The sequence below is a fragment of the Cebus imitator genome, unplaced genomic scaffold (assembly GCF_001604975.1).
Source record: "Cebus imitator isolate Cc_AM_T3 unplaced genomic scaffold, Cebus_imitator-1.0 Scaffold247, whole genome shotgun sequence".
Classification (NCBI taxonomy): domain Eukaryota; kingdom Metazoa; phylum Chordata; class Mammalia; order Primates; family Cebidae; genus Cebus; species Cebus imitator.
In genome coordinates, this window is record NW_016107562.1 from 1685464 (window position 1) to 1826938 (window position 141475).

The following is a 141475-nucleotide window of genomic DNA, read 5'->3' on the forward strand; positions in this document are numbered from 1 at the left end:
ACCTCTAGTCAGCCATCTTGAAGTGCCTTCTCATAGATAATTTGCATTTGTCAATTATAAGTCTATAAAAGTAGGGGGTTAAAAACTCAGCTCAACCACTGCTTTGATTGCAGCCTTGTGAGACATGGGTGGAGGATCCAGAAAATATGGTCATTGATCTTCTAATCTATGGAAACTGTGAAATAAGAGTTTTGTATTGTTTTGAGTCCCTATATTTGTAGCAATAGAAAACTAAAATATCAGTAAATTATTCCTTTAGTAAAATATCAATAAATGGTCACTCTGTTTTAATTCTCTGCATAATACTTATATCCATAAATATTTTATTTATCTACACATTACTTGTATTTGTTTCTCATTACCAGAATGGAAGCAACATGAAGACAGTTATCTTGACTCTATCATATATACTTTTATTTCCTGTCTGTAGATAGTGTTGACTGACATGAGTACATGTGAAAAGAAAAGCAAGGGAAATGCTACTTGCACCCCTCTCTGTACTTACTCCTTTCCCAGAGCTTACCTCTATTGATATTCTGGTACATACCTCCCAGTTCTGATTTTGTTTATTCATGTATACATACAAAAATGTATGCTTAAACATTTTATGAGATGATTTTTATGTTTTGATTGCTGACTTTCCATTTAACATAGAAATATTTAGAAATATTTCATGTCTTAGAAATATTCCAAATATTCCATGTCACCTCACTTCAGCTTAATTCTATTACTCAATAACATTGTATAACATGGATACATCATGACTTATGTAACATTTCCTTATAACAGGTAGTTGTTATTTTTTAAACAAAATCACTGTTTTAAAACAGTTACACAATTTCTTTTTACATACAGTTTTATGTAAATATATCCATATTTGTGTATAGAAATTCTAGGAACAGAATTTCTAGAGTAAAAGTTGTGTGCATTTTATTTTCATCAGTTTTTCTTACCTGAACTGTTTCAATAATTTATTAAAAGATCATGCCAGCTTCCCCATTCCTCTATTCCACAAACTTTTTAGTGTTACACTAACACATCTCTGACCATGCAATAAATAACCTTTCTAAAACTTTCAGTGTTTTCTTACAGTCTACCAAATAACGTCCCAGCTCCTTAGTCTGGCGTTCATGGCTGCTACTTTAATTTCCTCACCTTCCAGCCTCATATTTAACTGTCTACCTCACATGTTTTGTTAGTGAGCAAACACTGGCGATTTGTCTTCGATGTATCTCATTCTTATTCTTCCATCCCGTAGAATGCTATTCTTTTCTCACTCACTAGTGCCCCTGCCCTGCCAAGCAGCTCAAGTGCTGTCTTTTCTAGTGAAAGATTTCTTGGGTTTTCTAGTCTTTGATAATACTTTTATATCTGTAAATTTTTTTCAATTGTTTATGAACATTTTACAAGTGTATTATAACCCATAATCCTCAAAACAACCCTTTGAAATAGGCATTAGTTTGCAGATAGGCAAACTGGGGTTGGAAAATTTAAATCAGTGGTCTCCAACCTTTTTGGCAGCAGGGACTGTAAACTCCCTGGTTTCAATGATTTACCTAAAGCCACACTTTTTCTTTAAATGGCAGGACTGTAATGCCAACTTCTAATTCTAAGTCCGGTGCACAGTTCACTGTACCATGGCTGCCTCTCCTTTCTTCTGACTCCCTGTAATTCTGCACTTGCCAGTCTAGTCTTTGGGGCTTATTCAATGCTGCCATACATTTTAAACATTATTTTTATTATGTCATGGTTCTTTCTGTATTGTAAGCTCCTTGAAGTCAGGCAACTTCTCTTACTTTAACTTAAAAAAAATCCCACAACCCCTTATTTTCTCAGTTATGCTTCATTGGTGAATGAAGAGAATTTAATAACACATTCATTGTATTTAATAAGAAAAGTCATATTTACATAGAAAATATAATGAATCAGGTTAAGCCAAGCTCCTTCAGGGACCATGAGCTCAGCTTTAGCTATGGCCGGCATCTGTGCTGCACAGTGTAACCTAGCACTGCCCTTCATGTCCAGGGTCTGCGTGCACTTAGTTCTTAGGTACTTGGCGTTCTTAACCACTGTTTCTACCAGCCAGTTTACAAATGTCATATGCATCACATTTCTAAATAATGCCTAATTTTCAGCATCCAATCCAAGGAATTCAGTAGAGTTCTTAGCAATGCTGAGACTTTGCGTCACCTGAGAAGACTGAAGGTAAAATCCTCTCTCCATTCCCATGCCAAGGTTTTGCTGGGGACAGGCTAGGCTAGGTCATTCCTGGCTGCCTGGGTTTCTTCTTCTGTTTTACATGAGAACCAGCAACAATTGTGTTTGCAAATAAATTTGTAAAACCACTCATGTGTACTCAAGGACAGAAACACTGATGAAAATAAAAAATGAAGATGATGTTTATATATTTGCTTGCATACATATTTAAAGTATTGATTTACTTCATTCTCTTAAGAATTCTTGACATCTGAAATGTAATTAATTCCCCCTCAGTACCATGCTATCCAGATGAATAATCTGAGAAGAAAACTGAGTCTAAGTAAAATTAGGTAATCAGCTAATTAGTGCCTATACCTAGACCAACATGTTTTCTGCCTCTCCAGTCCCCAGTGCTCTATCTGGTAATGAGAGAAATACATTGTTGGAGGTTGAGACCAGGTTTCAAAGGTCAGGGCATATTAAAAATTGTCAGACAAGTCCCTCTTTTTTTCTAATGGCAACATTATTTTAAGCCTTTGTCACAGTGATTTTAATTAGTTTACTTTTAAATACAGAAGTCGTTTTGGAAAACAAAAAACAAAAAAAATCTAATAACAGTGAAAATGTCCATTGGTCCCCCACTTTTATTTCCATGAATATATCTTTCCAGGTGTGTGTGTGTGTGTGTGTGTGTGCAGATGTTAAAATACACTCATGCTAACTTACTATTTTGCAAATTATTATTTTCACTTCAGAATATATAATGGATCCCTTCTACGTTAATACGTAGTCTCCATCCTCCAGATGCCTCAGGTGCAGGCTGACTTTTTTGCAGAGCTTCCTTGGCAAGACTTATCTTGTTTACATTTATTATATTCACTTGTCCAACCATCTGGGAAGACTGTGGTCAAAGGTGAGGCAGTGCATGTGGCGATACATGCGTTACCCGTAGCTCCCTGATGAGGCCTCACTTATTGTCCTTTGACCCACGTTGTATGAGTGCAAAATATTTCCGTGTGATGGAATTATCACCTTAATATTAAAAAGTAAGTTGTAAAACAAACTAGAGCATTTTTCTTTTTAATTATTGATCACTGAGACATACCAACCTCTGAATGCTTCTCTGGTGATTTGAAAGAAAAATTCATTAGCTTGTCAATGTATTTTCATTTTATAGCAATAACTACTGGTTTTTACCAGCTTATATATTTTTAAAGCCACATATATAAATATAATCACATTGATTAGAACATTTAACAATTTAACAAATCTTAAATCTAAATTGATGCTCATTTAACATATTCACTGCAACTTCCGCCTGCCCTGTCATTTCTGCTGCAAGTACTTAACTCTGCTTCTGTGGTGGGAAAGCAGCCATAGACAATAAGGAAACCATTGGGCGTGACTGTGTTCCAATAAAACTTTATTTACAAACAAAGATGGTTGGTCAGATTTGGTTCACAGGCCTTTGTTTTCTGATACCTACTTTAGCCCAGTGTTATTTATAATACCTGGTCCATGGAATGTCTATTACTAATCTAGAATATGATACGGAGCTCTTACCAGAATGTAAATCTGTAGTGTTTCTTTCACTGAGGAAGTTTTATAATATATATGAAAATGTGCAAAATCTGACAGTTGAACTAAACACTGCTCCATGACTATGTAGGTTGATTTATATTCTGTTTCAACCTCCTTGTCTCCCCATGGAGTGAGGAAAGCTTTTGGCCAGCACTGGTCCCCGGAGGGCACTGCGTAGCAGTGCTCAAGCTGATTTTTCTGTATATCCATCTCTGGAAATGTTGCAATTCATGATTAAGTTAAATTTAACCTTTTTCTCCCCCAAAATAGAGAATAATTCTTCTGCTGCTTATTTTGTTGCTATGCTGGAAACTATAGCTCTGCTGAAGGGCAGAAGCAGGGGTAGTGCCAGCAATCTCATCTTCAGCAGCTGTGGAAGTGCTGTGTCTTCGTTTCCTTCATTGAGCTGACATTCAAGCTGTGTTATCTTTAAGGATAATAAATGTCGAATCTTTAACTTTTATAGTAAATTACTTATTAAAAAAGATCATTACTGAGAGAGAATTTTAACTTTTTATTTCAAATAATACCAGAAAAAAATATTTAGAGAAAACATATACACATTTGCCAATCGCTCTATTTATATCAAAACCACAGTTAAAAACGTTATATGTTGCCACCATAAACACATGTGAAAAGTGTTTTCCTCCACAGTATAGGTAATTTGGGGGAGTGCTGATAAGTGGATGCATGATATTTGCACAAATATGCAATTTAATACCTACAAATTAAAATTGCTACTATGAATGTACTTCCAGAGTTCCTAGTCTTCTTAAAACAATAGCAGACATGAGGATGAGGATTTTAGTGCAAGAATTTAGGAGATGTTATTCTCTGTTTCTTCAGTTCTTATCCATACGTGACAAAATTTCCAGCTTCTTAAAACCTGAACCAACAGATGTTTTTCTGCACTATGTAATCTTTCTTAATCATTTAAGCTTAAAATGGTTTGGAATTGATGTCTCCATATTTTTTAGCCCATCAAATGACAATTTAAAATTAACTGTATTACTTACATGTCAAATGTGTAACCATTTTGAATTTTTTGTTTTACAATTATAATTAGTGAATAATTTGTGGGGTGTGATGATTTCCTACTGAAAACAAATAATCTTATGACATATACTGCATTTTTATTTATGCTTTTAAAGAATTTAGCAATATTCAGAATATGTAGGATTTCTTCTTTGAGCCAAACAGCACCTTTCTTTGTCACACAAATCACTCAGAGTATGTTGCAAGTCTTGGCTTCATGTGGATTTTAGAGATGTGAGAGAAAGTATCACAAAAGATAAAGGGTGTCTTGGTAGAACCATAGATTCATACCTTCATTAAGCATTTATTGGACCATTATTCAGTGTTCAGAATTTCTGTGTAAAGCACTTGAAGATAACAATTGAGTCTGATAGGACTTCATAAATGTGCTTTATAATTTAGATTTAGGTTTTCATAGCTGTTATCAATTTAGTCACATAGAAGCAGAGATGTTTGATCATATTCTATTTCCTGGCTTCGATGTTTCAAGCCTCTCCAGGGCAGAAATGAAAGATTATGAGTGTGCTACATTTCTATAGCTCTTTCATTTCTACCCCAACCCTAGCTTACTTTCATGTCTACAATAAAAATTTTGATCCAGGTCGGATTTATGTGAACATGATTTTTTCAGATTGACCTACCCTGTGACTGAATTTTGTAATGAAACCTTATCAGGTTGTTATACACCATTGCAACTGGGCATCTTAAAATTAGATGGAAGAAGCAGAGTATGTTACCAAAGGATATGCTGACTGGATAAAAAGTGGGTTTTACCTTGTTTCATATTTTTTGAGCATATAAGCCACTTTAAAATTTGCCAGTCTTTAAAGCATTAGCTGTAGATATTTCAAATGTGCTAAGGTTAGAAAGTGCAGTAAAAAATATAAAACATCATGTGAAGGAAATTCTGATATGCTGTTCTACTAAGGAAAGTAGATCGAAGTCCAGGAATGTGTTGGAAAGAAATCAAGAGGACTGGATTTCCTTGTTTTAACTTCTGTACCAACTGGTTGCAGCATGAAGGATAAGTGATTGTGTCATGGATGCGTGCAGACTGTCATCAGTTAGTGTTGTCACTGCAAACTGTTACTCAATTTTGAGGAAAGTCAAAGAAACAGTGTTCTACTCAATTCGGCCAAAGTAGATTCATGTGCAATGTCTGTAGAGAAATGTGGAAGTGAAAATAGCTCACATACTCTCCATAACTACATTCAAAGGTGGTATGCATGTCGACCAAAATAACTGGGTTGCTTCGGTTCAAATTTTAACTCAACCATTTACGGAGTGACTTTGAGGAGGCTTTATCATCTCCCTATGCTCTGATCTCCTCATCTGTAGATTTAAGAACACTGACCTCATACCTTTGTTGCATTTAATACATGTAATTGTATGGAATAGTTTCTGGAATAAAAGTAGGTACACAATAAATGCTATTTCTTATTATTTTATCAGTGCAATGCTTAGCATCACTGTGGTTACTTTTGAATCTATTTTGGGGCGAACCCTGGAGTCCAGGATTCTAGATTGAAAACTATTGCTCTAAACTCATAAACTTACAGTACTGAATTTTAATTTAGAAAAGTAATTTAAATTAGTAAACAGGATTTATAAAACAATATTCTCATTGTTTATTAAAGTTATAAACTAGTAGGCATTTTATATATGTGGTTAATTCAAAATAATTTGTTCCATTTTATTTTGATGTTCTACCCTGAGTTGATAAAGAAAAGTTAGGGTATGAACCTGATAAATACACAGAAGATAACTTTTCTATCCAAGTCTGAGCACAGACTGAATACTAAATTGTTGTTTTGATATTGATATTATTTTATCCAGAAGTCACTTTTATTCTTAATTTCTAGCAGTGTTGTTTTGCTTCTCTTTCCTCTTCTTCCTCCTCTTGTTCTTCTTATACTGATAGATGTAAGTTTTCTGTGCTACAGGCTGAGGATGCTACATTTAAACCATGTATCTAAATGCATGAAAGAGTAGAGATGTTTCTGAATTATTGATAGTCATCCATACTGTATAAAAATACTCTGAGTAAATAGAATTATGTATAAAAGAGCCCATAATCTAATATATTATGATATTTTATAATATATTAGTTATTCTAAATTATAGACTGCACCATGTGTTATACTTCCACAAAACATAATTTTAGTAACAAACACATTTAATTTATTGTTTCACTTGTGAATGTTGGTTTTACCTGGGAAATTCTGCTTTAAAAGTGAAACAAGTCTTACCTAGTGAAGTGTTTTATCTAAATGTTATTTGAAACCCTTTGTGTTCTATCATAACATGACACAAAAGACTGTCAACTTAAATCGCTGTTTGGCTTTTCTGTATTTAGTTCTGAACCATGTAGACATGTATTATCAAGTTTCAAAAGTTTACTTAACTTCATATAATAGGATATCATTGTCATGAAACGTTTTATATATAAGCCACATCATTTTACATTTTATTTAAATGTGTAGGTTTGCCGAGGGCCACACTGTCACTTCCTTTTACTAAAATAGGTTGCCTTAAATGTCACTATCACAATACCACTCTTCAAGGTCCTATAGAAAGCTCTGGATTTGAAAAAGTTATATTCTGACACTTTCTTCCAGTAATAAAAAGGAATCTAAGTCTCTCTTAAGCAAGACATATGTACAGAATCTCATAGGAATTCCAATTTTTAATTGAAAAAATTATGATTATAGAAAATGCTGTTATAACTATTTTTATTAATTCTTATTGTAACATTGCCTAGTGGAGGTTCTAAACTTCATTTTTAAGGACTTTGTACTTTTTCTTCTTTACCCATTTATAAATTTTTTTTTCTGTTCTCTGACATTGTTGATAAGGAAAAATACCAAAATAAACATAAAAATTGAATTACTAAATAGTTATCAGTTGAAAAATACTTAATTGTCATAGCAAAAATATTTTTATTCTTAAGTTTATGGCGTGCAATTTAGTTCATAATGGTAGATTCATTTGGAAAACTCAGAATGTTTCCTTTTTTGTTTATTATAGTGTGTTTTTTTCCATATACTTATGGTTTATTTCAGTTAAGGTTGAAGAAAATAGAAATTATATCATAAAGTGAACAGCAAATTGGCATAGATGATATAGGGTGTTTCTGTATTGACATTTATTTATGTAAACTTTAGAATTTTGGATTTGTTGGGTTTTGATCATTGAATGTGACATTTTTTGTTTATAAAATGGTTGATCATTTATGCCATATTTAGAAATATATTTTTGTGTTTGAATTTCCTGTATATAAATCATGTCAGAAAAATTCACATTGAAACTCCTTTGTAAGAATTCCATAAATCAGAGTTTCACAACTGACTGTGATTATAATCGAATGTTTCACTTAACGTTTGTATACATGTTCATGACAAGATTGTGCAGAGATGTAATAATTCATATTTTTTTAAACAATACTTGAAAATATATAACAGGATTTTTATCAATTTCTTCATCATATTATTTATAAATAAAACATTTACAAATATTTGAAACCTATCTCAAATAGCTAAATACTCACGTAGTTTAAGTCTCAGGGAGATGAGGTAATAAAAGCGAGGCTGATATATTTTAAAGATGATGTAGTGACAGTGCCATAATAAACACCTGAGATAAAAGTACTAGTTTATATTTTAATATTGGATTATGTATTTTAATATTCTTGTTATCCTTACTTTTCCCCTCACTTTCAAGCCTCAGAAAGGGTCTTTTATGTCTACTGCCTCAAGCATGCAACATTCAGGGGCACTGCTACTTTTAATTGTAAGAATAAAGGGTGCTTGAAGGAGAAAGTATTCAGGGAATTTTATAGTCTTATGTACAAACATCAGCAGCCCAAATGTGATGACTCAGAGCATAGTGTTTACGCCAGTAAGAGAGAATTGGTGGTGAGTCACAATAACACAAAGCACTGGATTGCCAAAGCAGACTCAGGCGAGTAAGAAATCTCACCCACTAAAAAGTGTGGCTATCATGTTGAGAAGACGTAATCATGAGGTGCAGGTAAAACGGTGGGAGATTGGCGCAGTTGCCCCGTTTACTTCATGTCAGTCAGAATGTGCTCTGGCTCAACTTTCTGTATGAGGCCTCTGTGTGATATTTGTGGCTGCCTAAATGACACAGGAGAGAACTGTTTTTCTATGACACACTGTCATGGCAAATTATCTTCTGATGGTTGTATAACTTATGTGACATCTTCCAGAAAGCCATATGCTATAAATTCATAGATTCGTGGTTCACTTAGTGCAAATGATCAGAGAAAAACTATGTGTGTTCTGCCAAAATCTTTTCATAGATAAGAACTCTCTGGATTGATAATAGGGAGGCTCTCCATCTCCCTTGTCCTGCCACAAGGATGTTTATGTATCGCAGAGCTTCTGCCTAATTATTTTCTTTCTGGGAGATATTCCTGAAGATACATTCAGCTACAGGGCAGGAAAGAGACTAGAGGAAAAGTGCATTCAGTTAATGGCTATTGGGTCTTTAGAAATAAATCCAGTGTTTGCCATATCTTTTCAGCTTGGTCCAGGGAGAATGTATGACTCTGGAGATACCAAATAAGTTCGTAGGTATCTCAGTGCTGATGGAATAATTTCCCCAGGGTGCAGCCAGCAAGGTAACAACAGTGTCTTGGAATATCAGAATGATAGATTATCAGTGGCTGCATGAAGAGCTTAGTGGACCAGCTTGAGGCTGTTATCATAGCTTTGCACATCCAAGCATGTTGAAGAAGGGATTTTAAAAGTTAATGTGCCTACAATTAAAAATGGAAAATATGTGTGAAGACCAGTGAGCTAGAAAAGGTCTCAGCATAGGACAGACAGCTGTATTGAGTGTGAACCTGTCAGCTGGATGCCATGGCAGACTGGAGACATCAACCGCAGCAAATGCAATAGAGGTGAAGAATGATACCTAGACAAGGAAAGACCAGCTAGCCTTGGTGATGGCCAGTGATGGCAGCAGACATTCCACGGACAAGATATCCTTGACTCCGTGCCAGGAAAACGTGTGAGGCCACTTAGAATTATATTACTTCAGGGACAGGAGAAGAAGAAGAGGGAGAGGAAACTTGATTTGACTCAGCTTGACGGTAGTATCATAGCTTTGCACACCCAAGCATGTTGAGGAAGGCATAAAAATGAATAAATGATAAAAATGAATTTTTATCTTGGAAGAGACTCTATTACCTTGAGTTGGTAAGATAAATTCTTTTAGTTAAAAACTAATGTTGTAAACCAAATTGCAATCAGTTTCAGAAATAAACATCACTTTTCTTGAAAGACTGAATTCATCATAACTGCGACATTCAAATATGCTTTTCATTCTTTGCATGCTTTTTGTCCTTTGCTGAAGAACGAGTAAATAATAGAGGGAAACTGAGTAAGAAAACATCTCTGCTCTTATCAGTTGTGTTACCTTGATCATGTTGCTTTTTCTCACTCACTTGTAGTTTCCTTATAAAGAATAACTACTCATGCATTTGCTGTAAAGAATAAATGTGATGCAGGTGAAAATACAGAGCATGTGGCCTGGTACATGTAGTTTTCCAATGAGTGCTTGGAAAAACGTAATCGGAAGCAATATAATGGAGTAATATTACTTATCATTTCATATACTATTTAGCTTCTGCTTCCACGCTAAGGCAAATCTTCTGGGACCCTTTGAGATTTTAAGTCATATTTTTGTTCTTCTGTTTCTGGAGTCAAAACATTCCACCATTCAAACACAAATGAATTTGCAAACTTCAGTGGACATGTTTTGAAAAGGAAGACACTGGTTGACTTTTGATTGCTGCTTTAAAAATGTCCTGAGGAATGTCCTAAGTTTTCCAATGTTATTAGAAGTAGATGTTTCAATTTTGAATTAGGGAGAAAACATACCAGGTACCACAAAGTATTAGGGTAGTCCTAAATGTAATCTTCTTTGTATGTAAGTCCTCTTTGTATTAGGGTAGTCCTAAATGTAATCAATGAACCCTTACAGATGCTGATCTGAAATAAGCCTTGCTATTCTAGAAGTAATCCTCTATAGCATTCATCTTTATTTTTAAAACACTGATATTTAATTATTTGAATTCATTATGAGACTTTTGTTGACTCATTATAATTTATATGAAAGGAAAAGGTGAACACATTTGTGATACTTCCTTTATTATTCATGCATTTATTCATTCTATTTTATGATCTCAGTTATTGCACTGATGTTACAGGGATGTGTGCATTTTCAAGAGGCTCTGTTCACCTCGAATGTAATAAATAATACCTGCAAGCTATTTGAGAGCACTTGTTCTCTCATGTGATCAGGAATGTACAGGTATAAAAGATGCAACATTTCCTCAGGACATTTTCAAAGCAGCAATCAAAAGTCAACCAGTGTCTTCCTTTTCAAATGATATCCACTGAGGTTTGCAAACTCATTGTGTTTGGATGGTGGAATGACAGGCATGAAACTAATTAGAGACAAAAGGCTACACTGCCATTCTGTCTTCTGGGCACAGCACACTCTAGGAGTTGTCTGACACCGAAGCTTGAGGGGGAACATATGGCTGAGATTCTCATTCTTCAACAAGCCAATCCAAAAGAAAGCCCAACATGCTTCCCATAGTTTTAAAAATTTTAACAAAAAGCCTAAAGAAGCAAGAGGAAGTTAAAAATATTCTAAATAGAACTTTTAGAAGTGATCATGGCAGCAACCTTTAATAAAGTAATAAATATTTTGATTGGCTTAATATTTTTAAATAACCAATTTGGACTTTAAATTTCACAATAGCACGTAAATTATTTGGAATTTGTAATTGAAATAAAATCAAATGTGGTTGATAAGATAATAGTGATATGAAGAAGCAATCTGTCATTTTCTTCCCAAGACCCATGTTTTCTTTTAGGTAAAATACAGACATGGAATTGAAAGATCTCTAATTTCCATTGTCGCTCAAACATTTTCTGAAACTACCTCATCATTTTTTTTGTTGATTTTACATCTGACTTTCTCAACACTTAACATAGATGTATGACAGCTTTATCTTTCATAACCATGATTTTGAGACTACCCTCTTGTGACACTGTAGGCTAAAATGATGCTCTTTTGGAGTAAAATACTATAAGTAAATGGACATTTTCTATGTATAAATAACAAATTAAAAACAAAGTGTCATCACTTGGAACCTGGAACTCCAGGTGTTCAGTGAGAAACATGTTATCTCCTATACAACATTAGGAACTTATCAGGAAGTCAGTAACAAATTTTGCTCTTTCTTACATTTTATGACATTATTGAAATCAGCAGAAACTTAATATGAATAATAGGGTTACTATATAACCTTTGCAGTAGGCTTCATTGTTAACTGTAGCCTTGTTCTTACATCACTCTCAAATGGTGTTTTGTCAAATTCAATTTCAAATCAGAATCCAGTTGCTTTTGCACCTGTAGGCTGAAACTAGCAGAAGCAGAGGGATTGCTGTGCAGTATTCATTTTCTGGCCTGGAGCCACTAATTACAGAGGCTGTATTGGAGGAAGCTGAAACGCTTAGATGAAAAAATCTGAATGCTTAGATGAAAACTTTTCTAAAAGGACTGCAAGGAATGTTTTCATATAAGAAAACAGTCAAATTTTAAATTAAACACAATTGAGAGATGATAGCGTAGTAGTTTAAAGTCATCCTAGCTGTTATATATTATTGACTCTGGAATCAGAGTCAATAATATATAATTTTAAAAGATTATATATTTCTTTTATAATACTATAAAAGAAAATGAAAGAGTAATACTTAAACTTGGTTCTATTACTCTTTTCTTTAGAAATGTAGAGATGAGAGAGCATCATTATGTTGATAACTGACATAAACTGAAATTAGAAATAAGAATAAAGTTGAAATTTTTGAAGAAGTAATAGAACAGACCTATATTCACAATGACCTGGAATATATCAACGTTTTCCATGCATCGTAGATGGAGTCTCTCATAAAAATTATTTTTTTTTATTTGGATCAGTGTGGTCAGTTCACAAGAAGTTTTTAAGCTGATCTAACATAATCAAAATAGATAAACCAACAACACTGGATTTCATCTATTTGAGAGATTTAAAGAAATTCAAGATGAAACCTAAGGTTTTATGAGATAAAATGTATTATTTATATGTTAAATGCTTAATGATAATTTTAAATTTGATGATTAATTTGATTCAACATAAGAAAGCATTTAGTCTCAATTCCACAATCAAACTGCATTTATAAACAGAAGAAAAGATGCTAAATATTTAACATGACAAATTAGAAAAAAAAATGATTATGGGATTTTTTCCTCTTCCAATAGCAAATCATGCTAGTTTAGGTTATATAAGTGAAAAACTCACTTCATATAATTTATTTGAATTTCTTAAGAGTGTCTTTGGGATTCTACAAAGAACTAGAGTCCAAAATATTATATGAGTATAGCATAGATAGTTATTTTCTCAAGAAAATGGCTTAGAAGACAAAGGGCAAAGACGTAGTTATTTTGTGTTAGGGAGACATGCCATCATTTGCAGCAGTTTAAAAAAGTGTCAAGATAGTTTTACATTTGGTAAATGGTAAAATACTGTAGATTTTTTAAGCAGTTAAATATTTAATAGCAATTGACATTAGCACCAGAAAAGCAGTTTTGATTCAGAGATGGTACTTTAAGATACTACTATACAGTAATGTAGCAACCAAAGAGCTGGTGTAATTTTTGAAAACAAATCAATAAATAGTTTACTCAGAAATTTTTAAGGCTGTATAATGGATAGAAACAGGTGTAAACTTAGGCTCAAAATGCTGAAGAATAGAAAAACTGGATAGAAATAAAGTCTAGATACATAAATTCATGAATGTTATGAATGAGGTAAAGAATATTTTTTTTTACAAATCTTCAAATGCCGGAAAAATACAGACATTTAAAATGTTATAAATAAAAGTATGAACTTTTACTTGATACAGTCAACAGAATTTCATAAATCTAAAGGTTAATAGTCATAGAAAATACAGTTTAATAAAAGGGATTAATAATTTTTACCTGTAATCAAGGAGCCACATAACTTATTACAGAAGCTATGACTGGTTGTCAAGGAGACACCATATTCTTCCACAATGTGGCTCCTAAGGCCCCAGAATGCAAAGAAATATAAAATTCACCATAGGCCTACCTATAATAGTTTTTGTTTGGATCACTTGAAAAGATTACTTCAATAAATAAAATTATGTTCAATAGCATACATTTTTATAATACACATAGGGAGGAAATAATTGAAATAAATATTAGAAAAAAGTGATCAGTTTTGGTAAGTATTAAGAAAATCCACTAAAATATTAGTGTTTATAATAAGTTAAATGGTCTCAATAGCAAAAATATTATTCTTAAATTTATTCAATTTATGCATTTTAATATTTCTATACACAATTGGAAAAATATATATACCTTCATTTATTACAGATGGATATTACTATCTATAAATATGTGCTTTAGTTTTCAGAAAACTTCAAACATTTTGCAGAATTCATTCATATATGAACACCTGACTTGATTATAAAGTTGTTATGGTTTGTCTGTGTCCCCACGCAAATCTCATCCTGAATTCTCACGTGTTGCGGGAGGGAACTGGTGGGAGGTAATTGAATCATGGGGGCAGGTCCTTCCCATGCTGTTCTCATGATAGTGAATAAGTCTTATGAGATCTGGTAGTTCTGTAATAGGGAGTTTCCCTGCACAATCTCTCTCTCTGTGCCTGCTGCCGTCCAGGTAGGATGTGACTTGCTCCTCCTTGCTTTCCACCATGATTGTGAGACCTCCCCAGCCATGTGCAACTGTAAGTCCATTAAAACTCTTTCTTCTGGAAATTGCCCAGTCTAGGGTATGTCTTTATCAGCAGTGTGAAAAAAAAAAACTAATACAGTAAATTGGTACCAGTAGAATGGGGTGTTGCTGAAAAGACACACAAATACATGAAAGTGACTTTGGAGCTGGGTAACAGGCAGAGGTTGGAACAATTTAGACGGGTTGGAAGAAGACAGGAAAATATGGGAAAGTTTGGAGCTCCCTAGAGGCTTGTTGAATGGTTTTGACCAAAAGGCTGATAATGATATGGACAATGAAATCCAGGCTGAGGTGGTCTCAGATGGAAATGAGGAATTTGTTGGGAACTGAGGCAAAGGTGATTCATGTTATGTTTTAGCAAAGAGACTGGTGGCATTTTGCCCCTGCCCTAGAGATTTGTGGAACTTTGAACTTGAGAGAGATGATTTAGGTTATCTGGTGGAATAAATTTCTAAGCAGTGAAACATTCAAGAGGTGAGTTAGGTGATGTTAAAGGCATTCAGTTTTATAAGAGGAGTGGAGAACACAAGTTGGGAAAATTTGCAGCCTGACAATGTGATAGAAAAGAAAATCCCGTTTTCTGAGGAGAAATTCAAGCTGGCTGCAGAAATTTGCATAAGTAACAAGGGACCGAATGCTAATCCCCGGGACAACGGGGAAGATACCTCCAGGCCATGTCAGAGGTCTGCATGGCAGCCCTTCCCACCACAGGCCGAGAGACCTAGGAGGAAAAAGCGGTTTCATGGGTCGGGCCTCCTTTCCTTGTGTTGTGTGCAGCCTAGGCACCTGCTGCCCTGTGTCCCAGCTGCTCCAGCCATGGCCGAAAGGGACCAACATAGAGCTTGGGCCCTAGCTTCGGAGGGTGCAAGCCTCAAGCCTTGGCAACTTCCATGTGGAGTTGAGCCTGCCAGTGCACGGAAGTCAAGAATTGAGGTTTGGGAACCTCTGCCTAGATTTCAGAGAATGTATGGAAATGTATGGAAATGCCTCGATGCCCAGGCATATGTTTGCTGCAGGGGTGGAACTCTCACGGAGAACCTCTGCCAGGGTAGGGCAAAAGGAAAATGTGGGGTCGGAGCCTCCACACAGAGTCTCTACTGGGGCACTGCCTAGTGGAGCTCTGAGGAAAGGGCCCCTGTCCCCAGGTCCCAGAATGGTAGATCCACGGACGTCTTGCATTGTGTGCCTGGAAAAGCCACACACAGTCAACACCAGCCCATGAAAGCAGCTAGGAGGGAGGCTGTGCCCTGCAAAGCCACTTGGTGGGGAGAGCAGGTTTTACAAGTCTTTGAGTGTCTGAGTCAATATGTATATTTTTTCTTTCTCCATTTACAAAGTAAGGATAGTCAGGTAAAAATTAAACTTTGTCTCTAAGGAAACTATGGGTTCATAAGGAATAGCCAGGTGAGTTATTGTGAAAAGTGCTGAAGATCCAAGGAGTGATGTAATGTCAGGCATTAGCCCTCTGTCTTTCCCACTGCTTTCAGAAAATGAATTATTTAGTACCAACTTTGTGTATGGTATTAAGATTAAATCTCTGCCAAAATTGTCCTGCAGGAATTCTAAAGGGTCTTGGAAATAGTTTTGGCATGAACAACATTGCTAGTTGTTTATGTTAAAAATGTTGCTTTTTTTCTGACATACTAATTTGTGTATTTATGCGGGGAGTGTGTGTGTGTGTATGTTTGGAGGGCAGAATAAAAATTAACTAACTTAAAAGTGGGTAGGTAAATGTTATTCCATTAGAGATATAGTATTTCTTTTTTTGTGCATGCAAGTATGAAAAGTTTTGGAGTGCCAGAGGGTAAACAGGCATGATTTGTTAGAGTTGGATATACTGAGAGATGATATATTTTTCTATTACATCAAATGGAAATGGAGAAATGCTAAACTGTGAAATACTTAAGCCAGTAATATAGTTGTTTAAAATACCATAGGAATGGAATAAAACATAGGATGACTTGGGATGATATTTTTCTACTTTAATTTACAAAATTAGTTTAAAATAATTATTTAACATGTATTAGATGCTGAATATGATTATGGCTAAAAGACAGCTGCTTTGATGTGGATGCCCTGCGCCCACACACAATAAAACACTATTGCATCCATAGCTGCTAGTAAAAATTTTATTTACTTCCAGATTTTTCGTTTTGATTCCTTAGCTCAAGAAAACAAAGAAGTCTAAAAATGACTATTCTGAATTTCTATTTGAGAAAATATTTTGATCTTAATATTCTTACAGTTATGATCATACAATGTTTTCTTCTGCATTCTACTTAGTCAACCGTAGTGGTATTGTACCTAATCTATTCAAGATTATTAATCGTGAATACTGTAAAAATATTAAATTATTTGCAAGCATTGCAGCTTTATTTATTTTAAACCTCACTTTACTCTTAGAATATACTCTAAGGAAATGTGAGGTAAGAGCCGTTTATGGAAATTCAGCATACTAAATGTTGTTAGGGGGCGGGGTCTAGTCCTTGATCTCGTATTGACATAAGCTCACATTGACTGGGCTTCCACACTTTATTCATCACTATTCTCATGAAACAGCTTTTGTTTGGAAAGTGATGTTAATCTGTGTATTAGTTACGGCATTACACCTGTTTGTGTGTCTGATTGATGCATAATGTTTCAATTAGTTGTCAAAATTTAGTGTATATAATTGCTTCAAATGGTCATTGTAAAATAAATAGAAGCCCTCAGTGTGAAGATATTTGGATTGTGCAGTTACTGTGGAGGTTTTCTATCTGAAAGGAAACTCTGTTCAGAGTAATATCTGATAGTCTTGTACAAACAAGCCGAAGCTCATTTAATTTGTAGAATAATAGACAATTGATAAAATTTATAATAGTAGTAGAAGTCATAGTAATAGTTATCAAAATATCTTTTTATTAATAGCTCAATATAAAATATGCCTATGTGTGTCTTTATAGATATGAAGAATTTCATGATAATGTATTCAATGTTTATTGATCACCTAGGTGCTCAGAGGGGAGAGGAACCCTAAGACTGGTGAGCGTACTGAACACTGCCAGGAAGTTAATTTCCACTCTTAGCTCTGATAGCATTGGTCTAATTTAGTTTTCTCAGTCACATTTTTATTTACCCAACGTTAAAGAGGGAATTTTTTGCCCTGAATTTTTTGAGACAGTATGCAGCCTAAAAATCAAACTCTATAGCACATGGGTCAGAAAGCCAGAGGTCCATCTGAAGGGGAAAAAAAACAAAGAAACAAAACAAACAAACAAAAAACTTGTGTGGTTGAAGTACTGGCATGAGAGACTCTGAAGGATAGGAGGCTGTGGAACAGTTTCTTATTTCTTAGGAAGAACTGTTACGTGACGAGAGTTCAGTGTGCGGTCGTGGAAAATGGTGAAAAAGTAGAAAGGAAGTGAAGTTGTCTGGAAACAAGGAACCAAGAAGATGAGAGATGTTGAAGAGCTGTAGACAGGAACACTGTAGGCACCTAAGATGATGTCACCATTGAGAGCAGAAAGGGCACAAGAACAAGGACCATGAGTTTTCATACCCTCACAATACACCGTGCTCAAGCAAGCATTATAGTCAATGTCTCTCTTTGTTCTCGATGAACACAGACTACATTAGATACCAACCCTGACTATTTAAGTTTGTAGTTCAAGTGAAATAAATCAATTCTTCCTCTTAAAAAAGAATCAGACTCTATAATATTAATATTTACCTAAAAGGAAGGAAGCAAAATAATTTAAATTCTTTACTGAGGTCAAAATGAAGTGACATATTGAAGTTTCAACATAAAATGCTAATTATTTTTTAAAAGCCTCACTCACATTTCATGAAAAAGACATTGTGAAGAATGGCAGCCTACATCAGGATTTTCCGAGGTAAAACAAGTAACCATAAGACAAAAGCACCTTAGAGGCTTCACTGTGGAGAGGATAATTCCTATAATGTGAACATGCAATTTGGATTGTAATTGCTTTGCACTTCAACCTATGTGAGCAATTCTGATGAGGAGAGGGAAGTATACCCTATAGTTTCTTGCTTGATGTGGTAACAGTGTGTAAATATTTTTACTGCACTTCCCTTTGTTCTGTTTAGACAAAAGAAAAAACAAAATGAATGAGGTTTCAAGTGGTATAAGAACATAGAATTTTAGTTCAAATAAGAAATTCTGAGTTAATAACTGATCTGTTTTCTTACCTTCAGGTGACAAGTTAAACTAAAACCCCAGAGCCTATTTTGTTTTTAGATTCTTTAAGACTATTTTGGAATTAATGTAATTTGGATGTTACTTTTTACTCATGATTATGAAAAAAAGCTAGTAAGTTCACCCTTATCAGGTAAAATCAGGTAAGAGAGCCCAGTGAAATCCTGTTTTTCAGTTATCATACATTAAGTAATTATGGTTTGGGACATAATTATTTTCAATATTCATACCTTTTTAGAACTTGTAATGTTCAGCACTTGCTTTGAAGTTAAGAAAGCTCTAGGTACAGTTAAGATGCCTAAAAAGTACTACGAAAGTGTTAAATCAGAACAAAATTGGCAATAAAAGGGAAAGTGATAATGGAAATATTCATTTTGTTTTGAAAGGTGCCCAGAGAGTCATGTCAGGACAGCTAATATGCAAGAGGTTTTGTATTCGTGCTGTTCAGTTACATGTGGGATCATGAAAAATTCCCGGTGGCTCGGCTGCATTTCTTTCCTATTATTCTTCTTATTTTAGAACTTTGATTTCACTTTAAAAAATGCATGAAATACCCACCTCAGAGCAAACTTTCTCACCCCATGTATTTTCTATTGAAATAACTTCAATTTACAGCATCTATAGATTAAGAGGTCAATTTGTTTTATATAATGTGCTATTATTCAGGAAAATGCCCCTGATTTTTAGATTCAGAGCTTTAGGTTTCAAAAATTTGCTGTTCACCTAATAGTGTACCCTGGTTATAACTGTCACCTGTTCCTGGAGTCACAGCTGCCTTCTGGGTCCCCTGCTCATCACCTCTTCTCTTCCCTGTTGCCCATCTTCTCCCTGGAATGTCGGCCCTGCCACTCTTGCATGCCACTCTTAACTACCAAGTGGATTGGAGAGAGTGCCTTCCTTGTTAACATGGAGATTCACACACTTGTAGAGAGATGCTAAATATAGATTAGCACCTACATTAGGCTTTCTTCTTGATATAGCAGAAGAAGTAAAAGTTCACTAGAGAAAAGTTTCAAGAGAGAAGAAAAAAAATAAACACTAGGCACTTTTCTGAAATATTTTATGTCTGGAATATTTCATATTTACAATTTTATTCTCTCTTCTCAGGGATCTCCTGTCACTGGGGTGAGTATTCTATATGGATGTCATTGTTTATTTACTTACACTCATTTTATGAAAATTTCAAAGTGATTAGTTCTTGGAACAAAAGTAAAAAAAAAAACAAACAAGAAAATTTTAAAGTGACATAAGCAGTTAGCACAACAAATGTGACGCATGCATGTGGAGTTCCCAACGTACTAACCGTCTTAGCTAAAATTCTAGGTCTTTCTGTGTAGCTGAAATGCTAGACCTGTCTGTGTCTTAGGTTTGTTTGTGTAATGTTAACGTATTGGCAACTACTGAAAAGCTGACTAGTAATTGTTAAATAGTGACTGGATCGGTTCATCTACACTGATCACATTATCTAAATGTTAAAAATTCCTATAGCTAAAGGAAAAATCCAAGTAGAGCTTCCACTATTATCCCATGGAAGGTGGGATGAACCTGTCACCCCAAATTTGGTCTAAATGTGAGACTGATGACATCATACACACACCACGAAGGTATGAAAAGCTGTGCTACTTCTAAGGAGGATTTCTGGTGCAGGCAGCACAGCCTCCGAAGCTGGCCTGAGAGAAGGGACAGGCCGGGGGTTTTGGTTTTTAGTGTGCTTTGAGGGTAGGCGAGGTGAAGGTTCCCAGGTTGAGTGGGGGCTTACATAGTTGGAACTTTCCACGGGAACTAAAGGAAGAAGCCCACCTGGCTTTTTATGGTCTGCTCAGATATGGAGCAAGAGAGAAAATGGAAGAGATGAGACTTAAAAGCTGTCAGCGGTCAAACACCAAAAATGGAGTCAAAGTCTAAAATGACGTTTCTAAAACCAGTCCCTTGATTATGTCTCTCATCTCTACCTGCACAGTCATCTTTAATTCTCTGTCATCTTAAGCTGCTTTATTTGCTGATTTTCATGGTGCAAGTCACAGCTAACCAATACACAAGTGAGCCTTTTATTTTTTAAGCCTACAGCACCCAGTATTCTCAGACAGTCTCCCATCCAAGTACTAACCAGGACCCACCCTGCTTAGCTTCCAAGATCAGACGAGATCAGGTGCATTTAGGGTTATATGGCCATAGACCTTTTTTTTTTTTAGATGGAGTCTCACTCTTGTTGCCCAGGCTGGAGTGCAGTGGTGTGATTTCAGCTCACCGCAACCTCTGCTTCCCAGGTTCAAGTGATTCTCCAGCCTCAGCCTCCTGAGTAGTTGGGATTACATGCGTGAGCCACCACGCCTGGCTAATTTTGTATTTTTAGTAGAGACGGGGTTTCTCCATGTGGGTCAGGCTTGTCTCGAACTCCTGATCTCAGGTGATTCTCCTCTCTTGGCCTCCCAAATACTGGGATTGCAGGCGTAAGCCACGGCGCCTGGCCCAGCCCAGTCCAGCCCAAGCCTTTGTTAATAATTTGCCTCTTTCAGCTGAAACTGTAGACTCCCAAGAGCTAAGAGGTTAAGTCTGTTAGTTTACTGTTGTATCCTTGGCACCCAAATAGTGCAAGAAAAAAAAATAGGCACATGATAATTTTTTTAAATGTCTATCAGGTTTACTAGACTATAAGCCCCATGAAGGCAAGACTGTGCCAGTTTCAGTCATGGTTGATTCCAATGACTCAGAGAGATGATTCACACTTCAGTAAATATTGGTGGAAATAATTCATTCTTTCAGTTACTTTAATATAGCACTTTAGCATGGTTCTCCAGTATCTTTTACTTTCAGTGGAGACTAAAGCTATCTTTAATGAAATCTTGTCTCATTTAAGTTCCAAAATACATCAAGAACATGTGAACTGAATCTTGTTAATTTTTAATTAAATCCTGTTGATTTGTTTAAAAGTTTGGGCAGAGCAGCAACTTTATCAAAAAAGTGAACATTGGAAACTCACTTCTAATGATGAAGTGATGCTAAAATTATAAACAGCGTAGGGGTATGTAAACAAGACTATTTTTTTGTTCACAGAAAGCAACATGAAATGTCTTCATTCCTGAAAACCTAGGTGAATTTTCAATTTACAATCAATTATATAAACCACAGGACAGCACAGTTAAAGTCAGGGAAAATCTAATAAATAACCTAACATTCTTTTGTGTCATAATGTTAGTACTTGTGTGTTTATGAATAAACCCAAATCCCCCACAACATAAATGAATAAATGTATAGATGGATACATAAATAGATAATAATAAATAAATCAGATGTTGCCATACTTCTCAGTCTAAGCCATATGAGAATACAGAAGATATTGCCGTAGGACTAAACAATATTTTTTGATTCATTAAGTGTTCTGAGACTTGGGCTGGTTAATTTTAGTTGTTCTAAAATGTTCAGTTCACTCTAATTTAGTAACTGTTATTACAAAGGTGTCTGATATTCTGCAGCTGTGCAATTAGTTGCCTGCCAGACTCCAAGATTGACTGCAATGCTGTCCCAGCCTTGGACAAAGTGGCTTAGCCCAAACTCCTTCCTGGTGTCCAAGCCTCAGGTTAGCTGTCATCTTCCTGCTTTTTACTAGCAAAGGAAGGTGGAGCGCTAGAGCTTTTTCAGAGTAGTCTGTTGCTCAGCAACCAGGCTTGTCCTCTTAGGAAACAGGTCAGGAAAAAGGCAGAGAGATGAGGGGCTGATTTAATGTTTGCCTGCCATCTCTGATAAAGCAGAGATCCTCTGAATGGAAATCGTTACAGACAGATATCTTCAACTCATGGGGGAACAAACGAATCTCATTAGACAAGGGGTTAATATCTGTTTGCTAGAAATACTGTTTCACCATCGCCTGGCAGGAAGCTTTAGCAGCTGTAGATATTACGACATGGTAAGATCGATAGTATTATGTTTGGTGAGGTTCAAAATTTTGGTATGGTATGGTTATTGTCTTAAGGTCAAAGAAAAGTCATTCCAGAGTGACACAAAAGTATGTTTTATTTTAAATAGTAGACATTATTTAGTCATTCAGAGACACTTTAAATGTCATAACAAAATCTAGGTTCTTTTTATTGACAAAAATTTCTTGAAACATCTTTCTTCTGTTCCTTACTTAAAAATACTGATTGATAGTATTTCTCAGGAAATATTCTAAATACAAAACTGCATTGCAGAATCATGAATACCTCTAATTATAATTTTTGAGACAGGAAAATGCTTCTTTTAAATAAAATTTTCTTTCATGTTGTTGGGGCTCTCAAACAATACCCCCAAGTGTGATGCTTTGGCCTGCTGAGGACTTTGAGCTGAAGGATATTGGAATGGCCTCAGAGGTGAAGTCTCTTTCTGATCCTCTCTTTCCCTTCTTTTTCTTGCTCCCTTTCCTTCCCCAAGGAAGGCCACAGAAACCGGAAATATTACTCTGTCCTCCCCCCACATTTCTGTGTAGGAGCTGGCCATAAAGAAATGATCTGACCTACCTTGTTTGCTGGTAGATGGTAAGACCCTCATTCCAGAAGGGTCCTGCCTCACCGGGAGGAAGAAATGCCATACAAAGAAGCTAAGACGACCCTGAACAGAGAGCCTTGCTGGGCCTTCTCACCAGGAGGAAGAAATGCCATACAAAGAAGCTAAGACGACCCTGAACAGAGAGCCTTGCTGGGCCTTCTGCCTCCGCCTGCCACCTTTCGCTCACACCCTTTTGTCCAGTCATGTTTGCACATGGCTGTCCATTCTTCATCACACCTAAGAGTGAAAACAGACAGTTGTCCTTAGGTCTTTGAGTCTTCATTTCAGAAGGCTCAAGTGTCAAGAAAACATTTTGAATAAGTGCATTTTTTATGCTTTTCTCTTGTTAATCTGTCTTTTCTTACAGGAGTGTCAGCTGTGACCCCTGTGATGGGTAAGGAAAGGTATCACACCTTTCTTCCTCTACATCACAACATATTCCATGATGTAAACTTGTGTTAACTCTATAGCATTTGGCAGATTTATAACCCTAAGGAATTAGAAATAAGAACAGCATGTGAGAAAATAGAGACTGTGGAAAAAGGAAACTATGATTCTTTAAAAGTCCCCTCTTGATACTTCTCTTAAATCAAATTTTCGTCATGTGTACACACACACACATACACACACACATCCCAGCTGACAATTATACACACTAAAAAATCAACAATTTCTTTTCTATATTACTTGACTGGCAAGTAATATAGGAAATATTGATTGGCTTTAAAAGGGCCAATATGTTACTTCAGTTATATTTCAGTTACGTTCTTTTAAGTGCTGTTAGGAAAATAGAGCTTATCAGTTTAACGCTCAGGGTCAGAAATGAATATAAAATTTTAGTCAAGCAAGATGAGTAAGCTCTCGAGATATGCTATATAATATTGTAATAGAGTCAAGAATAATGTATTCAACACTTAAACATTTAGGAAGGTAGATCTTATGTTGAGTTACCGTAATAAAATAACAAAATAAAATGTAGGTGGAGTTTCCTCACAGGGAATAGCAAAGGATCTACTCAGGACACTGTGGGTATTTATAAATATGTCTTGATATCTTGGCCAGAATCTAAAACTAGGTCTATGCATCACTTTATTTACAATTCATTTATTCATTCATTTACTATTCAGCTTTTAAAAGGCTAACAAGAAATATGAATAAATTAAGTTAGCAATAATTTACTGCCTTTAATCTTGTTTTCTCAGTACACAATCTATTGGCTTTGAGAATTGAAGACAGCTAAGCAATTTAAAACCAATAGAAAAATATGGAGTGATATTCAGCCCTTTTATATACATGATGAACTCAATATATTACAAATCCAAAAATCAACCTCTATTTTACTTTATCTTCTATAAAATGGGGTTTTAACATCATCTTACATCTTTGCTGAAGTGTTGGAGTACTATATGAGATCTTATTTTTGAAAGTATTTTAGACCTTAGTTACAGCTAGTTATGTTATCATTAAGAATAATAATGTTGCATGACCAAAAGTTAATAATTGTATTCTCTAGCTACCACTCTATATACACTCACATTTATATTTACATATATATTTTATGTACTTTGTAATCTAGCTTAAGTAGTTATGATTTTTAATAATGGAAAATTTTTATCACAAACAAATATTATGGTGTTTGTATCTATCTATCAACTATCTATCATCTATCTGTCTATCTATCATCTATCTATCTGCCACGACCCTGTAGATTTAGCTCCACTGGTTATGACTGTTATACTTTCAGTTAATATCTGTGTCTCTGTATTTCTATTTAGAACTGGAACACTTCCAGTCACATCACTTCTATTCCCACTTTTCGGGTGTCATGCTCACAGTAAAACCCCTGAGAATCAGAGAGCAGAGGCATTCTACCCACTTCCAGAACCTTTATATGACCCTCTGTATTATTACTTAGCTCTTTTCACTAAAATATAGACAGGCCACATTCTGTATTGGGATGGCATTCCTCATAACTCCTAAAATATAATACTTATTTTTCATAGATATTTATATTGTAACATGACCTGGTAGAATTTAGCTGGAAATCAAAAGGACAAAAATATGTCTATATTATTTAGGCATGATGGACTTTTTTAAAAATTAAAAAAAAAACAAGGCAAAGTCAGCTAACTTTTGCAGCTATTTCAAACCTATGGAATCTCTTGCTTTAAAAGTTTTCTTCACAACTGTGATAGACTAGCAGTGTATGAAACAATTTGCATTTAAACGTGATAATAAGGAAAAAGAGATTCTTTAAAATATAAAGCTCAGATCAAGAATAAATTGTACATGCAAATGTGCTGATTTAGATGCAGAGGGTGAATTCTAACAGTGGGGCAACTAGAGAAATTGAGGCTAACACTTTTCCTGAGTGCCCAGTAATGTTGAATTACAATTGAATACCTATAGAATGAGTGTGACATCCAAATGGTTACCAAATGAATATATTATGCTCTGTGATGTTTCACTGAATTCCAAGCGAGTTTAGAATGAGGACATACCAAGAGGTGCTGCAGTACTTCAGGCACACTCAGTCAAATGTGTATGTGGTTAAATAAAACTCTGTGGAATGTTCCTGACATAAAATTAGTTTTTCCTATTCAGAGGGAAAGTAGAGCAATTTATTTTTTCCTTATAGTCTCATCACAAGTAGGAGTTTAATAAACTCGCTTTTGTTTTTAGAGAAACTTGCAATTTCAAAGTTACTTCGCAGTGCTTTGGAATCATAATGCACTAAACTTGTGATCTCTACAGCAGTAAGCATGCTACCTTCTCTGCTGAATGTGAAAATAAGCAGAGACCTGCACAAGTGAGCTAATGACAGGACACTCTATGCTACCAACAGGCTTTTTAGGGAACTGGGACATTGGGACATTTTGATTAGTTATATTGTTAGTTTCCGTTAATCTTTATTTCCATGTTTATATAAGAAATACTAAATGCTATAAAATTATATCACAATAGAATACTTATAAGTTCCCACTCCTTTTTGAAAACACTGGGTTCATGTTGATAGAATTAATTTTAAGGAGTAAACTTAGAGTGATCCCTCTGAAGATGATGTCTCTGGGGTGGGAGAGGTCCTCTTACAGTAGTTTGGAGGAGCAGCTGCCTAGACCAGGTGTTCCCAGTGAGTTATAACTCTCCCGGCTCAATTGCTGAAGCATGACAGGACTGAGTCAGAGAAGAAAGCAGAGGAACCTGGAATGGAAGCTAATTCCTGGGGCTCCTGGAAAGAAAGATAAGGAAGAATTTAGCAGGTAGAAAAGAGCTCTTATGTTCCTCTGATGTCTTTAACCAAGGAATCAAATCCAATAAATTCATGAAGTATTACAAATTCTGATTTTGCCCTTTACATGCCATGAAGTCTCTCTAAACTCCAGTTTTTCAGGTTATAAAACGGGGTGAAACTTAGATTGTTGGACAGTTGAAGAAATAGCAAAAACATTTGTGAAGCAAGTTGTGGGAAGATTATTTAACCAATCCCTGCTTGTTGTTACTCTAATTCAGTGGGTCTCCGAAGGATCCAGTGCCCTAGGACTTGGCTGTCCAGACTTCATAGTACAGACGCCTTGAATTGCTGTTCCTCCCAGCTTGAATGCCTCCCATGCTCTTCTGTCATCCTGCTTTATCCTACTCCCTGCTTCATTCCTAGGTATTAGACCACTGAGTTTATTTGCATTCCTCCTGCAATCAAGCCCTTTGCCTCAGGGTCTGTATGCTAGCTGTCTCTTGACCTTGAAGTGGTTGAGCGCTTCTTGTGTTCTCTCTCTCTCTCTCTCCTCTCCTCTCTCTTTTTTAATTGTTTTACTTTTGGTTCCAGGATACATGTGCAGAACATGCAGGTTTGTTACATAGGCTGGCAAGGCTGTGGAGAAATAGGAATGCTTTTACACTGTTGGCGGGAATGTAAATTAGTTCAAACATTGTAGAAGACAGTATGGTGACTCCTTAAGCCTCTGGAACCAGAAATACCATTTGACCCAGCAATCCAATTACAAGTACTGGGTAAATACTCAAAGGAATATAAATCATGGTATTATAAAGATACACGCACATATATGTTTATTGCAGCACTATTCACAATAACAAAGACATGGAATCAACCCAAATGTTCATCAGCGATAGATTGGATAAAGAAAACGTGGTACATATACACCAAGGAGTACTATGCGGCCATAAAAATGTATGAGATTACGTCCTTTGCGGGGACATGGATGAAGCTGGAGGTGTTCTTAAATATCTTACTCTCTATTAGGCCTTCCCTGAGTAACCAATCTAATTATAAAATTATGAAAACATTTTTATCAAATAGTCCTGTTTTAATTGTCTTCTAGCAGTTATCATTTCTCAAATTTTCTTGTTTGCTGCATCGATTGATTCTTTTTCCCTCCAATAGAATCTAAGCTCCATGAAAACAGGGCTTGGTTAATCTTGTTCACTTCTGTGTCTGTTCTACCTACTATGGTGATGGAACATACGATATACTCAGTACACATTTGTTGGGATGAATACATTTCAAACGTAAGGTGGCTGTGATGTTAAATTTGCATTGTCTAAATGTATGTAAAACTATCTGCTCTGTGCAGACAGTAATCCCTTATCAATTGAGAGTGTGTTTCTCCGTTTTCTTTTGGATATTCTGAGGACATTTTGTTCCCAAGTGGAAATTCAATGCTAACACTCCTTTTCTCCTCATCCTCTTCCTTTTTCTACATTTTCTCAGTGACCCATAGCCAGGTTTACTTTAGTATGTCATGAAACTCTATTGTAATTTCCCCGTTCAGTATTAGTGTGGAATATAAGCAGCTTGGGTTTCCAGTCAACAAGGAATACATTTCAAAATACGATGCTATGAATTCTAGTTTCTGTGCAGCTCACTTAACCGAAGTATTGAGCTTCATGTCTGTCCGCTGAAGAAGACAGCATCATCAAATAAAAAGAGAAAAATCATTTTCAGCAGACCTTTGATGACCTCTCTCTTTTTAAAGGGACACATGAAAGCTTCCCAGGTAAATGCTATGGACCCTTCACCAGTGATAGTCTTCTGAATGTGGTAGCGGAAATCTTCCAAAATGCTAAAACTGAATGAGGAAAGCTGTTTACCTGAAATAAACATTATATTTTATTCTCTGGATTTCAACTCATTGACTTCCAAGAACAACTGATTCAGATAATCACATATTATTAAATCTTCATATTGAATATGAATTAAAACGTATCTGGTTTTGCTAATAAGAGAAAGCAGTCTCCCAGCTCTTTCTTTTTAATAAGGAGTTGGAGAGGTGCTTTATCAGTGGTCTGCCCTGAGAGTCTTCTTGCTGTCTCCATCCTGTTCTCAGCCTCCATACAGATACTCAGCTCTTCTCTCCTGTGTTCTCTCTCCCCTCTTGATATTAAAATCCTTTTTTCTTTGGATGTGCTTCTTCTACTGCAGAGTGGAGGGGTGTGATAGCTTCCAAAATTATGGAACTAGAACATTTCTGCCATAATCTATCCCTGCTTCCTTTACTAATTTTTTTTTCTGGTTCTGGTGCTGACAGTTAAACCCCTAAGAAGCAGAAGACATGTTCTACCTTCTTCAAGAACTCTTTTCTGACCCTTTGTATTATCTGCTCAGTGCCCATCACTACAGTATAGAGACGCCACAATCTATGTGAAGAATGGCGACCCTCAAGACCACCTGCTAAATAAATCACACCTAACGAGTTTAATAGTAAGTTTGTTTTTTTTTTAAATTTAAGATTCAGAGATTACATGTGCAGGTTTATTACCTGGCTATACTGTATGATGTTGAAGTTTGGGCTTCTGCTGATACCATCGCCCAAGTAGTGAACACAACACCTGATCCATAGCTTTTCAAACCTTCTCCCCTCTGCCTCTCTTTCCCCACTTTTTGAAACCTCAGTGTTTATTTTTCCCATCTTTGTGTCTGTGTGTACCCAGTGTTTAGCACCCACTTATGAGTGAGAACATGTACTAATTGGTTCTCTGTTTCTGCGCTATTTTGCTTTGGATAATGTCCTGGAGCTGCATTCATGTTGCTACAAAGTCTACGGTTTCATCCTTTTTGTGGCTGCATAGTATTCCGTGTGTATATGTACCACATTTTCTTATCCAATCTACCATTAGTGGGCACCTGAGTTGACTCCATGTCTTTGCTATTGTGACTAGTAGTGTGATAAACATACAAATGCATGTGTCCTTTCAGTAGCAGTTTATTTTCCTTTGGGTGTATACCCAGTAATGAGATTGCTGGGTAGAATAGTAATTCTATTTTTAGTTCTCTGAGAAATCACCAAACTGCTTTCTAGAGTGGCTGTACTCTTTACAGCCCCAGCAGCAGAATCCAAGTGGTCCTTTATTTCTCTGCAAGCTTGCCAACATCTGCTTTTTTAAATTTAACTTTTATTAATAGCCATCCTGACTGGTGTGAGATGGTATCTCGTTGTGGCTTTGATTTGCGTTTCTCTGATCATTAGTGATGCTGACCATTTTTTTGTATGTTTGTTATCTGCTCGCATGCCGCCTTTTGAGACGTTCCTATTCATATCCTTTGGGGGGATGATTTTAAATGGGGTAATTTGTGTTTTCTTTTATTGTCTTGTTGACTTCTTTAAGTTCTTTGTAGATTCTGGACATGAGTTTTTTGTTAGGTGCATAGTTTGCAAATGTTTTCTCCCATTCTGCTGGTTGTTTACTCTGTTGATTCTTTTCCTGTGCAGAAGCTCCTGTTTAATTATGTTCCATTTTTGTTTGTTTGTTTCTGTTGCCTTTGCTTTTAAGGAGTTAGTCATACGTTATTTGTCTAGGCCGATATCTAGATGAATGTTTCTTAAATTTTCTCCTCGGTGTTATAGTTTGAGGTCTTACATTTAAGTCTTTAGTCCCTCTCAAGTTCATTTATGTGTACGGTGAGAGTTGAGTTTCACTCAGCCGCCGTCATATGGTTAGTCAGTTTCCTAGCACCATTTGTTGAATGGTGTTTATTTTTGTCAACTCTGTTAAATGGTGTTGTTTACTTTTTGTTAACTTTGTTAAAGATCAGTTGGTTGTAGGTGGGCAGCTTTTTTTTTTCAGGGATCTGTATTCTGTTCCATTAATCTATGTATGTATCTATTTTTGTACCAGTACCATGCTGTCATGGTTAGCCTTGTAGTATAGCTTGAAGTTGGATAATGTGATGCCTCTGGCTTTATTCTTTTTACTTGATATTGCCTTGGCTATTTGAGCTCCTGTTTGGTTTCATACGAATGTTAGAATAGTTTAGAAATAAGGAAGAAAACACAGACCAAGCCTGGATCCCCAGATTAACGGAAACAAAGGGCAGGGATTTGTTAAGAGCTAGGATGGAGGAAGGTAAAAGTCATCTGTGTTTGCTAATTGATCTTACCAAGTGGAAAATAAAGTTTTCCTTATCTTTGTGATAGGAGGTAATATTACAACTTGGAACAAGATGCCCGCCAAAGTTAGGCTCCTACGTTCCCATGGAGACCGGGAGGTGAAGGCACTATCTTCTTTGATGATTACATTTCAAAGGAATAGCTCCCAGGTCCTTGAGAAAGACATTCCTGGATTGTGAAACTGACAACAGATGGCCAGCTGTGGTGTCTCATGCCTGTAATTCCAGCACTTTGGGAGGCTGAGGTGGGCAGATCATGAAGTCAGGAGATTACACCATCCTGGCCAACATGGTGAAACCCCTTCTGTACTAAAATAGCAAACAAAACAAAATTAGCCAGGCATGGTGGCGCACACCTGTAGTCCGTTACTTGGGAGGCTGAGGCAGGGGAATCTCTTGAACCTGGGGGGTGGAGGTTTCAGTGAGCTGAGATTGTGCCACTGCACTGCAGCCTGGTGGCAGAACGAGACTCTGTCTCAACAATAAATAAAAAAATGAATAAAAAATAAACTGAGAAGAGGCTTTTAAAAACATTCACTTCACAAAGAGGCAGAGAAAGCATTTACAATTCCAAGATTTTTTTCCAAGTAAATGCTCGAAGTAAAGGGGACTCAGGGGATGGAGTCTAAAGTCAGGTAAAGCTGAGGGGAATGTTAAGGCCCTCTCGGTCACCAAACATAAAACTAATTTCCCTTAGGATCAACTAAACTAGGGGCACTTTATAATGAGAGGTTGCATTTTCCCCATTTTCCCTGCTGGCATGTGCTCCTTTTGGCTAGCTTAAAGGTATGTCTGGCCTAATGGTAGATTCATTTTCTCATCTTTGTCTCTAAAATATCATAGTGTGCTTTCCTTATGTAACAGCACAGTGAGTCACGCAGGCTCTTTGACCGTCATTATAGTGTTTTTTCATATTAATTTGCATCCCAAAGGTATTGATTTTAATCATTTGTTTTTTCCAGCACTGGCACTACTGCTTGATGAATGCTTGCATGATATTATTAAAATTTTAAAGAATATTTAGGTGACTTTATGTTAAAATAATAGCACAGTGGTAATGAAAATCAACTGTAGAAGTTCCTATGTGTGTAAATAACAGCTTGAACCACAAGATTTAGAAGAGGAGATTTCTATTTACCAGCAAAAGTACTTCCTCCATGAGGGGCCTACACTTTAACAGACTTTATAATTCATATGCCTGTCAGCTCTGCATTTTTTTCATTATTAACTGAATCATAAAATGATTTCATGACTTTATCATTTCAAACTTTCTCATAAAATTCGTTAACAATATTAATCCATGGCAAATTGTGAGGCAGACTTTAATTTGCAAATAGCAAATTTGTACCTTAATTAGCAATGGCTACAATTTTAGCCAGGTACATTTTCAAAGAACAGAAAATCTAATGGCTTAGGGTCAACTACATGAATGCTTAGCAATATATACTCATAATAGTTTATACATTTTATTTGAGTAATCTTTGCAAATATCAATGTGCCAATAATGATGGCACCTGGGCAGGAACTGGGGGACGTTACTGTCTTCATTTACCTGCCAAATGTGCAATCAAGATGTTCATCTTTTAGACGGCTGTTAAATCTTTTCTGTAATGTTCAGTTATTTCCAATTTTGTGACCACTGTTTTATTTTATAGGCATTTAAATTAAATTATTGAATCACAGTCATGAGGTATGATGTTACATCCTAATATGTAATGGCGGTCTGACATGGCTTGAATGATTCTTGTGTTGTTTTTGAATTGATCAATCATGTCTCCTAAACACAAGAGGTTACAGTGAATATTATACTTTTTACAATAGCAGTTATAGCAAAGAATGCAGGCATGGACTTCATAAAATATATATAAAGAAAATGAACAATGCTCTGCACCAAGTTTGGTGATAGAACTGTAGAGTTCTGAATTTATGACAACTATATGGAAGAATGTTTCTGTCAATAACAAGTATTTTATTCTTTTAGTTTCAATAAAAAATTTATGAAAGTTATGAAGGATATTGGCATTAAGTATATTTCAAAAATGTGTAGCAATGCAAGAAGATACAAAACGAAACTGTTACCAAATTGTTGAATGTGTAGTAATTTTTAGATAATGGTGAATATTTAATCTGAGAGCAGCCAATTTTTTGGCCATTAGAAGTGGCTTTATTCATTGTAACTCTCTTTTACAACAAGGTCATCATTTAAAAATAAAGGATTTTACTATCTGTCAAAAATACACAAGAATTTGCAGACGTTCAGCGTAAGGTCAGGGTGAAAGTTAGCTATGGAAGGAGGCAACCATATTTTGCTTCCTCCTGCTGAGTTGGCATTTAAAAGAACAGTTAAGCAATGTCTAAATCTTACTCTTTAGTGCATGAGGTATGTATCCAATGGTTTCTCAAAGTGGGGTGTGAAGCTCCCCATCCACCTCCTCCATACCTCTTCCCTTCCAGTCTCTGCATTTTGGAAATAACCTGGAAGGGACTCTGGCTCTTCATGAGAAAATTTTAATTAATTTTTTTGCAATATTTCCTTTAAAACATGTAAGCACATTCTGAATTATCTGGACGATTATGTTGTAACTGAGTCCAGTGAGGCCTTCTGGAGCCCATATCTGCTTTATTGTTATTATTTTTTTCATTTTGGACAATGACTCAACATAAAATTTTAAGGATACGTACACAGTTTATATGCATTTTGTTGTGCAACAGATCTCTCGAACTTTTTCATCTTGAAAAACTAAAAATCTATATTAATTAAAAACTCCCCTGTGATGGTTGATTTTAGGCATCAGTTCTGCTGGATTAAGGGATACCCAGATAGTTGGTAACACACTAATTGTTCTCAATGCTTCAGTAGGCACTAAGCCCATCTCTTTTCTGCTGGAAGGCAGGCCCAGGTGATTTGGCCTTTGGTGAGTGTGATGGGCTGCCCCAGGTGTGTCTATGAGGGTGTTTCTGGAGTAGATTGGCAATGAGGAAAATCTGACCTCAATGTAGGCAGGCACGGGTCTGGGGGCCAAGATGGAACAAACGTGGAGACAGCGCAAATGCTCGCCCTCTTTTCCGGAGGCAGAATGCCCTCTTCTCCTCTTGGATTTCAGAACTCTTAACTCTCTGTCCTTTAGACTCTGGGACTCACAGCAGTGGCCCACCCAGGCCCTTGGGCCTTTGGCCTCGGACTAAGACTTAAACCATTGGATTCCCTAGTTCTGAGGCCTTCAGACTTGGAATGAGCCACAGTGCTGGCTTCCCTGTTTCTCCAGCTTGCAGACAGCTCATCGTGGGACTTTGCAGTTTCCATAACTGGGTGAGTCAGTTATGGAAATTCCTCTAATAAATCCCTTTTCATATATATCTCTCTACATATATCCTATTCGTTCTGTCTTTCTGGAGAAGCCTGATTAAAACATCCCCTTTACCAGCTTCCTGCCAGCACCTTTCTGGTAAACACTGTTCTACTTTCTGTTGCTAAGAGTTTGACTGTTTCCAATACCTCATATAAGTAGAATCATACAGTACAGTCATATGCCACATAACGATGTTTTAAGCAATGCCACGCTGCATATGCTTAAGATTATAATGGAGCTAAAAAATGAATGCCTGGTGATGTCGTAGCCTTCATAATTTTACAGTGCAATGCATTACTTATATGTTTGCAGTGATTCTGGTGTAAACAAACCTGCTGCATTGCCAGTCATGTAAAAGTATAGCACATACAGTTATGTACTAGATAATGTTAATAAATGACTATGTTACTGGCACGTATTTACTATAATATATATTTAATGTTAGCGTGTACTCCTTCTACATATATTAAAAAAAGTTAACTGTAAAACAGCTGCAGACAGGTCCTTAAGGAGGTATTCCAGGAGAAGGTATTGTTATTATGGGGTGGACATCTCCATGCATGCTATTGCCCCAGAAGACCTTTCAGTAGGACAAGAGGTGGAAGTGGAAGACAAGGATATTGATTATCTTGACCCTTATAGGCCTAGGTTAAAGTATGTGTTTGTGTCTCAGTTTTTTTTAAAAAGTTTAAATGAATTCAAAAATAAAAAATGCTTATAGAATAAAGATACATAGAAAGACAACGTTTTTGTACAGTTGTATGATGTATTTGTGTTTTATTGTAAGTGTTATTACAAAGGCATCAAAAAGTTTTAAAAAAAAGTTTATAAAGTCAAAAAGCTATGGTAATCTGTTCTTATTGAAGGAAGAAGAAATTTTAAATTTAGTGTAACCTAAGTGTACAGTGCTTACAAAGTCTACAGAGCATACAATAATATCCTAGGCCCTCACATTCACTCACCACTCACTCACTGACTCAGGCAGAGAAGCTTCCAGTCCTGCAAGCTTCTTTCGTGGTAAGTGCCCTACACAGGTGTACCGTTTAAAATCTTTCATATTGCATTTTTACTGTATTTTCCGTGTTTAGACATACAAGTACTTACTATTGTGTTACATTTGCCTGCAGTATTCAGTACAGCAACGTTTTGTACGGGTTTGTAGCCTAGGAGCAATATACTATGTCATTTTGCATTCTTGTGCACTAGGCTGTACCACTGTATCAGCGTGTTTTGACACTGCTGATAAACACATACCTGAGACTGGGCAATTTTAAAATGAAAGAGGTTTAATCGACTCACAGTTCCATGTGGGTTGGGAGGCTTCACTATCATGATGGAAGGTGAAAGGCACAACGCACATAGCAGAAGAAAGGGAGGAGAATTTGTGAAAGGAAATCTTTTCTTTAAAAACCCATCATATCTTGTGAGACGTATTCACTATCATGAGAACAGCATGGGAAAAACCCACCCCCAAGATTCAGTTACCTCCCACCAGGTACCTCTCACAACATATGGGAATTCAAGATGAGATGTGGGTGGGGACACAGCCAAACCGTATCAACCACCTATAATAAGTGTAAGTACATTCATATTGTTTGCGCAAAGATTAAATCATCTAATGACACGTTTATCAGAACGTATTTCCATTGGCGCATAATGCATGACTGTATTTTTCCTTATGTGACTGGCACTGGCTACCTCACTTCCTATCAGGATTTCTTCTTTTTAAAGCCTGAATAACATTCCATTTTATATATATACCACATTTTCTTTATTCCTTTGTTGATGGGGATTTAGGTTACTTTTACTTCTGGGTTTTTATAAATATCGCTGCTGTAATGCAATGAACGTGAGGTACATCTAAATACCTGTTTAGATCCCTTTTTTCAATTGTTTTAAATATATGCCTAAGAGTGAATTTACTGGATCTTACGGTAATGTTATTTTTAAGTTTTTGAGAAATTTTCATACTGTTTTTCATAGAGACTACACCATTTTATATTCCCAGCAAAAGTACACAGTTTTCAATTTCTCCATGTCCTCAACAGTACTTATTATTTTCTCTTTTGTTTGATTTGTTTGACAGTGACCATCCTAACGGTTGTGAGGTGGTTTCTCATTTTGTTTTGACTTGCACTTCTTTAATGTAAGGGAGGTTGAGCATCTTTTCATTTGCTTGTTTGCCATTTGTATTTTTATTTTTGGAGAAATGTCTTTTTTTGTTCTCTGTCCATTTTTAGATTAGATTTTTTTTGGTTGCTGTTGAGTTGTAGGAATTCTTTGTGTATTCTAGATATTAACTCCTTACTAGATATATGGTGTACACATATTTCCTCCATTTTTAATGTTGCCTTTGCACTTGGCTGTTTCTCTTTGCTGAGCAGATTTATTGATATAGTCCCACTTGTTTATTTTTGCTTTTTTTTTTTTGCCATATCCAAGAAATAATTGCCAAATACAAAAAGTCATGAAGTTTTTCTCTATTATGTGTTCTTTTTGGAGTTTTATAATTTCAGGTTTGTGTTTAGGTCTTTAATCTATTTTGAGTTCACTTTTGCATATGGTGTAAGGTTAGGGTTCAACTTCATTCTTTTGCATGTGGGCGTCCGGTTTTCTCTACACAATTTGTTAAAGAGGCTTTTTTCCCTCCCATCATAGCTTTTATGTAGCCTTTTTATCTTGTTTGGAGATTATTCCACCATCTGCATCAGGGCTTATTTCTGGGATTTCTATTTGGTTTCATTGGTCTGTATACCTGTCTTTATACCAGTAGCATATTGTTTTGATTACTGTAGTTTTATAATGTGTTTTAAAATCAGGAAGTGTGAGGCTTCAAGCTTTTCTTTTGTTTCTCAAGATTGTTGTGGTTATTCAGGTCCTTTGGGATTCCGTATGGGTTTAATGATTTGTTTTTCATTTTTGCCAAATAACGCCATTGGGATTTGGATAGAGATTTCATTGAACTTATAGATTGTTTTGGATAGTATAAATTAAAAAAATATATTAAGTCTTCTAATTCATGAACAGAAATGACTTTCCATATATTTGTGTCTTTAATTTTCTAGGAGTGTTTTTTAGTTTACTGTGTACAAGTCTTACTTCCTTGGTTAAGCTTACTACTAAGTATTTTATTATTTTTGATGTTATTATAAATTGAATTATTTCTTAATTTTCATTTGGATTGTTTATTGTCAGTGTATAAACACACACTAACTTTTGTGTATTGATTTTATATCTGGCAACTTTATTGAATTCTTTAACAATTTTCTGTTTGGGGTGGAATTTTTAAAAAATTATATGTATTATGTCATCTGCAAACAGATAATTTTGCTTTCTTTTTTTCTAATTTAGATGACTTTGACTTCCCTAATTGTTCTGATTAGAGCTTCTAACACTTAAAGAGTAGAAGCAATGAGAGTAGGCATCCTTGCCTTGTTGCTCATCTTAGAGGGAAAGCTTTCAGTTTTCACCATGAGCGTGATGTTAGACTGTTGGCTTTTGATATGCAGCCTTTACTATGTTGAGGTAGTTTCCTTCTGTTTATTGTTTCATTAGTTTTCTTTTTCTTTTAATTATAAAAGGGTGTTGAATTTTGTCAAATGCTTTTACTTCATCAATTGAGATGACACATAATTTTTACATTCATTCTGTTAAAGTGTTGTATTACTTTGGTGGTGTTTTATATATTGAATCATCCTTGCATTCCAGGAATAATATCCACTTGGTTATGACATATAATTCTGCTAATGTACTGTTACATTTGGTTTATTAGTATTTTATGGAGGATTTTTTGCGTGAATATTCATCAGGGATTTTGGTGTGTTTCCTGGTTTTGGTACTAGGGTATTGCTGGCCTCATAAAAGTAGTTCAGAAGTGTCTAATTATCTTCACATTGTTGGAAGAGATTGAAAAGAATTGGTGTTAATTTGCCTTTAAAAGTTTGGAAGAATTCTTCAGTGAATCCCTTGACCTTGGGATTTTCTTCTTTGAGAGATTTTTGATTACTGATTCAATCTCATTATTAATTATAGGTCTTTCCAGACTTTTTATTTTTTCATGAGTCACTCTTGGCAGGTTGTACATTTCCAGAAATTTACCCATTTCTTCTAAGTTATCCAATTTTTGAGCATAAAATTGTTATTAGTATAATCATGGTAGTCTATTATGGACCTCTCTATTTCTATGACACCACTTCTAATGTCTCCTCTTTCTGTTTTTTGAGGTTTTATCTTTTTTTCTTAGGCTGGATAAGGGTTTTCTGATTTTATTAATCTTTTCAAAAAAGAATGGGTTTTCCTCATTCATGAATATTTCCAGTTAAGTGAGACAGAAAAGAGTGCTTTGGAAGCCCCGTGAAGAGCCAGAATATTGGACACGTATTGCACTTTTCTCCGTCCCTCCTAAGAAGCAAACCATGGGCTGGGCACTTTCTCCCAATCACAGTGGACTCTGTTGGCTTCTGTTCACAGAATTACAAGTTCTATAGTATAGCCATGAGCCACTAGGCTCTCTTTTGTTGTCAGTGGTCTATGGGCTTCCAAGGTATGTGAGTTTCCCATTGAGTTAGGCAAGACAGAATCCGATCTCTTGGGCGGCTTTCTGAAAAGCAAGGACGTTGGATATACTTTCCATCTTCTCTTTCTCTCCACAGAGCAAAGATGAAAGTTGGGATTCCTCTCAACCATAAACTGTGCTGGCTTGGGGGACAGGCTGATGCAGTTAAAATTAAGTGTTTTTGCTTACCTACTTCAATGGGATTAGCTTTGGGTTTGAACTTGCCTTGGATATTATAACTTCCTAATGGGTTTCTGAAGTTGTTAGAAAGGCTTTTCAGACTGTATATTGTTGTTAAGTCTTGTTTCTATGGGGTAACAAGTCCCAGGGTTTCTTATTCTGCCATCTTGCTGATTTCACCTTCCTATATATGGTTTTGTACTTAAAGTAGCTCCAAGTACAAGGTCTATAATTCCTTGTCTGAAACCCTTAAGGCCAGATATTTTCCATAACTTTAGATTTCAGAAAGGTAATACTGTATATACAGTGAAAAGTATATAATTTCCCCAAGGAGAATGGGGCAGACCACTCAAATCAATCGAAATAAACTTGAATCAAATCAGATTTCTACAATAATATATGTGGTTATTCAAGTAAATGGGAAATAATGATTATAAATATGCTCTTGTTAGATTGTATAAGGATATTGTTTTTTAATGAAAATCATTTGGATTTCGAATCATTTTGAGTTGGAGAATGAAGATCAGTAATTGTGAACCAGTAGTACTTTATTTTCTTTGACAAATAAGGCAATAATAGAGTGTCTTTGATATATAAATGATATACACATGCAGTGGTGGTGGTAATGATTCAGTGGGTGTGTTTTTTGATTTATTAAGCTCAAAATTCACCCTTTTTATCTTATTTGTGAAAATGGATCTGAGCCCTTTAGACATTTTTTCCTTTGGTCGCTGGCTCTAAAGCTTTGCAAATAAAGGGTGTACATCAACTTCAGTGCCTGGATCATTTCGCACATGGCAGCTAGTAGCATTGCCTTGGTACTACCTTAGGCAGTCCTGCAGCAGAGTGTCTCTGGTCAAACATCTCTCCATGAGTAGGTTTACCTGGAATTACAAAGAACTTGTTTCTGGCAAGTTCAATATGTACAGTGCTATGGTGATTTCTTTGTCATAAAATGAGCCACAGTTTAAGGTTCTAAATTTCGTTCCTGTGGAAACTCTTCCTTAAGTGCTCCGTCTCAACTCTAGAGGTAGTGGTTGCACCTTATATTTGTTAATTTTGAATTTTTTAAGTTCTCTTTACATCTAACTAGCAAATATGTTGCTACTCTAGTCCAATACTAGAGTAATTCTTTATATTAAATGTTATCTACCCAAATCGTTCAGTTTCTCTCTCCTGATTTTAGACTCAGATTGATATACTGGTCTCTTCATAAAACATTCAGCCATAGTTCAAATAGAGAAAGCTAGTGGAAAAATAGTAATCATCTATGGGACATACTAAAATCAAAAGAAATAATACTTTAGCTGCCAAAAGCACATTCACATTCTGAATCATAATTTGAAAACAGCAACCTTTTTTTTTAATCATGATAAGTTAGTGATGTTAATTTAAATTTACCTAATTTTAATATAGTTAAAATTTGGAAGGCGTTTCTTTAGTATTATGGGAATTATAAAAGATAGGAATTTATTCAGGGATCATTCAAATGAAAATAATTTATCAATATTGTTTATGCATTCGCATATTTTTCCTATTAAAATATATTTTTTCCCATTTTATGAGTTAAATTCTGTACCCTTCCAAATTAGTAAATTGAAATCCTCACCTTCAGTACTTCAGGATGTGAAGTCATTTGGAAATAACATTGTTGCAGATGTTACTAGTTAAGATAAAGTCATAAAAGTGAGAGGCCCCTAATTCAATATGACTTATCTTTTTCTGAAAGGAGGGAGTTTGGACACAGGTATGCATACAGGGAGAGCATCGTGTATACATGAAGACAGCCATTCACCAGTCAGGGAGAGTAGCCTGGAGCAGAGTCTTTTCTTCAGAGCACCCAGAGCCAACACTGTCAATAACCTGAGTTCAGACTTCTGGTCTCTAGAACTCTGAGACAATAAATTTCTGTTGTTTAAGTCACCCAATTTGTGATACTTTGTTTCAGCAGCCCTAGCAAACTAATATAATACCTGATGAAGTTATAAAAAATATATAGTTTTATTCTCTTCTGCAAATTTGCTCAATATTCTTGAAGCTTTTATACACAATTAATTGCTTAGCTGAAAAAAAATTTAATGTATGTGTCTTTATATACTTTATTTTCTTCTCTAACTGTTCCAGTAATTTACTTGCAATATTATTATTTATTGAACTAACTCAACTTGAAAATATCTAATTTAAAATAATCTTTATGATGTCACTTTTTTTCTGCCCCCTTTTCTCTTTTTTCATGTTCATGTAATTTTAGAGAATAAAAAACCTGAGGACCAAATTGACCATCATATAGAAATTGTCAAGGTATATATGGTACACATGGGTGTGATATGTAGCTAGACTGTAATGACACTTGAATCAAAAGAATGTGAGATCAAATGCATTGCATTCTTTATAATCCCAGTTAGCATAGCACTTACATAGTGTGCCTTTCTCTTTTTTGGCCTTTTCCCTTTTTCATTCTTCCTACCTGCCAAGGCAGTGATGCTTCTCTTTCTCTCTCTATCACATATTTTTGGTATTACTCTGATCTAAATCTATTTTTCGTGTCCCAATTCACATGAAATTTTTTCTTGAAAGATGGTAATTATTTAATTCCATTTTAGTAAATTTCTTGCCCATCATTTGTGTTCTTAGAACTAAGGAAAAATGGATATAAGTCAAGGAATCAGTAATACCACCAGAAAGAAGAAAATTAGCCTCTGGATTCAATCTTTTCCTATAAATCATATTTGTTTGTTTCTGTGACTAATGAATGCAGTATGGAAATTATTCACACTTCAGCAGCAACCTGTATAAAAACTCATTTTCAGAAGGCTTTGAATAAGAATAAAATTCAGCATTCATTTATTTTAAATGCAAATGGTGGAATCTGAGTAGGATAAGGGTGTCAGAGTGGAAGGGCGTGTTTTCAGGCATTGCAGAAAGCTGTCATGGTGACTAGGAGGCATAGCAACTTAATTATAAAAATAAATCTAAAAGAGTGAGTCAGGCACAGGTTGTGATTTTACTCCTGTCAATGTTAGATGGCGAACATATCTTGAAAAACATCAGTTATCAGGATCCTGAGAAAAGCATTAGAGGAAGAACAGGATAACAGAAAACCATACTTTTACAAAGGTAGAGATACAAAGTATATTTATCTGCAGGGCATTTGAGAGTCCAGCAACTACTTCTAGAACATTTTCTAAATTACAGTCAAAGAGTAATGTTTTAAGTGTGAAACAACAAGAAGAAAATAGATAATATGTATTGATTTGTTTTAGATCACAGATCTTGGGTTTTATCATGATAATTTTGCACTCGTCTTTCCCCACTAGTATATTTTTCTCTGGCATTTCTTTTGATTATCATAAACTTAAATAAATAGCAAAGACTGGGGCGTATATTGAAATTCAGACAAGAACATTAATTGGAAACCAATCGTAAATAATATGGCATAATTTTAAAGGTAGAATACGTCCTTTCTCATCTTGAGTGCATTAGGGTAAAGTATCACTGAGATTAGAGAAGTGTGGGTTGGAACCCTGCTCTGGGCAAAGAAGTCCCTGTAGCTACTGCTGTGAGTTCTATAGGGGCCAGACCCCAAGGCCCTGGTGCGCAGCAATTAAGCTTAATTGGCTAGCTGGTCTTCTTTGGGGGGTTGTGGATGAGCCCAATTAGCCGCAAGTAGTTGATTTTCCACCAGGGTGTCTCACTTTCTCCCACTTTTCGACTTTGAGCTGGATGAAAGTTTAGGGGTGAATTTTCCCCCTAACGGTATGAATTTTGATGTGGAATGATCAGGTAGGAGGTTACTCTCTCTGTCATGGAAACTTTCGTTCTAATTCTGTTACACATATGCAGTTCCCACTGGGAGTCTCATCTGGAGATTAGCTGGAGAGTTTCATGTGTTTAGTTTGTGGAAAGGAAAAGTGGTTTTGTTGTTTCCCATTTCATGACCCCACCCTTCTAAAGAACAGGACCAAGAAAATAGGCAAGAGAGAGGCTGCTTGACATATTTAAGGAACTGGTTGCAGACATTTAGTCAAATTTTGATTTTTTTAAAATTTAATGGCTCATGGAACATGAAAGGATAACAAAATCAAGATGTTCTTAAACATGTCAACCATGTTTGTAACTACTTTTAGAGTTTGTGATTAGCTCACGTGTCATTTACAGAAAGCAAACAGACACTTCCAGCTTTAGTGTGTTGTGTTTTCTGGTTCCAGATTAGACATTACAGAAGTATTTAAAATATGTTTACTGCATATGAGGTGCTGTCAAACTGCTTTGTGAAAGGAACGTTTCTTGTCCTGAAGGAGCTTACCACTTACATGTAGAAAGAAGGTCAAAGAAATAGAATATTTTGGTAAACATTTACATGCACATTTTATTTAACATCTGGAAGCAGAAGTTGCCTTCATTTCCAAGGCATTTCAACACTACATACATTTATCTTTCTAAGAGAAAGTTTTGATTTTGTTATTCTGTTGCTCGGACTCCTTCAAAGCTTGCCCCTTACCCTCGCCCACAGAATGTTAGATTTTTTGGAAAGCTTTGTCTGAGCCTTGCATCTCTGCCTAAGAACTTGGTGTATTCTTCCTTAAACCTTGCCCTTTTCTTTTCATAGAAAATGTGTCCTGGGCTTGTTAAAGCTTCTCTCTGTTACTCGACTGTACTTTCCAAAAAGCAGATATCCTACCTACCGTATGCATTTTTCTATTTCTAGAAACTAACTCACTGTGTGCTTCGTGTTGAGTATTCAAAAAAGATTTCTGGAGTATATGAATATTAATACCTCTAACTGGTGGCACATCAGCAGGCCACAAAGCAAAACCAAAAAGAGAAGTTCTGTTTCTCTACGATCTTGATTTGTTATGTGCAGCTTGTAGAGAGGACTGGTAGAATATCTAGGGATACCATATCTCCACATTCAGGTTCAGCCATAGTAATAAGGAGAGCAATGAATGCCAACAGATAAGACTAAATCATTTATTTAAATGTGGAGCTGGCCGGCATCTCTCCTTTTCTTTCCCCATACCTTTGCTTGCAAAGGTATGGAGGAAAGAAAGTAGAGGTCATTATGAATTTCCCCCATGTCTTTTCATACCCCGTCACCATGTCTGGTAGGTTTTTAGGATCAGTTAATGCCTAACTTTTTCTTCATATTTCATTTGAGACTCTTCCTGTTCCAGACAAACACACTGGCACACACATCCAATCTTTTTTTCTCTCTTTACCTTCCCACTGCCTCACTTCATCTGATCCACATCCTGCCAGGGCCATCTGTCAGTGAATTCCTGTAATCATTTCCCTATAATGTGATCAGTGAAAGTGATATATTATTTAACCCACTGAAATAAGCCTCTACCTCTTACTCACTTTTCTATCCATCACAGTTAGAAAACAACCTAACAGTTATTTCCTAGATTGCCTAATGGTTGAAGGGACCCTTTAGATGGCTGAGGAGATGAATGAGTGGATGGATGAGTACATGTAGAGATTGGAATAGTAACTGTCTTTTTCCATTCATTATCTGTCAACTTGGATTATTCTTATGTTCCAACAATAGGTTAGGTAGGCGAGAGTAAAAATTCTGCAGGAAGAAAATAATAGCAAAATAAGCAGCAAAATAAAATATATAAAAACACACTGCAAGTACTCATTCTCATTCTTAGATGTTACGTATCAACATATCAGTTTACTTAAGACATTTTTGTATTTTGTGGAGATTTTTGTTAGTGTTGGATCATAGATAGTATAAATTCTAAAAATGTGAACTACAAAAAAGAAAACTAATTTTAATGCATTGTTTTGATTATAGTTTTTCTTAAAACCTCTTACTGTAGTATATTTAGTACATGCATAAATTATATCTGTGTCCTTGATAGATTAGCAAATTGATAGGCAGCTGTCTTGTGCCACTTGTAAAGGAAAATGTGTTTAATTATTTTCGAAATTTGCATAATACTAGAATTTTGCATTATCCCCACTATACCCAAACTGATTTAAACAAAGAGAATTATGGCTTTGTTATGCTACTGCAAAGGGCTCTCAGGAATACAGCAACACATTAAGGGAAGCTGACTTTCAAGTGGGTAACCTCGCTCATCTGCAATGTTGCATAGCTATGATGTGGAACCACAAGCAGTGTACTACAACTAGAACTCTGTGTGGTAAATTTAGGATTTACAATGATGACTTCTTGTTAGAAGACAGCAAACAGTAGATCTGGGAGTGGTAAAGTTTCAGTTGAGTCATCTCACTTGTGACACTTATTTTAAATGCAATCTGTTTAGCCCAAAGTATCACCAACTTTAGAAAGCATACGCCTCTTTCCCAGGGCATTTCTCTTAACCATTTGTAGGCAGCTGGTTGAAGAGCTTCCAAAAAGAAAAATCCCCTCTCATGCAAAATAATGTTCTTCAGTATCTTTTTATTGAGAGTATCTTCTCTGTCAAAAGATGACTATTACCTTTTCTCTATGGGTTATTACCTCCTGCTCTCAAGGAATGCCTTTCTGCAAGGTCAAATGCGCCTCTGTAGTTACAATTCACACAGCAAAATGAGCATTCTTTCTATGTTTCTTGAAATAAGACTAGTTCTTTCCTACTCTTTGGGTGGTTGTTAGGACATAGACAGGCGTCTCACACCCTTGCCCATTTTGCTAGCAGAGGCACTGACTGCTTGGGTTTTGGTGCAATTTTTCTAGAATATTTGTATAGCAAACAGCCTTGGAAGGCATAGTATCTCTCTCCAGAGCAGAAGATAGGTGTGTTTGCTGCCCACTATAAAAGATTCAGGTTCTCTAAGCTTAGCTTTTCTCTTTTGAAACACAAGCTGCAGAGTTTGCAGGTATCACCTGGCCGTCTGAGCATCATCCTGTGGAAACTGGGGCTGGAAGTTGCTGATGCTGTGGCTACCATTACTAGTAATTCATATTACTAATTGTAGTGTATATTACTATTGCTGTGAGCTATAACATCTTTTTTCCAGTTGTAGGAGTCTGTGTCTTCTGTCAATATTCATGAAATTGTAGAAGGCTAACTTGTTAGCTTGAAAATAGGGTAGTATATCATTCACAGTAAGAATGATAAGGTGAGGTATATTCAGCACTGACATGTAGAATTAATTATGCTTTGATTTTAACACATAATTGTAACATATGTTCACTAACGCTTTACTGATGTCTGAGTTGTTATATGGAAGTTTAGAATACTACTAGGAAGAAATGCTTCATTGTAATATAGTCTGTACATTTATTCAGTGTTATAGCAAGGGTAAAATTATATTTACATAATGTAGTACATAGCTCTTGAAAGCCACTGCACTGCATCTTTTTTGTCAAAAAGTTGGTACTTAGAATTCTAAATTTAGCATTTTAGTCTTGAGAGGAAAGTCATCTTAAAAGTTTTGCATTAAAAAATTTTCAGATACTTTCTACATAAAGTTCTTCAATTAATTTCTTATATTTCATGTCCCTAAGAAATTATATTTTTTCTAAACATGTATATGAAATAATCATACTTAATAAAATATTTTTCAATTCAAATATGATTATATATTAAAAGTTATGTTTAATTCATGCTATATTATTTCAAATTTATGAAATGTTAAAAATTATTTCTAGGTTTGAGATTATTTTTATAAAACTATTGTGAAACCTAATTTGAACAATTTTAGATAACTCAAATACAATTGTATAATGTATGAATTTAATAAAATAAAAAATAAATACCTAAAGATTTAAATCTTTTATTTCATATTATAGATTTAATAAAGTAATTCAGCATAATCATATTGTTATTGTATATTCAGAAGTTTGAATTACCCAAGAAATGGAAATGCAGTGTGAAATAATATATTCTTCTTATGCAAATTTAATACATTTTAATGTTAATTTATAGTAGTATCTGCTAATTATAATGTAATGGTGAGAAACGTGTTTGAGATTAATGAGTTATATGTGTTTCATAGCTTTTCTTTTTTCAACGCCCTACCTTTGTTAGATTAACCTGGATGGTTTATCAGGGACTGGCTATTTGTATTGTGTGGAAATGAAATTTTACTCCCAAGAATCAATAGTTTAGTAGATTTTACTCTCAAGAACATGCTTTACTGTGTATTGTGCTTTTTTCTCTCTTGATTCATCTCTGGTTTTTGTTTCCAGTACTCTTTATTCATACTTTATTCGGTTTCTTTTATACTTCCATCCAGGTTTCTTTGCTTTTTCCTTTAAGCTTTTTACTCTTAGACATTGACTTCTTAAGAACAGCTTCTGATTGCAACTACCCAACATAACAGTGAGAAACAATAGCAACTGAATTCATTACTAAATATCTTTTTTTGATCATAATGTAAAAGGAATAAGAAAGTGAAATAAATTCTTTTTAAAATAGTTCATCAAAACCGTATGTTTGTGACTGTGCTTGTGTGTGTGCACGAATGTGATCAAGAGAAATGAAATAGTGAGCCGTTTAACGTCAAACTCAAGTCCCAGCTGTGCAGCTTGCTTTGGGGCATTTAGCTACTCAACTCTTTTTTCCTCTGCTTTCTCATTTGTATAGTTAACAAATTATCCAAAATTTGGAAATAAGACAAGGGAAGACTGCAAGTTTTTCCAATATCACAATAGACCATTGTGCCGCAGACTCACTCAGACTATTTTATTACCCTGGGCAGGGGGTTGGCACATTTTAATCCACAGGTGAAATCCAGCCCAAAGCCCATGCTTGTTCATTCTTTGAGCTAAGAATAGATTTTGCATTTTTTAAAAGTTGTAAAAAAAATTAAGATAAAGAAACTAAGACAAATATATGACAGAGACTTGAGGTAATTCACAAATATTAAAATATTTACCATTTGAGCCTTTACAGAAAACGGTTGTCAACCCCTGCTCTAAAGGAATTAAACATTGTTTGGTTTAGCTATGTACTATTGATCAGGATTCAGAAGCAGTGAAGGTAGATGATAACTGGTAGATTAATAAATTACAAATGATTTTTGTCTGCTAGTGAGGCAATGATTTCTGTCTGCTTAAAAAAACAACTCGGCCAGGCACCATGGGTCACACCTGTAATCCCAGCACTTTGGGAAACCAAGGCAGGTAAAACACCTGAGGTCAGGAGTTTGAGACCAACCTGGCCAACATGGTGAAACCCTATATCTACTAAAGATACAAAAATTAGCTGGGTGTAGTGGCGGGTGCCTGTAGTCCCAGCTACTTGGTAGGTTAAGGTAGGATAATGGCTTGTACCCAAGAGACGGAGGTTGCAGTGAGCCGAGGTCTTGCCGTTGTATTCCAGCCTGGGAGGCAGAGAGACTCCATCTAAAAAAAAAACCAAAGCAAAAAAACCCCAAACCCTAAAGGATATAGTGGTGTTACTCTTTAAGTCATTAACCATTTTCTTATGTCACTTTGTAATAATATTTCAGCATCCTTTTATTTGGCTGTAAGTTCTTGAGTCTCTCTCATTCTCTTTTGAAAAAGCTTTACATCTTGCTGGTTCCCTCATTAAGAAAATAATCTTACTGACATATATTTATTTTCACCCTTTAGATATTAAAGCTTCAACAATAAATGGGCAATCTGCCTCTCTCCTGTTTAGCTATCAGCTCTTTCAGGGTTTTAATACAACATGGTCTTAGACAGTAAGTGGACTTTATTTACTCATCTTAAAAGTCAGTCTAGATGTTCTTTTAAAAGAACTCCAATTAAGAACCTCTCTGGGTTGTTCCGTTCCCTCCACATTGTTTAAAGACTATTTTTTAAGACTAATTTTCTGTTCACAAAGTTAACAAGATGGTACAGAGATCTCTTGCACCTGCCCCCACACATGCATAGCTTCCCCATTATCGATGTCCCCAACAGAGTAGTATGTTTGTTACAATCGATGAACCTGTATCGAGACATTATTGTCTTCTAAGTCTAGAGTTTACATTATGATTCTCCATTTTTTAAATGATCTTATTTGTGGAATAGTGAATTCTTATTGTTAGTGCTCACCTGCTCATACAGGTAGAGTTGCCGACTTATCATGTTTCTCTTTTTCCTCAAGCTTCTTTGTGCAATTTTTAATTATTATATTGCACAATTTAATTAAATGCTATATGAGACGAGATCCATGCAGGGGAGATTTAATTCAATGAAGTTGAAATTGAATGCTTTGCTATGTCTTTGTTAAAGATATAACAAAGGTGAATTGCTAAATGATTGCCATGCAATTAAGTGTGGGTGAAGCAACAGCAAAAGATTGGCGTGTTTGGCTGTGACCAAGCCTCTACTTGGAAGCACCTAATTTAGAAAACACGTGTGCTGCATATGAAGCAAAGGTTTCCCTATCAAATGAATAGTTTATGGAAACAAAATAAGTCATGCTATTTTGCCTCTATTTTATTGTTCAAACAATATCAAAATAGAAGTATTAGTACAGATAAATAAATCTGTACAAATAAAATGGAAACATGGAAGATCTGCTGAATCTTCACCGCTTCTACTGACATAAAGTTTTTCATATTTATCAAAGGATATTTATAGAAAAACAATTTTAAGAGCATCTCAAAATAAATGCTTTTTAAATAAAATTTGTTCGAGTTTTATAAATAGGTTCCAGTGATGAATGAGTACATAAATAATTGAGTAGATAATGTTGCTGATTGGGGTTAATTAGTTTAAAAGCCCATTCCCAGGGAGAGTCTTCTCTCCTTAATCAACCCAAAGATCCAGGGTGCACTTTGTGAGGCATTCGGAAGGCATGGGGAAGCAAGTGTACTTTTTGCTCTAAGTAGCTGAACTCTTCTCCTTTCCCAGGTAAAGAATGCAGGCAACTACTGTAAGATTCTGAGTGCTGGCTCCCCATTGGCTGGGCTTTCGTGTGCTTTCTGCATGCTTTGCTCATGCTTTCTCCTTCTCTTCGAATTTTTTCACACATCAATTTATAGTTTCTCTTTGTGAAGTCTCTATTGACTCTGGTTTAACTAGTCCATGACTTTACAATTATACATTGATATATAGTGACATGAATTACCAATACTTACATCCATGTACATTATCCTGCAATTACCATTTATGCTGTAGCTTAGTTGTATATTTTATGTGAAAATACTTTGAACTATGACCTGCTATGCAAATGCTATCTTTTCAATTCACTGTACATTTTTGAAAGTCTTCTGAAAATCTTTTTTGCCTTTCCACATTGCCTACCTAACAAATGCTAATTCAGTGAGAAATTCTTACAACTCAACTAGTCAGACAGTAGTTATTAAACACTTCTGCATGTATAGCCATAGCCTTTCACACTTTACTCAAGAAGGGTCCATTCACATGTGAGAGCTAATGACTGCATTTTAATTAATTGTGGAATAAAACATATACTTAGTCTCTTTTTTCAAAGTTATTCATTTAGAAAATAGATCTGATTTGTTTAATGCTGCTTTCATTTTATGTTTTTTTTCCTGAGGCTTTAATCCTTTTTGAAATAGAGATATTGTGAAACACAACTTATATAGACTTAAAAATAGCCAGTTGATATATGTCATTACATTTTCAAAAACAGAAATTTAAACAGAAACAGAGCTCCTTAAGTAGATATATGTGTATATTTATATATATATGTAACCTTAAATTTTTCAACAAAGTTGTAAATTTACTTTAAGCTACTATATAATGATACTATTTAATTTCCCCTGGCTTCTACCACTTAATACAAAAACTATTTCTGGGAAAATGGCTTTCTTAAATTTATTTATTATACTTCAAGTTGTGGGGTACCTGTGCAGATGTTCAGGTTTGTTACATAGGTGGTTTGCTGCATCCATCACCCTGTCATCTTCATTAGGTATTTTTCCTAATGTTATCCCTCCCCAGTCTCCCCACTCCCTGCTATCCCTCCTCTAGCTCCCCACCCCCTAACAGACCCCAATGTGTGATGTTCTCCTCCCTGTGTTCATGGGTTCTCATTGTTCAACACCCACTTATGAGTGAGAACATGCAGGATTTTTTTTTTTGTTTTCTATTCTCAAGTCGGTTTGCTGAGAATGGTGGTTTCCAGCTTCATTTATGTCCCTGCAAAGGACATGAACTCATCTTTTTTTATGGCTGCGTAGTATTCTATGGTATATCTGTGCCACACCACTCTATCATTGATGGGCATTTGGGTTGGTTCCAGGTCTTTGCTATTGTGAACAATGCTGCAGTGAACATACATGTGCATGTGTCTTTATAATGGAATGATTTATAATCCTTTGAGTGTATACCTAGTAATAGGATTGCTGGGACAAATGGTATTTCTATTTCTAGATCCTTGAAGAATTGCCACAATGGTTGAACTAATTTACACTCCCGCCAACAGTGAAAAAGCGTTCCTATTTCTCCACATCCTCTCCAGCACGTGTTGTTTCCTGATATTTTAATGATCACCATTCTAACTGGTGCCCTTTATGCTAAAAACTCTCAATAAAATAGGTATCGTTGGAATGCATCTCAAAATAATAAGCTATTTATGACAAGCCCACAGCCAATATCATACTGAATGGGCAAAAACTGGAAGCATTTGCTTGTCTATAAAGGATTTTATTTCTCCTTCGCTTCTGAAGCTTAGTTTGGCTGGATATGAAACCCCACTGTCAAAATTAGACAGATCAATGAGACAGAAAATTAACAAGGATATTTAGGACTTGAACTCAGCTCTGGACCAAATGGAACTAATAGACATCTACAGGACTCTCCACCCCAAATCCACAGAATATTCATTCTTCTCAACATCACTTGGCACTTATTCTAAAATTGAGCATGTAATTGGAAGTAAAACACTCCTCAGCAAATGCGAAAGAATGGAAATTGTAACAAACTGTCTCTCAGACCACAGTGCAATCAAATTAGAACTCAGGAGTAAGGAAAATGGCTTTATCTAGTTTAAAATACAGTTACAACACATGATTTGACATTTTCAATCAATCTTTAAACTTCTAGTGTTAGGGATTATTTACTCTTTTAAAAGACTGCTTCTAGGCTAAAAACAAACAAATCTGCAAAAGAATCGAGAATTGTTGGACAGCAAACAATACTTTAAAAGCAGATTTTTAGCAGGTCAGTCCTAACTCCAACAGTTTAAATCGCCCTTACAGTGTTCTTGGTCATTTACATTGGATTATGCTATGTTCTCATAAAAGATTCACATTCAGATATTAAAACATTACTTTGAGGAATTAATAAATTTATTTTTTTTCTACCAAATGATAGGCATTTTCTTTATCTTTTCCTCATAATATGTAAGAAAAAACTGTTAGAATTTTGAATTTATGATGATATCTTTGGAGTAAATGTGACATATTTGAAAAGTGCAATAAAAACAATTTTAAGGTATCATGAACAAATAGTTATTTCCTTAAACCTAAAACTGGTGCTATAAATATATTTTAATTAAAATCTGTAAGAAGTAAAAGCAGGTATATTTAATATATCCAAATTTTAAAAATTTAACTTTTCTGTTATTTTTTTAAAGCCTGCTATTTATATTTTATTTTTAAGTCACCATCATTCACAATATTAATGATCTAAATATTGCAACTCATTTTCCTAAATGCACAAAAGAAATAAAAGTATTAAAACAAAGAATTCAAACCATATTCATAAGGAATTAATTGCTTCAAAATTATTATTTATGAAAACAGAAATAAATGAATTTTTTTCTATGTGAGACTTCCTGGGATAATTAAACAATCATCACCCACGAAAACAATGTACATTGAATAAAGAAATTTTTGTTTTGTAGAGATATTCATAGCTGACTTTATTCTAGATATAGCACAAATCATAGATACTCAATGGCTACTCAATAACCTGATTAAACTTCGTTGGATACATGTGTGTGTGTGTGTGTGTGTGTGTGTATATATATATATATATATATAATTTTCCAGGTCTCTAGCCCTGTTTTTGCTTCTTAAACAAAAGAAAAAGAAAAGCTGATGTCGTTTCTTAAAAAAAAAACAAAAAAACAGCATTTTAAAGATAATGTTATTTTTCCACCTTCTGTTATACTTGGAAACACACTACTATACATTCATTTATTATTAGAATTAATTATGCATAGACATTATATACTTAAACACACTCTATAAGTAGTATTTATACAGGACATATAAAATTTTTTTCAAAATGGCATAGCTGAGGTAAATAAGTTATCACTTAAAATTCATTCCTGATCATTCCCCATTAAAATGCAATGCAAATCTGCCAAAACAATAAGAGGAAGCTAGCCTGTGTGACTCTTTATTCATGTAATAATTGATTACTGCTGTGACAACATCCCACCTTTTTCACAGTTATGAAATGAGTTCACTTTAAATTAATTGGCATCACCATGAAATAAATTACCTGGCTGTGTGGTTGGGAAGCAAATCCAGCCCACATTTGATATAATTGGGGTGAAACTGTTATATAGGGATTGTGTGAGTGAAAGCTAAAGATAGAATTTTTACATAGAAAATAAATGTGTAGAGGGTAGTGACAATGACCAAATTGTCTATTTTTGTTTTTAAGGAGGATTTTCTGTTTTTGGAATAAATCTCTTAAGTTTTCTAATAATTGTTATTATTTATGTTAGGCGTAGCCTACATGATTGGGAATAATGACTAATTACCTTCCATATAGACAAAGGAAAGAAAATTCAATCTAAATTTCCAGTCCAGGATAATGAACCTAAGCTTTCCTTGAAATTCCAGGAAAGAAATCTAGATCATTTTCCAAAATTATGGCCCAGAATGCTATTATGATATAAAAGGCCAGGTTCATACTAAGCTTCATTAGAAAGGATATTGGAAAAGAAACTGAAAACACTTCTTTTCTCTGCTTTTATTATATCAATATATATTTTCATCAACAATATCCTGAGTACCCATAGTTGCTGCACCACACAGAATTTTTAAAACTGTAAGAAAAGTAATTAAAGCAATGAAGTTTGGGTAGAATGAATTCTACATATAGACATACTGAAAAAAAAAAAATCCAAAAAACAAAAGCAAATTTGGGAAGGTAAAGTTGAAGACTAGATTGTGTTTGTAATGCCCTAAAGATTTTAGATTTTTACAATATAGTATTAGAAAAAAAAATTTGTTGATTATATCTTGAGGCAAAAATAGATTCTTTTGTAGGCAAATATAAGAAACTATATATAAACTTAAAAGAATCACTATTGATGGAATTATTAATACTTGAAATACAAATAAATTCAAAAGGATTTTAAATTCATGGATTGTAGCTCCAAAATTTATTGTTAAAAATGTAAGATTCTCTTAGAAATGTATCATTTTACTTCTTTAGGTCTGACAAGTGGAGGGCAAGCGGAATTTGCGTTAAAACACATTCTGCAGGAACTATCTGAAACTGGAAAACACTGTCCTTCTAAAACTTCTATAATTTGAAATTCATTTCAATTTAAATATCTTGTAATTGTATTCATGTTTCACTGCTTAGGTTAGTTTTTAAATGTTATCACCTCGTTTCTTAAAGTTGATGGAAAAATTTTTAGGAAATGACATTAAACAATCATTGAATATGTAATTACATTTTCAGGAATGTTAATGTTGTTACTCAATCTTTTTTACTTAAAATTTTATCCTTAAAATTACTCATCAGTGATAACTTGTGAAATAAAATAACATATGGTGTGAAAGAGACCACCTGTGTGAGATGTACACCTGATATTTTATTAAAAATCCTCACTTCTAAGTATTCAAGAACCTGCAATAGCTTTCTTTTCTTTTATTAAACCAGAATACCTAGAATTGTCACTTAGGGTGGGGAGTGAGCTGAGGAGGTAGGTATTGTTATTGAAGGTCTTTGATTGGGATTCTATTAGAGGTTGTTTAACATCCAGTTTCAACAAACCATTTGACACCTGCTGTATATTTTTAGGTACTATCAAGCATCTACTGGTTCTAAGTAGTGAAAATTTGATTTGTGGCTTCTTTCACATCATTAGAGAAAACTTGAGAGGCAACCATTAAACATAAAGTCTTGCTCTATGGGAACAAGAAAGAAGTTGTAAACTGACTGTAAAGAGAAAATTCAAATACCTGATGAAAGGGATCATGTCAGGGTATTTGAGGATTAGTTGAAATTTAGATTTTAGACCTCAGCACAGTTCTAAATTGGAGAGAGGACCATGCTGTTCTATCAGAACAGGGAGCCACTACGGGAAAAGCACAGCTCTGACCAGCTTGGTCACTTACCAGCCTTGTGATCTTAGGAAATAACTGAGATTTTTTTCTTTTCACATCTAAAAGTGGGAATGCGATTTTAATTTCTAAGGTTCCTTTTATCTTCAGAAGTCTATTTCTTCTCTGAGAATAATTTTAAAGCTTCCCATTTAAATAGAGAGTAAATAAGGTTGGAATCTCTAGAATAAATATTAAAACGTATAGCTATTTTCCACTAAGTGCACCTTTAGGCACACTGAATACTTCACAACCAATTTCTATTTATGCCTTCTTTTCAAGAATTTGCAAATGTACAGGGAATATTCCATTTGCATATGTTTAAATGTTTATTTTTCATGACGAAGGGGAGACAAAATTTTGTTTATCAAATGAGTAGTTTGTGAAAACATAAAATAAGTCATGCTATTTTTCCTACATGTTTTAATGTTCAAACAATCTAAAAATACAAATATCAGTACAGATGAATAAATCTGTGCAAAGAAAAGGGAAACATGGGAGATCTGTTCAATCTTTACAGCTTCTCATATTGAAATTATTCCTATTTGTCACAGGATATTTATATATAGAATGAAACAATTTTAGAAACATCTAAAAATAGATGCATTTTAAAAATTGGGTTTTATAAACAAGTATCAGTGCGGAAGGAGTGAATGAATACTTCCCCACAATCGAGTAGATAAGTTTGCAAATTTTTAAATTTTATGACTTGCTGTATACTTCATCATATAAGGATTTATCCATGTTCCTTAGTCTTCCTCTTTCTTTTGTATTTCTATTAATATAAGAAAATCAGTATTCCCCACCCTTGAGGCCCTTTTCTCACATAACTCATCACATTTCATATATGATGTCATTGAATTGAACCAAGTGATATATTTTGAAAAACTTTGGTCCATGGTGCATTCAGCCATATACATTGCCGTGATTAAAAACAAAATAATTTGAGAGATATAGCAGTTTCCATAGCCACCACATTATTAGAAATAGTTAGAAATAAATGGTTGAAAAAAAAAACAGTTAAATATATTAAATGAATGCTTGTATTTTGGTTTAGAATTTCTCTTTTTACAAAAGTGAGATTTTTGAATAAAGCAATGGTATTTAAAATCGCGTATATGATGCTCAAAAGTCTTCCATTCTGCCACGTGAAGATACGTATAATTCCTTACGTTTATAATGTAAGAAGAATATTCAGTTTCAAATATCTCTATAAACTTTGTTTGCACTCCCCCAGTAGGAGATTAAGTAGCTGGTAAAACAAATACATTCTAAACAAATGACTTAGAAATTCAGGCTTGATGTGTTTGTAAGACAAAACGTTATTTGTCTGCTTGGGTAAAAAAAAAATGTTTTCTAAATCCTAAAAACAAAACAAAAGACATGCATTGTGCTTGTATATTTAAACTACTGTAGCCTGGAATGAAGTACAGTGATTAATTAGTTAACATTTACCTTCCTCACAAAAAAGGGAGCCATTTTTTATGATTTGCAACCTGTTGACGATTGACCAGTTTTTTATAAATCTCTGACTTTAGAAATCGAGGAAAAGAATCCTTGGCCATGAGACTATAGATTAATTTCTGAGCCTCATCAAAGCATTTGAGTGTTGGTTCAGCAATATTCTTTGAGATGAGGTCTCTGGTGCTGAAGTCAATGTTAATCTGTGGGAAATAAAGTTGCATGTCATTGGATTAGTTTAATCAAAGAATGCACAGTTTATACACACATATTATTTCTAAACACAAAGCTAATCTGATCCAAAATAGCAGAAAGGTCATGTATTCATTTTCTAGAATGCAAAATACATGCTTGGTTTAATTATTTTTCCTTGCTTGAGAAGGGTAGCACTGACAGGGAACAGTGGTAAAACCTTATTTTGAGATTTATTAAAAAAAAAAAAAAAGGCAAAGTGAAAAAGCAAGCAAGGTGTTTTACAACTTTACATTCTTTTTCCACCTTCCTTTTCATTCCAGATACTTTGATGTGAACACATAAAATGTGATTTTTAGTAGGCACAACTATTACTGGAATGTATTAGGTTGGAATACACCAGCTCCTTCCCCTTCTCCATATTTTCCTTTGTTCCTCACAACACTGCTTTTCTTTTTGATTTGTGTTTCTTTCTGTTTGATAAAGGATGAAATGACATCCCCTCTTCACTGATTCCCATCTGTCCCACAGAATATGTATCTATATATAATGTCCCTGTTTCCTTGGCATTTCCACCCATGGGCGTTTCCAGCAGGTCTGATGGAGATCTATTATATTGAAACACACCATTCACCTGCAAATAAATAAAATGCTCCAAACCTGCTTGCGGAGATACTAGGAACCCACATATTCCAGGATATGTTCTGAGAAGCAGAAAACTTTATATCAAAGTTATCTAACTTAAACTGAAAATAGTCATGAAGTTTCAAAGATTTTTGTTTTTCCTTGAGACGGAGTTTCTCCCTTGATGCCCGGGCTGGGGTGCAGTGGTGCAGTCTCGGCTCATTGCAACCTCTGCTTCCCAGGTTCAAGCGATTCTCCTTCCTCAGCCTCCCGAGTAGCTGAGATTACAGGCATGCGCCACCATGCCCGGCTAATTTCTGTATTATTACACTAACATATATCTATGTAAATATATATACACACATATATTTACATTTTGAACATCCTGTACTATGCCTGGCACACTGTAAGGACTCAATACATACATGTATTAGATAGTGAAAAAATGGTTCTACATTTGTTTAAAATAATGTTTAAATTTTAGAGAGAACTCTTCAATTTCAACATAATAATGCTAATTAATATTATTATTGAAATATATTAACCTTGTACTTCAGACTTATTCTCATAATTTTTCTTATTTGCCTGTTTTCCTACTAAGGAACTACCAGCATCAGCAATTGATAGCTAGCTGATGAACAGATATACTGTTCTCTGGAGATATTCAGTAGCCTTATAAAGCTGTGTCTTGACAATTCAGCTTAATGTCAGTGACAAAACATCATACCCAAATGTTTGTGTAAACGTAATTTTATTTCTTCAAGTTGTTTGAGCTAGAAACATAGGAATTTTTTGACACCTCTTTTTTCTCTGATCACTTATCTTGTGTGTTTGTGTGTGTGTACATGCACATATACATGTAAATTCTTTTATTTCCTAATAATTTCACAATGGTCTTGCTGATTCTCTTATTTCTCCAGCTTAGGGTTTCATAAGCAACATTTTCCCTAAGCTAGGGAATTTACCATTTATCTGATACCTCTTTTTGCAGTATCTTTCCATTCTGAGCATAGTGAATAGTATTACTAAATCAGTTTTACCAAAATATAACTTTTATCATATAAAAATTCAGCTGAAAACTCTATTTTCTATAATGTAAAACTTAAACATCTTACTGTGGCATTTGAGATTCTTCACACCCTGATTTTAATATGTTATTTTGAAATTAACTTCTATTTTTTCCTATTGATATGCATAAGCTGGACTACTTTCGGTTCCCAAAGTGAATATTTTACCTAAAACTTTTGTTTTACCATCTAAAATTCCTCTTTCCTTACAATTGTATCCTGCACAGATCTTCTTCCTCCTTTATTATTTAGCTTAAGTTGAATATCCTCTAAGAAGCCTTTCTTGTTCACAGAAAGTAAGTCACTATAATTTCCTTTTTATTATATTCAATTTTGGTTTAAAAATATCTAGAAAATTGGCCATGCATGGTGGCTCACACCTGTAGTCCTAGCACTTTGAGAGGCTGAGGTGGGTGGATCACCTGAGGTCAGGAGTTTGAGACCAGCCTGGTCCAATATGGTGAACACCGTGTCTATTAAAAATACAAAAATTAGATGGGTGTGGTATCAGGCACGTGCAATCCCAGCTACTTGGGAGGCTGAAGCAGGAGAATTGCTTGATCCCAGGAGTTGGAGGTTGCAGTGAGCTGAGGTAATGCCATTGCACTCCAGCCTGGGTGACAGAGCAAGATTCAGTCCAAAAAAAAAAAAAAATTGCCAGAAAATTGATTTCTTAAACAGATTTGAATACAAAAGCTTCTGATAATGTTAAGTGTTCAGTATGATTATCAGAGAAAGATTTGTCACTACAGATGGATTCAATAGTTCATGACCTGGAATTAAGTTGTCTTTTGTTTACTATCTTTTCTCTATTTCTTTTACTAATGTTTTTATTCTCCACAAGTCTTTCAAAAATATAAAAAGAACAGATATATATTCCTTAAGTTCTGCTCACGTCTTTTCTTTCTAGAATTTCCTTAGTGACTCTTGCCTTCTCCATGACAAAGTATTTTGAGTAATAACATCAACTCTAAAATGATCATAAGGATACTTCAAGATGATTATTTTAACTGTAAATAATATGTTATTTTAATTAAATACTAGTACTGATGTGCTGTCTTCAAATGGCTATTTTATGCTAAATATCACACACCCTTATAAGATAGATATTATTATCCTTTTTGCAGGGGATAAAGTCTAATACATTTTTGAAAACCTAGCTATTTTATTTTTAGTAATTTTTCAGCTTATACATTTGGTGTATTTATGGAGTAGGTGCTTAGGAACTGTGCTAGGATTTGAAGATAAAAGATGATTAAGGTAAAAAGTCAATCAAGAAGACAGATTTGGAAAAAGCAGCCCCAAAGAAAACATGTGTTTCTTAAAGGAAGAGCTTTCTGAAGGAAATGAAATTTTAAGCTCATTTTTCAAGTAGTACTATGACTGAGATATCAAAGAGGAGACTTGCACTTGGAATGGTAAAGTGGAAGAAGCCCTGTGGGTTTTGAGGAGAAGAAAGGCAAATTGCAAAAGGCATAAAGGTGCCAAATCATATAGGACATTGTAGGTCTTTTTAAGGACTTTTTTACTTATTCTGAGGCCAATGAGGAGAATTTTAAGTAAGGGACTGATGTAACCACATGTTTGAAAAAGCATCGCTGGCTCCCATGTGATGTCATAGCTGGCTGTGGATGAAGGAAAGAAAAATTAGGATACCATTCCAGAAGATCAGGAGGACAATTTGTGGTGAATTAGGTTTGGTAATGTCACAGAGAGTAAAGGGAAGTGCATAGACATCAAAGCTATTCAGAAAGTAGAATGAATGGGACTTGTGATTGAATAGTTATGAGACAGGGCAAGGGAGAACATCTTTTTAAGAATGGCTGGATTTTAGACATAGTCTAAAGAAAGAGATGACAGAAAGTGTTGGTGGATTGAATATAGGGTATATGAAAAAGAGAAGAGCCAAGGGATGACTACAAATTATTTAGCCAGAATAGAGAAGAAAAGAGTTGTCATTAACAGAGATGGAGAGAGCTTGGGTTGAAGAAAGCTTTGAGCAGGAAATCAGGACTCAGATGTAAATTTGTTAAGTTTGAGATTCCCTTTATAGCCATAGAACTGGAACAGATCATCAGGAGAGTGAGTGTAAGCAGAGAATGGATAAGGAGTGTGTCTTCTCCTTATGATACATACTGGATTATGAGTAGAAACAGGAAAAGAAATGGTGAGAGATTAATCAGTATGGGGGAAAGAAATCCACTCCTAGGAGCCTATTTAAAATATTTCCATTAAGAGGGAGTAATAGATTTTGTTAAATGGCCCTAGAAGTCAATTCTGTTGATGCATGAAACTATGCTATCCAGAGTGCCTTATACTTTCTTCTCAACTCACTTGAAATTTTAGTGAGTTTTCTATATATATAATATATATTATACATATATATTATATATAACTGAAATATTAGAAAGGAGACTTGCACATGGAATGGTAAACTGGAACATATATATATATATATATATATATATATGAACATATATATATATACACATTTATTTACATAAACATATACATATATTTCTTTACATATTATCTATATTACATATATATATTCCTTTAATAAAGTCACCCCTTGGGACATGTCTGTGAACTGCACTCCCGACCTTGCACTCCTCTCAAATGTGATTTTTGGCTGGATTCTACCAGAAGATACTTGGATACCCTTCTCTCTGTAAAAGTGAGACAGGTGAAATATTGAGTTTGAAGTATACTGAAGGTGGGACTCCATCAGGAGGTGACCCTCTAGAAACTCAGAACTTCCAGCTGCGTGTTGAAGGCACTCCTGAGCCTTTGGAAGCTACAGAGAAACTTAGACTTTGCTGAGCCTCTCAAACTGTGAACTGCAGAGCATGGGCTGAATCTTCTAACAATTAATGAAATAGTGCCATATGTATTTTATCTACTGATATAAATAACTACTTGTATTTTGTTTGTATGAATACCCTTTGGTTTCAACGACTTTCGATAGTATGTTTGTGAAACAACATTTTATTTGCTTATTTTTCAAAAGGTCATAATTATCTTAGATATCAGACTCCACTCTACTGCCAGTCTTAGAAAACAAGACACAGGATTGTGGTTCTTAGAAAATGACAGCTGAGATGTCATCACAACCGTTTAGAGACTTTTAAATCCCATCAGTTTTGAAAATGTCTTGACACAGCTGGCACTGACAACAATCCATTGCATTAACATGACTGCCTTCTGAATGATGTTTGAGGTAGTTGTGTAAAAACAATTTTATTATAAAGACCCAGGGTATTTTAACGCGCATGTGATTTTTGTTAACTGAAAGTGATGCACACCAAATTTATTTTCTCTACACCGGCAGTCTTAAATTCTTTTGGCTTTCAGCAAATCACTTCAGCAGAAAGAACACATTTTAAAGTGTACCTGTTGGCTCTCTTGTGACCCTAAACTGTGCTTTATATATTTTTATATAATTTGAATGAAAAGTTTTCAACTGTGCTCTCACATTCAAATTAGATAGCCTTTCCTCATTTAGAATGTATAGAGTAGCAGGAGACAGTCATTATGCAAAGAGTGTGTGCATGCATATGTAAAACGCCTTACAAAAATGGAGCCAGCAGCATCTAGACCTCATTCACAACAGAGCTTAAAAATTACTATTCAAATTAAGGCCATCTATCATCATGTTTTTGGTTGCATAATTCTTTTAATCACCGCTAACACCTCAAGTATTACTTCATTTTGGCATCATTAAAAGCAAATGAATATCCTAAAGTGTATTCTCAAAGGTGGCTATTAAAGTTGAATATAATATAGTTTGTAACATCTAGAAGGAATTCATCCCTGCACAAGACTGGATCCTGTTGTTGTCCTTGGCTTTGGAGGCAGAAATAAATGATACAAGTTGGGAGGTAGGATTAACACCTTAAATTGGGAAAGAAAAGTGAGAGAAATATAATTCAAACCATCTTGATTAATTAGACAAGTAGTCAAAGCAAAGACAGAATTGAATAGAAACCAGATGCCTCTCCGATGTCTGTGGTGATAAAGGAGATGACATGTATTAAATCATAACATGTACAGATTGCTAAGAATAGCTGTACCAAAGCTACAGCTACGCTGGAGCAGCCAAAAGGGAATCAGATTGACCTGTTTCCTTCATCGGCGCCAACATGCTAATCTAAGGTCAGTTGAAGTGGCACAGAGACACGGGAGTTTAAATAACACCTGAGCCATTGGTTTTTGAGTTGAAATGCAGAAATTATTTTTTGAAGCACAGACTGATTCTGTGGGTTATTAGAAGAAATACTTCTGACACTTTTTTCTTCTAATGTCATATTTAAATCTGGGCTTCACAGTCTAAGAAGTTACACAAATTAGAATATGAGAAGAGAAAACTTTTGATAGAAAGGAAGATATATTGTATGTGACTAGATAATTTTATGCTTCTGCCTTTAGCATAAACATCAAGTATCCCAGGCTATGTCATAAACACTTAAAATGAGTGGCGGACCTAGGGGAAGAAATCTGAAACCTAAAGCGTGGGCTGAAGACCTCCTCCATGGATCATAATGACTGCAGGGCTTTTATCTCTAAGGCTCAGCTTATTTTTCACCTTAAAATGTGAACGAGTGTAATTCTTCCCTAAGAGAGTGAACGTGATGACCAAATGAGATAATCCATTTAAAGCTCTGTGCAGATATTATTTACAGTTTCTTTAGCGCCCCTTTCCTCTCTCTCTACCTCTGTCTTTCTGTGTCTCCCTTTCTTCTGTTGAAGGAGAGCTCTATAAGATGGAGTGAATACACATGCCGAAATCATAAGGACCCAGAAGGTGCAGTTGCCTCCATTTCTGCTTGAACACACGCCGTACTAGGCTTCTTTCACTGCTGGCCCAGTGTTCTGGGCACCGGCGAGTCGTCTGCTTGGCCCTTCCTCCTCTTCCTCTCCTATTTTTCTCTCTTCTCATCTTGTCTTGTTTTCCTCTACAGTCAAATTTCTGTTCAAAACTTAGACTTCTTCGAAATAAATTCCCTGATCGTCTAGGCTTGGATTTTCCTGTTGCATTCTACCACCTTACCTTGTATTTCCTTCTTCGGACCCTCATGGAAGTTTATTGTAATTATTGTTTTTTATCTGGCATCTTCCTACCAGAATATGGGGAAGGATCTACTAAGGGACCATGACTGTCTTTTTCTTAGTTGCACCAGCGTAATGCTTAGCAGATAGTAGACATTCAAGTATTGATTAATGAACAAAAACTTAGGAAATTAACAAATAATCAAACACATTGTATCCAAAGATGATTCTGTAGTTGGGGGAGCACTTTTATCTATCAGTAGTCACTACAGGACAGAAATAAGCTACTCAAAATAACATCAACATATGGAGGAAGTGGCATTTAAATGCACCGAAAAAATACGAATGTAAAATGGAGTATACAAATTGGCATTACAGTAATAGCATAAAATGCTTCTAGATGCCTGTTTTCAAGGACTTTTCTCTGCCAATAATGGGTATGTCTATGTCTTACCTTAAGACTCAGTTTAAAACTATTCTTATTTATTATAAGGGCCTTATCTCAATATGCTGCTGTCTCACTGCTATTCAGTCAGCATATCCTTCCAGGTATCATAAAAATAATTTCATCTTTGTTTTGCACTTAATGATTTCCTGCTTTGCCATTTTCTCTAGTTCTATACATGTTATTTTTTAACCCAACTATATTGACGGTTCTTTAGAACCAGAGTAAAGGAAGAATTTCTACTTATTTTATTTTCTTATATTTCCTTATCAAGAGCTGCCTAGCACAGCAACACATTGTGCTATACTGATGTGTTTATTATCTGTTCTCCTGCCTAGGCCGAGCTTCCCTTCCATGGAGGGAGTTTATCTTGTAAGGATGTGAGTAGGTGCAGAAGAAAAAACATTTCCTGATGTGAAAGATAACGTGACTCGATAAGGAGCACTGCTTTGCATCAAAGATACAAGCAGGAAGCTAAACACAAACGTTAAAAGTGTCCTGCACAGACCCCTGAAGGTGTTTTCTCCTTTGGGACTATAAGTTCTTCTTTCTTTTATGAGGTATAGTGTCCTCACATTTGCTAGATACATTTAAGAATTAAACATTTTATGCTTTGTTTAAATTTAAGAAACTACCAATGTGTTTTTTATGGATTGTCGATAGTCTGAAATTGAAAACATAATTTTTAAACATTCCACCATTTGATTCTATTTTCTAATTTAATACAATGACAATTTACATTAAAATTTATCTTTAATGACATATTTTCATCCTCTATGACTTCAATATAGAGGAAAGATGACATAAATGTATATATTTAAAATATGTTAATCTCTTAGCTGAATCTGAAAATATTAACATTTAAAAACATTATTTTCTCAAAGTAATATTTTATTGAAAATTAAATAATTTGAAATTAGTGATCCAAGTTGAAGAAAAAATAAATACAAATTTAAGAATTTTCTTTGCCACGCCCACGTTATAAGTATGTATAAATTAGAGACACTTTAAAAATATTTACTGCTTCCGTAATAATTTTTTTTTACTTTCAAGTCACTTAGTCAAAATACCTGGGTCATAATTTTTTTTTCTGCTGTATTTTCTCCTGAAGCCATCTAGGTACAATTAATTCAATGTGCAACTCTTTTAATTTGGACCTGGCAATTTGTAAACCCATTTTTATAATATGTGTTCACATTTACACTTCTCTCAAGTCTTAACATTGCTTGTCTACATATGCTTTTAGAAATAAGCTAAGAGTTGTTTCAATAGTTAGTTTCAATAGCACTTATCATGACTTGTTTAAAGAAAGAAAGGAATTAACATTCCTTAAAAACTGTTCTGCATGGCGTAAACCCTAGACACACGATCTCATGTATCATTCTCATTTTTCCTATGTTAATGTATTATGGCTTTTTCAGATGAGGAAACTGAGGCAGAAACATAAATAGCTTATGACAAAATTATATACAAGTGTGGGATCAGGATTTGAACCCAGCTCTAGATATTTCTAAACTTTAGTTTTTCCTGCTGCATCATACTAACACCCTATTAATTTGGGATCCAGAGAGAAGGCAGAGCTTTAAAGGAGAGGACATAAAATCCAGCTGAAATGATCATCTCTTGTAGAGACCTGAAAGTTCAATATGTAGTCTTTGCCTATTAGGTAGGAAACTGATTCCCATTAGTAATGTCAATTTATAGTCGGGGATCATTTAGTAAGTCTTACATAGTTTAATTGAAATTGTCCAATTGCATCAGTAAAGAATTATTAAGCTATATTAGCAGTGAAATAAATGAAATACAGATATAAGACGTTGAAAAAAAAGAAAACAGGGTATAATAGGCATATGACATAGGTAACGTGACCTTGTTATTGTTCTTTATCAAGGAAGTAGGTTATAATTTAGATTCTTTATAAGATTCAGTTATACAACTACCATGGAATACAGAATATAGAAAAATGGAGAATATTTCCATATAAATATCCTTCCTGATTTAATTTTCTACTAGTAAAAATCGTATCTTCCAACCATCTCAAATATGTCACCTAGTCTTGTCAAGTCTGTCTACTCAATAAATCTAGAGTACTTCCCGTCATTTCTTTATCTCTACTGCCGCCTGCCTATCCCACCTCATCCGCAGCTCCTCTCCTCACATTAGCGACATCAAAATGCCTGCAATTTCAGGAAAATGCTAGGGAGCTTTACATATTGGGGCTGTCAGTGCTGAAATGTGTTTCTTCATTTGTCTTAAAATAGGACTCATTTTTCATGTGTGAACCATACTGCAAATCTAGCCTTAACTCTCCAGGTAGATGAAATCACTCTTTCCTACCATGCTAATAATTAACTTTCAATGAAGTTGTATTATTATATCACCTATTATGTATTTGACTAGTTTTATTACGTGTCAGTCTCTTCTTTAACTCTGTAACTTCACTGTGGGAACAGATCCTCAAAAAATCAGTTTAATGAATAAATATATCAATAGTATCACAATAGTTAACATATAACTGATGAACTATAGAGAAATGCCTTAAAGATTGCAATTGGTATAATATATAACAAGCAAACTCCCTTTAGTAATTTGAATAGAAAACAATTAATAGTAAATAATAGAAAAGAGGCTATTTCAAATATATGTGTGTATATATATATATGTATATATATAAACATAGGCCATCTATATAAATATATATAAACATAGGCCATATATATACATATCGATACTTGCGTGTCTTCAATTAATTTGGTAATATCTAATAGTAGCATTTTTAGAGACACTTCAAAGAAAGACTATAATTTATTACCTGAAAAGCAGCCATAAATTTAATTGTTTTATTTTATCAAAATTAGATGGACAATCTATAAAAAGTTGTGAGTTTTATATCCCAAAATAATAGCTATACTATGTAGTTAAATTATTACAACATAAATTAATTTTGGAAAAAAAGTTAGGGAAATAAACTATTTTATTAAAATTGATAGTTTATTATATATTATAACCTTAAATTAAGCTATAATTAAAAGACGACATTTCCTATTAGAAGATTTTTCACATACAACATTTCAAAATATTATCCTAAAGCAACTACTGTTAATTAGATGAATTCATCAAGGAGGAAAAAATACGACTTTCAAAGCAATATAACAATAAGTAGGATATTTGCAGGGTTAATTTCAAAGCATTTTAGGGAATGACACATCAATCAACCTGACAAATCTTACATGCAACATTGTCAGTTTTCCTGAATTATGTATTGATTTTTAGATGGTGACTTGGAAATAAATGTTGAAATAGCTCCATAGGAATTAAAGTTCTTTTATCCCCCATGAATTCCAGGCCATGCTTCATTTGTCCCTGTGGCTATTAATGTAATACTAGACGAATACATGCTGCAGTAATTGATGTCGATCTAAAACTTGAACTGTTAGCAATATGGTAACTTAAATTATGTCTCATCTTTTCTGAGAGTGTTTACATTTTATCTAGTCTATCTTTTTTCCTGTAAATACAACCATCCTCTCATTCCATGAATCCTCCTCATTTTGGAACAGAATATATAGTGCTGGTCACTTATAAAGATATCAACATTTAGCTCTTGTAGGAAAGATGACTGGCACTAGTAGTTTATGTTGGATACTAGTAGTTTAATGGAGTTTCCTGTTTGTAGACTACTTAAGCCTGAATGCTCTTTGCTTACATAATATATTCAGCAACAAATGTAAATTGCTCAAACTTTACTGTTAAAATTTTAGAAGAATGTGGAGATGATCATGGTTTTGGCTCTGGAAATTCAGTCAACTATAAATGAGATATTCCACACACAAAACACTTTTAGGGGCTATGATCAGAGTCATTGCAGGTTTCTCTCCAAGGCTCTTTCTAGGTCCCTGACCTTGAAGCAACACAGATGAGTCCTGATCACTTGGTACAGAGCCCCCCATCTTTGGCTCAATTTTACCATGAAAGAAATAAAGGCAAGTGACATGTTAATTTGTTTAAATTAATCACCACATATTAATTTTTTTAAAATATTCAAGGATGCCACCCATATTGTCTTTGTCTAACTCCTGTTTTGCAAAAGAAAAAGAAGAAACTACACTGGAAATTCAGCAGCATTTTGAAGTAGGATTTATTTTGCTTTGGCTGTAGCACTGTTTGAGATATTAGGCATTATTTTTCAAGAGCCTGAGTATTGTTCCAAAGAGACAGAAATGTTAGTATTGAAAGTATTGAATATAGTAAGTATTGAAAAATACTGAATCAATGAAAAAAAGAGAATCATCTTAAGGAACTTCCATTGGAATCTACTGACATTTTCTATTTAGACACATAGTGACAATTTGATTATCCCTTAGATGGATTTAAGGTCTTCTCATTGGGGGCAGATCTGTTAGGGGATGGCGCTTCACTGTTCTGAAGCAGTTCACTCACCTCTTTGGGTGCATCAGCTTCAATGAATTCAGAATAAATCATCCTGGCTTTGGAAGCCATTTTTTCTGCATTTGTCGTTTTTTTAAAGTCTTCACAGGCAAGCCAGAACTCAACATTTTCTTCACTAAACTCTGATTTTAGAAATGTTCGAAAAGCATCTAGACCAGCTATGAAATATATGAGAAAAACTTTTGTATAATAGCATACAGAGTAGTAATATGACCAAAACGAGAACATTGTATAGTATGAGCACCTACTGAGTATTCAGTGGCAAATATTGAGCATTCCACCTAAATGTAGTGTATATTTTAGTTGCTAGTTTTAGGAGAATTTATTTTGGATTAGCAATTGTTAACATAAAAAAATATATATTTCTACAAGGAGATTCGCTAACCAAGAAAACCTGTACTTTTTCTATTTGAGAAATCTAAAGTTTGGCGGTCTTGACGGTAGTCACTTCACAGGAAGTGCATGGATCTTGCTGTTAAGGTTTATTGCACTAAGCCCAGGTCAAAGTAATGACGTTATACTCAACTCAGGGTCAGAATGTGTTTGTTGCTATGAGTTGGTACAGTAACAAAATTTGATGCCAAAGTGTTAAATTGTATTGGTTTGGGCTTAAAGCAAAGGAAGAAGAGCTAGCATTTACTAGTTTTGGGTAAATATACAGCCAACTCAATCTCAAAGCCGAGAAAGTAACTGGCAAGATATTTGGTGTGAATACTTCTCTCCTGTGTCAATAAGCAATTTTAATTCCATAAAGTAAATACAAACATGTAGGTTCTCCTCTAATGCTGCCTTACGTAAAACATTGCTGCTTTCTATTCTCCCTTGCAGTACCTGTTCAGGGTGTCTTCCTCCTCCTCCCAGGTATTATCCTTAGCATGTACTTCTCCAGAAACTTTAGACCAGGGACTACAAACGGACTCACTCACTCACAGGCTTGTTTACTTTGGCTTGCCTATGATATGCTCTTTTAAATTTAAGAACAACCGGCAGGGCTTGCAGTCCGTGATTCCCGCGGGTCTCACCTCTTCCCCTTATCTTACTTTCAGTCAAATTTACTTGTTCCCAGAGGTATTTGATATTGTGACCATTTGTTTAGATCCTTCCTTCTCTATTTTCCTCATCACAACCTGCCAGGAAACATTCTTCTTTGGTATACCCAGGGCTTATATGAGACGGTAAACGCCTCTAGTTACACAACAGGTCGGAAAGATCATGATGGTATTCCCACTGTGGACAAAACTAAACCAATACATGTGGGTCATGTTATTCAGTGTCACAGCTTGTACCCTTTTTCTGGCTGCCTCTGTGAGAATGTATATCTCTCCGAGGAGTAAAACATGTCAGCACTTTTGCCACTCAGAGAAATTTGCCTTCCAAAATGTGGCTGGTTTTCTCCCCCACCTGCCAGGAGGGCTCCCTTTGCATGTGCTCCAAGCAGCTGCTCCTTTCCTGCAGGCGGAGAGAGTTAATCCTTCAAGTTCCAAATTTCAGGAGAAGTAAGTTTTTGGAAAAGCAGGGGATAAGCAAAATTGACTACAGAAATAGAAAATAATAAGAGAAAAGTGAATGAAAAAAGGATTAACTCTGTTGTTTATGGGTTGTTGCCTGTAGAAAGCAAAAGTGAAGTTTATCAAGATAGAAAAGGACTTCCTGGAGCAGAATTAAAGTGTCTAAAAACACTGGATTAAAATAGATTTAACAGATTTTTAAAAAGTTATTTGAAATAAAGTTCAAATAACAAGTCATTGCAAAAGGTTATCAGGTGCCAGTTAAAATTCTTGGTTGAAATACTGGAGAGTGTGGATGTGGTTAATATATGAGCGCTATATAAAAATTCAATTAACTTCACATTCCTCGCATTTAAAAATACGTCCAAGAAGTTTCTGTGACACAAATTTAGTTATAAAAATCCTCTTAGTAACACTCAATTAAAATTTTTCTTGAATTCAGTTCAAACAATGATGAATTTCAGAGATTTAAACAGAATTTATGCTAAGATCTGTTTTATATAGAGAATAAAGTGTTATTTAATAATATGAAAAGAATATTGTAGAATCATGCCTGGCAATATTTTATATGTGCATCATCAAGGCATATGGAGCTTCTCCTTAGGAAGATTTTCTAAATGCATCCGAGAGAGATGGGAAGTTAGAGATCAACATACAATTATTATTTTCTCCTGCTCGACACTTATTTAATGAGGGGCTACTCTCAACTAACAATGTTTTCCTCCTCCCATAGCTTGGTTTAGGACCCAATGGAACAAAATAAACAACTTAAACCACTAAACCTGGGGCTAGTTACCTCTGTCTTGAACATGATATTTTGTTGATCTACTCCGCTGTACATAGTTTCAATGTTCAGAAGATGCCAAATGATTTTAAAGTAATATGGTACATAAAATTAAAATTATTATCAGAGGGCACGCTCCACTGAATGGAATCCTTACTGGTTAGTATCAACAAAGGGTGTTAAATGGAATATGTCAGCATTATGGGGTGAAAACTAAGCTAATGCATATACTTAGTGCATGCAAAGTATGTCCCCAAATCAACAAAAACAACTAGGTAATTTGTTAAGTCCTTTAACTGTTTAAAGCATTAGAAAGCATTTGTGCTATTGCCATATCTCTGGTATTATAAAAAGCAAAACCAAACTGTCCAGATGAATCTATGACTTTTCTATTTCATGTGGGCATGAAATATAAAATCCCAGAGGGTATGCAGAGAAAAGAATTGGCCTTCATCTCACCCTTCCTGCCTCTCCTCTGTAGCACTGTTGTATAGACTTCCACTACTCTGGAGCCTTCTGAGTCACAACACACAGAGATAATTCAGTAAGGCTTTCAGCAAACTTGATCGGTCCCATTGGTTATACACTTAAGGAGAAAGGAAATACACCACTTAACACTTAGAAAACTGCAATTTCATATTCTAATGTCTTTAATGTATCTTCTTAGGTGGATTCTGGAAGTTACACGGATTATTTGATGTTTATGCTTTAAAAATTAGTCACTTAGAAATACTATGTTTATAGTATCTAAATTCATCTAAGTCAGTCTAACTTTATACATAAATAAGTAACTACGAAGAATTTATTCAGCTTTATGTGTTTTACATTTTTCTAATCTAATTTTTATGTTTATGAATTTAAAATAAAATGCCATTTGATTTATACAAATAATACTATATTATAAACATTTTCTATCTGTGTTTCACAGTGCCATTTTTCCCCTTTCAGATGAGATAGAATTGCTGATTATTTGTAACACAAACAGAAGTTATATCTTTGTAAATGATTATTTTGTATATAACTTGTGTCGAGTAAGATATTGTGTTAAAGCCTAGGATATTGTATTTATAATTGGCCAAAATGACCTTACTGAATCATTCTATCAATTATAAATACATATTCACAATATACATATTAATGTAGAGATATGCATTTTAATATGTTTTCATATTCACTGAAAATGAGAATAACTCAATTGATATAAAGTACTTTAAAATACTTTTTATTTGGGCCAAGAGTACATGTAAATCACGTGATTTATTTAAATTTTCAACTTTTCAACAGTTTGTATGTTTCTTTCAACTTGTACCAAAGGCTGTCATGATATACATTAAATGATGGTGAGCCAGCTGGGTGCGGTGGCTCATGCCTGTAATCCCAGCACTTTGAGAGGTCGAGGCTGGCAGATCACCTGAGGTCAGAAGTTCTAGATCAGCCTGGCCAACATGGCGAACTCCCATCTCTACTAAAGATAAAAAAATTAGCTGGATGTGGTGGCATGCTCCTGTAGTCCTCGCTACTCAGGAGGCTGAGGCAAGAGAATCCTTTGAACCTGGCAGGCGGAGGTTGCAGTGAGCCAAGATCTCGTTACTGCACTCCAGTCTAGGTGTTAAAGTAAGACTCCATCTCAAAAATAAAAAACAAAAACCAAAATTATAGTGAGCCTAGGGCTGGCGCAGTGGCTCGCACCTGAACCCTGGCACTTTGGAAGGCTGAGGCAGGTAGATCACTTGAGGCCAGGTGTTTGATACCAACCTGGAAGACGTGGTGAAACGCTGTCTCTACTAAAAGTACAAAAACTAGCCAGGCCTGGTGGTGCCTGTCTGTAATCTCAGCTACTCAGGAGGCTGAGGAATGAGCATCGCTTGAATCCGGGAGGTGGAGGTTGCAGTGAGCTGAGAACATGGCACTGCATTCCAGCCTGATTGACAGAGTGAGACTCTGTATTAAAAAAAAAAGCTAAAGTGAGTCTAAGGAACCGAAAATTTCTCTTGATACTTTGAATTTTCCTTTTGTTTTAAAGTACAGAGTTCCTACAAACTTATTTTAGGCCCAACCTGATTCCATTTAGATTTTATTTTTTTATGAATTTATGATTGTCAAGAATTTTAAACTTCATTAAGTTCATACTTTATGATATGTTACCAGCTTTCAGACTTTATTTATATTTAATTATTGTATTTTAAGCCTATTATTAGCTAGATCTTACCTTGGTTGGCTAAAAGTGTGTCCATATTTTCAGACCATGTCATTGCTTCTGTAGTTGGTGACCTGTAGAAACAGCATCTACCCTTGAAAATAGCATTGTGATCTTTTTCTTCTGTAACCAGTAATAATATTTGAGCTATGTATATTTTGAATTACATCATTCTAATGAACTTCTTGCTGTTAATCAAACAGCCAAAGGTCAAAAAGTTATATAATGTTATTTTACAGTAGATAGTTATAGTGACATAAAGTGGGATGTAATTTGACATCAGCAAATTATTTATTAATCTAGCTGACAGTGTTAATATCATTTGAAAATTCTAATAAAGGCATAAAAGTTATTGGTTCTGTGGATCAATGGTGAATTTCTTTTCAACTATGAATATATTATTTGTTAATTTATGCAGCATTACTCTAGTCAAAAAGTTATGATAGCAATGGTGATGAATAAGCTATTTTCTAAGTTTTTGTAGTATAAAAATTACCTATTTCTTAATTATGCATCTCAAAAAAGCTCAAAAACGTTTTAAGAATTTCTATCATGTGATGATCTTAAAAACATTTTGTTCATAATATTTCAAAAAGTCTTTTCCTACTCTGAGGCAGTCTTTATTTCTCTTTAGACTGGTATACTTCTAGGTCTGATATGATTTATTTAAATCTAGGAATCTGTCAAGACAGAATAATATCTTTTCCGAAGCAGTCAAAAAATTTATAGACTTAAGTCTTCTGCAGAGGGTTACTTTTGGGGATGTGATGTAGAAATAATAAATCAGGTTTAAGATATAAATTTTTTGAGATGCAAATACATCATATATTATTCCTCTTAATAAACAAAGATCCTGATGAAAGAAGCCCCTATCCATAGAATGCATCTGCTGCCCAGAAAAAAAACACGTTGGATTATATAGCTGTGATGTACAAATGACTTAATTATAGAAAGAGAGGGTCCAGTTTAAAGTTTGTATTGAAATTATCAGTAAAATAGAGAAAAACTCATATATGTTAATTCTAATAAAAATTTTGTATTTGCACAGCAAGGTGACTAATCTTAAATAGATTAGGGTGAAGTGATTCCTACGCTTTTGCATTCTATGACTTCCTGTGATTTGCTGCAGTTTTATAGTTTTCGCTAGGATTGGTTGTACTCCCTCTACTGGTGCAGCTGCTGTTGCATTTTCAGCTAATAATGGTCATCCTCGTTGAGGACACACAGTGAGGACAATGTAGCTAAGAACTCATTTTACTGTTTTCCATTGCTCACATTTCCAATCTTAAATTTCCTTCACCAGTTGTAAGCAGCTGACTTTCTTTTCTCTCTTGACTTACTAAACCTTGCGGACACAAGATTACCTGCGAAACCATTTGGAAATGGTGTTTTGGTTTTTTTTCCATTCAAATGAACACAAAAATTGTGTTTTTCAGTTTCTATCTTTCATAAATGGAGGATGAGACACAATCCTAGATTTAATTTTACATTGAAGAGATTTTGTGTACTCTATAACCTGTTTCTCAAATAAGCTTATATTTCATATAACTCAAATATTAGATCCTTTAGGAATTCTAAAGTTATCATATGGTCATTTAAAATACACGTGCTTAAACATATTCTTATTTGTACACTAAAATTTGGTTGTTAGCAGGGTATTCAAATTAAAAGCGACTTAGACCTGTGGAACATATTCTAATGAATAGGATAGAGAGGAGCCTGGCCATGCAGAATGCCCATTTTGAATGAGGAACAGGTTTCCAGGAAAAACAGTGAAAAATAGGATCTAGACAAATTCATTCAAAGACAAACATCTATATTCCCATTAGTATGTAAGTTATCTGATGACAGGACTAAATGTTATTTTCCAGCACCAAGAACAGTGTGTCTAGTCTATGAAATATTGAACATATTAACAAGTAAACAACAGATGACAAAACTGCAACTACTGGCGCATATTAAAGCCTTCAATGGAAGAGGGTAAATGGCCTTCAAAATTCTGATAAATTACAATGATAAAAAATTATTGAAAGGTATAGCTAAATTGTATTAGCTTCATAGACATAGGGTGTTCTGGGCAAGAGAAGAGGAAAAATGCTGTGAAAATATCACTGGGGAATTAATGGATCATGATGGACCTCACTCTCAACTCTGAGGTGTATAAGGTTGAAGAGAATAGCCAGCATCCACTTAAAAGGCGTTAGGACAAGTCGTGTCCTTTAGGGACAGGTGGGTTTTACTTAAGTCAGAAGCAAAAAGGCATATTCCATGAAGAGCTTTTTGGACGTAAAGGAATATTTATAGAATGAAGGCATTTAAATAAATAATAGCCGTTTTTATTGTCTTCATTAATGTAGAGAAGCAGTGAAAGAAAGAAAGCAAAGTGTAGGAGATGGTATGGAACCAAGGATAAAAGAAAAGTTCCTAATGTTCTGAATTATGGAGATATAGTATTATAGATATAAATATTTGAAATATAGAGATCTATATTTGAATCTGAAACATAGTAAAATTTTACAGATATTTTATAGATAAACACATGGAATACTATAGGTAATAGAATTATGGATGTGCGACTATCTTCGTATTAATTAAGGTCCACAAAATGCTGACATGGTTATAAAGAGAAAATACTGCCCATCAGCTCTGAAGGAGTACTTCTACTGGCATGTAACAATGCTTGGAATGCCCTCAGCTCATTCTTTTCTAGCCCATTTCTTATCCTGAAAGGTGAATTTTCACTATCTGAGATGTTGAAAGAGTTGGAGGTCACACAGCACTTCTTTTAAGAAATTAGGTAAAATGTAACTATTTTAAGAAGTAATGCTTATTTGTTACCAGTTAAAATTGTAAAATTTGGGGTTTCTTGTCATTTTGTGGAAGAGCAAATTGATGGTATTTATGAATAAACTGAAATATAATATTTATCACAGCACTAAAATGCACAGGAATGTATTAGATGTTTACAATGTATACCATACTGTGTTAAGCATGTCATATACTTTACCTCATTTCATCTTGAAAAATAACAGTCTGTTTTATTCCAATATTACCAATGAGTAAAGAGGGTCAGATATACAAGTAAGTAGTGTAGTATTCCACAGACAATAATGGACAGAGTTAGAATTGAAACACAAGTGTGTCTGCTTTAACCCAAATTCTTTCATGTTTCTTAAATACGAGAGATGAGTTAATATACATATATTTGTACTTTATTCATGTTTTAGAACATTTATAATAACTATCTGGAAAGTGATTTTTCTGTAATAGAGATTTATCATACTTCATAGAAATATATTTCCTCTAAATAATAGTGAAATTGTGGTAACTAGCTGCTCAATTGAAAGTTTATACAAGACAGAGATTCTTAAAGCTTGTGTATTATCAAATAAAAATAGGACATGTCTTATGGTAGATGGGAGTAAGAAATATCATCTTGTGTTTTCAAGAAATGTAACTATATAAATGCTAAGAAAGAAATTTATTGAATAAAAGCTGAAGAAAAAAGAGGGTGATTGATTTTAAACTCTACTGACTTGGTTGACTTTTACTTGATATGTGTTATCTGAAATAAATGGACAATGGCCACGCCCTCATTTCTTTTTTTTCTTCCTTTCATTGAATTTTAACAGAAATTTTGTCTGGCTCTTCTCATTTGTGTGTTTATTTCTCGTAAAATTGGGATGCATAATCAGAGTAGGTTTTTGTTCGTGTATGATTTGCCATGAAAAGTCACTGTGTCTTGAGCCAAAATTACACTTAGTACTTCATGGGGTTTTGGCTGTTTTCCTTTCTATTTTCTTCATTAGGCAGGTGCCATCAAGGCTAGCAGTACCCATATTATATGTCCGGAGAAGAGCCAGGCCAGATGGGAACTGCATGAAAGCTACCAGTTATCTTGCTAATTGTGCCAGCTAGAACCAGTTGTATTGCATTAAAAAATGTGGAATCCAACAACTTAGCTGTTCACACTCAATTAGCAGTGTGCTGGAGAATGGAAAACTCAAGCAAGGAGTCCATGTGCTCCAGGAAGTGACAGCTGCTTCCTTACCCAGCATTTAATATCCATATAAAAATTTTTCAATAAGTATTGTGATAATTTTTGCAAGGATCATGTCTATGTTATGTCTCTAATTCAGCTCATAATTTTAGAAAGCATTACATAAAGAAAGCTCAGTGGCCTATCTTGACTTTATAACCTTTCTTTTGCCCACATAAAGAATAAATCGCAAAAGTAAGCCACAAATTCTTGACATATTTTCAAAAAGAATAGAGAAAGAAGAAAAAATCAGGAAGAAAGCCAACTATTAGAGTATTTATCATAACTGAAGGATGTAAACATCGAGACTAATGAAGGCTCAAATGCTTCATTTGTACACATTCTGGGGTAAAAATAGCTGGAAACAGCAACTCACTTCACTGGCATTTTTCGTTCCACTGTCTGTCACAGATGATGCCGAGTTTCTCTTTCTGACTGATCTTCAAGCTGAAGGTAATGTGACAGCAGGAACATTACAATTAGTGTGCAAATACCTATCCTCTGGGTTACAGATTGCATTCTTTAAATCATGCTATTCTCAGCTTTTTTTCATTTTGCTATTAACTTTTCATTGGTCAAAGCACTTAAACATCTAAGTAATAAATAACACTTCGAATAAATGTTACATTTCTCTGAGTCTATGGCATCATTGAATTAAATTTCATTTGAAAGTTTGTTTTCTAAAGTTCATATTAATCTATTTACAAGACAACTATTGTTCACAGGAGGTTAAATCAATATATATTATGATATACATATTGAAATATATATATATAGTTAGTATTCACCTTTACATCTTTAATCTAAAACATCATTTTGTTTCCCTTTGTTCTTTGATTTTCAGAGAATCTGAGGAAGGCTCTATATTTATTATACTTATCTTAAACAGTTATATATGTTTAGCTATTTAAGCAATTTTACTCATGAACTAAAATCTTCTAATAGACACTGCAGTTTTATTTGAAATTTATGCAGTTTTTATAGCTTAGTAACATACATTTCTCTCTTACTTGTAACCGTGGATCTCATGTCATTTTATGCCAATATTTCTTTATGCAATGAGATGTTTAATGTAATAAGGCTAATGTATTTGTCAAAATAAAGGCAATATATTGGTAATTTTAATTATAGTCAAAGTTTTATAACTCCATGCATTGTCAAGCTTTTACCTCAATGCAATAGAGTTCTTTGGTAGTAAATTCAACTGTTACGTGTTTATGACCCTCAGTGTCAATTAAAAACTCCTGAAAGATTGACAGTTTTTAAGGTGGAAAAAAGAAAGGAGTGAGAAGAAGGTGGAAAATGTTCTTTTCTTTGACTTAGCGTGGAAGTGCCCTAGTTGATCTATAGAAATCCTTAGTATGAGTGGCCCTGGACTAATGAGACTGAGAGAAGTAGAAGAAATGACCTAAAAATTCAGTGTATCATTAAGAAGGGAAATCATCAATTAGCCCAATCCCTTTTGTTAATTCAAGCACCATTAAGTAATTTTCTTATGATAAGCAAAAACTGATTCATTAAACATATTTTGACTTTTTGTTTTGCTCAGGGGGATAATGAAGTCTTAATTTTATAATATATGTTTGAAAATAGTACAGTTTGGAAAATAAACTATCAACATTTAAAGAACCCTCTTGGTAAAAATAAATGCAAAGTCTTTAAGAAATAGGAGTCAGGATTAGGTTTGTTTTACATTAAAATATTAAAACAAAAATTTAAATTTCTATTTTGAGTTCAGTGCAATTGTAAGCATGCTTTTTCTCATAAATCCTTCCACAACCACAATTATTGCTTGTTTAATGTGCACTTTCCATTCCTTTCAATCTTCTTTTCTTTGTTCAGAAAAACTAAGAATTGGATTTTATTTATCAAACTTAAGACTCATAATACAATGGGCAGGTGAGGAAATAAGCTTTCTTCTTAGGCTGAATGATGCTTTATTGTATCTTGACAATTCAATGTATGTTAACAAAAGATTGCATATAGATTCTGTTGGGGCATCTAAATATCATCAGCTTGTAGTCCAACAGGTGTAGACACCATTATCAGAGCTTATGCACAGCATGGCAAGCTAAGTATACAACCTTCCCTGCAAAGATGTTTGTGTCCTAATGCCTGCGACACCTGAATATATGACTTTTTGTCACAAAAGAGAAGTTGATTATCCTAGATTTCCTGATGGACCAGGTGTAATTATTATTATTATTATTTTTAGTTCACGTTCTTTGCAGTGACATGGATGAAACTGCAAACCATCTTTCTTTTTTTTTTTAAGAAAAAAGAAAGAAAGAAAAAAAAAAGAATGAAGGAGAGGAAGGAAGAGGAAGAGGGAGAGAGAACAGGAGTGTTGCTTTATTGCCCAGGCTAGAATGCAGCCTAAAAATGGATATTGAAAACCTCCTTTATGCCAATGATTGTGCTTAATAATGGAGACAGGAATAAATGAGGGAAGAAAATAACAAGCAGCCAACCAATATTTCATTTAAACCTGTAAGTAGGTGTGATGTGGTACTGATAAGAGTGTATATTTTGTGTATTTAAAGTGGAGAGTTCTATAAATGTTTATTAAGTTTACTTGTTCTGGATCTGAGTTCAGGTCCTGGATATCCTTGTAATTTTCTGTATCATTGATCTGTCTTAATATTGATGTTGAAGTCTCCCACTATTATTGTCTGGGAGTCTAAGTCTCTTTATAATTTTTATGTATCTGGGTGTTCCTGTATTGGGTGCGTATATATTTAGGATCATTAGTTGCATTGATCCTTTTACTGTTATGTAATGTCCTTCTTTGCCTCTTTTGATCTTTGTTGCTTTAAAGTCTATTTTATCAGAGGCGAGAATTGCAACTCCTGCTTTTTATTTATTTATTAATTTTTGCTCTCCATTTGGTTGGTAAATCTTTCTCCATCCCTTTGTTTTGAGTCTTTGTGTATCCTTGCATGTGTGATGGGTCTGGATGCAGCATACCGATGGGTTTTGGCTGTGTCTTTTGATTGGGGGATTTAGTCGATTTAAATTTAGGATTAATGATAATATATGTGAGTTTAATACTGCCATTTGATGTTAGCTGGCTGTTTTGCCCATTAGTTGATGTAAATTCTTCATTATGTTGATGCTCTTTACTTTTTGGTATATTTTTGGACCAGGTGTAATTATAAGCGGGGAGGAAGAAGGGTTAAAGTCTAGTAGTAGGATATTTGAGAATGAAAACAAGATGTTGGAGTGATGTGAGAAAGGGCTCAAACCAAGGAATGTAGGTGGCCTCTAGAAGCTGAAAAAGGCAGGGGAAGAGACTGTCTCCTCAAAGCCTCCAGAAGCAGCCAGCCCTGCCAACACCTTGATTTTGACCCAATGAGACTGATTTTGGACTTCTAGTTGATATGGTTTTGCTGTGTCCCCACCCAAATCTCATCTTGAATTGTAGCTCCCATAATTCCCATGTATTGTGGGAGGTACCTGGTGGGAGATAATTGCATCATGGGGGTGGTTCCCCCATGCTGTTCTTGTGGTAGTGAATAAGTCTTACGAGATCTGATGATTTTATACAGGGTTTCTCCTTTTGGTTGGCTCTTTCTCTCTTGTCTACCACCACGTAAGATGTGCCTTTCAGCCACTGTGATTGTGAGGCCTTCCCAGCCAAGTGGAACTGTGGGTCCATTAAACCTCTTTTTCTTTATAAATCACCCAGTCTCAGATTTGTCTTATCAGCAGAATGAGAACAGACTAATACGGGTACCCTGGGCTCTAAGATAATAAATGTGTGTTGTTTTAAGCAACTAAGTTGATGGTAGTTTTTTACTAAAGCAATAGTAAATGAATACATCTAGGGAATTCCCCTCCTTAAAACCCTGCCTAAAAGAAGGTAGGTAAGTAATAGAATAGGCATAAATTTTGAGACAAGAGTAAGAAGTTCATATGCAAATGTGGATTATTCATCTGGACAATAACCGTGACATTTCTGAGTCTCTTTGCTATTGATAGTACTGATAATACCTATCTCACAAGGTTACTGTGTGAAACTAAAAGAAAATATAACAAGCCAACACATCTTGTATAGGATTATTTATTTTGTTTCCTTTCTCCTTATTTGACATTCACAGAACCATGGTTAAAATAATAATATGGGAGATCTTATGGACAATACTGTCGTGCAATCAACAGAAATTTCTGTGCAAAGAGATGAGATTTATTCTGCAATATTTTTGAATATGTACCTTGTACAAGAAATCATAGATAGGTGCCGTAGAAATGCAAAACTTTAATCAGACATTATAAAATTGTTAATTCTGGATAATTAACATGACGAGGCTGTGTGTGGAATAATTGTAAGACTGCGAATAAAGGCAGGTGGGAAAGTTAGAGATCATGTTTAACTCCATCAGTATGTATAATTTTTATTTGTCAATTACAAAATTAGTTAATTAAAAAAGTAAAGGGGAATTGACAGAATCATAGGAGATATTTCTTTTTATTTTCAGTTTATGGGCTAAGTGAATGACACAAATTATCCTCATAAACCACTTCAGGGCTATCATGTTTTGGGGAACGGGACTTTGCAGTCAACTTCCTGGTTTAAAAAGTAACATGGTTCTTTGTCCTGGAAATTCTAAGAAAATCTTTTAAAAAGTATAGCTGGTCCAAGCATGAGAGGACAAGGCTGGCTGAAGACAGACGGAAGAGGAAACATCAGTGGGATTATGACTGTGCAGAGGAGACGGGGTGAAGAGGGTCAGAGGAACAGATTTCCAATCTGGTAGCCTGAAAGAAGGATGTTTCCACTCATGACCATGCCAATGGATTAAAAAAACAGGGTTAGGACAATCAATTTATAAAAAAAGTTTAGAAATGTGTAGAACATTTAGACATAGTTTGCTTAACTTTCCTGTCAGAGGTCATAGTATTTTTATAGGCCTATTCAAAGACAATATAGATCATGTAAATCTACATGAGACTCCTCTATTAGCCAAAGAAACTACTGCTGTTTATAAACTTCATTATTAAAGATAGGATAAAAAAGTTAATACAAATTTCATTCTGGTACTTTATAATTTAAGCAGAAGTATCATATTTTATCTTGATACAAGTGCTAAACAAGGCTTATATTTTTTAAAAATATGCTGATTTAGATTGTATAACATCCAAGTGAGAATGTCATGAAAGATTTGTGGAAAAAACACAGTAATATTTAAAATAATTGAGCATTTTTATCTGATGATAGTGAAAATGCTTCAAGCATATGTGTCAGAAACTTTCTGAGAATTATCTCCTTGGTTGTTATTCTATGAGATAGCCAATATTTTCATTCTTACTTTAAATATGAGGAAACTAAGACTCAAAGAGGTTAAAAAAACTTGCTCGGTTTTACATATCTAGAAAGGGGAAGGTTTGGAGTAAGACTGAGTAGGGGCGACTTGGTATTTAAGTGGTAATGACAGTTAAATCTGTTAGATTTAGTTTAGCAGGTGAAGTGACAGAGAAAATGGAGCTGAGAACTGAGGGGCCTAAATGTTCATTTATTCAATAAATATTTAAATACTTTAGTGACTGCTGAATGCAGAGCAACACCTATATTTTAAGAATAGAAAAGGGACATGATCTAGGGAAGAAGATTTAATGCAATAAGCCAGAGAAAAGCTGGCTTATTCCAGAGTGCCATGGAATTTCCTTTAAAAACACTGTTCACAGACTTTTGGGAGAAAGAAGGATTGATCAAGAGGTCAGATGACAGAGGTTAAGGAGAATGAGGAGCAATAACATGCTGTGAAATCTGGTAAGATGGTCACTTGCACAGGTCACAGCAATGGAGGCCAACAAGAATGAGATTAGATGAGCAGAGCCATTCACCACCAAACTGCACTGATTGTTATTTGTCTATATTATGTTCCTATTCAAATTATAATAGGAAAAGAAAGATTAATTATTTTTTTTTACAATTGTCTTCTTAGATTTATATAATAGGGTTACATAAGCAGTTTATTTTAGGACTAAATAATTTAAAAGTTAATTTTCTTTTTATAAACAAATGGGAAGAGAAAATTATATTTTCTTGATTCTTTGCCTCAAGTCACTGCTATATGAGGTTCAATTTATAAAGCAATGAGCCTGAGTTTTGTATGGTTCATCAATTATTTCTGAGAGCAGTTCTAATAGAGAAGTTAGAAATGATTTGAGCAATGGCAATACCACTGAAATGTGTCTTATCTCCCAAAGTGGCTGCTTGGAAATACAATGCTCATTTGGATGTGTAATTCTTAGGATGCTTGTTGACAAATTGGACACATTACTTGCTAGTCACACTTCATGATTGTATGTCCTGTATGTATTTCTTTGCGTTTTCTTAGAACATGTACTGTCATTGACAGTCCAAGAAAAATCTGCTTTAGTAAAATAAAATATTTAGAAGTTCAATATTTCTGATGTAAGTAAAAATGTCTTATGTTTTAAAGCTAAATATCATTTTTCACTTTAGTGAATTCATATACCTCAATGAATTAATTAAAATTATAGCATGATATAAAAGTATTATATAAATTAAAAAATCAGCTTTTGGGAGGTAGAGAACATTTAAATCCGCATTGTAATCTCACAGTCCTTATCCTATTTGTTATCATTTGATCCGTTGCAGTTTTCCTTTACTATAGCTGAATATTTTTAAAACACAAAGATAAATAGTCATTTAGTTGACCTCTTCTCCTGTGTTTTACATTCCTGTCTTGCCATTGTGTATCCACATCATCTGTTAAACTATTGTCCTGAGCTAATCTTTCCTGTCTTTTCTGTCTGGTAAAAACTTCAGTATTCAATGCAAAAACATGCAAGGCAGAGTAGCAGTCATGGGAGATATTAATAAAGCTAAGTAATATAAGTTTAAAAAGAATATTAACTGAAATTATGTACATCTTTATCCAAAATTTTTTATTAACTTTTTGTAGCTCAATGGAATACCACAGTCTGGGTAGTCAAATGTTGATATACTGAGAAGAATGATTCTTTGTAAATTCTAGCATTTTTAAAATGTACAATATTTGAGATGGTGTTAAGATTCTCTTAATATTTTGGGTCACTAATGCCTAATTAATAAATGGAAGAAACACAAATTTAAGTAATATGTGTCTATTACATCCAAATAGATTTTAAGCATTGCATACAAGATCATTGACTATTTTATAAGGGAGTGGCTCGATATCTTTTATGATATATCACTAGAATAAATTGTCAAAGCCATGGTATAAATTAAAATTTATTTAATTATGTTATATTGCAACCACATCCAAATTTCAACTATGGATAACTTGTACCCTCCTATTTATAAACTAATCTGAATAGACAAGGAAAAAGACAAAATTCTCACCAAGCCAATCACTTTTTAAACACTTAACTTGTGAAATTTAGTTTTCTAAAATGGAGAAGGTGAAAGACAATAAAAATCTATGCACTTTTGTTGCAAGTATTATCAAATATTTGGCTTGATTCTTAGGGATATTCAACCATTCAATTTTTTGACAGGTTAAATGGGTTTCTTCTAATATGTAGGTTATTGCTGAAGACTCTCTTTTTTAACAGTTTTAAAAAGGCAGGAAGTCATCTGACATGTGCAGGGAATCAGATAGTAACCATGTCTTCCATTGAATTTACCATTGTTTGACTACTTGAGCCCTTTTTATTTTATTTGTTTATTTATTTATCTATTTATTAGATGGAATTTCACTCTTGTTGTCCAGGCTGGAGTGCAATGGTGCAATCTCGGCTCACTGCAACCTCTGTCTCCTGGGTTCAAGCGATTCTCCTGCCTCAGCCTTTCAGTTAGCTGGGATTACAGGCACCCATCACAATGCCTGGCTAATGTTTTGTATTTTTAGTAGAGATGGGATTTCACTATGTTGGCCAGGCTGGTCTCAAACTCCTGACCTCAGGTGATCCACTCGCCTGGGCCCCTACAGTGCTGGGATTACAGGTGTGAGTCACCATGCCCGGCCTGAGCCTTTTAATCTTCTGATTAGTGGTGCTTAGACTTGACTTACAGACTGGCTACAGGAAATTCAGAAATGTCGTGCATACATTAATTTTCAATTAATTGAATTTTAGAAAATATGCTTTATGCCAAAGAACATGATACAAGTTGTTAATCTGGATGCATCTTTGTTGATTTCCCGCTGCTTACCTAGAAGTTTAAAATTCTGGCCTGGCAGTGTGTAAACTGTTTTTCTAAAACGCAGGTGTTTCTGTTTTTGTTTACCCTCTCAGACACACTGACTGCCTGGTATTCCCTGACAGTTCCACCATTTTATAGTTATTCCTGTTCATGAAATTTCCTCTTCTTGGAATTCTCTAGCCAGTTTCTGTCTTCTGTAATTTCTCAAGCCTTTGGTGTTCTCTAAAGAACCAACCTCTCAATAACCTTCAGTTGGTAGCACTGTGCTGCCATTGATGTTTCCTACTGCAGTATCCAGTGTCCTAGTCTTTTTTCTTCTCTAAGGTAGAGATATAGTCTTGTATATCTCACAGCATATGACATAGTGCCTAACACCATATGAATGTCTAGTGAATATTTGCAAAAAGAATAAATGAAATGGCTAGGTACAAAAAACAATATGTAAAACTACGGAACATACTGAAAAAAATGAGTACCAAAAATGATGAAGAGATTATTAGTAAAATTATTAATGACAGTGATCTGTATTATAAACTGCTATCATGTGTGACACACTGCATACAAGCTTTATCTAATTTCGTTCTTATAAAAATTCTAAGATCCTCCTTGTGTATGTGAGAAAATAAGCTCAGAGAATCATTTCCTTCTTCCCAAAAGTTACTTAGTTTAAGTGGTGGAGAAAGAATTCAAAAAGGTTTAACTGATTCCAAAATCCATGTTTTTTCACAATTTAAAATTTCAAATTATGTTGCAACAAAAGAACAAAAGCACAAGCGTTATTCTGATGACCCATGAAATGATTGTTTTTTAGGGAAGCTATGCTCTGTGAGAATACTACAACGAACAGGTTTATACAGGATCATACCTTAATACTGTTATTTGTAGGTCCAGATATGGTGATAAATATTTAATTAGAAGACTATATGAAATACACGTTAAAAAGAGGATTTGTGCAAACTCGTTAGGCAGGCTCTCAAGCTTTGTAGTGACATAAGTGGCATGTGGATTATGGTTTATTTAAAAAGATGTGTCAACCCAATCTTCTTGGGGCAAGGGAAAGAAAGTGGAGAAAGAAAAAAAAAGAAATGGAATACATAGTTTTTGCAAATTTAACACTATGATTTTACATACTTCAAGCTGTTTATTCTGTGGGACTGTTCTCTTAGAAGTTAAATATACACATTCATAAATATCACATATTGCCTAGTGTCTGTTTAAACTTTTGCAATTCATTCATTTCCAACAGCTCTTCTCTCTTCAGCATTTGTCTTTTTCAGTTTTTCTGTCATAAGTTTCTTATATATATTACAAAACAATTCAGAGGTCCCTTTTTTTATTCTATCAAGTTTTTAAGCTAGAAATAAGAAAAATGTCCAGTGATCTTTCATGATATAACTTTAAAAGTAGATTGTACTCATTGTTCTATGAAAAGATCTAATTCTTCCCCAAATAAAATTCAATCTAGAATCCCAATATAGAATAGAATAGAATAGAATAGAATAGAATAGAATAGAATAGTATAACAGAATAGATTAGAATTCACTTCTAAAAAAATGGAGGAATGTTGGTAGAAAATACTTCATAAACTGTATTTGATCTTGACTGTAAAACTATATAACTATATATTATCTCTTCTTTAAAGGTGATAACCTAAAGTGGGCATTAAAATTTTTTACTCTTAGTTACGTGACAAGTACACTTTATAAATTAATAGCTACTGGATGTGGAATTGAAGATCAGGTCTTTTTAAGTCCAAATGTATTTTCCACTACACTTACATGGAAAAGTTCACTGTCTAGAAATGCAGCCTAGGTTAGCAAAGGCATGCAGACCCAAAGACAATGCTATATATACATCTTTTTATAATCACGATGTGTTTAGAGAGCCATATGTTAAATTAGATCCAAAGGATTAATAATTTTGAATTATATTTTAAGTTATACAACATGTATTCCTTTACTTTTTTCAGGTTTTATTTTGAGATAATAATACATTCATAGGAAGATGTAAAGACAGAACAGAGAGGTTTCAGACCCTTTGCTCAGTCTATCCCAGTGGTTTTCATTTTATGTAATTATAGTACTGTAACAAACCAGTAGCTGACAGTGGGGTGTATGTGTTTGTCCTTTGTCATTTTATCACATGTGTAGATTTACATAACCACCAATGAAGTCAAGACACAGAACTACTCCATTACCGCTAAGCTCTCCCTCATGCTATGCCCTTACAGTACCCTCTCTGTATCATCTCTGACCCCTGAAAGCCACTCAACTGTTTTCATCTCTGTTTCTTTGTTGTTTTGAGAATATAATAAAAATGCAATCATACCATACATGACCTTTTGAGACTGGCTCTTTTCACTCAGCATAACGTTCTTGCGATTAATCCGCATTATTTAGCATATCCTTGCCTTTTTATTGCTGAGTAGTATTTCATAGTTTGTGTGTGTCACTGTTAATTTAACCATTCACTACTTCAGGACACTGGTTGTTTAGGGGTTTTGATCTATGACAAATAGAGCTGCTATGAACAGTGTAGGTATTTGTATAGACATACATTATATTTATCTGGAATAAATGTGGAGGATTACAGTCCTTGGGTCCTATGCTGAGTGTATGTTTGTATGTGTGTTTGTGTATATGTGTTTTTAAGAAACTCCCAAACTATTTTCAGAGAGACTATCACTTTATATGCTGCCTGCAATGTATGAGAGGTGCACTGTTTCTGCATCCTAATCAGATTTCTGTTTTGTCATTGAAGACATTTTTATCTGTTCTAATAGATCTGTGGTGATAACTCATCTTGATTTTAATTTGAATTCCCCAACAGCTCCTGACGTTGACCATTTTTTCATGTGATAGTTGCCACCTATATGTTCTCTTCAGTGACGTGCCTCTTGTATTTTACCCTTTTTTCTAATTGTTAGTTGTCATTTTTTTTTAATTGTTGAGTTTTCTTTTGTAATTAAATTTTTTTTTTTTTTTTTTTTTTTTTTTTTTTTTTTTTTTTTTTTTTTTTTTTTTTTTTTTTTTTTTTTTTTTTTTTTTTTTAGAGATTTGGGTAGGAGGAGAGTATCTTGCTCTGTCACCCAGGCTGGAATGCAGTGGTGTGACTGGAGCTCACTGACTGCAGCCTTGAACTGCTGGGCTCAGTCCGTCTTCCTGGCTCGGCCTCTGGAGTAGCTAGGACTACAGGCGTGAGGCACAGGCGCCATGTCTGGCTGAACTCTTGATTTTTGAGAATTCTTTATGCATAGTAAATATAAACGCTTTATCAGATATGCAGCTTGCAAATATTGCTTCCTAGTATGTGGCTTGCCTTTTCATTCTCTTAACTGACTTTTTCCACAGAACAAAAAGTTTTAATTTTGGTCAAGTTCAATTTATTGTTGTTTCTTTTATAAATTGTGCTTTTGACGTCATGTCATTGTAATGACTCTTCACCAGGTCCTGGATCCCTAATACTTTCTCCTTTTATATTCTAACCATGTTAGAATTACATTTAAATCTATCACTCATTTAAAACGGTTTTTTAAAATATAAGGTGTGAAATTTAGAACAAGGTTTGTTCTTGCCTATTGATATTCAATAGACAGTTTGGCAGGGATTAAATTTCAGGCTGAAAAACTTCCCTTTGTAATTTTGATGGTATTACTCCATTGTCTTTTTCTATCCAGTCTAATTATTGATCCCATGTAATTCTCATTTCTTTGGATTTTATTACTGGTGTTATGAAATATTTTGAGTCTGTTCCTTTGCATGGTTCTTTTTTCATTTACTGAGTTGATTTATCTTTTAAATATGGAGCTTTATGTTCTTCAGATCTGGGAATTTTTCTTTCATTATTTTAAAAATAATCTCCTTTTTCAATTCTGGTTTTCTTTTTCTGGACCTTAAGCTTATCAGGTAGATTATGAACATCCTGAATTTTACTTCTCTGTTAGTAATAGTTACTGTAGTAAACTTCAGTCTAAGATTCTACTTCATTTTCCCTGTTGCATTTTTTTTGCATCATATAATTTCCCCAGAATTAAAAATAATTTCTTTTTATTTAAGACCCTTCTCCAAATATCTTCATTATTGTGGATATATGTAATGTTCATTTCTTTAATATTACTTTTAAATGGTTTCAAGGGAAAAGAGATAAATAAATTTTCAATTTTTTAACAAGAATAGAGACCCTCGTATCTAAATTTTGAAAAAATATTTAAAGTACTTAATATTTTAAAATGTTATTATTTTTCTACCTCATGATTTTTGTAATCTTATAGTATTTTATCAAATACCTGTACCTTAATTTTTAAGTTACTCTCACTGTGCCACTCATTAGGTTTTTAAGTTTGTCAAATTTTTTGAATAATATGTTTTAAAATAAATTTAAATTATACAGTCACATTTATTTAAAATAGAAAGCTTTTATATGATCACTTGCAACTTTTTGATCCAGAAGCAAGTGAGAAAATAAATTGCACAAAATTTGCGCTGCTGCTGCATACAGCCAGACCTTAACAAGAATGTAGAGCTATTACTTATTCAGGGCTTTATGTATTCTATCATAGTCTTTCCTAAAGTAGTCGAGCTGAGTAGAGCCAGACCATAGACATCAACCATAGGTTTGAGTTACTACCATATGCACAAGCACTGATACAATCTACTGCATCATAAACACCTAATTAATTACCAAAATACATCTCAGTACCACATTCCCAGCTATCACACAGAAATACTTGGTTACCCTCAACTCATCAAACTCAAAGTGTCAAAACTGAATTCATTATCCATTGTCTGTCGTTCAATCCTTATTTTTTGTTTTGACTTAACTACACTTGTGGTCCCTAAAAACTTCAGCGTTATCATAACGTAACTTCACGTGAAGATAACGGCTTGTCAGGTCTCATGAGGTATTTCCCACATTTATCTGTACCTCCCCAGCTCCAGCAACATTCCCTTCATCCACGCCCTCACTTCTTAGTGATTAATGTGCCTCTTAACAATTTGTCCTGTCCCCAGATTCTTCTCACTGCAATCCATCCTGTATATCTTAGAAGAGTCTTACTGAAAAACATAAGATCTCATCATTTTTTACTCTCGAATCTTATATGCCTCTGTTGTTTACCAAATGTTGTGTAAACCTTTTAAGATGACTTTCAACGTCTGCCAAAATCTGGTTTCAACCTGATTTTCTAATTTTATTTCAAAGTTTATTGGGTCAATGTAGCTTCTACTCTAGGAAAATTATTTTCCCCATCCTTTTCTTGAATTCTGAACAATTGTGTAGACCTGTCTGTATTTTAAACTCCCTCTGCAGTTTATTTAACCTCACCGTCTTCAGTTGTCTAAATTCCAAACCATGGATTTCAAAGCTTTGCTTGCAACATTTCCCTCCCATCTCTGATCCACAGAATTGGAAGAGATCCCATGCTCCTCTGAGCCTTCCTAACACCTATTAGATGCTTCATAACTGTCTATCTTGTGTGCTTGTAGCGTGTGACCATGTCTTGTCTTTCCTTTTAGCCTTCGTATTCTGTAAGGATAAGTTAAATATTTATTCAGCTTTGAATTCTTCTCAACACCTAGCATATTACCTCGTATATAACAACAAGTTGTTATATAATATTAATAAAAATGTTGGATATAGAAATATAAAACATTTAAAATGTATATTTTTCTTCCTCCCTAAACCTTTAGGGAGCGCTTCACAACATAATTTTAGCTTACTATGAACATATATACAAGATGAAATTTATCGCTGAATTAGAATACCTCTGTTTAAATCAGTAAGTGCTTATATTTAATCCTACTTACAATATGGAAAAGGAAAGAATGTCTATTCTGTGTGTGTAGCTTTTTGGGGTTTGGAGCACGATTCAATTTTTCTATTCTTCCCTGCCTATGCTGACCTCCTTTTCTCATTTGTACTATTGCCTGAGGCAGTAAGATTATAGCACAAAGATTTGACTACAGTTTTACATTAATTGCATGACACATCTCATTTGAGAAACTTCTCTCTTCTTCATGGAATCTATGAAATTACCTGAATACTCTAAGTCCTTTGTTACAGATACTCGTTTAAGTTACAGTAATAGGTAATTATATGTTTTCATTTTTCTTACATAAGTTGCAGTTTGCATACATTCCCTTTTGCTCTTAATAATAAGCAGAAAAATTAAAAGATACTTCGATATTGTACTCTTTTCAGAAATAGAATCAGAAATAGTCAAATCAGAATCAGAAATAGTCAAAATGTAGCTTTGGTAGGCAGAAGTCTTGGTTAAACTCAGAAAAATGGCCTAGAGAAGAAGAATTAACAATGGAATGAAGTATACCTATGCTCATAATGAAGCTAACATATATCCAAGGGGAAAAATTAAATATTGAATTTTATGCTCATGCTAGTGGGATCAGTTCTGTATATTTTAGATACTCAGTAGCAGTGAATTCATTGAGTTGTTATCAATTTATTTCTGGATTAACTTGACAATATTAGGCCACTGAAGTCTATGTAAGACCTGTTAGTATTAATTTTGTGATTTATTGTATCAAACAACTTATAACATACATCATTATGAGTGATATTAACTTCCCTGATTCTCTTCTTGTCATTTAAAAAGTAAGAAAATATGCTCATGGAATTGTAAAGTTGATCTATCAGTAATAATTTTAAATTGTATAACATTTTAAAGGAGTAAGTTAATTGAATTTAATCATATTTACAATGTGAATATATGAGACTTCAGTATCAAGTTTTAATATTTCTATATCAATAAATATGATTCTCGAACATAATAGCTATCTCTGCAAATTATTTGATTTATTTAATCAATCCTCTATGAAACTTATGGGTTATTTCTCTTTATCCGCTATTGTAATACTGTGATGAACATCTTAGTGTACACATATCTTATACATATGTAGTTACAGAAATGTAAATTCTTAGAAATAAGATTGCTAAATCAAATTTTATGCACAATATACATTTTGGTATTTATTGCCTAAGTTACCATTAGACACACTTTAACAATTTGCTTTTGCAAGTCCTATTTCTCTAAAGTTTTCCAGCAGTGAGTTTTTATTGTATGAAATAAAAGTCTGCCATTTTGATTAAAGGAAGTAATATAATGCCATGGCATAGGCAATGGCCTGTTTTGTTAAGATTCTTATCTAGACCTTGGAAACACTGAACTCAGAAAAACATAGTGAACCATAGAGACAAGTTATTAATTCAATTACTAACTTAGTAATTCAACTACTAAGCACTTACTCTATAAATAGTAAAATCAACTAATTTCAGGTAACAACCTGTGTTTAATTTTTATCTCTAATTCTTATACCTCTTATCCTGCAAATTGAGCTTATACATTTTACATGTGAAATTAGTATTAATTCCAATAGTCCTGTATCCTACTGTATGCCTTGTTTTTTTAAGTTGAGAATATGGTATTTTGCCTGTGGGAAATTGTTCCCATTGCCTGTCACACGGATTTTTACTCATCAAAGTAAAGACAACCTTACTGGTTTCCACTTTGATCAGACAATATGACTTAAAAATAAAAAACATTTCATGAGGAATTTTAAATCTTCAATTGCTATAGAAGTCAGAGTCCTTATTTTTTGCCATGTTAAATGATTCCTCATGTCATTATTTCATGCATATAACATGGGATATAACAACACTTTTTATATTTGCTAAATGCTCGGTTTGTTATTTAATAGAACTTTGCTTTCCACATGGTAAATTCTTCTAAAAATGTTCTTTTCTGACTGGGCACGGTGGCTCACACCTGTAATCCCAGCACTTTGGGAGGCTGAGATGGGCGGATCACCTGAGGTCAGGAGTTCGAGACCGTCCTGGCCAACATGGTGAAACCCCATCTCTACTAAAAATACAAAAATTAGCTGGGCGTGGTGACACACACCTGTAGTCCCGCTATTCGATTCAGGTGGCTGAGGCAGGAGAATCCCTTGAAATCGGGAGGCAAAGGTTTCAGTGAGCCAAGATTGTGACACTGCACTCTAGCTTGGGCAATAAGAGCAAAACTCCACCCCCTCCCCCGCAAAAAAAAGGGATGTTTTCTCTTTCTCTTTAAAAATGCAATAATTTTAAATCATACAATTTTGGGATTTGGCATTATTACTAGTTTTTTACTTTCTGGATTACTTGTACTTATATGATTTACACCTCGTATAATCTGCTGGTTACTGGAGTAGTTTGTTGTCACTTCTTTTCCTGATGTTTTCTTGGAGGCTGCCGTCACTTCCCTGTACTCTGTGGATTTTATACTGCACATATTTTCTTTTCACTCACTGCTCTTTGCCACTTGGTGACACCCACAGCCACCTCGCTATTAGGGTTGCATGCTGTTTGGCTGACTCATACAACTTCTCAGGTCCATCAAACATTTAACAATTTCTCTGTTATTCGATACACATAGAAAAAGTTCATTTGCTTCTAGACATTCTATTATTATTTTTGAAGGAAATGGTTGACCTATCTAGGACTCGTTGAAAAACTGTTTTATTAGAACACAAAGCTGATTCTTCTACCATCCTTGACAACACTGTCAAAGGATAAAAGAGCCCTAGAACACTGTGTATGTTAGGACATTTGGAGAGCTCTTTTGACTTCACTGTCTATAAGATTAGAATGACGCAGACCTGTGCATTAATTTACTGGCATTCTTTACCTGCTATAAACAAGTGTCTAGTACAATTTGTGTCCTTCTTGACTTAAATGATAGGCACATAGAGATGCTACTTCCAAAGCTTAGGAAGAATATTGTGTTTGAAAACAGTTGTGCGTATTATAAATACAAACTGAGTTTATACAAATTGCATATAAAATAATTTTTTATTCCAACCGGACTCTATATTGTGTGCATTTTCATATTCTAAAACTGAGGAAATTGTATTTCACTTTGCATATTCAATTTCTTGAATTTTACTCATCAAAGTAAAGACAACTTTCTTGGCTTTCATGTTGATTAGGCAAAATGACAAATATAATGAATACATAAGTACTTTTCAATTTATAAAGTTATTTTTCTTATGTCATTCAAAGTTGTTAAAAATAACTTTTAGGTAAATATTGTTACCTGTATTTTTAGGTGTGGAATTTGCCTTACTTAAGTCACAAAATTAGCAAACTGTAGAGTTAAAATTTGAACACAAATGTTTTTAGGGAGTCTAATTTGGCTTCTTTCTTTCTCTATCCAGTTCACTAATGCTGGATACAACAACATTGTTTATCTCATAATGGCTTAATGTATTTTAAAATAAGTTTTATGTCATTAAGTGGTATAATATAAAAAGAAACATTATTATTTTAAAGTCATGTCAAGCCTTTTTACAGATCTAGTACCACAAAGGCTATCTACATTTGTTAGTCCATAGAGACTACAGTCATTACATACTCCTTATACTTAAGTTGTAATATTTACAGGATCCCTAGCTTTCAAGTATCAATTATGAGTCCTAGAAGAGCCATATTTTATCTTAATAATGTAAGTGATTAAAATCGTCCCTATAGAATATGACTTCTTTTTGCAAGATAACTTATAGAGATCCATATTCTTCCTGCAGAATCCGACTCCAGTTAATCAAATAAAAATTCTTCTTAGTGTCACAAGACAATTTAAAACTAGAAAAATTCACCAACTATGCATCTGACAAAGGTCTAATGCCCAGAATCTATAAGGGACATAAACAATTCAACAAGCAAAAAACAACCCCGTTACAAAGTGGGCGAAGGACATGAACAGAGACTTCTCAAAAGAAGACATACATGCAGCCAACAAGCATATAAAAAATGCTTAACAACACTATTCATTAGAGAAATGCAAATCAAACCACTATGAGATACCTTCTCATACCAATCAGAATGTCTATTGTTAAAAAGTCAGAAAAAAACAGATGTTGGCAAAGTTGCAGAGAAAAGGGAACACTTAAACACTGGTGGGAATGTGAATTAGTTCAGCCTCTGTGGCATGCAGTTTGGAGGTTTCTTTAAGAACTAAAAACAGAACTACCATTTGACCCAGCAGTCTCATTTCTGAATATTTACCCAGAGTAATATACATTGTTTTCCAAAAAGACACATGGACCCATATGTTCATTGCAGTACCATTGACAATAGTGAAGATGTATACTCCACCAAGATAACCATCAACTGGGTGAAGATAATGTGGCACATCAATACCATGAAAAACTCCACAGCTCTAAAACAAAAACCAATCATAGCATTTGCAGCAACGTGGCTGCAGCTGGAGGTCATTATCCTAAGCAAATTAATGCAGGCACAGAAAGCCAAATGCCTCATGTTCTTAGTTATAAGTGGGAGATAAACATTGCGTCCATGTGGACACAAAGATGGGAAAAATAGACACTACCTATTGGGTACTATGCTCACTAGCTGGGTGATGAAATCATTTGTACACCAAATACCAGCATAATGTAATTTGGTGCCCAGGTAACAAGCCTGCACATGTATCCAGTGAACCTAAAATAGAAGTTGAAAAAAACCGAAAATAAACTATTCAAGCCAGATCATCCTCATTCCCAAGGACAGTGGAAATTAAAAATGAGGAGAAGAGGCCAAGATTTAACTCTGTTATAACCAAATGAATTTTTATGGCTTAAACACTCTCACCTTTCCAGCTTTCTCTTAGACTCACCAATTTCCTATTTTTCAGTTACGCTTCTGAATGATTATCATGTAACTAAGACAGTTGTTGGCCTTGGGTTGACTTTGTAGGCTTACCTTTGATGAGATTCAATATAAAGTTTATTAATGTCAAAGTTAGAAAGGATAAGTAGTGTTTAATAAACATGAATAAAGCAAATTAATATTTTTCTATGAATAGAGATTTCTTAATGCCAAAATTTTATAACTCTGTGTGTGTGTGTGTGTGTGCGTCTGTGTGTATGTACACACATACACACATTCCTCTGTGAATACTTTTGGTGTTTTATGTGCAGATTTTCAAGTGCAACATAATCATTATTTCAGTTTTTTCCAATGCAAAATTCACATTTAAATATAATACTATTCCTAAGGGAACAAGAAGTCCCACTCTTGATTCTCAGTTCAGTTCTATAACTACTGCTATATGAAATCACTGTTAAGTGCAACTGCTAATGCTTTATCTTGCTGTGAAATAGATCTCTTTCAATAGAGAAATCTAAACAAGGAAAAATTTATGTAAATGCAGATTAGTAATCAAACTGAAGTGAAAACTTGCCTAATGAGAAAATTGTTTCTGTATTTTGTAGAATTGGTCATTCTAGAGCTTTACTAACTTCATTTCAACCAAAACATAAAAGATATTGTTAGTAAAAGACCCATTGATCCTTTAATGTTAAAGAAAAGCTCTTTATGCTGTTTCCATGCAGGTATCACTGTAGAGAAATCAACATGCATCTGTGGAAACAGTTAATGATTACATGTATATTGTTTCTATCTATATTTAGCTATATATTTGCTCTTCTTTACTAACTGGTATTTCTTAGGGATGAACAATGTAACTTGGTGTAAACATTTACAGAAGGCAAAATTAGTTTTTAACAATCAGATTTTCTTTTTTTTTTTTTGCTTACAAACAAGATTTCTGAAAAAATTTCTTAGCATAATGCTTGAATCTATTTAATGAATAGCCTGATTTATAATCTCTGGGCCCTGCATTTGTGTGATTTGGAAATTTAGTTTTTATTCTTTTCTGAAGCTATGCATTCGACTTGGATCATCTTAATAACTTTTTGAGTAATCTTCAGGAAATTTGTCCACATCACTTTCAGGCTGATGGTTGTCCAGTCTTCAGCTGCAGTTCAACCTTCTCCTGAACTTCTTATCATTTCCATTGCCTCTTACAGTCTCCATAAGCATCTAAGCATCTGTCTGCTCAACGTCTGTGCCCTCTAGCCACGTGTCTCTTTCCATAACTTTCTTTCCCAGTCAATTTTTCAGTCATCTACTCAGCGACACGAGCAAATCTGGGAGTCATTTTTCACTCTTCTCTCACTCCTGCCGTTATCTATTATCTTCATGTTTCCTGATTTATTCATTTCAGTTCCTCTTTACTTTCACTCGTCTATTACAACTTTGCCTCACATTCTTGCCGCAGAGCCTTAAATGCTCACCTGGCAGCTTCTCTTTCCTTTCTAGAGGCCATACTCCATAATGCAACAGGATTCATCTCTCTGAAAAACAAATCTGAGATTATGTAGTGGCCTGAGCAGATGCCATGCAAATAAATGCAATTTCCTCCACAGCCAATCTTTATGCAAAGGCAGCAAGAGGCGACTGCCTCTGTGGGGGAAAGCTAGGAGTGACTGTGCTTTTTATCTCTAGCTTCTCTTGCTGCAAAACTAACACTATATCTGCAATTTCCATCTTTCTCATCCTTTGTGTCAATACACTGAAGTCTGTTTTCAAAAACACAACGTTTATTTTTTAAATATACTATTTTGGAATAGTTTCAGTCTTACAGATAAGTTGTGAAGGTGATATAGAATCCACATAGACGCTTCATCCATTTCCCCCACTTAATATTTTATATTATCATGGCAGGTTTTTAAAAAGAGAAATCAACAGTGACACATTACTGATATTTCAACTATTTAGATTTCATCTGGTTTTCCACTGATTTCCTTCTTCAACTTCAGGATCCAATCCAGAATCAGGAAATTTAAATAACAATTTGACAGAGAAAATTTCATGCAGTTATTAGAATCTTAGTTTAAGACAGTTAAAGACACCCTTTTAGAAGAGTAAACAAATGGGACAGCAGGCAGTCAAACTTGGGAGAAGCTGCTGGGGTGTTTGAGTGGTGTGCTCTAGCATGGGATCCTGGCTGGGAGGGTCTGGCATTGGTGGGAAGACTTGGAAAACCAGGTAATACCATGAGGAGACTTGATTTAGAAGATGCAAATTATGGGGGTTGTTAGAACACACAATACGTTGTTGGAAACCAACATTTCAGTTATAAGTATGTTTGAGGATGTTTATTGATTACGTAGAAAATGATAAAATCATGAGTCCAACCTCAGAATGGGAAAATAATTGTGGAAGTAAATAAAAAGCATATGTGCCATTGACTAGATCTGTGAATTTATAAATTTCTTCCCTTTCAGAGAGCCTTCCTTTGCCACTTGATGGGCCTGATGGTCTGGGAGTAGGAAAAAATATTCTTAGGTTTGGAACAATTAATTTGATTGATTCGATTGATCCTTTCCATCATAGGGTTTTCTTTTGCTGATACAAAATTTATAATGAACTTTAGGTATTTGAATATCATGCTTCTGTATTCAAATGAATCATCTCAGGTTCTAAAGGAAGTGAATATACCTTTCCAGTGAAGCCATGTACATTCCTGAGGGGAAAGACACGGTAGTTGTCAATTTCCCTGGAAGTTATCAGCTGCAGTCCCCTGCAAGGGGCAGGATATTTGATTAGCTGTTCCACTTTTAATTTCCTGGGAGCATATTGTGTGTTTACAGAGATATTATTAAAAAATCTGCATCAAATTACTTTTTAAAAATGAGACTTGCAGAAGATGTACTTGCCATAACCTCCCTGTGTGTGTGTTGGGGGAAGTTGTGTGTTTGTGGTTTTAGCTGTTTTTATTTTTTAGTCAAAGTTTTCAATTCTTGTATAAGGAACTACTCAAAATGAAAGATTTATTTCAAGTATTGAAAATAAAAAACATACCCAAAAAACATATTCTTTTCAGGTCAGGTCTCTTTTGAATACATTAAAGTGTGACTATGTCAGGTTAGTGAGAAAAGAATTTGATATACGCTAATTGTACATCCATATGGTACATCCTTTATCATGCTCATGTTATATTTATGTACAAATCATTCATACAAAAGTAAAAATGGCATGAATACAAAATCAATAAGAATTAGCTCCTTTATATGAAGTGTCAGTAAGTTTTTAATTTATTTACTTTTGTAGTGTTTGGTGTCTAAAGTTATAATCAGAAAACAGCAAGGATCAGGATGATTTTATATTAGAGATAGATTTCATCAGTATGCCTGGGGATTAGAAAATCCCCAAGTTATAAAACTTTCCACCAGTTCCAATGAAAATTCAGCCCTAATGTCAAATCGTTTTAAGTTTATTAGGCAGTTGTCATAACATTAATTATAAATTAGATCATATTATATTCTGGAGATTGAGAAAAGTAATTAAATTGGCGGTTTCATTAGTTGATGGACAGTTTTAAAGAGTTTATTTCTTCAAGGTGTATTATTCTTTCAGTTTCTAAAGAAGTGCTTATTAGAAAAAATGGGGTTGAATAGAAATCTAAATCTAACATAAAAGGGTAATTTTGTCATGAATATTGACCTAATTTTATTAATAGCTTTTAATATATGTATTTTAAAGGTATGAAGCTTTAGCTTTAGAATTTAAATATTAGGATTTTTCTTCATTAAACTGAAAATTCAAATTCAAAAACAGATGTTTAATTAGATGAATTAAAAACATAAGAGTCATTATAATATTCCCTGTTATACAGTCAATCCTTAAAAATATGCTAATTGCAAGGTTTATAAATGACATGGGGATTCAACATTCTGTAAATCCTTAAGCATTATAATTAAGCTTTAGAGTCTTTTCTTGTTGTTCTTGGCCAGACATAAAAGGGTACAAATGTTAATTTAAGGTTAGCCAAGCTGAAAAAATTTCAAAATATTTTTAGTCAATTAGCTAATTCTAAATTTGCTTTGTTTCTTCTCATGTTATTTCTTATTCTGTTTTATTTTTTTTCTGAAACTACTAATGTAGCAGTAGGAAGTTAAATTAATAACACAGTAAATGATAAAAGTCATGTTCAAGCAAGGTTTCAGCTACATCACTGGTAGGCCTGCTTTAGATTGAATGTGTTTTCTTACCAGGAAAGCATGGAGAGCTTATTACAACACAGTGTCACACATACACATAGACATTCCTTTACATTTTACATTGTCTGTGTTACAGAATTAGCATTTATTGAGTTTCTCCTATCTGAGGTGCTCTGATTCTCCACCTCCAGTGCCACATTTGTGATGTTCAATATCTTGTGTGCCAATATTGTTGCAAAAGGTATATTGCTATTTTATGCATGTATTTTAATTTAAAAAATGTCATTGTGTGATGTATTTCATTTTGCTTCTTTTTAACTTTTAAGTTCAGGGGTACAAGCGCAAGTTTGTTGCATAGGTAAACTTGTGTCATGGGGTTTGTTGAACAGATTATTTCATCACCGAGTTTTTTTTGTTCCGTTCTGTTTTGTTTTTGAGATGGAGTCTTGCTCTGTCACTACGCTGAAGTGCAGTGGTGCGATCTCAGCTCACTGCAACTTCCACCTGCAGAGTTCAAGCAATTCTCCTGCCTCAGCCCCCCAAGTAGCTGGGATTACAGACACTTGCCACTGCGCCCAGCTAATTTTTGTAATTTTAGTAGAGATGGGGTTTGACCATCTTGTCCAGGCTGGTCTTGAACCCCTGACCTCGTGATCCACCTTCTTTGGCCTCCCAAAGTACTGGGATTACAGGCATGAGCCACTGTGCCTGCCCATCACCCAGATATAAGCCTAGTACCCATTAATTATTTTTCCTGACTCTGTTTCTCCTCCAACCCTCAATCCTCTGAAAGCCCCCAGTGTGTGTTGTTACCCTTCTGTTTCTTAATTTCTTTCATCTGGTATTGTTGTTTTAAAAAGATTATCCATATTGCTTCGTGGCCTTTGCTTCTAATTGCTATAATATACTTCACCGTGTGCACCCATCATCTTTTCTCTTTACCCAAAGGCTTCTGCCTTCCAGCAACCACAGGTAAAACACAACTGAGTATCCTTCACCTCCCTTTTTTTTTGGTCCCCATTTTTAGATGAAGAAACAGAGGCAGGAAGAGTTGAATAATCTTATCAGAATTGCACAGCTGGGATTAGAACCAGTCGAATGGCAGGCACATAGAGGAAAGAGAACCATCAATTATTAAACATCTACGTAGTACACATTGTAGCAGAAGTTTTATGTCCAAAAAATTAATTTTATCCACTTAGGTGCCTTATGTAGTAACTAAAACGACCTTTAAAAAAATCAGAAATATAGCCTAAATAATCACAACTGAAAACTGGCAGATTCAGAAGTTGACTTAATATTGGTCATCCTTTAAAGCTCTTTTTTTTTTTTTTATAATTAACCAGTGTCTGATTTCAATGAATCTATTATTGTTTTAAAAATATAGAGATAAGGTAGCTTGATTACTCAGGTATTTATCTTACTTTGGAAAATTGCATACATAACCTTAGCAAAGAGCATGTAAAATTCTTCCCAAATATCAATTTTTATTTGCTTGTTTTCTTATTTTTAGATAATCTAAGGCAGCAGAAGAAAATATATACATTTTATACACATACCTATATATATTTACATGTAGGTTAAAGGATTAATTTTCCAAGAAAACAAACATTTTGAAACAATTGATATAAAAAAGTTGGAAAGGATTCTCATGTTAAAAGCTTATTGCATTATTTGTTGGATTTTTAGATAAAGGTTTCTGTTCTGTCACCCAGTGACAGAAGTGCAGTGATACAATCATAGCTCACTGCTGCCTTGAACTCCTGGGCAAGTGACCCTTCCCTCCTCAGCCTCCCATGTGGCAAGGATTACTAGTGTGAACACCAGGCTAATTTTAAAATTATTTTTTATAGGGATACGGGTGGAGAGGGAACCTTGCTGATTTGCCCAGGCTGGTCTTGAATTCCTGGCCTCAAATAATCTTCCCATTCTGGCCTCTCCAAGTGCTACAATTATGGGCATGAGCCACCACACCCAGTCTTGAACTCTTAACATGGATTTAACTCTGCCTTTCTTTTTGTTTATTGGTTAAATTGGTTTACAGATGGACACCGTGACCACATAAAATTATTCCCATTTTTCATTTACATCTAAGTAAAAATTAGCAGCTGGTTTTTATGGTGATAATGACATGGATTGGCAATAGTTCTTGGAAGTGTTATTTTCTGAAAAATTGTTGAATAAAAAGTTTTTAAGCTTTCACTTGATATTTTTGTCTCTAAGCTTGAGCAGTGATGAGTGTGATGATTAATCAATATCATTTTAAGTACTAGAATGGCTCCTCAATGATAAAATCCATCAATAAAGATAGACTAAGCCAAAAATAAGAAGTAAATGATATCAGACCTAGGAATATCTCCTTTAAGACATTCTTTCTCCCTGTTTTCCTGCTAGAAGATAAATCTTGGGAGATGAAAACATTGCAGAAGGGCCAGAACAGAGAGTTGAGCTCAGCATAAAACTTCTGACAGATTTTGCTGTTGTGGGAGGGATAGAGCCCAGCCCCAAGGAGGGTGAATGTTAGAGGCAGTCTAATGGGGTGAGATCCTCTGATGTCCTTCAAATCAAACCAGAGGAGACTGCTTTACGTCTTTCCCAATTGCTCAGAGGCAATTAGCAGAAGTAATTAATAGTGTTACTTTGAGAATGCTGTGGCTGCTTGATTTATTTTCAAGTCAAATAGAAAATTGTAGTGTTCCCTTAACAAATTCACAGGCATACTTGACATTTCTAAGTTTAATGACTAGGTTTTTTTAGATAAGGCATATTTCGATATTGTCTAAAAATAACAGGGTATTGATTTCTTAAAAAGGCAATTATATGATGAATATATTAATATTTATTTATATTTTAGACTATAGTAAATTTTAGAAAGCAGGGGAAAGGGTTGGCAGAATTTGTTGTCATAAATTTTAGGGCATGTTACAAACCACTATATGTTATCATATGTATATATGTATACACACACACACACACACACACACACACACACACACACTGCTATGATACATGTACTAGTAAATCCCAAAACAATGCAAGCCATTTCATCTTGAGTTGTGAATGCACATGTTGTCTAAAAATTTTACTAAATTACAAATTAAAATTATATAAACTAATTTTAAAGAGCTTAATATGTTATAATAAGACATAATTTTACTTGGAGTGGTATGAAGATGCATTTTTCAAAGTTATTTTAAGAATAAAATTTGAAGAATAGTGAAAGTACTAACTGAAATATATCTTTAGAACTTTAAACACTAGAAGTAGTACTTTTATCCTATCAAGTTCTACTCAAGTCATTTGAACCATATATAAGTAAAGATATAAAAGTAGTAATATTATATTAAATGTGCTTTTGTATGCTGTATATAGTATCTTTCTCACATTTTCTTTATTTATATAATTCATTACTTTCAGGTAAGGTAATTGGCCACCTGCTAACTGTGTGTCCTTGAGAAAGATGTTATTATTACTTGTTCTAGTTGCTTTTCTAAAAGGATATAAGAAAAGTATGAGATAGATTTTTTTTTTTTACATTCCTTCTAGCTGTAAAATTCTATGGATCCTATAATCCTGTCTTGTCTTTTTTTTTCTCCCCTCCTGTGGAGTCTGATGTCCTTTGCTCATCTTTTTTACAAATTTGAATCAGACTAGTTGGCAAAGTGTCAGTTCTCTGACAATCTGTGATAATATATTATTTTGTGCAAATGTTTCCAAATGAATAGCTAGTAAAAGTTTTTCTTTTTACGATTCCACACTCACTGAGTTTGATGAATAGGATCTAATATTTGGCATGTTTATCTCTAAATGTCATCAATTTCATCTTTGTAACAAGTTCGTTTATATAATAAACTTTGAGTCTCTTTATACTCACACAGATGCAGTGCAGGGGAAATCACTGTCCTTGCTCTCTTGATTCCTTCTTTGTTCACAGGACGGACGAAAGGGTCTGTGCTTCTTTCAGATAAATTGTTTTCCAAGTGGTAACTTTTCTATATTAACATGCCTTCCTACCATATATTTTTCTTTTCTACACAATCTTCATATAACCACATTGTTTTTGAGGTTAAGTTTAATATCTAAACACCATTGAATCCATTCCATAATCAAGATATTTAGATTTTAGTTTTAATTTGAAGAATTTTGGTGGTGTTTCTATCAAATGTGTAATAAATTTAATAGCAACTCTGACTGTCTCTTTTCTTTAATGATCTAGCACCTATTTGTGTCAGTGTCCTAAAATTGTTCACATTGTGAAGTCACATACATGTGATATGCAAATTTTTTTCAGTCAAAAATATGTAAATCCTTAGTTTGCAAGTGTGCTCTGATAAAGTAGCTCAGTTTGTGGGGAAAAAAATAAAACAAGCCTTTATTTTTCTTCTGAAGGCAGTATTTGCATGGCTTTCATATGGTATAACTATTTGCATAGGAAATTTCTCTTTAGTTTCACATCTACGTGGATTATAGACTTTCGTTTCAATGATTCAAAGCTTATCTGGAAGACACTTAAAATACTTAAAAGCTACATATTATTATTTTATGATTTCAGCTAATTAAGACATAACTTTTAATATATAAACATCTTTATCAAGACAAGTAGACATTGAAGGGGAATTATCAAAGAATGGTCTCTTTTTTAAATAAATGGTCCTAAAATTGGACAGATGAACTGGGGAAAGAGGGAAATGTTACACAACCACTTCATCTGTCCAGATTATTTGAGCCTTTCCTGTATCGATGAAACATCAGCTGTTGCACTGAGACCATCTTCAATGCACATCCTAGTTTATGATCTAGGTGCCTTAATGATTAATTTATTAAATATGTTTTATTGTCTATGCTGTAACACTGACATATCAAAATGTAAATAGATTGTCATATTTTAACTCTGGACCTTTGGATTTTAGTTCAAATAATTAACTGTTTGCTATCTCACATATCCTGAAATGCAGTGATATGATTTAAGTATTATTGCATGAAGAAATATATTCCTTTACTAAGTAGTTTATTTGGCATTTTACTAAACTCTGTTAAATATATGTTATATATGTAGTATTTGAAATGTGATACATCTATAAAGAAAAATATTTAGCATAATTGTTAGCTTTTGCAAATAATCCCGAAAGTTAGGTTATTAATTTTCCTTTTGCCTCAGTTATCTCTGTACTTAATGTCCCTGGGGTGTTACACACAGTGACTAAAGAGAAATAAACTTCGTGAGAAGAAACATACACATAGAAATTTTGATCAGTTTCTCAGAATTAATAAATCAAAGGGAAACGGTGGTACTGTGTAATAAATTAGGCTGTATGTAACAGACTAGCTTTCATGAATACAGTCCTGTGCCTCCTCATGACATTACAGTCAATAATGAACCACATACATGACAGTGGTCCTGTAAGATTATAGTATTTTCCAATCTTACTACGTCTTTCTTACAGTTAGGTATGTTTAGATATACAGCTTCTTACTTACTATGTTAAATTGCCTGTAGTATTCAGTACAGTAACACGCCGTACAGGCTTACCGCCTAGGAGCAATGGGCTATACCATATTTCCTAGATGTGCAGTAGGCTACGCCTCTTAGGTTTGTAAGTTAACTCTATGATGTTCATACATTGAAATCACCTAATGACGTATTTCTCAGAATGCATCCCTTTTGTAAATTGATACATGATTGTAAAAGTATGCCATTTCATTAACCAAAACAAAACAAAAACAAAATGGGGCACTCAGTAGCTCAGGGAAAAAAAAATCCTCTATAGAATAATAGCTCTTACCTCTTAAGTTCTCTGTAATAATTTTGATTTCATTTTAAAATGCATATTGAAGGTAATGAATTATTTTAATTCTGATTAGAGGCAATGGCTTACTTTTAAGTCTTTTTTTAAAACATATGAGTTGTGATTGTCTCATACAAGTAAACAGATTTTAGACTGCTTTTCTGAACCGGTTCAAATCTAAAACTAAGTCCCCAAATACAATGTTTTTTTATAGGCAATTGGTGAATTCTGAGAAAAAGTAATATGGCAGTTTTTTTAAACTCTCAATTTATGGTGATTGTTTAGAGAAAATGTGGTATGACAAATAGAGATGTGCTTTGGCTATTTAAGTCAAAGCCTGAGTTCAGCTACACACTATGTACATTCTTGTGCCAGATACTTCACCTTTAAAAACTTTATTTTTCTACCAGTAACATGTAGAAAATAGGATTCAGTTCTTATACCTATTACAGTAAGTATTAAATGAGGTACCATCTAAGCATTTATCAAAGTGATCGCTACATGGGAAAAATTAAGACATGTTACCTCTTACTTCTGTGGAAACTAGTTTAATACATAAGTTTCATCTGATCATTAAAAATAAAATTTAAAACATGATATCACTTCTCAGCCTTTTGGCTAAGATCAAGTGTAAAAGGGACACAAATGTCCTTTAGAGAAAATTTAAGTGATGTGGTTAAAAAAGGAGGTAATCACAGAATGTTATCAAGTCGGATTATTTCACTAACATGAAGGAAAAAGAAGGTACAGAGAGAAGTAGGTAGTAAGATGTTAGTAACCTAACACCTACTAGGCAGCCTGTGGCAAATGTTTGAAATAGAAATGGTGTATTCTGAGGACAGGGTTAGAAAGAAAGGTCACCTGAATGATAGAATTATGCATATTTTCTACAGATGCAGGATTCTAAAAATGTGATTTACAGAGTTTGTAGGAAAGGCAGTCAAGGAAGAAAGAACTAAAGATACAGATTGAGGTTTCAACTGAGGCATAGTTTAGCCAGGGCTATGGGTGTTGTGAGAGAAATTTTAAGGATGAATGTGGTAATATATATGAAACACTCTCTGTTCCCTGGAAGAAAGGTTCTATAAAAACGTAACATACTGCTGATTCTTAGAATGAATGGTGAAGGTTGAAAGATTTTCAGACGTAGGGAAAGGGCACATTCACAATCCAGTGAGAGGCAAAGGATATTGAAAATGGAAGGTCAGAAACAAGAAAGGAAATATAAAGTTTGAATGCTCCTGACAAGACTACACACACATGCACACACACTACAGTTTTAAACAGAATTATTTTCATTGGAAATACTCTGTAAAATAAGTTTATTAATTTCCAGGATAGCTGCACTTAGAATTGAATAATTTAATCATGTAAAATTAAAGTCAATATAGTGGTCAGAGAGAGGAAAGAATGAATTAGGATTAATTGTCTAAGGAAACAATATCATAAAAGGAAAGGTATAATAAACACAGTAAATAAATAGGCTTTTGAATAAAAATTATTTTGCCAAAAAGTTCAAGGAATTGTTTTGAAGGATAGGATTTAGAACTGTTCTAAGAAGTTCTGAATACTGTAGATAAAGTAATAGCTTGCCAGAGAGTATATGGGCAATTTTAGATATATAGAGACAACGAAATTAGAGTGTGCCACCCAGAGTGTCTCATACGGAGCTGCTGATTGCATGTCTGCATCTCAAAATTGATGCAGAGGTGGCTATCAGTTAACTTAGTCAACAGATACCTTTGAAATAAATCAAGTATCCAAATTACAAACAGTACTGAAAGATGTTATCATCGAAAGTCTGTATCTCCTTGGTGATCTAAATTTGGATATAGTATTGATGCTCTAATTAGACTGCCATATTGTATTTGTTTAAGTAGTCTTATCAATCTGAATTTTTAGTTAGAGGAAATGGGGATCTAATAATTAATGTCTTATGACTTGAGGAAGAGGCTTTGAAAAACATTTATCAAATGCTCATAGAAAACAATATTATAATGTTATGATAAATTGAAATCATGTCTTTTGTAATGTAGCTAAAATATACTTGAAAAGATAATAGATTTTTCCATTTGTAACATACATGGTTATAGAAATCTTATGAAAAAAGTAATTCAATATCTTTGAGTTCAGAATGTTATGAGAGTCTTTTATTATATTAACTTATCACATATTTAAGGACAAAAAAGTAAATAATAATCTCGGGCTATCCCATTGTGGTTTTTCTGTACTTGCAGATAGGAAGTAATTTTGGCTTTGTTAACAGACTGTTTCTTTGCCCCCATGAAAAAATATTTCCTGGCCCCCTTCCATTCAGTTATCAAACCTCTTTGATTCCACTTGCAAAATCTGCTCATGTCTTGACTCAGTCACCTCTGTCCTCATTACACTGATTCAAGTCTAAACCGCCTCTTCCCTGGATTACTCCAGTGGTCTGAGCTAGCGCTGTGCTTTTTGTTTTTTAATCCTGTGGTGTATTCTCAGTGTGGCCACTTGAGGGGTAATTTTAAAGTGTAAGTCAGATCGTGTCACTCCTCCACGCACACCTTCCCCTGGCTTTCCATCTTGCTCAGAGTTAAAGCTATGTCGCCTGGGTATGGTGGCTCCCCCTGTAATCCCAGCACTTTGGGACACTGAAGCGGGCAGATCGCTTGAGGTCAGGAGTTGGACACCAGCTGGCCAACATGGTGAAACGCTGTCTCTCCTAAAAATACAAACAATTAACGGGGTGTAGTGGTGGGCATCTGCAATCCCAGCTACTGAGGCAGGAGAATCACTTGAACCTTGGAGGTAGAGGTTGCAGTGAGCCAAGACCTTGCCACTGCACTCCAGCCTGGGCAACAGAGTGAGGCTTCATCTCAAAAAAAAAAAAAAAAAAAAAAAAGCTGTGTTCTGGAGTGGCCTGAGCATCCCGTACAGAAAGTGTCCCCATCCACCTCTCTGTCATGGTTTCCCATTACACAACGTCTTGTTTGCTTCCCTCTCACCAGATTGGTCTACTTGCTGCCTTTCTACCTGTGCGAGAGTCCTTTTTTCTACACATCTTTACACCTGCTTTTCCTTCTTTCTGGGTATTCCTTCCTCAGCGATTCCCATGGCTTACTAGCGTACCTGATTTACTTAAACGTCAAACGAAGGTTTCTCTGACCAGTACACTTACCATGGCCAACACGCTGCCACTTCTCCTTCCTAATTGTGTTTTTCCCCTTCCCCACTTTACTTTACCCATAACATATAATAGCACTTATTACCAACTGCTGTACTGTACCATTTATTTTATTTTTCTGTTTATTTTCTCTCTTACTGCTTGACTATTTGAATGAAAAACTCCAGGTAAACTTTGATTTTTCTTTGTATTGTTAACTTTTGTATCATAGTACCTAAAACAGTTTATACAATGTAGAGATTTATTTTTCTTTTTTTCTTTTGGAGACTTGGGTCTTGCTCTGTAACCCAGGCTCAAATGCAGTGGTGTGATCTCGGCTCACTGCAACCTCCGCTTCCTAGGTTCAAGCAGTTCTCCTGCCTCAGTCTCCTGAGTAGCTGGGATTATAGGCACATGCCACTATGCCAGGCTAATGTTTATTTATTTATTTTTTTAAGTAGAGACAGGGTTTCACCACGTTGGCCAGGCTAGTCTTGAACTCCTGACCTTGTGATCTGCCTTGGCCTCCCAGAGTGCTGGGATCTGCCAGCTGGATCTGCCAGCACTGCCCCTGGCTGAGATTCTTAAAAATATTTATTAAATGTATAAATGAATGATGTTATCCCCAGAGGCCGGCTAATGTCATGGAACCTTGAAAATGCATTATTGTCTAGAAGTATTAAAATACTGGAGAGAGGGCACTAGATAAAAAGTCAAGGAAGGAAGCAGTTCTCAGTGGGAGAGAGAAGTTAGGGAGAACGGGTGGCAGAAGGGAATGAACAGCCTGTGAGTGTGCGTGAAAAAATGAAACTGTGACTACATCAAAATAGCTCATGTATTCCATAAATATATACATCTACTATGTTCCCACAGAAATGAAAGAAAATCTTACCTGCTTTCGTAAGCTAATCAAACCTTGCCTGCTTATTTTTGCCAATAGATGTCAGTGGCTGACCATACGAGTGAAATCATTGCAGACACACTTGTTTTATGCTGCTCTTAAAAGGCTAGCCTTTAAGGAGTGTCTCATTTCTTAAATGAACCTTTTTATTATTTTACCTTGAGAAGTTATATATATTATGACATGATAGAGCTGACAAGAGGAAATGTTAATAGATTCTCTAATATACTGAAACTATTGAAATTTAAGGGCTATAGGAAGCATTCAAATCAAAATGACTTTTTAAAATCGTTGCTTTGTTTATATAGATTTATGTATATATTCCTCCATGCAATTTTCAAAGTGCAAAAGAAATTGTTCGTACATATAGTGTTTTATTCACACTCATGCTTGCTGTGAAGACTTTGATCAAGGTTTCAGTCAACTCACTTTAACCAATACAATTTCCAAGGCAGTTTGCAAGTTTTATTTTTTAAATTATAAATGGCAATTGAGTATCATTACTCAAAAGATGCATCATCTCATATATTTTAAAGATGATTGTGAACATTGCTTTTAACATAAATATTCTTGTTCCAAAGTCCTAGGTACCTCCAATGAGATACAATTGTTTTTCCATTTTTGCTCTATTACTTAATATTTTTTCTCAATGTTCATTTCCTTAATGGTATCTTCCAGAGTTAAAATCAATGTTGAAAATAAACAATATATGTCATATTCCTGTGGATTTATAGTTTCAAAAAATACCTGCTAACAGGTCTTCAAAAATTTCAAGAATGGCACTGTGCTTCTCTTCTTTGTCAGTGGGGAATTCGCAAACCTCTGAGGTATTTCAAAGATTCTCCTGATCGATTCTTTCTTCTAGAATATTGCTGTTACTACCTTGCAAAAAATAATGAGGCAAAATACTTTGATACAGATTTTATTGAACAGAACTAAATATATTTATTGAACTTCTACTAGACATGAGAAACTTAGCATGTCTTCTTTTTTCTCTATGGCTAGCTGTTGCTATGTAAAGAAGGTTTCTTTCTCTTTCTTTTTCTATCTATAAAATAATTGAAAAAAAAAAATTCAGCTGGGTGTGGTGATCCCAGTGCTTTCGGGGGCAAAGGTGGGAGGATTGCTTTGGCCCAGGAGTTTGATACTAGCCTGGACAACAAAGTGAAATCCTGTCTCTACAAAAATTTAAAAATTTGCACAGTGTGGTGGCATGCACCCGTAGTCCCAGCTACTCAGGAGGTTGAGGTGGAAGTTTCACTTGAGTCTGGGAGGTTGAGGCTGCAATGAGCCATGGTCATGTCACCGCACTCCAACCTGGGCAACAGAGAGAGACTCTGTCTCAAACCAATCAATCAATCAATCTCATTGGGTAAAAGGAAGTACAAGACACGACGTGGGAGAAAATATTTGCAATACTTAGTCTGACAGAAGGTGTGCATGTAGCATATATAGGGAACTCTTACAAATCAAGAAGAAAGCACATAACCCACAATTACAAAGGGGGAAAAAAGCAAGCACATTTTATCCTAGAATATATTAAATAGTCAATAAACATAATTCTCACCAATATTGGTTACTAGAGAAATAAAAATTAAATTGCTGTATACCAACCATGAGGTCTACAATTTAAAAACAAGTTTGTGGAGCAACAGGATGCTCACACAATTTGATGGAAGTGTACATTGTTACAACCATCTTGGAAAACTGGTTGGAAGTATCTTTTAAAGCTGAGCATCTGCAAACATTATGACCTGGTAATTTCATTCCTAGATATCTATCCAAAACAATTGCATGCATGTGTATACCAAAAGATATGCATCAGAATTTCATCAGCAATGTTATTTGCAAAAACACTATACTAGAAACAGCCCAAATGTTCTTTTATGGAAGAAAGAATATATGCATTGTGAAATAGTCATACAAAGAAAACAGCAATGGGAAAGAATGCCCTCTTGCCCCATGCAGCAACATGAGTGCATTACAGATTATATTGAGGCTGGGCAGGGTGGCTGGTGCCTGTAATCCATGCATTTTGGGAGGCCAACAAGGGAGGATTGCTTGAGGCCAGGAGTTTTATGAGACCAATCTGGCTAGCATGACGAAACACCATCTCTCAAAAAAAAAAAAAAAAAAAATTAGCTGGGCATGGTTGTGCATGCCTGTAGTCCCAGCTATCCCAGAGGCTGAGGCACGGGAATCACTTGAAACCAAGAGGTGGAGGTTGCAGTGAGTCGTGATACAGCCTGAGCAACAGAACAACACTTTGTACCAACATATGTATACCGAAAACCTAGTCAGAAGTAAATATTATAATTTAAATTTATTTATATATAATTCAAAAGCAGTCAAAACTAGTCTATGGAGGCAAAAGCAATGATACCGTTAGAAGTATTGCCTGAAGGAGGTCATGAGGGAGGCTTCTAGAAAGATGGCGATTTTCTCTTGATCTGTATGGTTTTACGTAGGAATGTACACTTTATAAAATAATTGTGATTTGTCTACTTTTCTGTATATATGCTATATATACTTTAGTAAATACTTACTTGGAAATTGAGCTGATTGCTTTTTTCGTAATTGTTAACAGAATAACACTGATACATTTTCTATCACTTCATAAACACTTGACTATTCCAGGTAAAAGATTCCTTTAGACTCTTTGCATGGTAGGCAGAAGGCTTTCCTTGTTAACTCATTTACGTTTTTACCCAGTGTCTATATCGTGTTGGTGAAAGAACAGGACTGTGGTGTTGAAGGCAGAAGTGAGATTACTCTATTCGAGATGCTGCACTAAACAAAGCCATTTAAAGCACAAAACTAAGCTCTAAATTTTTTTAAAGATAACATCATGAGAGAAACACAATGGAACACAGAGGTGTTTTTTTTTGTTTGTTTTGTTTTTTACCTGCTTCAATAAGGCATATTAGAATAAGGATCAAACTTTTTGCTAGCTCTTAATTCTGAGGGAATCTAACTCTATTTTTTTTTTAAATAAGAGTCATTAAACAATATAATGCCTGTGTTTATACCATATACATATACATGTACCCTGTGCTATATACATGTGCAACCAAACAAATCACATCAAGACTCTTGTTACCTCTGTGTTTACATGCCTCCTGGTGATAATTCTTTGCATTCAGTTTCTTGTAGATACCTGAATCCTTTCATGAAAAACAACTGATGTAGCCAGATTCCCTGCAAAGGAGTATTTCTCTAGTAGAAAATATATCATTTCCTCTTTCTTGTCAACAATATTTTGTAAAAAGGTATTACTTAATTCCACAAATATTTACAGATTGCTTGTATTTTGTGTAATAAGTACATAAAGTAGCAGTAGATAATAATAGAAACTTCCTTATGAGGAAAACACTTTAAAGTGAGATTCTTATTGTCCTTTTTTCCTTGCTTATTTAGTTCTAATATGACATTCACTTAATGACACACGCAGCTGTGTGGACTACATTCACTTCATCTTCTCCCAGATTTTTTTTTTTTTTTTTTAGACAGAATTTTGCTCTGCCCTCCAGGCGAGAATGCATTTCTGTTTTTTTCATTTTCAAGAGGCTGTTGGCACTCTTTGGTTCATGGCTACATCACTCCAATCTCTGCTTCTATCATCAATGCATGTTCTTCTCCTTTTTTTTTTTTTTTTCAGTATACAATTTGCTTAAGTTGTATGGCTAAAATAATGGGAGGAAAATGAGTACGCAATTTAAGCTTAGCCAAAAATCACATCTTCTCTTTTTCATTTGTTTTTCAAACTTGAATGACTGTAAATCATTTCCTTCACCTATAGTCTGTAGACCTTAAAGAGCTTTAGGCTGTTCTTCTCATCTATGATCACCTGTGAGGAGCTTCAGTATTTCTGATAAGGTTTTCTTATCATCAGTGATAACAACATAGCTAAATATATGTAGAAATTATTTGTTACAGAGACTAAAAAACTTAAGTGCTCCTTTCAAAATTTTCAATATTATTTTCTAGAAACATTGTATCATCTGGAGTGGTGTTCTGAGTTGATGACTATACAGAAGAAAAAAGGTGAATACTGAAAAATCTTCTCAGACTTGAAGTTGTTATTGTGGTTGGGGTCTGAGAGACTCAGCTTACATGCATTCCCTTAGTTTTCTGCACGCGAAAGCTGAAAATACAATTGTAATGGTGTTAGGTTTTGTTCATGATAATATATATTGATATAAATGTAAGAAACATGATTCTGTATAAGTACATATAACACATATATGTGTATTTACAAATAGTATACATAAATTTTATGTGCAATTGTATGTGTAGTATACATACATCCTATAAGCTAGATAAACAGATGTACATATGATACTTGAACAATGCAGGTGTTAGGAATGCTGATCAATAGCATAGTCAAAAATTCATGTATAACCTCTGACTGCTTGAAACCTTAACTACTAATTCCTTACTGTTGACTGAAAACCTTACCAATAACATAAACAGTTAACACATAATTTGTATGCTATATGTACTATATAATGAATTGTTATAATAAATAAGTTAGAGAAAACAAAATGTTATTAAGGTAATCATAAGAAAGAGAAAATATATTTTAAGAGGAGAAAATATATATTAAGTGGAAATGAATCATCATAAAGGTCTTCATCCTTGTAGTCATCACTTTGAGTGGCGGAGGAGGAGGATGAAGAGGAGGAGTTGGTTTTGCTGTCTCAGTGGTGGCAGAGATGGAAGAGGTAGAGGAGGTGGGAAGGCAGGAGAAGCAGGCACACTCAGTGTAACTTTTATAGAAAAAAATCTGGTTGTAAGTGGATCCATGCAGTTCAAACTCATTTTGCTCCAGAATTAACTGCATACATATCATGTATGTATACTATACACACACACAAACTTGATGTCTACTATATATACACATTTGTTAATGTGTATATAGAAATAGAAGTAAAAATTGTTAGGAAAACTAATCTTTTACTTTAAAATTTTACTTTCTTGTTCTCTAGGTATATGTCATGTTTCTCTTGAGGTTCGTTACGACATAAAGGAAAAAATAACTGTTTAAAGCAGAAATATTTCTCCTATATTTAGCCTAGGGCAACCTCCTGAAAATTAATAAACTTAAATTTTGACAGAAGGAAAGTGAAGATAATTAAATGGTCAAGACCCTGTCTTAGAAAATATTTTTGGAGCTCTCTGAAATGTGAGATGATGAGTTTCTCATTAGCAAAGGCAATTGAGAGACCAAATTTAGAAAATCACTCTTTTAAAAAAATAAAATTTAGAGGCAGGATCTCTCTGTCACCAAGGCTGGCATGCAGTGGTACAAACATTGCTCATTGCAACCTTGGACTCTTAGGCTCAAACAATCCTTCAACCTCATCTCCTGAGTGGCTAGGACTATAGATGCATGCCACCATGCTTGGATAATTTTTATTTTTATTTTTATAGACACAGGGTCTCACTATGTTGCCCAGGCTGGTTTTGAATTCGTGGCCTCAAGTGATTTTACCACCGTGGCCTCCCAATGAGAAAAGATATTATTGAAGCCAGTGAAGGCAGAAGTTATGAAATAATAAGTGGGCTAAAAATATTGCTTTTCAGTTTGGAAAACTGAAGATTTCTCAAAGAACTGAAAACCGAGCTACTCTTGGACCCAGCAATCCCATTACTGGGCATATACCCAAGGAAAATAAGTCGTTCTGCCAAAAGGCACCTGCACTCCTCTGTTGATTGCAACACCGTTCACAATAGCAAAGACATGGAATCAGCCTAGATTACCATCAGCAGTGAACTGGATAAAGAAAATACTGTACACATACAGCATGGAATACTACACAGGCAAATAAAGAACAAAATCATGTCCTTTGCAACAACATGATCGCAGCAGAAAGCCATTATCCCAAGCGAATTAATGCAGACATAAAAAACCAAAACCGCATGTTTGTTACATGATCTCACTTATATGTGGTAACTTAACATTGGGTACACATGGCATCATTATGGGAACAAATAGGCACCAGAGACTTATAGTGGGGGGAGGGAGAGAGGGGGAAAGAGGTTGAAAAACTACCTATTGGGGTCGATGGTCACTACCAGAGTGACGCGATCAATCGGACTCCAAATTTCAGCATCATGTAACAAACCAGCATGTGTATTTCCTGAGTAAAAACTAAAAGCATTCTTTTTAAAGTACTGCTGTTATCTTAGGCCACCTTCTATAGAAAATTCACACCACCTTCATGCAGTGGGAATTTCACTAGAATTGGTATTAAAAGACATAAGTTCAATTTTCATTCTGCTACTTATAGCTGAATGGTGTTGAAGACAGCAACCATTTTTGAATCTCAGTTCACCCCTTAAAATGGCTGAGTTAGGAAAAAAAGATTTGGAACCTTCCTTATAGTTCCAAAGTAATGCTATATGTTCCAACAAATGCAAATATCAGCAATTTAAAATAAACACATGCTTTCTATAGAAGGTTCTAATTATCACTGCCAAAAAAAAAAAAAGAAAAAAAATGTAAATCCCACACAAAACCACTCTACTCTGTTCATGAACTCACAGTCTAAAGGGGAACACCATAAGAAATCTATCAAGAACGCAAGTGAATTTAAAAACAACCCTTGAACGTATGCAGTTACCTTTCAAACTTCTCTCTCACTTGCAAAAATGTATGTAGTAAATACAGCTGTATCATTTAATTCCAGTGAAAACTTGGGCAAGCTGAATTGAGCTGAACCTCAACTGTTAAATAGGAAAGATAATTGAGCTAATTCGTCAAGAGTTGGTGACATATGCAAAGCTTCTAACATCCCATGCAAAGCCCCCATGTCTGCCCATTGTTCAAAATTGCTAGTTTCCTGCCTTATCCAACCTTACTATTTTAAGCAAATTATGGTCTGTTCATTAAAAGAGGACAATAGAGAGATCAAAGATAATAATTCAGAATCATTATAATATAGAATAATAATACAGGGTTCTTCATTTTGTCAAGAAAACTGTTCCATGCTTTGGGATTCCTGACTCAGTATCTCATAGCTACCTGGGAATGCATGCCACTGTTCACAGGAATGATATTCCGGAATTTCTCAGAAGTAACTCTGAGCTCCCAGGGAAATGAGTCAGAGCGTAACACTAATGGGCTGAGAGCCAGATGGGTTATAATTATTTCTACAGAATGATGACTTTGTATTTTGTTTTAAAGAGGTTAACATATATTAATGACAGCAATGACAAAAATATGACTTCCAGGTACAAAACTTTTGTCCTTGAACTTCAATGGAAAACTTCAGTACTTCAAATAAAATGTGTGTGTGTGTGTATACATTTTTCCACTAAAGGATAGATTCTTAGAAATTTCCAGATAATGTCAATTTAGTTGAGTTAATATCATCGCTTAACACTTACAGAAGTAGTATCTAATAGATCATTAAGAGATTATTAAATTAGATTAAGAGAAAATAAAATACAATTTGACTTTCCAATCACATTCTTTAGCTTACATCCATTTTGTCTGATTGTTGCAGTATGAATGATACAGGCAATTACCCAAAGGGATTGTGATTTACACACTTATAATCTTTAGCTTTAGCTTTAAAAAATAAAGTCAGATTCTTGGTTCATTAAACCTGATGTTTATCTCTGACAGTGGTACTAATGGAATAATTTTGAAAGTTAGTATTCTTTCTAAGTCAGCCATAGCATCCTCAAAAAGCTGACTAAATTTTCCCCAAATATCTTAATATTCCTTTAATGTAGTCTATTACAAGCATATTATCCATTACTGTATAGAGATTATAATAGAATCTATTTTTTTTTCCAGTTGGGAAATAACATATGCCATCAATTTTCTCTCCTTCATGTAAAGTACTTCTTTTATCTTTTCCATTTTTCTCCCTTTTTAGATTTTAAGTTGCATCCCTATTTCTTGCACTTCAATTATTTAGTTTAAGATGTTTTATTTTAAGGGCAAAATTAAATTATATTCCTCATTGCTCATGTTATTATAATTTTTTTTCTTTAGCCAGAAGACCATAGTGTACTAACACATTCAGAAAGTATGTCACAGTGACTTCTATTTCTTTTTACCTAGTAAAAATCAATAGCTTTGGAGTTCATCATTATATAACTATTAATTGGATAGTTTTCCTCTCAAATTTCCAATGCATTTATTTTTCACCACCTATAGCTCAGTTTGTTTTGAGATGTCAATTTGTGTAGCAGAATCTGCGAATTATCTTACAGTAGCCAGTATCCCTTTCTTCTGTTATTAATGGAATCCCTGTGTTTTAACTAAGCAGATTTCCCAGGTATTCTTGCAACTAGGTGCAACCATGTGACCAGGATATTGCCAAGAATATACAAATTGAAGTGCTGGTCATGCATTCTACATTGTAATGTGATGAGAAAATTGCTTGCCCTCCAGTTTGCCTCTTTACTTATTGGCTGCACTGTGGATCGGACAAGGGTGAGGAACAAGAGAAAGGCTACCCGGACTCCGGGATGATGCGGTGAAGCAGAACACTGAACTGGTATGTGGGAGTAAGGGAACCTCTGAGTTGGCTGAGCTGTTGCATTTTGGAGTATCTTTGTTAGTGCAGCTTAGTCTAATAACTGAGTCATACCCTGAAATTTCAATGGAAACTTTTCTAGATAACAGATAAGTGCCACATGTACCTACATCTTGGTAATTTTCTATCTTCAGATTTATCTTTAGTCTTTTCATCTCCCTGTAAAGGCGGTTAATAACCACTCATTGAAAGACAACGGAAGGGAATACTACTGAAATACGTTTTGTGGGACCACCTGATTCCTTTCTGAAAGAAGGCATTTAAACAAATACACCAATAAACCAAGCCACGCTAATGTTTTAAGAACATATACATACCTCAAATTTTTAATTTTGCTGCTGTTCCTTAGGGTTTCTTGAATCTCGTGTCTGAAAGAACAATGAAAAGAGATCAATTAACAAAATCAAACAAGTGGAAAATGACAAAATGTTTTTACATGTATAAATTTTGAAACTTTTTTGCAGTAATGTTAATCTGAGGAGGCAAGGGGCAGGAAATAACTTTCTTTTGTCTGGAAAGAAGAAATATTAAGATTTTAACATTTTCATCATGTTTTGTTGGAAGGTGTGCAACAGTATTGGAAACTAAAGTGCATGTGTGGAAACAAAGGCCTCCTTTGTCACAGCTGACTTTCATACAGTTGAACACTTATTTCCTTCAATTCTGTGCCCTAATCACATCCTGCAGTTCTCTTTTTTATACCCTAAGGTGCGGTCTTATGAAAGTATTTTAGTTTCCAAAATACACTATCTTTCTTTCTCTCTTCAGATTTCTCAGATGCTGTACCTTCAAACTGCAACAGTTTTTCTGCCATGGTTTTTGTTTTTGTTTTTTTGAAACAGAGTCTCACTCTGTTGCTAGGCTGGAGTGCAATGGCACGATCTCAGCTCACTGCAACCTCCGCCTCCTGGGTTCAGGCAATTCTCCTGCCTCAGCCTCCCCAGTAGCTGGGACTACAGGCACATGCCACCACGCTCAGCTAATTTTTTGTATTTTTAGTAGAGGCAGGGTTTCACCATGTTGGCCAGGATGGTCTCGATCTCCTGACCTGGTGATCTGCCCTCCTTGGCCTCTCAGAGTGCTGGGATTACAGGCATGAGCCACCACACCCGGCCTCTGCCATGGTTTTAATTACCAACTTTCTATTATCACTCAGTCTAAATAGCCCTTCCTGACCATTTTGTCATGTCTTTTCCTATTTTCCTCTTCTCCCAAATCTTGGAATTATGTTAACCTCACCTGCGGTGCCGAAGATTGAAAAACAAGTCTCTGTTTATTAGGTTAGAATATTATGACAGCTAGTTCTATTACAAAAAAGGTCTTATGTATATTTTGATTTAAATATATTATAAATTAGATATCACCTTGTATTTGTGAGCACAGCCTGAGGGCTTACTTTCCTTTTTTTCTTCTGGACTGTGTCCTTCTCGAAGCCAACATCTGTGTTGTTCAGTACCCTATCTTCAAATACGCAGTTAACACATGACTGAATGCAAGAAAATATGCATATGTTATTTGTTGTAATGGAGATTTTTCAAGGAAATTGCTTTGATTGTATTAATTCAATTATGATGTAACAGATGATTAAGAAAAGTTTAACCAAGCTTTATTTGCTATCTGTGTAGAACATGGTTCCATTTTGGGCACCGTGGAGGATTTAAAATTAAATACGCAAAATTACCATCCTCAAAAATGTTCTGATTCTATGGAGGATAAGAAATGTACAAAGAACTACAATAGCCTGGGCATACAATAGCCTGGGCATAGTGGCTTCCATCAGTAATACCAGCAACTTTGGGAGACTGAAGTGGGAGGATTGCATGAGGCCAGGAGTTCAAGATCAGGATGGTCAACATAGTGAGACCTTGTCTCTACAAAAAATGTAAGATAAAGGCAGGCACAGTGACATGCCCCTGTTGTCCTAGTTATGTGGGAGGCGGCAGTGGGAGGATCACTTCAGCCCAGGAGTCCCAGGTTACAATGAGCTCTAATCATGCCACTGCACTTCAGCCTGGGTGATACAGTGAGACTCTGTCTCAAAACAAAACAAACAACAACAACACACACACACACACACACACACACACACACACACACACACAAGACCCCCACAAAACTGAACTGCAAAAAGGAGGCTGAAAGTGGGATATTTTATAAACAAGTCACTGTGGAATTTCAGAGGAAGCATCTCATTGAGTCAGAGAAAGCATCATCAAACAGATGACATTTGGGATGGGTCTTCAAACACAGTAGTACATTGGCTATGAGAAGAGAGTCACAAGAATATGAGTAGTGAATCCTATGAGCAAATATATGGAATTTTAAAACTCTAGAGAAATTCTGCTTAGCCTGAGCATTGTGAATGGGAAAATAAGAACAAGATGGGAAAGTTAGGTTATCCAATTGCTTCTTAAATGCAAGCCTGCAATTGTGCATTTTTCTTTGAGCAACGAAAAATTGGTCAAAGTTTTATAATAGAGTTATGACTTGAGTGTAACTGTATTTTATAAAAATATGGCAGCTGTATATGAAATGGATCAGAGATGAGTTAGGTGTGCTGGAAGGCAAGTGAAGATGCCTATTATAGTAGTCTACGGGGAAATCTGAATTAGAATAGTGGGTTTAGGAATAATGTAATTAGTACATACAGAAATATAATGCAGAAAAGTTAGCATATTACTTGTGGGCAAGGAAAAGGAAGAGTCGTAGATGAGTCTGACATTTTAAACATTTATGGCTTGGAAAAGTAATTTATATAAGAATATGATTCTTCAATATAAGAATGAATATAGTACAGACTACGAGGTATGAAAAGCTGAAAACTGAAGCAGAAATGTGTTTTTTGATAGGAAAACTTTAGAGAGAACAAAAATAACATGAGACGCTACCAGCAGAAAGTTTAGGTAGTTTAATTTTCCAGATTATGAGAATAATATTAGTCCTTGAGAAGACTGTGAAATTAGCAGATAATGTCTTTATTTTATAATGCCTTTCCCTCCCTTGAGCCAGATATTTAGTGTGGGATTCATGTTGAAGAGGCTTAGAAAGCTTCCTCCTGTTCTGTGGTCTCTGTTCTCTCACCTCTGTGCCACTGATAGCCTCTGATCGCTCTGTCTCAGTTCTTCAAGATCCCTGCCTCAGTATTTCAAGGTGAAACTAGGTAAGCACTTGAGCCAACTTGCATTAATATTAATAGTAGAATACTGGGTATTTTCTTTCCTCCTTCCATAGCAGATTCCTGTTTAGACATTTGTGTACTATAATTCTGCCTTTATTGTTAGTTCATCACAGGAACCACATCATGGTAGTTTTAGAACAGATAAAATACAGGTGCACGAAAGGGATATTGCGTGGTCTTGTTTGCAGCATTGCAGTCCTCAAATTCGACTGTGTGTCTTTCCAGTTTACCAAGGGGTAGGCTCTTTGGGCTGGATTAAAAAGATTGAAAATACTGAATGCATTTCTGAAATTACTGAATCTGTAAATCTGTTACACACATTTAACAAAAATATTGAGTGACATTATGCACAGAAACAATACAGTGTGTCTCTCACATGGCATTTGTGAGGCTTCATACCAGTTTCCTCATAATTAAAATTGCAGTAATATACCCACACTACTTACCTTCTAAAGTTGTTATATGATTCTAATGAAAAAAGTGTGATTTGTGAATTATAGAGTGCCATAGAATGTATAGTATTATTGCTGGTTGTTTTATGTACCTAGAATATAGTTATGCCTGAAGATTCTGGCATGATTTTTCTGGGATGACCTTTAAAATGCTCAATTTCACAATCTCACTCTGTTTACGGATGACTACTGAGGGTATTACTGGATGACATTATTTCTCAAATCCCACCCTACAGACTAGCTAGTTGATGAGATATCTTTATTATCATGAAACAAAACATTGGCCTTAAAGGATGTTTGTGGCGGTGATGAAAGGTGACAGTTCCAGGAAAACGGAGGGAGTTAGGGTGTGCAGTGGTGGCCGCAGGCAGCGGGTCAACTACAGACCACCTTTTCAGCCAGAAAAGATGAACTGAAATTTAAATTTTAAGTAAAGGAGAAACTACTGTTTGAAAGTTACCACCAAAGGGTTTTCACGAAGACCACAATTGGCAGCATGCTCTATTATGTGATTCTTGTTTTCTGCTCGGCCATGAGCAGAATAAGGAGAAAAAAAAAAAGTTCAATGACATTGCACAGAAGTTAAAGGTTTCTGTTATAGAAAAAAACCCCGGAGGCTAATTCGAAGTTTTTTTTAATATGTGCAGTTGTGTCATTTTGTCATTTTTACTTTGCCCTATGTAAAATGCTATACTAAAGCATATTGCTGTTTTACTGTCCAATTAGCAGGTTAAAACCAAGCTTATTGGAGAACCATACTATTCAGTAATTGATTATCAGAAAACACAGATAATTAATTGAAAAGTCTTATTTTTTCTTTACCCTGACTCTAGAAAAGCATTTTCTGTCTCAAAATTTTATTAAGAAGTATGCAACATTTCTATAGATGTTGAGATCAGGAAATATTCATTAGATATGCTTAACTAATCATTTTTAACCATTTTCTTATGGTCAAGTATGCAGAATAGGATTATAAAGGCAAAACTTACGCCTTACCTACATCTTACAGTGACTTCCTTGAATTTCAGTTAGGGAGAAATAAATATTTCAAGTGTCTTCAATAAAGAAGCAGCAAAACCCAGAATCAACTACGATAGACATGATTGTAAAAAAAAGCTGACCATACTCCTTTTAACTTAGAATCTTTTAGCGTGTTTTCATTTTCTAGGAGATAATGCCTGTACCTTTTTTCTGGTTCTCTGTGAACAATCCTCCATTTCCTCCTCTTCCACCTTACTCTCTCACTCTGCTCCTTCTCCCGCCTAATACACTAATTGTAATGACCTACTTATTCATGACAACCTGTTTCCTTATAAATTTTGGTATGGATCCATGTGGGAATCTTAAAAAGTCTGGCTTGAATTTGCACACATTGAGACAGACTTTGTGTTTTTGTCTGCCAGAGATTCTAGGGTCTGGTGAATTGACTTGACAGCATACATTTGAATTGCTGACCGTTGGTAGGGTAGACCTGTGGATACAACCCTCAGGAACGTTTTCCACTCTCACTATTTGTTTTTCCACATCAGGGTCTTTTCTAGCCCACCCTGTCACTGAGTAAGTAGACTTCAATTTGTCCCAAATTTATGTGGAAATCTAATTTCACTTCCCACCAACATCTTTGTCTCCTTTTATTCAACTGACTTAAGAAAATTAGCCTGCCAGTTTCCAAGATGGGCAAAGCTGCATGTACCTTGGAGTTCTCACCTGCCACTCTTTTCTTGCAAGTTCAGTTATTCATTGAAAATAGTATTTGTTATATTTGGCCAGAAGCTATGTGTCTCGAAAAAAAGCATTTTGTCATTTTTGTCTTCAGAATATATTGTCTGACATATTTCCAAGATTGAAAAACCACACACTTATAGAAGAGAATTAAGAGTGAATAACTCTTCTCCCAGCAATTGAATATATTCTAGATTGATGCCACTTTTATACATAAAAATATGTTTAGTGCATGTTACTTAAAAGTGTTTATTAAAAAAACATGAATTTGTGATGTTCTAGTTCAGCCCTGTCCAAAAGAATTTTCTACAGTGGTAAAAATGCTCTGTATATCTATGCTGTTCAATATGGTAACCATTTGCCATATGTGACCATTGAGTATTTGAAATGCGGCTGGCATGCCTCAATTTTTAAAGCTCAATTAATTTCAATTTCAATAGTTGCATGTGGCTGCTGCTGCTGTATTGGACAGTGCAGTGTGTGAAAGAAATGGTTTTAATTTTTACCATATGTAGCCGAGTAAGAAAAAATAAGCGAAAACCACTGAAATAAAAACACTAGAGTCATGGAGATGTAGTGGGGTGAAAAGCTTTAAATAAACGGGCACAACTGAGAACATAAAAAATTGACAGCAGAGTTGCTTCCAGTGGTTCTCAAATGCTAATGTGGTCAGAAACCTAAGTGTCCCTCAGCAGATGAATGGATAAAGAAAATGTGGTACTAATACGCAAAGGAGCACTGTTCAGCCATAAAAAGAATCAGATTCTGTCATTTGTAACAACATGGATAGAACTGGGGATCATTATGTTAAGTGAAATAAGCCAGCCTCAGAAAGACAAACATTACATGTTCTCATTTATTTGTGGAATCTAAAAATCAAGACAAGTAAATTCACGGAGATATAGAATAGAAGAATGAGTATCAGAGGCGGGGAAGGGTAGTGGGGGAGGCAGAAAAGGTGGGGATGGTTAATTGATACAAAAAATAGACAGAATAAAACCTAGTATTTGATAGCACAACAGGGGGCATATAGGCAATAATAATTTATTTCTACATTTTAAGATAACAAAGTGTAATTGGATTGTTTGTAACACAAAGGATATGCGCTTGAGGGGATGGATGCCCAATTTTCTAAATGATATTACTGAGCATAGCATGCCTGTACCCAAATATATCACGTACTTCATGAATATATTCACCTTCTATGTACCTAAAATGAAAAAGAATTTTTAAATGTTAACGTGGTCAGAATCACCTGGAGGACTTACAAGTCCTCACACCCAGAGTTTTTGATTCAGTAGGCTTGGGTGGGGTGCAAGAATTTGTGTGTTTAAGAAGTTCTCAGGTGATGATGATTTTGCTGGTCTGAACAAAGCACTTTGAAAACTAGCAGTCTGATGTTGTCATAGAGTTGCTGGTTCAGACATGGAAGCTACTCAGAGAGTGACAGCTGTGACCTGAGCCCCACCATCCTACTTATCTTGGGGACACTCTGGCTTCTAAGTAAGGTGATTGTGTGATTTCTTCAGGAAGTGATACAAAGATTAGTTGGGAGACCAAATATTTTCATTATTTTGAACAAAGGTAGACTGTGTACGTTTTTACCTACATATTTATAAGCTTAGATTCTAATTAATGTATACAATCAGTAAACTATTATCTAACAAATTTTGGTATTTTTTATGATAATCAATATACATTCAATGTAGCAAATACTGTTAGCTATCCACCCAAGCCATTTTTCTTTCTACCAGAACCTTGATTTTCTAAAAAAAAAAAAAAAAAAAAATCTTATTTGACAAAGTTAGCTTCATCTATAGTTTCAGAATTAAATCTTTAATTTGTAAAATAGTTAAAGACTTTAAAGGAATTATGGTAATCTCATTCTCCTCACCTGTGTACATCTATCCCAAATAGTGAGAAAAAGCTTATTTCATTATAAGACAGAAGCACAAGAATAAACGCTATTTTTCTGTTCTGGTTTGGCTGTGTTTGGTTGTGATACAAATGTAACTACTACATTCCATCATCTTCCTACAAGCAGTTCTTAAACTATCCCTCAGCGGAGCACAGACACTAGGGAATATCAGAGAAAGAGAAACGAGAGCATGAGGCCTGGAGCTCATCCCAGCCTTAACTTATTTTTACATGAAATAAAACTCCAATATTTCTTATAGTTGAAGTCGGTTTGGGTTGATGTGTTCTGCTACTTAAGGCAGAAAACTGCCTAACAGCTGCCTTCGGGGTGTGAGGATCAGGATTTTTCGAATCACAGAGGTAATGTGGAAAGTGCAGAATTATTTTCTGTTTCAGATGACTGTGCTGATATACTACGTCTAATTATTTCCCACTACAACTTGTCTGTAGAGCAAAATGGCAACAGACATGACCCACTTCCTTTTTCTCCCCCCAATCAGATCAAATAACAAAGTAGAATAAATGGCAATAGAAACAATAACATTGCCATAACCTCTGCTTATATTTTCAAATAGAAGAAAGACTTCCAATATGTCCTTTGGCGTAATGTAACACTAACCTTTAAAATGTCCTTTTCCTTTCCTTTGCCATTCTACAGACCAGCAAAAAGCAAATGTGACTTGTTGACATGTAGTGGCTGGTGGGTGATTGGGCTGGGGTAACATTGCCGTTGATGGACCTGTCTCCAGTTTATCAGCAGTAGCGTTTACTTTTAGATGGCAGATAAGCATGAGCTATTTAATGTATAAATATTTATCAGTCACAACTGAAAATAGACTGTTACTCAAATTTCTTAGATGAGTTATACACATCCATACTATTTCTTATCACCTAGGATTAAATTTTACCATATAATTTGGATACTTCTCAAACCTAAACCTTAATTTATGAGATTGGGTGGTAAACAAAGGATGGAAAGAAAATCGCATATAAAGTATGTCTGTATTTATTTATTTATTTATTGGTGCCGTGACTCGGATTCGAACCAAGGTTGCTACATAAAGTATTTAATAGTACAATTTACTTAAAATTGCTGGGCAAATAAAAATGTTCAACAGGTACAATGGAATATTTGTGAAGAAAAACATTCTATTTTTCTGGAATTCTTACATTTATAGGAATTGCTTGGTAGATTATTCACTTCTATCAGTGTTATCAGTTGTCATTTTCTTTCTTGTTTAGTGAAGATATACAGAACAGATCATTTCCCATTTTCAGTTATGTTCCTCCCTCAAGCCTTTGAGTTTGGAATTTTTTAAAGGTCAGTTCTGGGTCCTCTTTTCCTATGCACTTTCTCAAATTTGGAAATGCTTGGCTACAATTTCAATCTATACAATAAGGTCAACCGAATTTCCCTACCTCCTGCATTCTAAATATGTATATTAATCTGCCTAGTTACTATTTCATAAACATTTTAAATTTAAATGTTCAACACTTAATTCATACCATCCCTCTTCAAACCAAGCACTCATTGTAGAGATTGGCACAAAAATTCACCCACTGTAACAAAGGAGATGTTTAGTTCTCATCATTGATCCTCAGATTTCCTGCTTCCCATTCTAATTCATTTTGAAATGCTTGAGATTTTAAAAATAGTTTCATTGATACAATTCACATATAATTCATTTAAAGTGCAAAATTCAGTGTGTTTTAGATATACAGCTATCTCCACAATGTAATTTTAGAAGAGTTTTGTCTACTGACAAAGGAGTCTCTTTACCTGTTAGTATTCATCACCTGAATCTGAGAGGGGTCTCCCAACACTAGACAACCACTGGTCCACTTTCTGTCTCTATATTTTTCCCATTCCAGACATTTAATGCAAATGCAATCATGCAAAATGTGGTATTTGTGACTTTATAATTTTTTTTTGTTTTGAGACAAAGTCTTCTTCTGTCACCCAGGCTGGAGTGGAATGGCACAATTTCTATTCACTGCAAACTTCACCTCCTGGATTCAAGTGATTCTCCTGCCTCAGCCTCTCAAGTGGCTGGGATTACAGGCGTGTGCCACCAGGCCCAGCTAATTTTTGTATTTTTAGTAGAAACAGAGTTTCACCATGTTGGTCAGGCAGATCTTGAACACCTGACATCAGGTGATCCACCCACTTTGGCCTCCCAAAGTGCTGGGATTACATGCATGAGCCATTGTGCCCGGCCACTTTTTATTTTGTAACTTATATATCATAGTCGCACATATTTTGGGGTACATGTGATATTTTTTTTATATAGAGTCTCGCCTTTGTTGTCCAAGCTGGTGTGAAATGGCTTGATCTCGGCCCACCATAACCTCTGCCTCCTGGGTTCAAGAGATTCTCCTGCCTCAGCCTCCCGAGTAGCTGGGGTTACGGGCATGTACCAGAACGCCCCGCTAGTTTTGTATTTTTAGTAGAGAGGAGTTTCTCCGTGTTGGTCAGACTGGTCTTGAACTCCCGACCTCAGGTGATCCACCTGCCTTGGCCTCCCAAAATGCTGGGATTACAGGCGTGAGCCACCATGTCCGGCTACATGTGATATTTGAATACATGTATACAATATGTGATGATGGAATCAGAGTAATTAGAATATATATCACTCATTTATCATTTCTTTAAATTTGGAGCATTACAATTCTTCTAGCTATTTTGGAATATATGTTATTGTTAATGATAGTTTCTGTATTGTGAAATACATGTTGTTGTTTAAGATAGTTTCCCTATTGTACTATCAAATACATAGTCCTTCACTTGAACTGTATTTTGTACCTATTAACCAACTCCTATTAATTCTCACCCTCCCCTTCCTGTCCCCAGCCTCTGGTAACCAACATTCTATTTTCTACCTCAATGAGATCAACTTTTTTAGCTCCCACCTATAAGTGAGGACACACGCTATTTATCTTTCTGTGCCTGATTTATTTCTCTTGATATAATAATCTCTGATTCCATCCATGTTGCCACAAGTGGCAGGGTTTCACTGTTTTTATGAGTGAATAATATTCCACTGTGTATTTTCTTTATCCATTAATTTGTTGATGGACACTTATGTTGATTCCATATCTTGTCTTTAGTGAATAGTGCTCCAGTAAACATACTGATTTCATTGTTTTAGGATACATAGCCAGCAGTGCAATTACTGAATGGCATGGAAGCGCTATTTGTAGTTTTTAGAGGACGCTCCGTACTGATTTCCACAATGGCTTTACAGCTTTACATTCCTATCAACAGTATACAAACATTCCTTTTTCTTCATATCCTTGCTAACATTTGTTTTTTGTCTTTTTGACAAGAGCTATTCTAAGTGGATTGAGGTGATAGTTCATTTTGTGATTTTGACTTTGATTTTCTTGATTATTAATGATGTTGAGCATGTTTTTCATATACTTGTTGGTCATTTGTATGTCTCCTTTTGAGAAATGATGATTCAATTTCTTTACCCATTTTTAAATCAGATTGTTATTTTTTTACTATTGATTTGTTTGAGTTCCTTCTATATTCTGGATATTAATTCCTGGTCAGATGCATAGTTTGCAAATATTGTCTTTCATTTCCTAGGTTGTCTCTTCACTTTGTTAATTATTATTTCCTTTGCAGTGCAGAAGCTTTTTAGTTTGATGTAGCCCCATTTGTGTATTTTTTCTTTTGTTGCCTGTGCTTTTGAGGTCTTACTAAAAAAATATTTTTCCAGATCAGTGTCATGTAGTATTTCTCCAATATTTTCTTCTGGTAATTTCATAGTTTCAGATATTACATTTAAGTGTCTAATCCATTTTAGCCGATTTTTGTATAGGTTGAATGATAGAGATCTAGTTTTATTCTTCTGCATGTGGCTATTTAGCTTTTCCAACACCGTTTATCAAAGAGTCTGTCCTTTCTACTAGGCATCTTTGTTGAAATGAATTAGTTGTGAGTGCATGGATTTATTTCTAGGTTCTCTCTGTTGTATTGATCTATATGTTTGTTTTTATGCCAGCATCATACTGTTTTGATTACTATAGCTTTGTAATGTAATTTGAAATTAGGTAATTTGATTCTTCCAGCATTGTTCTTTTTGCTCAGGATTGTGCTTTTATATAGCACATTTTCAAGGTTCAGCTACGTTGTAACATATATCATTATGTCATCTCTATTTATTGCCAAAAATATTCCATTGAAGAGATGTACCATGTGTTATTTATCTTTTAATCAGTTGATAGCCATTTGAGCTGGTTTTGCTTTTGGAATAGTATTAATAAGACTTGCATGAGTATTCACATATAAGTTTTTATTTGGGTTGTATCAATATGTTTTTAATTCTCTTGGATATATAGAAGTGGAATTTTTAGATAAAAAAGTAACTCTATGTTTGACATTGTGAGGAACTACCAAGGTATTCTCCAAAGTAGCTGTACCATTTTAAATTCCCACTAGAAATGTATGAGAGCATTGCTATTTCTATGCATTTCTGCCAACACTTGCTAGTATAAGTCTTGTTTATTTTAGTTATCCTAATGGGTATGATGTTAGGATCTCATGGTATCAACTTGCAGTTCTCTGATGGCTAATGATGCTGTGTATCTTTTGATATGCTCCTTGGCAATTTGTATGTCTTCTTTGGAAGCTTATGTTCAGATCCTTTGTCCTTTTAAAAATTAGGCTATTTATCATTTTATTATTTAGTTATAAAAGGTTTTTGTATATTGTGGATAAAATTCCATTATGAGATACATAATCTGCAAAGATTACTTCTCATTCTGTATATTATTCTTATAAGAAACCACTGTCTTATGCAAGTCACAAATATTTGCTCTTATATAATATTTTCTTCTAAGGGCTTTATGATTTTGGTTTATTTAGCTCTATGATACATTATGACGTATGTTGTGTGTGTGGTGTAAGCTAGGAATTCAATTTTATTATTTTGCCTATCTGTTGTCTCAGCACCATTTATTGAAAGACTGTTTTTTATCCATTAAATCATCTTGGCCCTTTTGTTGAAAATCAACTGATCAAAATGATTTTATTTCTAGGCTCTAAATTCTATTCCTTTAATTGCTCTGTCTATCTTTATGCGAGTACCACAGTGTCTTGATTGCTGTAGTTTTGTAGTAAGTTTTGAAATCAAGACGTATTAGTGCTCCAGCTTGGTTCTTTTTCAATAATGTTCTGGCATTTTTGAGTCCCCTAAATTTTTACATAAAATTTACAATAAGCTTGTCAATTTCCTTCAAAAGCCAGCTGGAATTTTGATAGGGATTATATTGATTCTTTGGATCAATTTGGAGAATAGTGCTATCCTAACAATTTTATCTCTTCTGATCTATGAACATGAGCAAATAATCCTAAAATTTGTATAAACTTGTAAAAGACCATAATAGCCAAAACAATCTTGAGCAAAAAGAGCAAAAATGATTCAATTGTGCTCAAAGATGGAGGCATCGCAGTACCTGACTTCAGATACTGTGGCAGGAAGCCACCCATGAGAGTGTAGGCCTAAGGCTAGGTAATTTGCAAAGAAGAGGGATTTATTTTGCTCACACTTCTGCAGGACTGGAAGTTCCAAATTTGGCAGCTGCATCAGTTGATGACCTCATGCTGCTTCAGCTCATAGCCGAAAGGGGAAAGGGAGTGAAAATGTGAAAAAATAATATAATATATGGGAGAGGACACAAATAAATGGAAATATATTGCATGTTTGTAAATTGAAAGTATTAACATTTTTAAAGTGCCCATACTACCGAAAGTGATTTACAGATGCAATACAATACATATATATATATGTACTCAACTAAAAAGCAAAAGAACAAAGACATTTATAGGACACTTTGATTTATAATATATATATCCTCCTCCATATATATTATATATACCATATATATGTGTGTGTATGTATATGTATATATGCACACACATATATATAAATATATGTATACACATGTGCATATATATGTGTTTATATATGTATGCGTATGTGTGTATATATATACACACGTGTATATATACATGTATATCTATATATACGTGTATATATAGATATACGTATATATCTATATATACACATGTGTATATAGATATACGTATATATATATATATATATATATGGGACATTAACCCCTTCTCAAATGCATAGTCTGCAAATATGTTCACCTGTTCTCTAGGTCGTCTCTCCACTCTGTTTATTGTTTCCTTTGCTGTGCAGAAGGCTTTTAGTTTGATGTATTTCCATTTGCGTATTTTTGGTTTTGTTGCCTGTGCTTTCTAGGCCTTATCAAAATGGTCTTCGCCTAGATCAGTGTCATAAAGCATTCCCTGCCTCCTTTTCTTGTTTCTAGTAATTTTATTATTTCTGTCTTACATTCAAGTCCTTAATCCATTCTGTGTTGATTATTGTATATGGTGAGAGACAGGGGTTTACTTTATTCTTCTGCATGTCAATATTGAGCTCTCCCCATATTATTTATTGGTTTGTTCTTTCCTTTTTAAAAATCCTTTTATTTTCAGTTGATGTGTAATAATGATCCATATTTATGGGATACAGAATAAAATTAGCACATGAATCATCTCCGACATTTGTTTTTTTTCCAACATGTGTTCTTGGTGCCTTTGTCAAAACTCAGTTGACTGTAAATGTGTAGATTTATTTTTGAGTTTTCCATTCTGTTCTATTGGTTTATGTGTCTATTTATATGCTAGTAATGTGCAGTTTTAGTTATTATAGCTATGTAGTATGTTTTGAAGTTCAGTAATGTGATGCTTTCATCTTTGCTCTTTTTGTTCAAGATTGCTTTGGCTATTCAGGGTGTTTTCATACAAATTTTAGAATTATTATATTTCTGTGAGGAATGTCATTGATATTTGATAGGGATTGTATTGCATCTGTAGATCACTTTGGGTAGTATGGACATTTAAAAAATACTAATACTTTTGATTCATAAACATGCAATATCCTTTTATTTATTTGTGTCTTCCCCCATTATGTCACTAATGTTGTATAGTTTTCATTGTAGAGATCTTTCACCTTCTTGGTTAAATTTACTCCTACATATTTTATTATTTTTTATAGTTATAAGTGGGATTGTTTTCTTGTTTTCTTTTTCAGATAGGTTGCTTCTAGCATTGTCTTAGGCCATTTGGTGTTGCTGTAACACAAGTACTTGAGGCTGGATCATAAAGAAAAGAGGTTTAACTTGCAGTTTTGTGGGCAGAGAAGTGCAAGAAGCATGGCATTGGCATCTGCTCGATTTCCTCTGAGGGCTTTCTGTGCTGTGATAACACGGTAGAGAAGGTCAGAGGCGAAGCAAGCACTCTTGTACAGTGAGCAGGTACATGCTGACCTACCCCCAAAGGCTGAGGGAGCTGAGAGGCTAAAGAAAGGATGACAAATGTAGTTTGTCGAAAAGAAACATTTAATAGGACTTAGGCCAGAAGCCCTGTCTAAGGTGCCTGTGAGATGGTAGGTCCCTGTACCTGCCCTCCAGAAAGCATTCTTTGTATGGCAAGCTTTTAGGGTAAAAAATGTTTTACGCTTGAAGATGTGCAGCTGTTCATATCTCCAGATTTTCTTGCCAATACTCACGACCACTGGGGAGGTTACATAAGCATTTTTTTGAGTTGTCTATGCTACAGGCATTGTTTAAGATCTTACTGCAGAACACGGTGGTATGTCGGGGACTAACACCAGTCATAATGGCATTTTTGCTTCAAGATGGCATCACTCTTGACATGAAATAGGATGTTTCCTACGGGCACATGTTAAAAGGCACACACTGAGGGAGGGTCCTGGCTTTATAACAGCCCACTCTTATAGGAACTAATCTAGTTTTGCGAGGGTAAAAAGTCACTCACTTTCATGAGCATGGCATGAAGCCACCCATGAGGGTATAGGCCTGAGGCTAGGTAATTTATAAAGAAGAAGGATTTATTTTGCTCACAGTTCTGCAGGTGTGGAAGTTCCACACTGGACAGCTGCATCAGGTGATGGCCTCATGCTGCTTCAGCTCATAGCCGAAAGTGGAAAGGGAGTGAAAATGAGAAAGAGATCACAGGACAAGAACGAAATCAAGGTGAAAAAAATCTGAGGAAATCAGACACTTAACTACCTGCTCTCCTGGGAAGTAATTTATTCCTACAAGAGCAAGAACTCACTCACTCATGTGGGAAGACATTCATTTATTCACAAGGGATCTACCTTCATGACTAAAACATCTTGCACTGGGCCCCACTTCCCAATTCCACCACGCTGGGCGTCAAATTTCAACATGGGTTTTGGTGAGAACAAGCCACAGCCACATCACAGCAAATTACCCCTTAATTCTACTTCACCTCCTCCAGGTCTACAGTCCTTGGCCACTGTGATGTTTTCCAAGTGAGTTTTGATGATATCATTTCAACTGAAAATCCCCAACAACATCTCACCGTTTACATAACAGAGAACAAAATTCTGTTAATGTTCTGAGTCCTACGTGGTTCGGCCCCGTCTTCATATCCAGGATGACATTAAGCACAGAACACTGCTGTTCTTCCTTTGGTCTCGTCACGCTTGCCTCTTGTTGGTTCTTGAGTCATGCTATCCTCCCTTCTTTGGCAGGCCCTGAACTCATGTTGCCCTCTGCCCGAACGTTCTCCCTTCTCTCACCTGGATAACTACATCACCCTTCAGACCTTGGAGAAACTTCTGTGACCTCTGCTTTAAGCCAATTGCCTTACTTTTAACCTCGAGAATACCACATACCTTTTCTTCATAACAATTTCTTGTGTTTATAATTGAACACTTACTGGTCTTAGTAATTAATGACTGTACCACCTGAAAGACAATAACAAAATGTTATTGATTATATCTATTTTGCTCCAGCATATCCTCAGTGCCTGACACCTAGACATGTTTTAAATAAAAATGTGTTGAACAAATGAGTCCTTATTGTAGTTTCTGGCAAGTAATTTATACATGGGATACATTTTTCTTTTGATTATTAGTCAGGAATGAGAGTGAATTCTATTTGGCTTGTGAAGCCCTAAAGATGATAGTATTATTCTCTCTGATTAAAGAAATTTAATCAGAAGTTTTCAGGTTCAGGAACTCTGTGACTATCTAATGTGTTTTTAGAAACATTCTCTCGTATCAAAGATACCTTATTAATCATATCAGTTTTGCATTTAGAAGTTTCCACCTTCTTTTAACAGTCACTAATGAGGATGGTACTTCCAAAAAGAGCATGGTCCTAAGGTTCTTAATAACAGTGTGGCTTTTTGGAGGCTACTTAATGTCCTTAATGTCTTTGAACCTCAGTCTCTAATCAGTGGAATAGCTACCTCATTGTTTGCATGCAAAATGCCTAATCTGTGAAAATGTTAAGTTTCTTTCTCTTTTCACTTCTGCATGCCTCTCATGATCTCTGTCTCAAGGGTTTTCAGCCTGATAGTACATGTTAAACTAATACAGCCATTTAAACCAGAGGTCTTCAAAATGAAGTGCATGTATACAGCATTAATAAGGATGATACATTGGAGCTAAGAAGAAAATATTGAAACTTTAACCTGGGGCTGGGAACTGTGGCCCACACCTGTTGTCCCAGCACTTTGGAAGGCTGAGACGGGAGGGTTACTTGAGCCTGCGAGTTTGAGACCATTCTGGACAGTATAGCAAGACCCTGTCTCTACAAAAAAGAAAGAAATTAAAAATTAGCTGGGTATGGTGGTGCGTACCTCAATCCCAGGCCCTTAGGAGGCTAAGGTGGAAGGACCACCTGAGCCCAGGAGTTTGGTGCCAATTGCCCCACTGTACTCCAACCTGTGTCAAAAAAAATACCCTTCAACTTATAGGTATACTTGTTTTATTGCACTTTGCTTCATTATACTTCACGAATATTGCATTTTTAACAAATTGAAGGTTTGTGGCAACCCTGTCTCAAGCAAGCCTATTGGCACCATTTTTTCGATAGCATCTGCTCATTTCTTGTTGCTGACACATTTTGGTAATTTTTCCAATACTTCAAAGGTCTCATTACTATTATATCTGTTATGGTGATCTAGGAGCAGTGATCTTTGATGTCCCTATTGTAACTGTTTTAGGGTGCCATGAACCACACCCATATAAGACAACGAACTTAATAAATGCTGTCGTTCTCCAGTCTCTCTCGCCCTCCTCAGGCTTCTCTGTTACCTAACACTCTGCAGTACTGATATTAAGCTGATTAGGAAACCTGTAATGGCCTCTACATGTTCAAGTGAAGAATCACAGTAAATCAAAAGCTAGAAATGATCAAACTGCATGAGGCAGGCATGTTGAAAGCACAGCTAGGCCTTTTATGCAAAACAGTTGGCCAAGCTGTGAATGCAAAGAAAAGGCTCTTGAAGGATATTAAAAGTGCCACTCCAGTAAATATAAAAATGATAGGAAAGCAAAACAGCCTTATTGCTGATCTGGAGAAAGTTTTAGTGGTTTGGGTAAATGATCAAAACAGACACACCATTCCTTTAACCCAAAGAAAAGCCCTAACTTTCTTCAATTCTCCGAAGGCTGAGAAGGGTGACAAAGCTAAAGAAGAAAAGTATGGAGCTATCAGAGGTTGGCTCATGAAGTTTAAGAAATAAGTCACCTCCATAACATAAAAGTTTCAGGCAAAGCAACAAGTGCAGACGTAAAAGCTGTAAGTTATGCAGAAGACCTAGCTAAGATCATTGAAAAATGTGACTACACTAAACAACAGATTTTCAGTGTAGACAAAACAGTTGTGTATTGAAAGGCAATGCCATCTAGGACTTTCCTAGCTAGAGAGCTGAAGTCAATGCCTGACTTCAAAGCTTTAAAGGACAGGTTGAGTCTCTTGCTAGGTGCTAACATGTCTGGTGACTTTAAGCCAATGCTCATTTACTGTTGTGAAAAATCCCAGAAATTTCCTAAATCTACTCTGCCTATGTTCTAAAACTGGAATAACAAAGTCTGAATGACCTGTTTACAGCATGGTTTACTGAATATTTTAAGCCTACTATTGAGACCTACTCCTCAGAAAACACATTCCTTTCAAAATATTACTCATCATTGACAATACATCTGGTCACTCAAGAGCACTCACAAAATTGTACAAATGAATGTTATTTTCAAGTCTGTGAACTCAACATTTTCTGCAGCCCATGGATCAAGCTGTAATTTTGGGTTTCAAGACTCATTATTTAAAAAATAAATTTTATAAGCCTATAGTTGTCATAGATAGTGATTTCTTTAATGGATTTGGGCAAAGCAAATTGAAAACCTGGAAAACAGTCATCATTCTAGATAACACTGAAGATTTGTGATTCATGGGAAGAGATCAAAATATCAACATTAGCAAGAGATTGGAAGAAGTTGATTTTAGCCCTCTTTGGGTTCTGAGGGATTCAAGATTTCAGTGGAAGAAGTCACTGAAGATGGGATGGAAAAAATGAAAGAACTAGAATTAAAAGTGGAGACTGAAGGTATGGCTGAATCTCATGACAAACCTTGAAGGGATGAGGAGTTGATTCTTATGGATGGATAAAGAATGTGGTTTCCTGTGGTTTCACTGATCTTAGTGAAGATACTGTGAACATTGTTGGAATCACAACAAAGGATTTAGAATATTACATGAACTTAGTTTATAAAGCAGCAGCAAGTTTTGGGAGAACTGACTTCAATTCTGAAAGTTCTGTGGGTAAAATGCTATCAAACAGCACTGCATATTTAATACATTTCTAAAGAGGAAATATTTTATGAAAGAAAAAGTCAGCTGATGGGGCAAACTTATTGCCATGGCTACCCAACTGTCAGCAACCACTATCCTAATCAGTCAGCAGCCATCAACATTAAGGCAAGACCCTCCACTAGCAAGATTATAACTTGCTGAAGGCTTAGATAATTGTTAGCATTTTTTAGCAACAAAGTATTTTTAAATTAAGGTATGCACTCTTTTTAGACATAACACTATTGTACACTTGACTCCAGTGTAGCATAGACATAACTTTTATATGCACTGAGAAGCCAAAAATTTTGTGTGACTTGCTTTACTGGGATGTATTCACTTTATTGTGGAGGTCTGGAACTGAACCCACAATGTCTTTGAGGTATGCCTGTAATTATTTTTATTCAAAATTAAAGACATACATACAGCTTTATTGTATAAATAAAAAAGATTGATGGTGGTGGCCTCAGATCGTGTTTAGTAAATTTAAAAATTTCGTGATTTAATTCCAACAAAGCCAACCTTCACAAAATGAACAAGTTGCAAAAGAGGATTTCTGCAAAATACTCTCTGGCTGAAGATAACTGCCAAAGCTAAACCTCAGCTCTTTGTTAGGCATGTATTGAGTAGATCAGTAAAAACGAAAGCATCATAACATAATCACACTGTTGCATACCACCTAAAATTTATTTTTGAAAATAATTACATTTATTTAGATCCTGAATGGTAAATATCACTCTTTTTCTCCCATATTGAGAAGAAAACTCATACAATGATGATAGTATTTTGTAGATAGGAATTTGGAACTCTTTCATTGTAAATATGTTACCCATAAAGACTCTCATTGATATTCACATTTTTTAAAAAATCTAGAAATATTTTGTAACCAGTTCCTAAGAAGAGCCAGCTGAAGGACTACAGAAATTTAATGCAAAGGCTAATTTCAACAAAATCTTTGTCTAACTATATATTTATTGAAAAGTCTTTGTCATGATCATTATTGCAGTCAATGGTGCATTTTTGTCTATTTAGGTGTTTTCTGGGTACTTTATTTAGCTTAAATGGTAATGTCAACTCTTAAAACTAAGTACTAAAATGCATTCAACTTAGAAAGAAACTCTGGATGCTGTAACAAAAAATATTGAAGCATTTACAGTGAGACAGTTTTTGTACACTTTGCCAATAAATTTTTTATGAAAACATTGTCTCAGTTTTGAAGAATTATATTTTGTGTGTATCTTTACATGTATGCAATATGTCAGCACAGTAGTATCTGAATATAATTTTAAATAAATAATTATAATGAAGGTATATGTTCAATTTCTTTTTCCTTTTATTTTTAATATAATAACTTTTAAAATTTCTTGCTGGACACCTAACGTCATTGATACATTTTCCCCACACTCTGATTAGCTCTTCATATGAAAAGTTTTTAACTTGATATAAATTAGCCTTCAGAAAAGTTTGGAGACTGCTAGAAACAACATCTGTTAAGAACTCTTAATTATACAGCTTTGGGAATACACAGTTTTCCTCTTCTTCCCCCCTTTCTGCAACATATTCTTAAATTCATCAACCTTATGCCTTTTGTTTTGTTCTATTTTTTTCTTTCAGGACCATGTTTTCTTTCTTTTTAACTCCTCACTAGGTTATTTCTTCCACCCTTTTTGGAAATGCCTCATTATCACTAAGTTTGAGATGTGTTTTTACACCGTTTCATCTTCTGTGGCTGGAAACCGGCTCATAGTCACAGAACCCGTAACTGAGTAATCCCTCAGGCACTGACACAAACATAGCCCATACCTGCAGGTCACTGGAGCAGTCCCCTTGGTATCTGTTCCCCTGAGAAACTAGTTGAACCCCTTTTCCTTCTTCACCTTCTGTGAAGGCTGCTCTTCAAATGCCAATTTATTTTCTACCCCTCATCAGGTAATCTCTGCATTGGTAAACCACACTGATTCACACCAGTGTATCAAGCTCAGTCCCCTTCGGTGATTGCAGCAGGCACTCAGAGATGCCCGGGTCTGTCAGAATCTCTCACTGCTGCTCTCTCTTAGTTTGAGAGGTTTGTTTGCAGCTTGACTGCTAAGAAATTTATGTAGGTTTTTTGTTGTTGTTGTTGTTATTTGTTTTTTTCCTTTTGAGACAGAGTCTCGCTCTGTCAGCCAGGCTAGAGTATAGTGGCACAATGTCCGCTCACTGCAAACTCTGCCCCCCAGGTTCAAGTGATTCTCCTGCTTCAACCTCTGAAGTAGCTGGGATTACAGGCACATGCCACCATGCCTGGCTGACTTTTTGTATATTTTACGTAGAGACAGGGTTTCACCATGTTGGCCAGGCTGGTCTCGAACTCCTGACCTTGGGTGATCCACCCACCTCGGCCACCCAAAGTGTTGGGATTATAGGCATGAGCCACTGCACCCAGCCAGAAATTTGTGTTTTCCTTAAAACCTGTTGCAATAAGATTTTATTGAGAAAAACTTGGTCTTTATACCTTGACATTTTATTCATGACTTATATCACATACACATACAGACTGCTTTAACTAAAATAATTTAAATTAAGTAAAAAGGAAGCATTACGGAAGAAATGTCTCCTTTGTCTTTTTCTCTTGGCAGAATGTCATATGATTCAACAGAAATGAGAAACAGAGGTCCAGGAGATTAGAAGGCACATTCTACTGGTGACTCTAAGACACGCAGAAGGGTAGGGGCTGGGGCTCCAGCTACAGTCTGTAAAGGGACTCCAATATCGGAAATTACAAAAACATGTCAAAGTTTTGGGAGAAAAGAAGGGGTCCAGGCGCAGTTGCTTCTGCCTGTAACCCCTGCACTTTGGGAGGCCTGGATGCGAGGATTGCTTGAGGTCAAAAGTTCCAGACCAAAAAAAGAAGGCAACGGAGTTGAAACACTGATTTTATTAATTTTACAGAATAAATTTCTTAACTGGGCTCTCTTTAGGGTTTTTTTTTTCCCAAATGTGCTATAGTTTTGAAAGTGGTAAAAATGTTTCTGATATATTTTATAGCTACTAGAAATGGGATAGAAATGAAAATACAATTATTGGACTTATTTATTGTTATAGTGCTCAAATCCATTAAAAATTCATACTCTAATTAAGTGCTTTTTGCATTTATAGAATTGGTTGCTGGCATGTTTACATAGCTTTCTATTAGCACATTTCCATAAGCATTTATAGAAAAATCTATTTCCATGTAGAATACCCCAAAGTTATCAAAATTCAAAAAAGGTGCATTTCCATTCACCTTGTAAGTCATCAGATAATGGCCACCGCTAGAAGTAGGATTTTGACACAGAAAAACCAGAGGTCTGATCTCATAAAACAATCTCCCTCTTCCTATGTTTTCCATTCAGCTACTCACTTAAAAAATATGTTTAGGTTCTTGGCAGTTTATTATATCCAGAAGGAAACTTGACTTACTTTTTAGAGGTGAAAAAATCTGAAAGTGCAAAACACTCAAAATAGCACTTACCTTTAAGATAAGTGAAATAGATTCAAATTTAAAGCATAGTTACCCTTTTGATTAGTAACTTACAGTCTATAAAACATGTGGTGCTGCTCAGAGAAAACGTGCCACGTAAAAACAGCTAGAGCTATGAGGAAGTGTGGTGTGAAAATTATAACTTAGTTTTAAATGTCTTTTAATGCTGATTTAACCATTTGAGGGAAAAAACATAATACTTTTCCTTTAAAAGCTTTCATACCAACTAGAAAGTATTTTTTTTTAACTTGCACTGCAGCATTTAAATAAGGTGACTTTAAATCAGCAAACTGGTCTATGTAAATATAATGACAGAAGAATAAGTTAAAACTATTTTTTTATTTTCTCACTGTAATCCAAAATATCATTAAAGAAAAATATAAAATTATTCCCTCATCAGTTATGTTCTAGGTTTCTAAGACAATAGACCATTATTAGCAGCTTTTCTATTATTAGTGGACAAGAAACGGAGGGAGAAGCACTGCATGTTCTCACTTACAAGTGGCAGCTGAACTATGAGAACACATGCGTACAGTGGGGAACAACACACACTGGGACTTGTTTGGGGGTGTGGGGGGGACAGGATCAAGAAGAACAGTTAATGCATGCTGGGCTCCATACCCACGTGATGGGTTGTTCAGTGCAGCAAACCACCGTGGCACACCTCTCCCTGTGGAACGAACCTGCACATTCCGCATATGTACTCCGAAACTTAAAAGTTGAAGTAA

At 34.8% G+C, this 141475-nt stretch overlaps 1 protein-coding gene and 1 pseudogene across 1 annotated transcript; both read right to left on the reverse strand.

Moving 5' to 3' along the window:
- Positions 1 to 20926: 20926 nt before the first annotated feature.
- LOC119466976 lies at positions 20927 to 21045 on the reverse strand (annotated as a pseudogene).
- A 34338-nt stretch (positions 21046 to 55383) lies between these two features.
- RGS21 (regulator of G protein signaling 21) lies at positions 55384 to 103969 on the reverse strand. Its single transcript, XM_037727907.1, has 5 exons — positions 103755 to 103969; positions 77265 to 77335; positions 72862 to 72938; positions 68352 to 68518; positions 55384 to 56737 (listed from the first exon to the last, which is right to left on the reverse strand). Exons 2-5 carry the CDS (start codon positions 77273 to 77275, stop codon positions 56534 to 56536), a joined length of 459 nt encoding a protein of 152 aa, XP_037583835.1. The 5' UTR covers positions 77276 to 77335; positions 103755 to 103969; the 3' UTR covers positions 55384 to 56533.
- Between the last annotated feature and the right edge of the window lie 37506 nt (positions 103970 to 141475).

What these genes read in the sequence shown, in the direction of transcription:
- RGS21 (XM_037727907.1), bottom strand. An exon ending in CACACTTTTAGCCAACCAAG is followed by an intron (nt 68,519 to 72,861) that starts GTAAGATCTAGC and finishes TATATTTCATAG; the next exon opens with CTGGTCTAGATGCTTTTCGA. An exon ending in AAGCTGATGCACCCAAAGAG is followed by an intron (nt 56,738 to 68,351) that starts GTGAGTGAACTG and finishes TATTTCCCACAG; the next exon opens with ATTAACATTGACTTCAGCAC.